The sequence below is a fragment of the Diceros bicornis genome, unplaced genomic scaffold (assembly GCF_020826845.1).
Source record: "Diceros bicornis minor isolate mBicDic1 unplaced genomic scaffold, mDicBic1.mat.cur scaffold_263_ctg1, whole genome shotgun sequence".
NCBI classification, from domain to species: Eukaryota; Metazoa; Chordata; class Mammalia; order Perissodactyla; family Rhinocerotidae; genus Diceros; species Diceros bicornis.
This window is the reverse complement of record NW_026691139.1, coordinates 61462-188537: the sequence shown is the minus strand read 5'-3', so window position 1 is coordinate 188537 and position 127076 is coordinate 61462. Positions and strand designations below refer to the sequence as shown.

Genomic DNA, 127076 nt, shown 5'->3' with positions numbered 1-127076 from the left:
AATATAATTTTGCTAATTAAACCATATGGTATAATGGAAAACGCTTAGTAATGACGTAATGGCCTCTTTGGATGGTGAAATTGCAATATCCTATAAGGCAATCTTGACCCAACAATTTTATTTCTAGGAAGCTGTCCCACTAATATTCTCACGTTTGCAGATAGACATACACTCAAGGATATTGTTGCAGCATGGTTTGCAGTGGTAGATGGTGGGAAACAAACCAAGGTCCATCAAAATGAGACTGGTTAAATAAATTATGGTGCATCTATAGAACAGGATAATATGCAGCTGTTAAAATTGCAATATAGTCTCTTTGCCAGTCCAACAAGTAAGAAACTTAGAAGTCACCACTCCATCCTAACAAGTAAAAACACAAACAAACCAAAAAATCAGCAACTCTTCTTCAGTCTGTCAGAGAAGTGAGATCATAGGGCAGTCCACTACTCCTAAAATTGGAGGGACTGCCAGGTGCATAGAGAAATCACAACTTACCAGAACAGAGCTGAAACCTCTACAATAACCAGTGCTGAGGGAGAGAAACCTCAACTGTAACTGACAAATTGCTGGAGGCTCAGTGTAAATAGGTTCAAGAGATTAAAAACTCCAGGGGGACTAGTCATAGGGAGACTCCCCTCTTTTGTGAGTTTACAGGTCCTCACAGTGAACATCGGAGAAAAATTCCCTCATAATTCAGGTAGAGGAATGGGGAAAAGGAACCATTTTTGAAATGCACTAGAGCATTCTGTTCTTAGCAGTATCTGCCCTCAGGAGAAGCTATTTAACCAGAACCTAACTGATCTAGGGGAAGGGAAATACCCAACTCCAGAAGGCCCTAGGCTTCTATGTGGAGAAAAGGAAATAACCAATTCCAGCCCCTTCTAGCCTTGAACCTAAAATTGCTCTAAAAAGATGATGTCTTAAAAATCAATTGACTTAGATGCATGGATTTATTTCTGGACTCTCAGTTCTGTTTCATTCATCTGTATGTCTGTCCTTATACCAGTACAGACTAGAATTACTCTAGTTTTGTAGTAAGTTTTGAAATTGGGAAGTGTGAGTCCTCCAACTTTGCACTTCTTTGGAAGATTTTTTTGGCTATTCTAGGTCCCTTGTATTTCCACATGAATTTTAGTATCAGCTTGTCAATTTCTGCAAAAATGCCAGCTGGGATTTTGATAGAGATTGCTTTGAATCTGTAGATCAGTTTAGGAGTATTGTTGTCTTATCAATATTAAGTCTTACATTGCTTGTACACAGAATGTGTTTCCATTTGTTTAGGTCTTCTTTAATTTTTTTCTTCAATGTTTTATAGTTTTCAGTGTATTTGTCTTGCACTTCTTTGTTAAATTTATTCTGTTGTATTTTATTCTTTTTGATGCTATTGTAAATGAAATTGTTTTCTGATGTCAATTTCAGATTGTTTATTGCTAATGTATAGAAGTACATTATTTCTATTTATATATTGATCTTGTATCCTACAACCTTGCAGAACTTGTTTATTAGCTCTGTTTGTTCCTTGTGGAGTCCTTTATATAAGATCACGTTATCTTCAAATAGAGATAGATTTACAGTGATGCGTCACGTAACGATGGGGATATGTTTTGAGGAATGCATTGTTAGGCAATTTCAGTGTTGTGCGAACATCATAGAGTGTACTTACACAAATCTAGGTGGTATAGCCTACTACACACCTAGGCTATATGGTACTAGTCTTTTGGAACTACCGTCATATGTGCAGTCCGTCATTGACTGAAACATCATTATTCAGCACGTGACTACTTTTTCTTTTGCAGTTTAGATGCCTTTCGTTTCTTTTTCTTGTCATACTTCCTGGCTAGAATCTGCAGTACAGTGTTAAATAGAAGTGATGAGAGCAGACATTCTTGTGTTAATCTGAATCATAGGGAGAGAGCTTTCAATCTTTCACCGTTGACTATGATGTTAGCTGTGGGTTTTTCTTAGATGCATTTTATCAAGTTGAGGGAGTTCCCTTCTATTCCTAGTTTGTTGAGTGTTTTTTGCTTATCATGAACATGTTGGATTTTGTCAAATGCTTTTTCTGTGTCTATGGAGATAATTATTCAGAGGGATTGTCTTTTATTCTATTAATATGGTATATTACATTACTTGATTGTCATATGTTGAACCGACTTTGCATTGCTAGGATAAATCCTCCTTGATCATGGTGTATAATCCCTTTTATATGTTGCTGAATTTGGTTTGCTAGTATTTTATTGAAAATTTTTACATCTATATTCATAAGAAATATTGGTCTGTAATTTTCTTGTGACATCTTTGTCTAGTTTCAGTGTTAGGGACTGGCCTCATAGAATGAGTTGAGAAGTATTTCTTCCTCACCTGTTTTTGGAAGAGTTGATGAAGGATTAGTGTTAATTATTCTTTAAATGTCTGGTAGAATTCACCAGTGAAGCCTTTGGTCCTGGACTTTTCTTTAGGGGAAGTTTTTTGATTACTAATTCAATTGCTTAACTTGTTATAAGCCTATTTAGATTTTCTCTTTCTTCTTGAGTAGATTTTGTTAGTGTGTGTCCATCTAAGAGTTTGTCCAGTTCATCTAGGTTATCTAATTTGTTGGCATACAATTATTTTTAGTATGCCTTTATAATCTTTTTTATATCTGTAAGGTAGGTAACATAGTACCCATTTTCATTTCTGATTTACTTAGTAATTTAAATCTTCTCTCTATTTATTTATTTATTTATTTATTTATTTATTTATTTGGTCAGTCTAGCTAAAGGTATCTCAATTTGTTGATCTTTTCAAAGAATCAACTTTTGGTTTTGTTGATTTTCTGTACTGCTTTTCTCTTCTCTAATTCATTTATTTCTGCCCTAATCTTTATAATTTTCTTCCTTCTGCTTGCTTTGGATTTAATTTGCTCTTCTTTTTCTAATTTCTTAACATGGAAGTTTAGGTTACTGATTTGAGTTCTTTCTTCTTTTTTGATATAGACACATACAGCTATGAATTTCCCTAGTCTAAGCACTGCTTCTGATAGGTTTTGGTATGTTGTGTTTTCCTTTTCATTCATCTCAAACTATCTTCTAATTTCCCTTGTGATTTTTTCTTTGACCCATTAATTATTTGAGTGTGTTTTTAAATTCCCACATATTTTTGAATTTGCCAAATTTCCTTCCTTTATTGATTTCTAATTTCATTCTATTGTCAGCAGAGTTCATACTTTCAATCCCTTTAAATTTATTGAGACTTCATTTATGGCCTAACATATAGAATGTTCCATGTGCAGTTGAGAAGAATATGTATTCTGCTGTTGGGTGGGTTGAGTCTTCTGTATATGTCTATTGGGTCTCATTGGTTTATAGTTGTTCAAGACCTCTGTTTCCTTATTGATCTTCTATCCAGTTGTTCTATCCATTATTGAATGTGGGGTATTGAAGTCTCCAACTACTATTGTTGAATTGTCTATTTCTCCTTTTAATTCTCTCAGTTTTCGCTGCAGGTATTTTAGGGCTTTGTTGTTAAGATATGTGTAGATATATAGATATAGGTATAGATATCTGTTTCTCATTGTTATAAATTTGTCATAAACTGATCCTTTTATCATTATAAAATGTCCTTTGTCTCAAGTAACAATTTTGTGTCTTAAAGTCTATTTTGTCTGATATTAATATAGCCGCTCTAGCTTTCTTTTGGTTACTGTTTGCATAGTGTATTTTTTCCATGAGGCTTTGTTCATATACCCTTTTCTGTCTCTTTGCTTGGAACCTCTTTGTGTCTTTGAATCTAAAATGAGTCTCTTTAGACAGCATATAGTTGGATCATGTTTTTTATCCATTCTACCAGTCTCTTACCTTAATGGTAGTATTTATTCCATTTAAACTTAATGTCATTATCGAAAAAGTAGGATTTGCATTTGCCATTTTGCTCTTTGTTTTCTATATATCTTTTTTTGTTCCTTTAATCCTCCATGCTGCCTTCTTTTGCACTAAATATATATTTTCTAGTATACCATTTTAAATCTCTGTCATTTATTTTGCTGTGGGTACCCTACTGTCATAATTAATATCTTAGCTTATAATAATCTAGTTTGGATTAATACCAATTTAATTTAAATAGCATACAAAAACTTTGCTCCTATATAGCTCCATTCTTTTCCCACTCCCTTGTGATGTTATTGTAATACAAACTATATCTTTATATCTTATATGCTACTCATCAACATAGATTTATAATTACTGCTTGATGCACTTGTCTTTTAAATTATATAGGAGAAGAAGAAGTTACAAACAAACAAAAAATATATTTATGCTTTGTTTTATATTTCCCAATGTAGTTACCCTTACTAGTGCTATTTATTTCTTACTATGAATGTGAGTTACTGTGTAGTGTCCTTTCATTTCAGCCTGAGGGATTCCCTGTAGTATTTCTTGTAAGGCGGGTATGGTAATGACAAATTTTCTCTGTTTTTGTTTAGCAAGGGATACCTCAATTTCTCCTTCATTTTTGAAGGAAAGTTTTGGTAGATATAGAATTCTTGATTGACAGTCTTTTTCTTTCAGCACTTTGAGTATGTTATCCTACTGCCTGCTGGCTTCCATGGTTTCTGATGAGACATCAACTGCTAATCTTATTGAGGATCCCTTATATATGAGGAGTCACTCCTCTGTTTTCACTTTCAAGATTCTCTCTTTTTCTTTGGCTTTCAATAGTTTGATTATGATGTATCTAGGTAAGGATCTCTGAGTTTATCATACTTGGACTTTGTTGAGTTTCTTTAAAGTGTAGATTAATGTTTTTCGTCAAATTTGGGAAGTTTTTGCCATTATTTCTTCAGAATTTCTTTCTGCACCTTTTTCTTTCTCTTCTCCTTCTGGGACTTTCATTGTGCCTATGCTGGTATGCTTGATGGTGTCCCACAGATCTCTCTCTGTTCATTTTCCTTCATTCTTTTTTCTTTCTTTTCCTCAGTCTGATAATCTCAATTGAGTTATATTCAAGTTTGTTGATACTTTCTTCTGCCTATTTATATCTGCTGCTGAACCCTTCTAGTGAATTTTTTATTCTGGTGATTGTACTTTTCAACTGCAGAATTTCTATTTGGTTCTTTTTTTTTTTTTTTAATAATTTCTATCTCTTTATTGATAATCTCTTTTTGGACATTGTTCTCATACTTTCCTTTATTTTTTTAGACATGATTTCCCTTAGTTCTTTGAACGTATTTAAAATAGCTAATTTAAAGCCTTTTTCTAGTAAGTCCAACATCTGGGCTTCCTCAGGGATAGTTTCTTTTGACTGCTTTTTTTTTTTTTCCTGTGTATGGGCTTTATTGTCTTGTTTTTTTTCATGTCTCATAATTTTTTGTTACAATTTGGACATTTGAAAATAATAAAATATGACAACTCTGAACATCTGATTCTCTTCCTCTCAGAGTTTGTTGTTGCTGTTTGTTTACTGACTTTCTGGACTAATTATGTAAAGTATTTTTTTGTCATGTGTGGTCACTGAAGGTTCTATTCACTTATTAGTGATCAGCTAATGATTAGACAGAGTTTTTTGAAATGCCTAAAACCAGTAAGTTTCACAGTCTTTGCCAAGGGGCTTTGAGTGTGTCTTCGGGCACACCTTCAGCCCTCATCCAGGCAGTTTACAATTCCACCTTGACCTTTGCTAAGTGCTTGCACAGAGCCTCAGGGTGAGCCTGAGGTGAGAGCTTAGGCCCTTCTCAGGACTTTTCCTGAGCATGCCCAAGGCCTGAGCGTGCAGGTGGCCATCTGGATTTCCAGGAGTGTGTTGGAGCTTTTCAAAGCCCCCTATGGACATCTTGTTAACCAGCTTTTCCTTTTAAGGTTTTTGGTTAGCCTGTTGTTTGCCCAACTGTTATCTACTGCCCAACTTTTATATACAGCCTTGATGTTAAACAATTGTCTCTGATTTTTTGTTTTTTTTTTTGTGAGGGAGATCAGCCCTGAGCTAACATCTGATGCCAATCCTCCTCTTTTTTCTGAGGAAGACTGGCCCTGAGCTAACATCCGTGCTCATCTTCCTCCACTTTATATGGGACGCCGCCACAGCATGGCTCGACAAACAGTGCGTCAGTGCATGCTGGGGATCCGAACCGGCGAACCCTGGGCTGCCACAGCAGAGTGCGTGCACTTAACTGCCTGCGCCACTGGGCCGGCCCCTGTCTCTGATTATTTTTGACAAATACCCCCAAGGAGAAGGCTTTTTGCACTGTGTGAGCTCCAAGTCAAGTCAAATAAAGACAGTCTTGTGAGTGTAGCCTTCCAGGAAACCACCAGATAAGTCACGTAATGACAGTTCTCTGAGCATGGGGCGTTGAAGGAATTCCATCTCTTTTCCACTCCTTCCAGTAGCTGTTAGACTGCTGGGTTACAGGCTGTGGATTTTCAAAGTTACCGCAGACCTGAAGAGTGGGAAATGAGAATAGGACAAGTTAAAGCACCATAAAGTGTACTGTTCCTACCAAGATTCAGTTGTTTTTCTTGAGTAAATGCTCCCCTGATTGCTGCAAGCCTGTGGTTAATCTCCGGAATTCTAAGTTATTTTCCAGTGTCGAAGATGTTTTCCGGTGTCACTGTTTCTTTTATGAAACATAGAATTTTGAGAGGTTCTTATTCTACCATTTTCTCTGACATCTCTGTTCATTTGTTTTTAACATCAAAGTTGTTTCTTTTATTTTTTGGAATAGAAGAGATGGTATATTTGAAGAGAAGCAACACCTGATTCTGTTTCAGCTGTGTTTATGGCATTTTCTGTCTGAACATTTGGGCCTCAGTTTTTCCATATGCAGAAAAGGGGTGCAAATACGTCTCCCCATCTATTCTGTAGGGCTCTGTGAACTAAATGCTACTGTATATGTGGAGATGCTTTGGTCTCTTTGGAAGAAAAGCACTTAAATTCCTCAAGGCTTCAGGGTTGTTACTTCCAGTTCTGCTTCCCACTGCGTGTCCTTGATCAAGCCACTGAACCAATTGCTTCTGTTTCTTTTTCCACCTCTCCCCTCCCCTCTCTCTTTTCAAGGAAGAGACAATGTTCATTCTCCTGATAGACATGCCAGTAAATTTAAATTGCTTTAAATGTATTTAAAATTATTTGAAGATGTTCAGGAAAAACTGTTGTTGTTATTTGAGGTTGACTAGAAATTATGGCTGTTTGCACATATGCAGAATATTATAATGCAATCTTGAATGTGATTATTGGAGGGTTTTTTATATTACACATAATACCAGAAATAGAGTTTTGAAACCTCTGGTAGTCCTTTGTATGCATCTCTCTCTCTCCCTCTCCCTTTTTTTTTTTGCCATCAGGTACCTTCCTAGCTCCATCAAATCTGAGCATCTCTGAGGAAAGTGGCTAGAACTCACAGCTTTTTTTTTTGGCTTGTGCTAAAATATACATAACATAAAATTTACCATTTTAACCACATTTAAGTGTACAATTCAGTCGCGTTAAGTACATTCACATAGTTGTGCAATGTATGCATTTCTTTTTGAAAAATATAGATTCCATAGTTCCTTGACAATATTTGCTTTGTGAACCAACACTGTTTTTAAAATTAAAGAGTATGGACTATACCAGTTTTTTGCTCATTCATTTTGTAGGAAGCCATGAGTTTTATAAACATGGTAGCTGTTGATTTCAATGGTCATGCTTCCTTTACCTCATTTCATTTCTGAAAACAACCTAAACAACCTAATTGTTCATACACAATACATTTAACTCACGTCTCTTTTGGTGCTGCAGGTTGCAATGCAGGCAGGGATTAACTTGGGGACAGCTGTGTCAAGAGGATTGTATCAACCAGCAACAATCTTTATGGGCCGCCAAATGTCAGCCATCCCAAGCGCTGGAGATGTTAGTACAGAGCAGAAATCTCCCCAACCCACGAAGAACTTCAGAACAATTCCTGACCCACGTTCACAGCGACAGACAGCCAGAGCAGTGATGTGACAGACAGCTATGTAGTCTGCACTAATAGTGGCACACAGTGCTTAAATAAGTCTGACAAAATAGATGGAAGGACATCTCTTCAGATTGGTGAGAAAACGCCAGTGACAGCCAGCCCATTGTCTGAGGAGGAACAGACTCATTGCTTGGAGATAGGAAGCAACTCACGTCACGGCAAGAGTAATTTATCTGAAAGCAAAAAGTCTGCTGAACTCCATTCCCTGTTACGGGGAAGATTACGTCCAGGGAGCAGAACCACTGATTTAAAGTGTGACAGTTCCAGCAGATCAGGGGCATCAGAGGGAGAAATACTGACACGGGAACATATTGAAGTCAAGGAAGACAGTGCCAGACTACCAGTCGCTCCGATATCAGTCTCAGAATACTGTGCATCTGAAATTAAGTGTTCTCAAGAGAAGCATTCTGCTCAGGAAGGTTTCTCAGGTGGGGTGAGAGGCTGAGGTTGTTTGCTGATTTTTGTTGGTATTTAGTTTTTCTGGGTGGTAGTGGTCTTATGTAAGAACAAAGTGTACTCTCTAATTTTATCTTTTGTCAAAAAACAAAGTACAGTGGTGACTTTGCCAACAAATTCCATTCTAATGAATTCTTAAATATGTATGTGGAAATATTCTTACAAGCGAATTCTCTGATTTTTAAACTCATTGTTATATTTTTAATATATTTAATAAAATATTTTTAATGAGTTTTTAAATACTGTAATTAATCATGGATTGTTTCTACATGTTTTAACTGATGAATAATCCCACTCCGTGAGGTGGAACGTCTTACCTCGCTTCTCCCTGCACTTAGTGATCAGTAGTCTCTTCATATCCCCTCTTCCAGATCATCCTCCTCACGGGGACCCCGAGGCACAGAAGCCCTTCAGGAAAATGCAGCAACAGCAGGAAGAGGAAAGTCTGAGCAGCAGCAGTGACCTCACAGTTGCCGTAAGTGAAGATGGTCTGATTTTAGAGAGTCCAGAACCACAGCCAGATCCGAGTGACAAGATGGAGGGAGAAGATGGAATAGAGGCCTTAAAATTAATCCACTCTGAGCAAGAAAGAGGTGCCCTATCCACCGAAAAACATAATTGTATTTTGCAAACTCTAAGCTCTCCTGATTCAAAAAAAGAATCCTCCACTAACTCACCAACAAGAGAGTAAGCCATTGAATTTTTTTTTACTATTCTGTTTTTAATTATAGACATTTTTAGAGATCATTCCACTGGGAATGTATTGTCGAACACTCAGTCATGAATGTATAAGTTCCTTACTCATAAATAATCTCTTAGCAAAGGTCTAATTTGCTTTCTTTTCTTTTTTTATAAAATAGCTTTAAAAGTCTGAATATCATTGAAATCATGGTGATTTGCAGTTTATAATTATATCCAAACAATCCCTGGTTAATTCATAAGTCATTCCCCCCACCCCTACCCTCCAGCCTTTTAAGAAAACAAATCATTTTGAAGTTGTGGTAACACAGAAGGTGACAAACGGTTAAACTTACTAGGAATTCAGCTTTAGAGGCTAGGAACTTTGTATCTAATTAATTTGCTTAATCCTAATATCCCTTGCCATGGTGTAATTTTTGTCATACGATTAAATATGAGTTAATAAGTTCTTCTAAGTGTATATCTAAGCCAGCTTTCCTTTTCTGAATGTAAATATGAGGACACTGGAATCTTTAATGTTAAATAGGAACAACATCAGTGTTATACATTTTGAGCACTTATTATAATATCCAACTCATGAAAGCTCATGTATAATTTTTTATTATTGATTGGAGGTACTAGGTGGAATTGTGTAGAAAACATGGAAACTGTTGAAAACCAATTCTGCAATGAAAAATAACTCTAATAGCATCAAATCTCTTTTAGGAGTGGAAGGAACCTACGTAACAAACTAAGGTAGATCTCGCCTTTTAAAAATGAGGAAATCAAGGCTAGGGGCATAGGAATGACACGGAGGCCGTTGGGGCAGACCTTCCATACAGCCTGCCTCCCCAACCCACATGGCACCACTAGAATTTTCTGTTACACTGTGATGCCATCACTCTTTCTTTCCAACAGTCCCAGCAACAGTGAAAAGCCAAGTGGGCATCCTTGTATATGAGGGGATATGTTCTCTTTTAGAGCAGCGTTGCACCTTTAATGTATTGCCTCTTACCATTCATTATCTACTTATGGTGAAAATTTTAATTTATAGTCTGATTGACTTTAAAGTGATGTTCAAGAAATATTTATTAATAGCACATCCAAGTACAAAGTACTTGTACTGTGGATGGAAGAACCAACATGGTTCCTGTCATTGGGAAATTTGATTTATTAGAGTGGCAAGCCAAATGGATTTTTTTGTGTGTGTGTGAGGAAGATCGGCCCTGAGGTAACATCTGCCAATCCTCCTCTTTTTGCTGAGGAAGACTGGCCCTGGGCTAACATCCATGGCCATCTTCCTCCACTTTATATGGGACGCCGCCACAGCATGGCTTGACAAGTGGTGCGTCAGTGCGCGCCTGGGATCCAAACCAGGGAACCCCGGGCCGCTGCAGCGGAGCGCATGCACTTAACCGCTTGCGCCACCGGGCTGGCCCCACAATGGATTTTTCTAGTAAGAATACTTCTCTCATCAAAAAGGTACAGGTATTATATACTACATCATCAGAAACTTTATCACTAGAGATAGAATGTATCTGTTTTGGGTTTCGTATTTGCAGGCTTCTTTTTATAGCAATTCATTGGACCAGTAAGTAGTTTGGTGGATTAACTGGGGGACTAGTGTACTTACCCAGGACTCAGGCTTTTTCTGAGATGAAAAAAGTTGGGTATGTGTATAGAATTAAGAATGTTCTATCTCTCCTTCTCCTATATGACTGACTTTTTCCTATGATCTTAAAGCCAAGTTCCTTAGAATTTTGGGATATAATTTTCCAAAATTTGTTAGAAAATATGGGCATTTGGGGAATTTTTGTATAGTTTGTCCTAATGGAATGGTCCCAGGATGAAAGGTCAGTCAGCAATGGTTGTTTTCTGTCTGTTACCAAATTTGAGCCCATTGATTTTGTGTGGTAAAAGTACTACCCAGGGGCCGGCCCTGTGGCTTAGCGGTTAAGTGCGCGCGCTCCGCTGCTGGCGGCCTAGGTTCGGATCCCAGGCGCACACTGACGCACCGCTTCTCAGGCCGTGCTGAGGCCGTGTCCCACCTACAGCAACTAGAAGGATTTGCATCTATGACATACAGCTATCTACTGGGGCTTTGGGGGAAAAAAATAAATAAATAAATAAACATTAAAAAAAAAAAAAGTACTATCCAGGAATAGGTTGAAGGTGGTTTAAATGATCCTGGTTAACCTGCTGACATCCTCACCGCTTTTGAGGCGCTGCGTTCTCTTATTTCCTCTTTAGCATGAGCTCTTCTCCTTGCTCTGAGGGTTAATTATTCATCTGAGACTGTAGTGTCATATTTACAGAGCTAATACTATGACTTCAAAGGTTCATTATCTCAGTTTACTTTATGGTCTGTTGGGGGCCTGGAGAAAAGTCACTTGAATGAATTTTAGTTAACAAAGATCTCAAGGGAAGGGTAGATCCTACAATTCCTCACCCACAAGAAAAGAAACTTTGTAACTATGTATGGTGACTGATGTTAACTAACTGTGGTGATCATTTCACAATATGTACAAATATTGGATCATTATGTTGCATACCTGAAACTAATATAATGCTGTATGTCGATTATACTTCAATTAAAAAAAAAAGAATAAGAGGAAGGAAGAGAAGGAAACCAGAATGGAAAGTGTGTGGAACATGGAAATGGCCTTTCTTTTCCAGAGTGGTAAAATGGTCCCTTGCTGCTAATGTGAATTCACTTCACATTCCTCCTTTGCTAGACTCAGACCAGTGATAATATCCGTACTGTCCTATATTTGGACAGAATACTTAATCCTCCCAAATGTGAAATTAACTCACAACTACTAGCTTTATATTTTTCACGAAAATCTTCTCCTAAAAATAAAAGGCACGTGTTTTCTGAGGAGCAGGAGAGCCAGCTCACTGGAGTCAGATGATTTACCTCACAACAATAGATGAGAGGAAAGCCTAACTCCAGCTTCCAGCTGCCAGGAGCCTTTGTTTACCAAGAAGCTACTCTTTTTTTCTTTTCCTATTCTTTTTTTTTTTTAACTTTTATCTTTGCTCTCTTTTCCTTGACCAAGTCAGTATAATTGAGTGCAGAAATAGCATATGGTCATTATGATCTGGACTTATATCCTAAAAGCTGAAAAACTTTTTGGTTGATCTTTATAGAATAAAAACAAAACAGAACATTTTTACCTCTTTTACAGTGATTCCTTACCTTTTTAGAATTCTTTGATTTTATTGATACTTCTCCTCTCCCAAAAGTACCTTACCACAAATCTGAAGTAATATAGGTAGTAGGACTGACAGGAGAGTGTTATGATGCTGTCCTAGGACAGTGGGACTAATTTACAGCAAGAAACACTTTCTGTCCTAGGCCAGTACCCAACACATATACAGAAGTTATGCAAAACAGTACTTTCCCCTTCTGCATGCATGACATCTGGTGTTTTCTTTATTAAATTTGTCAAAATACTAGTTCAGGTTTGCCCAACTAATATCACAATCCAGCAATGTTAAAAAGTGTTGCCTTAGGATTTATTATTTTCAGAGTTGAGTCCCTGATCTGTACATATTTTAACTATATAGCATTTAATATTTCAAAATATGATGCTCATTTTAAGTACTTATTTTTATCTTGATTGATTCTCAGTAGGGCAAGATAAGTTACATTTGTATTCGTCAGTGTGACGGTAGTTTTAATCCAGTAATAAGGGGCTCATGGTTAAGTTCTTAAATTGAACCAGCAAAAGCAGGAAAGCAGTGATTGCCAGCCTCCGGTGCTGACAGCAGGACTCCTTTTGTTTGTGGCCACGTTGGAGATGTGGACGTGGATGCTGTTTTGTTATGTCTGTGCTAAAACTCTATTTCTCCAGCCTCTCTTTCATCCAGGCATCCTTGAGCCTTGAGGTAATGGGAAAGTTGTGTCTCTCAGGTTCTTTACGTGATCATTATTTATTGTTTTTCCCAACAGTCTTCCCCACTTTAACTTACAGCAGACACTGTTAACAGTCCTGCAGGGTAAGGGTGTCCTGTGGGTGCCCAGGCTGCTGCTGACCCCTCTGGGGCACCTGGCTTTGCTCCCTGCAGATGCTCTTCTCTGTCCCTACCATGAGCCTGGTTAGATTTTCTCAGCGGTGGGTCCCCCAGCTCATCCTGCTGCCGCCTCCCCTTCCTGACCTTCCCGCCCCTCACTCAGCCCAGAGACCCCACACTCAAATGTGCAAGCCTGAGGCCCAGGGCAGCGAGAGCTGCAGAGGAGCAGCTGCCCAACCAAGGCAGTCAGTTATGTGTCCTCTGATTCATTCCTGTAGCCGCTTCTGCAAGGCCTGGACTGGAGAGAAACCATTTTACTGTGAGGTGAACCTATCCACAGACCCACTCAAAATAACGACTAGAATTTGGCCACCTCAAATACATTCATACAACTTGACTTCGAGTCTTGAAACCTGGGTTCAACTAAATTGTTTTTTGTTTGTTTGTTTTCAGAGTTTCTAAAAAGGGACAGTTCAAAAAACTAATTTGCATGCATTTGAAAAGTGTTAACATCGTAGGAGGAATTCAAGAAACTTGTTTCTAGGTAGTAGAAAATTCAGTGTTTCTGTGTATTTTTTTCACACCTAAAGCAGTTAATAACAATTTAGCAATATCATATATCCAATCAGTGTTCAGTCAGGAGCCAAGCAGATATCTTTTCAGTTGATGTTTTTTGATGAGTAGCCAAACTGTGCCATTGCACTGCATTTGCTTCATATGTCTCTTAAGTAGCATCACCATATAATTTATTGTCTAAATTAGGAAACTTTTGATTAACAAAAGACAACTCTATTAATTATTATGCTGGGACAACAGGCAGAAACCTGAATTGTCATGGACAAATTCTACTTTTTATTTTAATTGTGGTAAAAAATACACAACTTTAAATTTACCATCTTAACTGTTTTTAAGTGTGCAGCTCAGTAGTGTTAAGTATATTCACAGTGTTGTGCAACAGATCTCTAGAACTTTTTCATCTTGCAATACTGAAACACTATACCCACTAAACACTAATACTCCCTCCCCCTTCTTCCCAGCCCTTAATAACCACCTTTCCACTTTCTGTTTCTATGATTTTGACCACTTTTGTTACTTCATATGAGTGGAATCATACAGTACTTGGCCTCTTGTGACTGGCTTATTTCGCTTAGTATAAGGTCCTCAGGGTTCATCCACACTGTAGTATGTGACAGGATTTCCTTCTTTTTAAAGGCTGCATAATATTCCATTGTATGTATATGCCACATTTTCTTTATCCATTCAACTATTGATGGACATTTGGGTTGCTTCCACCTCTTGGCCATTGTGGAAAATGCTGTGATGAACAAGGGTGTGCCAATAACTCTTTGAGATCCTGTTTTTAGTTCTTTTGGATATATACCCAGAGTGGATTGCTGGATCATATAGTAATTCTATTTTTAATTTGTTGAGGAAGCTCCATACTGTTTTCCCTAATAGCTACACCCACCAGCAGTGCACAAGAGTTCCGATTTGTCCACATCCTCCACAACGCTGATTTTCTGTTCTTTTGATAGTGGCCATCCTGATGGGTGTGAGGTGATATCTCATTGTGGTTTTGATTTACGTTTCCCTGGTGATTAGTGATTTTGAGCATCTTTTCATGTGCTTATTGACCATTTGTATATGGAGAAATGTCTATTCAAGCACTTTGCCCATTTTTAATCGGGTTATTTGATTTTTGTTATTGTTGTCGAGTGGTAGAAGTTCCTTATATATTCTGGATATTAACCCGTTTTCAAATATATGATTTCAGTTATTTTCTCCCATTGTGTAGGTTGCCTTTTCACTCTGTTGATTGTTTCCTTTGACATGCAAAAGTTAAGTTTGAGATAGTCCTGTGTGTCTATTTTTAATTTTGTTGACTGTGCTTTTGGTGTCATATCCAAGAAATCGTTGCCAAAACCAATGTCCTGAAGCTTTTCTCCTATGTTTTCTTCTGGGAATTTAATAGTTTTCAGTCTTATGTTTAAGTCTTTAACCCTTTTTGAGTTGATTTTGTGTATGGTATAAGGTAAGGGTCCAACTTCATTCTTTTGCATGTGGATATCCAGTTATCTGTGCCTTTTTTTAAGTCTGTAGAAACAAAAGCCTACCAGTTGCTGAAGTGGTCTACCCTTCAGGATAATACAAATCAAACTGAAGACAGGTTCCAAAAGGCAGATGCTTCTGCATCACAACTGTCAGGTAAGTGAGCAGATTCAGCACTCACAGCCAGTGTCTAGGTGACCCAAGGCAGCAGCTAGTGCTGTGCTCAGGGAAGGGTGGTCATTCTTTGAAAGTTTCTGGAGTTTGCTTTGTAATAAGCTATCACTGGATCAGAATCAGCCAGTACTTTTTCAGTCCTTAACAAACAAGAATTTGGAAGAGTCTTCCCTCCTGGATATGTGCCAGCCCTGGCATGGCGATGGTCCTTACAGGCCCTTGGATTATACCTGGCATGTCATGATAGTAACTTGTCGCTAAGTACCACAGGAGACACCCCAAATTCTTTCTTTTCCCACATCTTCCAGTTTCTTAATCATCAATGGGAAACATCATCCTGGGCTATTTTCCCTCACCAGACTGTTGGAAAACTTTGGGTTTTTTAAATGAAAAGACTGTAAATCCCAGTAAAGCTAAATTTTAAGCTTAAGTGTATTTCCTTCAATCTAGGATTTTTGTTTTAATTGTAATTTTCTTTGTTTTCGTATACTTTATTGCATTTTTATTATTTTCATTGGTTTTTATTTTATTACACGTTTTTTTTAGTATGTCACTTCAGCTCCCTTTGTGCAAGTAAATGGATTCATACAGAAGGAAGTACACCTTAGTCACTTCCTTATCCTTACATAAACCACCATTCCATAATTTCACCCATCAGAATGAACAGTGATCTCTTAACATCACATAATTCCCAGGCCATATCCAGATTTCCCAATTGTCTCAAAGATGTCTATATCAGACAGGCATTTTTTCGAGGGACATATGGTGCATTAGACTTAGCTGTCTGTCTTCAGAGAGCTATTTCCTAGATAATATTAGTGTTAGAATTGGTTGCTGCAAAATTCTGTTATTTTGGTTGTTTTGAGGATTCAGTGAGCCACTGCAGGCGAAATGCCCAGCACAGGGCCTGTTAGAGAGCAGCCCTCGGCGACTGCTGGCCGCGGTGGTGCTGGGTGTTATGTGAACTCCGCGAATGTGAGACATTGTAGTTGGCTGAGGTATGAAGCAGGGCCTCTGCCCCGATGGAGGGCTTCATCACTTTGGAAAGATGTAGCACTCGTGAGCCCTTAACCGTTTGCTTTTCACCACTTTCTTCACATTTGAGTCACAGAATTAGAATCCAGAGAGATTTAGAAAGTATTTATCCAACCCCCTCATTTCACAAAAGGAGGCGACAAGAGAGTAGCACCTCCCTCGGAGCCTTACAGCCAGTTAGCAGACACACGTGGTTGGAAGGTGACTCCACACATCTATGTTTGGTAAGTTTATTTTATATGGATAGTTAATTGGACAAGTTCAAAGGATGAGTAAATTTGACATAAGTTGTAGTCCCTTGGATGTATATCAAAAATGTTGGGGGCCGGCCTCATGGCTTAGCGGTTAAGTGCACGTGCTCCGCTACTGGCGGCCCGGTTCGCATCCCGGGCACACACCGACGCACCGCTTCTGCAGCCATGCTGAGGCCGCGTCCCACATACAGCAACTAGAAGGATGCGCAACTATGACATACAACTATCTACTGGGGCTTTGGGGAAAAAAAGAAGGAGGATTGGCAATAGATGTTAGCTCAGAGCCGGTTTTCCTCAGCAAAAAGAGGAGGATTAGCATGGATGTTAGCTCAGGGCTCATCTTCCTCACACACACAAAAAAATGTTGGTACTATTAATATACTAATGATTAATGTATTTGTTTATTAATTTATTCATAAGTGATACTTTATAGGTTGTATAATCAAGCACCCCTAGATTCAGTTCCCTCACTCCACACTCAAATTTACACTATGTGCTTTGCAAGATTCCACATTTTCCTGCGTTGGGATCATAGAAGTCCTTCTGGTGGTGTCAGCCGTTTCTCAGGTCAGATACGGCCTCTGGCGTTTAGTTTACGTGTGCTCACACAATACTTTTCACTCTCACTCTCACTCTCTCGCTCTCACTCTGATCCTGGGGACTTCTCTGAGCTCCAAAGAGAAGCAGGAGGCAGGCTGGCAGGGTGGAGGGAAATGGAAGCCACGTACCCCGTGGTTAGCGTACCCCGCTACTGCTGTTACAGGTAGTGGTGAGGATGGGCACCCTGAACTCAGGAGCCACCCCAAATCTGACTATTGAAGAAGCAGTGCATGTTTCAGTTACTTTCTGCATCAGATGTGTTAGGTCTCTGCCTCTGGACCTGTCACTAAGGAAAGCCACTGCAACCTTGCGCCTTCCTTTCCATGTCTGAAAAGGCCTTATGCTGGTAAGCACATGGAAACCCTCTTCAGGCTGAGCACGGACACATTGTTAAGAGAATGGCTTGGCTGCAGAGGTTACATGCAGGCAAGCAGGTTACAGGATAGAAACTCAGCAAATGCCTTTTGCAGAGACACCCATGCACTCTCTATCCATGATCTCAGGTGACTGCCAGTTAAGAATCAGAATTGAAGCAGAAACATCCAAGGCTGAAGTCACCCAGGGGGCAGAGGTCAAGGATTGCCCTGCACGCTGATAGCATCATGGGAACAGTCTGGTTCCCCTGGCTCCAGGAAAGAGGTGGATTGTGCATCTTCCCCATCAACTTTTTCAGGCTGGTTAAAGAGTGGCCTTGATGGTTTTCAATGGAGATTCAGTCTCTCCTGGGAGATGGAAAAACAGAGGATTTGGCAGAGGGCTTAAGGGTGGGTGGGGTGGGTAACTGTCATCCAGCGGTGTCAGTTATTTCTGAGACCTGGTTCCCAGCACCCATTATTTTGATGATCCCTTGCTGCCCATGTGTTATAACAAGGTGAATTATCCAGTGCATGGTGCTGTAGTAGAGACGCGTGTGCTCACATGTGCATCGTGGTCATTTGGAATAGAGCTCTTCGAATGATTTTATTTTTTATTTTTTGTGGCTTCTAAGTATCACCGGAAAACGCTCCACTTCCTTTCAGAGTTCTATCAACATGTTCCTTGCCTCAGAAGCTCCCTGCCTTCTGTGGCTTGAGCAGCATCTTCCCCTGTTGACATTTGTTTCACCAAAGTTATTGTGAGCCCTCTTCTTCACTCGTTGCTGCGTGGTGGCTGACACTCCCTCTCCATGTTTGTGCTTCTCACAGGTTTGAATATTGGCAGCGGTACATTCAAGACAAAGACAACTAACAAAATCGCTTCGGAAGCTAGTTTTTCATCTAGTGAAGGAAGTCGTTTGTCAAGGTAAAGTCCTGAAAGCCTGTCTAAATAGTGGCAACAAGATGAGAAATGTCGCTACGCAATGAATTAAACTCCGGCCGCGTGTTCTTTTGTTTTGTGACTTGATGGAAGGTTATGGTTTGGGGTTTTGTTTATCTAAAATAACAGTTGAAACTTTAGTCTACCTTTGAAAATATTTGCACCAGAGCCAAGTATTGTTTTGCAGCTGTTGTTTCCTTGGTTTAAGACTCAATTGACACCTCAGTGAACCACGAATTAGCGTCTACAGCTGCTCGCAGTAGGGCTGCTTAGAGACCACACAATGGAGGGTGTAGGAAAAGGGCAGAGAGAAAAATGTCAGGCCTTAAAGGAAATAAAGTGGCCTGTTTCTTCTTTCTGAGATGGCTGATACATATACTAGCAATTTCTGGTTATTTGTTTTTGTATTTCTGTTTCTTACCAAGTATTTGGGCTAAATTATTCTTTCCTTTCCTGATACTTTCTTCCTTATTTTCCCTAAAGGACAAAATGTATTTTTTCAGTTTTGTTAAACAGTAGCACTTCTTGTAAGTTTTTCAAGCAATGATAAGTGAGTTGTGTGCGAGATTTGTCATCAACATAAAATACTGATCAGGCAAGGGCACTGAGTCACTGGGGAAGAATTTATAGATGGGAGTGGAAGCAGTCACCTGCTGAAATACCTCCCTTGTTGCTTTGGGCTAAATATCATTTAAAACAGCCCAAGTCTCCTTTAGTAATAGCATTTCTCATTAAAAAGATGTCCTTTAGATGACTGCATTCCATTTGAATTAGTTGCTTGCCCCTGATGAAATTTTAAAGCAGGAACTTTACATTTCTCATGTTCCTTAATTTTGATGATGAAGTTTAACTTATTTATTCATTTATTTAGTTGCTTCTGCTTTTGGTGTCAGATCTAAGAGTCCATTGCCAAATACAAGGTCATGAAGATTTATGCCTGTGTGTTCTTCTAAGTGTTTTATAGTTTTAGCTCTTAAATTTAAGTGTATGATCCATTTTGAGTAAACTTTTGCTTATGGGATAAGGTTAGGGTCTAACTTCATTCTTTTGCATATAGCTATTCAATTGTCACAGCACCATTGGCACCCTTGTGAAAAATCAGTTGACTATAGGTGTATAGGTTTATTTCTGGTCTTTCAGTTCTGTTCCATTGATCTGTATGTTTGTCCTTGTACTAGTACCACACTGTCTTGACAACTGTTGCTTTGTAGTAACTTTTGAAATTAGGAAGTATGAGTCTTACACTATTTATTCTTCTTTTTCAGAATTGTTTTGTTAGTTCTAGCTTGTTGCCTTAGAATTCCGTATGAATTTAGAATCAACTTCAGAGTATAAGTTTTGCATTTCTTTGGTTAATTTATTCCTGGTTTTGGATACTATTGTGAATGGAATTGTTTTCTTAATTTTACTTTTGGGTTTTTCCATGCAAATGTATAGAAATTCAATTGGGTTTTGTATATTGATCTTGTATCCTGCAACCTTGCTGAACTCATTTATTACTTCTAATAGTTTTTTGGTAGATTCCTTAGGATTTTCTATATACAGGATCACTTCATGCAAATAGAGATAGTTTTACCTCCTCCTTTCCGATATAGATGCCTTTTATTTCTTTTTCTTGCCTAATTGCCCTGGTTAGAACCTCCGCTACAATTTAGAATAGAAATGGCAAGAGTGGAAATCTTTGTCTTGTTCCTAATCTTAAAGGGAAACCATTCAGTATGTCACCATTAAGTATGATGTTAACTGGAGATTTTTTGTAGATGCCCTTTATATTGAGGAACTGCCCTTCTGTTCCTAGTTTATTGAGTTTTTTTTTAAACCATGAAAGCGTGTTAGATTTTGTCAAATGCTTTTTCCTACATCTGCTGAGATGGTCTTGTGATTTTTTGTTTTTCATTCTATTTGTATGATGTATTACATTAATTATTTTTGGATGTTTAACCAACTTTGCATCCCTAGGATAAATCCCACTTGGTCATGGTGTATAATTCTTTTTATATATTGCTAGATTCAGTTTGCTAGTATTTTGTTGAGGACTTTTACATCCATGTTCGTAAGAGATATTAGTCTGTAGTTTTGTTTTCTTTCTTTTTTTTTTTTTTTGGTGAGGAAGATAAGCCCTGAGCTAACATCCGCTGCCAATCTTCCTCTTCTTGCAGAGGAAGATTGGCCCTGGGGTAACATCCGTGCCCATCTTCCTCTATTTATTTTTTTTCATATGGGACACCGCCATAGCATGGCTTGACAAGCAGTACATCAGTCCATACCCGGGATCCAAACCTGTGAACCCTGGGCCGCCACAGTGGAGCGTGCAAACTTAATCTCTACGCCACCAGGCTGGCCCCTGTAGTTTTGCTTTCTTGTGACATCTTTGTCTGATTTTGGTATCGGGGTAATATTAGCCCCATAAAATGTGTTGGAAAGTGTTTCTTCCTCTTCTTTTTTTTTTTTTTTTTTTTGTAAGAATTGGTGTTAATTCTTCCTTGAGTGTTTGGTAGATTTCAGCGGTGAAACCATTTAGGCCTGGGCTTTTCTTTGTGCATAGTTTGTGGATTACTGATTCAATCTCTTCACTTATTATAGGTTTATTCAGATTATCTTGAGTCGTTTTTGTAGTTTGTGTTTTTCTAGTAATTTGTGTATTTCATCTAAGTTATCTAATTTGTGTACTATTATTCATAGTATTTGTTTATAATCCTTTTTGTTTCTGTGAGGTTGGTAATCTTGTCCTCTTTTTTTTTTTTCCTCCAGTTTTATCTTTTTATTTTATTGATGTTTTAATAGTTTTTAACATTGTGAAATTTTGGGTTGTACGTTTTTGTTTGTCCATCACCATATATATGTCTCCCTTCACCCCTTGTGCCCACCCCCCCACCCCCATTGCCCCTGGTAACCACAATACAGTTTTCTCTGTCCATGTGTTGGTTTATATTCCACATATGAGTGAGATCATACAGTGTTTGTCTTTCTCTTTCTGGCTTCCTTCATTTAACAAATACCCTCCAGGCCCATCCATGTTGTTGCAAATGGGATGATTTTGTCTTTTTTTATGGCTGAGTAGTATTCCATTGTATATATATACCACCTTTTCTTGATCCAGTCATCAGTCGAGGGACACTTAGGTTGCTTCCACTTCTTGGCTATGGTGAATAATGCTGCAATGAACATAGGGGTGCATAAGGCCCTTTGGACTGTTGATTTCAGGTTTGTTGGATAGATTCCCAGTAGTGGGATAGCTGGATCATAGGGCATCTCTATTTTTAATTCTTTGAGGAATCTCCATACCGTTTTACATAGAGGCTGCACCAGTTTGCATTCCCACCAGCTGTGTACGAGGGTTCCTGTTTCTCCACATCCTCTCCAGTGTTGGTTGTTTTTTGGCTTGGTGATTATAGCCATTCTAACGGGCGTGAGGTGATATCTTAGTGTTGTTTTCTCTCTTTTGTTTTTGATTCAAGTAATTTGAATCTTCTCTCTTTTTCTTGGTCAGACTGGACAGAGGTTTGTCAATTGTGTTGATCTCTTCAAAGAACCAGCGTTTTCTGATTTCCCTTTAGATTTCTTCTTCGACTCATTGGTTATTCATGAATGTGTTAATTCCCACATATTGATGAATTTGCCAAATTTATTCCTACTATTGATTTCTAATTTTATTTTATTATGGTTGGAGAACATACTTTGTATTATTTTTATGCTTTTAAATTTATTGGGGTTTGTTCTATAGCCCAACATTTGATCTGTTCTGGAGAATGTTCCCTATGTACTTGAGAATGTATCTTCTGTTGTTGGATGGAGTGCTCTGTAGAAGTCTGTTAGATCTGGTTGGTTTGTAGTGTTGTTCAAGTCGTCTATTTCCGTGTTGATCTTCTGTCTAATTGTTCTATACATTATTGAAAGTGGGGTATTGAAGTCTCCAACTATTGTTGAATTGTCTGTTTTCATTTCTATTAAAAGTTTCATGTATTTCAATGCTCCGTTAATAGATGCATATATGTTTTTAATTGTTATGTCTTGAACTATTGACCATTTCATCATTATAAAATGTCACTATTTCTAGTATTCTTGTTTTAAAGTCTATTTTGTCTGATGTTAGTGCAGCCACTCCAGCTTTCTTGTGGTTGCTGTTTGCATGATATTCTTCCCCATCCATTTACTTTCAGTGTTTTTGTCTCTGTGACTCTCGTGTGTCTCCTGTAGACAACATATAGTTGGATCATGTTTTTTTTAAATCCAATCTACCAATCTTTCCCTTTTGATTGTTCAATCTATTCACATTTAATGTTACTGATAGAGTTGGATTTACATCTGCCATTTTAGTTTTTGTTTTCTATATGTATTTTCTAATGTAGCATTTTAATTTCATTAGTGATCTTTTTTTTAGTTTTTTTTTTTTTTGAATTTTTTTAAGCAATTGCTCTGGGGTTTACTATACACGTCTCATCAGCTTTAGATTTGTACTAGCTGAATTTGGGTAATATGCAGAACCTGTACTGCTATGTAGCTTGATTCCCATTTTCCCTTTTTTTTTGGTATTGTTGTTATATGTATTATATCTGTTAATGTTACAAACTCAACATTGCATTGTTATAATTATCATTTTACCATCTGCAGTCATTTCCTTAGCTCATTGCAACTTTGCTTCCATCCACCTCCTTTTGGGCTGTTACTAGGAAATAGATTACACTTATATTAAATTGTGCGTTTGAAGCCATGATACGTTGTGTGATGTTATTTTATACAATTGGTTTTTAAATCAGTTAAGAATAGAAAGGATAAAAAATATGTATAATTACCTTTACTGGGGTCACTTGTTTTCAGCCTGAAGAACTTTCTTTAGTATTTCTTGTAAATCAGGTCTACTAGCAATGAATTCTCTCAATTTTTGTTTATCTGGCAAAGTCTTTGTTTTTTCTTCATTTTTGAACAGTACCTTTCCTGAATATAGAATTCTTAGTTAACAGTTTTTTCCTTCAGCACTTTATATGTGCTATCCCACTGCCTTCTGGCCTCCATTGTTTTGTCCCAAACTAGCGTGGGACAAAAGGAGAATTTACTGGCTCATAGAATTAAAGAATAGGTTTACCAACCAAACTGCAGGAAGAGGGATTTAGCTGTACTCAAAAACCACTGGAACCAGGGACTTAAATCTGCTTCTCTCATTGCGGACTGGCAGCAAGTCCCATTCTCTTTCAGCTTTCAGCTATCTGGGAGGGACTGCCTTGCCTTCCTATGGTTCTCAGTTCAAAAATGCTGGGCAAGGACTCTCAATGGCCCAATTTGCCCAGCTGTTCAATCACCTACCTTGTGTGTGGTCTTACAAGAACACAGCACCTCCTAGGGGAACCAAATACTTGATGAGGAGGGCCTGTTTCCAGAAGAAATGAGGGACTTCACAATAGACACAATACTCCGGAATAGTTCTGGCTGTCCTTAAGTAAAACATGGGCTAACCATTTCTCTTAATTTCCACACCAGCAGTTTAAACAGTTTAAAGAAGTTTAAAGTGGCATCAGACCACAGAGGAAGGGGCAGTAAATATTTGCACACCAGGTAGCACGGAGAAATACTTTCATAAAGGCCTCTTGAGGTGAGCCTTGAGGACTGAGCGTGATTTGTCAAGCCAAGAGGGGATTCCATGGAGAAACACTTCCAGGCTTGAACAAATGGACATAAATCTCTCTTCTTCCAGATCTCTTTGTATATGCTTAAAAAAAGGATTTGAAGCCATCAGAAAATAAAGGATAAAAGCATCCTGTTAGTGTAAGGACAGAGCAGTAAATGATCTTTACTTGGACTGAAACACAGCAGTATGAATAAGCAAGTAACTTAACCCCTTTACAGCTCGGCTTTCTCATCTGTTACATGAAGATGATAATATGTAACACTCTCAGAAGGTTCACGTGACAATTAAATGAGATAATCCCTTAGCCAAAGCTTTAGTACGTGGTAAGTGCTCAAATAAATGCTGGCGAGTGATATCAGCAATTATTTTATATTCATAAATGTAGCTGGAAGGTTGAATTAGATGCTAAATGCCGGCTAGATCCCATTTTATAACTAAAGGGAGTTACGCAAACCAAACCAGCCATCATTCGTGTAAAATACCTAAAAATATTCCTTTTCATAGTCCAAGTACGTACTGTGGCACAAAACCGGGAGAAACCAGGACATAGAAATAATGAGTGTGTTTAGATGCTTTGATTCTACTCTGAATTGAGATGGGTGAGAAAAAGGAGGTGATCAAACCGGCAAGGAAGACCTACCTCCCCGGCGCCTGCGGAGCACGGGGATCCCGCCCCAGTGGAACCCGAGGGCTGGGGAAGCAAGACGCCAGCGCAGCCCGGGATTCCCCGCGACTCACATGAGGTCGACCTCGGGCTTCAGGGCTGGCACCACTGAAAGCTAACGCCGCAAGCGAGGCCAGCCGCAGCCCCCACCACCCGGTCAGCCGTAGAACCCCGAATCCGACAACCAGCCCGCCCCGAGCCTCCTTCCCGGCTTCCCCTGCGGTGGCGGCGCCGTGACATCACTTCCCGTCGACGGCGCGCACGTGGGAGGAAGTCCGGGTGCCACGGCTGCGGCTGCCGCTCCCGCCTGTCTCTTCTGGTTATGTTCGTGGGGGGCCGCACCGCTGCTATGGGAGGCCCGGCTTTCTCTCGCTGGCTCAGCCGCAAGTCCCCGTCCATCCTTGTCAACTGCGTGGAAGAGAAGGTGAGGAGGTGCCTGGCGGCAAGCCTGGAGCCCCAGCGCGTCTGGGCCGCGGCCCTCGGGACCCGCCGCCTGTCCCCGGGGTGCCGTGCCGGGGCCCGCGCTGCTCTGTCGGCCCCGCGGGCGGCCGCGGCCCGACACGCGGTTGGTCGCCGACACTCGTTTTCGGGGGCCCTGGGAGAGCGGCCTCGGCGGGGCGAGGGCCGAGCGGGGTCTGAACTCGCTGGAGGGCTGCTCCTCCCCTGCCCGCTTTTTCCGGCCCGGAAGGCCCCGCCCGCGGCTGTGTTTCCTCTCGGCGCAGCGCGTTTCGGGTTTCAGAACAGGCTCAAAGGTGTTGGGCTGCGCACGCCTGCTCCGCTGAGTTAGCTGGGGAGCGAGGCGCAGGTGTTGATCCCAGCCTCTTGCAACCTTGTAAAGTCACCCCCCGCGGCGAGCTTTTTGTTGTTTACTGCCCCTGCTTGAAAGGTTTTCTCCTGGTGTGAAAGGACTGTTGTTGCTGTTTTAGATCCTATGGTGAAAGCAGCATCTTAGAAACGTCTAGGACGGGACAGAAGTCTCATAAGGGCCCCCTTCTCTAGGTGCCCCCACTGCTGGACAGAAGGCTTGTTGAAGTTTTCAGAATTCCTGGATGCACTTAAATACTTTGTTGTTTGTTTGTTAATGTGTATGTCGACTTCTGGCCATGATTGAGTTTTCTCTTTATCGTTCCCGTGATCTCGTCCGAGTTCGATTTTGTGCTTGGAATTTCTGGATTGGGAAGGTTCAGCGGCGCTTCATGCCCCTCGCCCCTTCGTTTTTGAAGGAAGTGCCCGTCAGTCACAGTGAACTGCATTCTTTTGCTGAGGTTGGTGAGATCTTGATTTTTACTTAGCTCCTATCCAGGAGGAACCGAAAGCCTTGTTTTGACGGCAGTTTCAGTATTCCTTGTGTTTTTCCCAAAGAGAAACTGTTAAACTGAATGCTGGTTTCCTTTGTTTTTAAAACTTCCATCAAACTTGACTTGCATCTCATCCCATTTCTACTCTGTAGAGATAACCATTTTTAACTGTTTTGGTTCTGTCTCTAGATATCATGATTATGCCTGATTTATTGGTTTTGGATCTATCTATTGAATTCTAGCTATGATAGAAAAGGATTTCATCACTTATGCGGCATCCCCTGCCCCATTCCTAATAGTAAATCACTGTCTTTATTTCTTCTCTTGGTAAGCTTTATAACTTTGAGTAATGTGTCTTTTTTATTACGTCTTCTATTTAAAGTATCCCTTGACTTCTCACTTTCTAAGGTTAGGTATTAGCTTTTCTACCTCTGCTGCTCTTACTCTTCACCCCAAGCTTGCCAGCTGTCCTTTTGCCTTGTTGACATCCCAAATTAAATTGTCAGGGCTTTGGCTATATATGGGATTGTTTTAAAAGCTGAAAAATCAAATAGTATTGTAAATTCTTGTCACTTTCCAGATTCAAGTTATGCTGTGATACTGTTTCTTTTCTTGTGCTACTTTTGTCTTTTTCTTGGTGTTCTCTTTCTGTTTTCCTCTTTATACGGTTCCACATCCAAACTCGCTGTTTTATTAGGTATTCTATCAAGTCCTCTTTCTTCTTGGAGACTCCTTCTTGAGGTCTTTATTTCTGTTGCTGTCACACCTGGTTCTTTAGGCTTGCTGGAAAGCTGCTTCCTGAGATTTTTAAAAATTCCTTTCTTCGGGCCGGCCCCGTGGCTTAGCGGTTAAGTGCATGCGCTCCGCTGCCAGCGGCCCGGGTTCGGATCCCGGGTGCGCACCGAGGCACCACTCCTCCAGCCATGCTGAGGCCGCGTCCCACATACAGCAACTAGAAGGATGTGCAGCTAAGACAGACAACTATGTACTGGGGCTTTGGGGGAAAAATAAATAAATAAAATCTTTAAAAATTCCTTTCTTCAGTTGAGGGTACTATTTTCTGATCATCTTTCTTAGCCTAAATCCTTCCTTGGTTTTTATTCTCAATTGAATTCTTAAGAAATGCTGTGCGGGGTGTGAGTTTTCTGAATCTGTTCTACCCTTGTACACATGAGTGGTCATTAGCTAGGCATCAAGTTTGAGCTTGCAAATTAGTTTCCCTCAAATCTTTGAAAGTGCTGTTCTTTTGACTTATGTCATCCAGTATTTTTGATGAGTTTTTTTTTTTTGTGAGGAAGACCGGCCCTGAGCTAACATCTGCCAATCTTCCCCTTTTTGCTAAGGAAGACTGGCCCTGGGCTAACATCCGTGCCCATCTTCCTCCACTTTATATGGGACGCTGCCACAGCATGGCTTGCCAAGTGGTGCGTCAGTGCCCGCCCGGGATCCAAACCGGCGAACCCCGGGCCACCGCAGCGGAGTGCTAGCACTTAACTGGTTGCACCACCGGGCCGGCCCTTTGATGAGAAGTTAAATGTTAATGTGATTTATTTATTTAACTGATACTTATGTAGTATTTAACACATACCAGGCACTGTTCTAGGCACTTTATAGATTAGTTTATTAAATTCTCATAACAACCACATGACTACTACTACTTACTATTATTACTATTACAGATGAGAAAACTGAAGCACAGAGGGGTTAAGTAACGTACTCAGGGTCACTTGGCTAATACATGGCAGAGCCATTGTCAAAATCAGGAAGGCCATGCTCTTAATTTCTATGTTCTGCTTTCGTTCTTTTGTAGTTGATCTATTTTTCTTTCTGAACTTTTTCAAGATCTTTATCCTTGGTAGTGTAAGTGTTCATGATTATGTACTTAGGTATAGATTTTTTTAAAATTTCAGTTTATTTTGATCGGTGCTTGGCTGACTCTGAGGCTGAGGACTTGTGTTCTTCAGTTCTAGGGAATGCTCCTTGATTGTTTCTTGACCTCCTTTTTCACTGCCCTCTCTGAACTCTGGATCCTGGTCCTCCTAGAGTGATTTCTTTTTCTTTCGTCTCTCTGTTCTCCCCCTCCTCTCCTCCTCCTCTTGCAGCTTTATTGAGGTATTATTGACCTACAACAAACTGCACATATTTAAAGTGTACAGTTTAATACATTTTGAGATATGTGTACATCCATGAAACCATCACCATAATCAAGATAATGAGCGTCACCTCTAAAACATGCCTTCTGGCCCTTTGTTATTCCTCCCTACAACTGTGTGCTGCCTGTCGTTAGTCAACCACTGATTTATTTCTGACTCTGTAGATAAGTTTTCATTTTCTACAATTTTATATACATGGAATTATATAATATGTACTCTTTGTTTTACCTGGCTCAGTTACTTTCATTCAGAATAATTATTTTGAAATTCGCCCATGTTCTTCCATATATCAATAGTTCATTTCTTGTTATTTTTGAGTAGTATTCTGTGTTGTGCGTGTATCACATTTTGTTTGTTCCTTCACCTGATGGAGGAACATTTGGATTGTTTCCAGTTTTGGGCTATTAAACAAAAAAAACTTCTGTGAACATTGGTGTACAAGTCTTTGTGTGGACATGTGCTTTCCTTTCTTTAGAGAAAATACTCAGGAGTGAAATGGTTGAATTGTGTGGTAGGTGTGTGATTATTTAAAAACTTGCCAAGCTGTTTTCCAAAGTGGTTGTACGATTTTACATTGCCGCCAGCATGTGTGCAGGTTCTAGTTGCTCCACTCCCTCTCCAGCACTTAGTCTGGTTAGTCTTTTTTAGTTTTAGCCGTTCTAGTCTAGTGTTATCTCGTTGTCGTTTTAATTTTCATTTGCCTGATGACAGATGGTGTTGACCATCTTTTCAGGTGCTTATTTGCGTGCTGTATATCTTCTCGAGCAAGGTGTCTATTCAGATCTTTTGCTCATTTTTAAGTTGGGTTGTTTGTCTTATTGAATTGTAGAGTTTCTTACGTGTTGATATATCTTTTGCAGGTATTTTCTCCTACTCTGTGGCTTACCTTTTTACTTCTTACCAGTGCAAAGAACAGAAGTTTTTAATTTTAATGAAGTCTGTTTTATATTTTTTTTTTTTATATTTCCGCTCTTTGTATTGTATTTAACAATCTTTGCCAAAGCCAAGGTCACTAAGATTCTCTCTTGTGTTTTCTTAGAGATGTTTTATAGTTTTAATTCATCCCATGGTTTCTGTTTTTAGTTTTTTAATATGATGAATTACATTGATTTTGAAATGTTAAACTCGCCTTGCATTCCTTGGGTAAATCCCACTTGGTCATGGTATATTATTTTTATATACTGTTGGATTCATTTTGCTAAAGATTTCTTCATTTACATTTTTACATTTATGTTCAAAAAGGATGTTTGTCTGTAGTGTTCTTGAAATGTCTTTGTCTAGTTTTAGTTTTTGGGTAACCTTGGCCTCAGATTGAGCTGCGTGGTATATACCCTCCCCAGTTTTCTGGAAGGGTGTGTCTAGAATTGGTGTTATTTCTTGCTTAAATATTTGGTAGAATTCACCAGTGAAGCTTTCTGGGCCTGAAGTTTTGGGGGCAGGTTTTTCTCTACAAATTCAATTTCTTTAGTAGATATAGAGCCATTCAGATTGTCTGTTTCTTTTGGAATGAGCTGTTGTAATTTTTAACTTTCACAGGTTTTGTCCATTTCATCTGAGTAGTCAAATGTGTTGACAAAAGTTGTTCATAGTATTCCTTATTATCCTTTTACTATTGATAGCAAATGTGGTGATGTCACCTCTCTTATTTCTGATACTAATTTTGTCTTTTCTCTTTTGTTCCATTAATAGTCTGGCTAGACTGATCTCAAAGAACTCGCTTTTGGTTTCATTGATTTTTTTCTCTGTTGTTTTTCTGTTTTCTTTTTCATCAACTTCTGCTCTTATTTGTTTCTTACGCTCACTTTGTGTTTAGCTTGCGTTTCTTGTCCTTATTTCTTAAGGTGGAAACTTAGGTCATTGCTTTGGTACATCGCATTTTCTCTAATAAAGGTGTTAAGTGCCATAAACAGCCTTCTAGATACTGTTTCAACTCTATGCCACAAATAATGACATGTTGTGTTTTCATTTTCATTCAGTAACAAATATTTCCTGATATCCTCTTTGACTTCTTCTTTGGCCCATTGCTTATTTAGAAGAGTATTATTTAATTTTCAATTATTTGGGGGATTTTCCAGACTTTTTTTCTGTTATTGATTTCTAATTTAGTTCCCCTGTCAGAGAACATGCTTTGCATAATTTGAATCTTTTAAAAGCTTATCTGATTTGTTGTATGTCCCAGGATATGGTCTTGGTAAATGTTTCATTTTGACTTTAAAAGGATATATGTGCTGCTGTTATTGGGTGGAGTGTTCTATAAATGTTATCACGTTTGTTGATAGGATATGAAAGACTTGAACAACATTTACTGATTTTCTGTCTCCTTGTTCTGTCAATTATTGGTAGGGGTGTGGAAATCTCCCATTATAATTTTTTGGATTTGTCTGTTTCTTCTTTTAGTTCCATTGTTTTTTGCTCCTTGCATTTTGAAGCTCTTTTATTAGGTACATAAATGCTTAGGATTGTTATGTCTTCTTGATGAATGGACTCCTTTATCATTATAAAGCGGTCCTCTTTATCCCTGGGAATATTCTTTGCTCTGAAGTCTACTTTGTCCAATATTAATGTAGCCAGATGTTTTGACTAGTGCTAGCATGGTCTATTCCCATCCTTTTACTTTTAGCCTGTTTGTGTCTTTATATTTAAAGTGTTTGTTTTTGTAGACAACATACACTTGGGTCTTGCTTTTTTATAGTTTGATGATCTCTGCCCTTTTTTTTTTATTGTGGCAAAATATACGCAACATAAAAATTGCCATTTTAACCATTATAAGGTTTAGAATTCAGTGACATTAAGTACATTTACAATATTGTGAAACCATTGTGACTCTTCATTTCTGTAACTTTTTCATCATCCTAAACAGAAGCTCTATACCCGTTACACAATAATTCCCCGTTCTCCCTTCTCCCCTACCTTCTGTCTTATGAATTTGCCTATTCTAGGTACCTAAGATGAGTGGAATCATATAGTATTTGGCATTTTGTGTCTGGCTTATTTCACTTAGCATGTTTTCTAGTTTCATCCATGTTTAGCATATATCAGAGTTTCATTCCTCTTTAAGGTTGACTAATATCCCATTGTATGTGTTTATCACATTTTGTTTGGACACTTGGGTTATTTTTACCTTTTGACTGTTGTGAATAATGCTGCTGTGATCATTGGTGGACAAGTATCTGTATGCCACATCAATGCTTTGGGTGTATACCTGTGAGTGATTCCTGCTTTCATTTCTTTGGGTATATACCTATGAGTGGAGTTGCTACATCATATGGTAATTCCATGTTTACCTTTTTGAGGAACTGCCACACTGTTTTCACAATCTCTGCCTTGTAATTGGGGCATTTAGAACATTTACGTTGAATGTGATTATTGATATGGTTAGATTTAAATCTGTCATCTTACTGTTTGTTTTCTGTCTCATCTGTTTTTTGTTTCCCTTCTCCATTTCTTCTTCTTTTGGTTTAAGTATTTTTTATGATCTCGTTTTATCTCTTTTTTTAGCCTTTTAACTATTAATTCATTCAACCATCAATTTCTTCACTTTGTGTCCTTGGCTCATACAGTCCTCCATTCGTTAGCTTTCTGATCTTGGGAAAATGACTTAAACTCTCCTAAACTCTAAAGAACTGGAGCTTCTTGCATTACACCGCACTGCTCCCTACCATCTCTATCCTCTGGTCATTTCTGTATGAGAGCTGAAATAAGGCAGAGTGTCACCTTGTTTGACCTCAACTGGAACGTGTGTGTTGATAGACTGAAATTTTTCACTGCTCTGCTCATGTTTGCGAATGACCATGAGAATGCTGCAAATACTGATTTGGGATTCCAAAAAAATTTTAGTGAGTAGGTGAATTCACAAATATGAAACTTGTAAATAATGAAGATCAGCTGTATATGTACCACCTAGGGTGGTTGTGTGGGTTAAATCAATTAATACAAGTTAAGTTCTTCAAACAATGCCTTAACACAGACTCATTTGATGTTTCAGAAATTTATTTGGTAAGTTAGTTTTTAGTAGTTTGTATGTCCAGGTATAAGTGAGGATATTTTTATGTCTAATTTTTGGTGACATTGCATAGTGTAGAATTGTGCTCTTTTCATGTGGTGAAATCCAGGTTTCCTACCCTGCTTTTTTCCTGTCACTCCACTCGTCTACTTCATTTAGTCCTTTTTTTTGCAAACATGCAGGTATGGCTTTAAGGGCAGGAAGGATTAATAATGAACAAAAGCGATGTTGCTCCCTGACCCTACATTCTGCTTTCTTCACTATGATGTTTTTTTTTGGAGCTGGCTACTACATTTTTTAGGCAGCTTTATTGAGATGTGATTCCATACCATACAATTCACCCATTTAAAGTTTATAATTCAGTGGGTTTTTTTAATATATTCGCAGATGTGTGTAACCATCACCACAGTAAATTTTAGAATATTTTCATCACCTCAAAAAGAAGCCTGAACCCTTCAGCTACCATCCCTTTATCCCCTACCCTGTTTACCCCATCCCTAAGCAACCACTAAGCTACTTTTTGTCTCTATAGATTTCCCTATTCTGACTTTCCTATGAATAGAATCATATAGTATAGGTTTTTTTTGGCTGGCTTCTTTCACTTAGCATTATATTTTCAAGGTACATTTATGTTGTAATATATAATAGAAAATATACCATTTTAACTATTTTTAAGTGTATAATTGAACAGCATTAAATATATTCAGGTTGCTTCATTTTTAAAATAAAGAGAAGACTATTTTTGATTAGATTTTTTACCTACTTTCTCTGTTCCCTCTCATAGAAATGTGTCTTTGAAAATTCTTTAAAGACACATTCAAAAGCATGCATGTGCTCATTCTTTCTACTCTCCACTTTTTCTAACACAGCTTGTAAGTATACGAGGCTTAAGTCTCATAGGTAATAATGTCCATGGCACATGATTTGTTTGTACAAGTAATGTTTCAAATGGTTATTCTTAAAAGGAACTACAAATCAAATATATTAAACTTGTTGATACTTTAAACTTCTTGATACTTTTAAGTTACTCCTAGTTTCTGCATATTTTGGGTTCACTTTATTATATCCAGTCTCTAAAGAGGTTTCTATCTGTTTTAAGATTATGGTACCTCTTTAAAAGACACAGTGAGTGAAAAGAGCAGGTAAGAAATATACTGTATGCTCACAGAGAAGGGTCTAGAGGCATACACATCAAAATACTGGTTGGCTATCCGTCAGAGATTGGCAAACTCCAGCCCTCTAGATTTGGCCTGTGAGCTAAGAATGGTTTTTACTTTTTTCTTTATTTTTTACTTTTAAAGGAAGATTAGCCGTGAGCTAACATCTGTGCCAGTCTTCCTCTATGTTGTATGTGGGTTGCCGCCACAACACGGCTGACTAGTGGTGTAGGTCTACGCCTAGGATCCGAACCTGCGAACCCTGGCCGCTAAAGCGGAGCATGCCAAACTTAAGCACTATGCAGGGGGCCGGCCCTGGTTTTTATATTTTTAAAAGGTTGTAAAAATGAAATAAAACATGAAAGAATATGCAACTGAGACCCTGTGTGTCCCGCACAGGCTAAAATATATATATTTACTATCTGGCCCTTTGCAAAAAACATTTGCCGATCCCTGGTCTAGGTATGATTGGGATTATGGGTAATTTTTATTTTTAAAATGGTTTGGTGAGTTCTTTTTTTATTTAGTACTTGTAATATTAAAATGGATCTTGCTTTAAAAAAAGCTATAATGTTCGTTTGGCTGGAAACAAATTACAGGGTTTAGAGTACACTTGTTTAATCTTTACTCCTTTTGTTGCAGCACGATGAACTTGCAGATAGTCTTCCTTGTGCAGAAGGAGAGTTTATCTTCCTTCGTCTTGATGTTCTTCGTGAGGTATGTAGCAATAATCATTGGAATCAGCCCTCTAAAGCAGAGTGCCATTTCATAGCTTTCATGGCAGCATTCCTTTTTGGTTGTAGTATTTGGAAAGAGAGCTCACCATGGCCAGCCTACCGCTCACATTTGATGTCGAGAGGAGCACTGATGACTGGGTCTTCATGTGCTTCTTTGTGGGAAATGACTTCCTTCCTCACCTGCCGTCGTTAGAGATTCGGTATGTGTGTTTGTGTGGGTTTTTAAACTACTGTTGTAGCCTTCTTGCTTACAGTGCGTACTGGTCCTAATACATAATGTTTGTTTCCTGGTGGCATGGAAGGTGCAATTGACCGTTTGGTTAACATATACAAAAATGTGGTTCACAAAACTGGGGTGAGTTCATTCTTGAATAATTTCAAAACAGAAGTATTTGCTTTTATAAGAAGATTATTTTACATGTATTTTATCACTTACAGGGTTACCTTACAGAAAGTGGTTATGTCAATCTGCAAAGAGTACAGATGATCATGTTAGCAGTTGGTGAAGTTGAGGATAGCATTTTTAAAAAGAGAAAGGATGATGAGGTAAAGTGTTTCTATTGCAGTAGCTAAATTGCTCCTGTCTCTAATATGCTGTGATGATCCTGTGATTGTACTTTTAACCTCTTTGAATGCATTGTTATATTATTATAGTGTATCAAACGCCAGTGTAATCATGAGTGGCCAGTGCTTTGATTATTTTATAAAGGCTGTGATGCTTGCTGTGTGGAACTGTGTATTGCACACTGTGTGAATTGCACTGTAATTTTTTTCTCTCTTCATAATCCTGATGAAGATAAAAATCCAAACACGTGTCTGATCAACGGGATGTGAAATGAGGGTTCCAAGACTGGGAGAATGCTGGGAATGAACTAGTGGATGCCATGTTTTATAGGAAATGTTGATGCTGTGGAAGTCAGGTGAAGACCTAGAAACTCTGTACTCTGGTAGTGGAGTGTAGGGGCCTCTGGGTTAGATAGCATCAGTCTAGGCAGAGGGTTGCAGCTCTGAGTAAGCAATTAAACATAAAAGAAAGAAATAAAATAATAAAGCACTTGGAAATTGATGACATATGATGGAGTGAGTGCTTAGGTGAGAAGTCCAGTCTGGCTTGGACAGTTGGGAGTGTGGTTGGGCCGTTCATGAGACAGCAAGCAGTGGGGGTAGAGCAGGTTGGGGTGAGGACAAGGTAGAAATTGAGGTTCAGTTTGGAGATACAGAGTTGGAGGTGTCACAGGACACCTGAGAGGAGAAAAGTCCGTGAAGCAGTTAGATGGATATGTGTAAAGCTCAGGGCAGAAGTCTTTTGGAAGGAGATTTGAGAACATTAGCAGAATACTTCACGTCATGAGTGTGAAGTTGAAATCCCTGGAGCTTTGTATGGAGTTCAAGTGCCTCCAACAGAAACCTTAAGAAGCATAGATGTTAAGGAGAAAGGGGAGTCAGTTCTAGAGAGGTGGGAGGAAATCCCTGAAGAGATGAGAAGCCACTGGTGCTGCGGGAGGCGTCAGAGTGAGATAGGCCCCTAGTCCATGGCCAGGGGTTCAGAGGTCCTGAAGAGTTAGTGGGGTGGAGGGGCAGTAGCCTGGAGGCAGAGTAGGTTGCAGGGTGATTGTGCAAGAGTGGCAAGGGAGGCAAGCAGTGGGTAAAATGAGCAGATAGTAGCTTTTTAGAAAGAGAGTGAAGGAAATCCTTTTAGAAACTGATTTTATAAAAAGTCATATGGCTATTTTGAGCAAATAGCAACATAATAATATTGCTACATTGCTTCATTATCTCCTAACAGATTAAAACATGTCATTGCATCTGACAAGATTTTATATTTTCTTCAGCTTTGTATGCTATAGCTAGTGATCTCTTTTTTAGAACCTTGGGTACCATTTTATGTAACAGTGTGAGTAGACTGTAAGTGTTCTTTTTAAAGCCTTTGGTACTTGGTAATGTTCTGTGATGGCAAGAATTTTTCACATGTAAAATTTAAATAGCATAACTGACTTTGTCTAGGATATCAAATGTCTATCAGGACAGCCATTTTTAACTAAGCCTTCAACAATTCTGGTGGCTCCACCTGACCTGCTGCCATTTATGCTTAAGAAAAAACTACACAGACGGTGTAGTACTTGGTGTAAAAGCCTCACGTTAGAACAGTCCTTTTATGTGGTTTTAGGTTACTCTGTACTATTAAGTATTGGTGATATTTGCCATTAGAGTGGGATGTATGGGATTTGATAGATACCAGAGTGCTTCAGATTTGAGTAATAAAGTTTCCAGCTGGCCTGGCAGAGAGGGCATTTTAAAGCTTTGGATCGTTTTTGGTATCCCTGACATCCTATGATGTTTGTCAGCATGGTTGGACATCGGGGAAATTTATGAACCCTCAGAAATTCAATATAATAGTATCTAGGTGTGTGTATTTTCCCAGGAAGTGTGTCTCCGGCTTTTGACAGACTTCCAAAGAAGTTCATAGCACACAAAAATTAAAGATCAGTTAAGTCCAACCAGGTGTACCTATTTTGCTTATGTGTAACTACCACCCTTAGAAATAGGTATTTAACTGACCAGCAGAATACATGGTAAAAGAGGAATACATCAATATTTATTATTAAAATTGAGCAGTTAGGTCAGAAATATGATGCTTTTTATTTTATGAGCTTTGATGTTTGCCTTTTGTCTTGCAAATCTTCTTCATTTATTCAGCATATATTTATTAAGTGTTTACCGTGTGCCAAATAGTATTCTGAGTGTTACTGATACAACAAAAAACAAAAGAAAAAAGCAGACAAAAATTCTTGACCTCATGGAGCTGATATTCTTCCGCGGGAGATGGACAATAAACACAAAAACTAAGTAAAGTGTGTAATGTGTTAGAGAGTGATAAGTGCTGTGAAGAAAAAAGCAGATGAGGAAATATCTGGGAAGGTGGACATGAGGACATTGCAGTTCTAGTAAAGATGACTAGAGAAGGCCTCACTGACAGATGACTTTGAAGGATATGAGGGAGTAATCATGCAGGTGTTTGCCGGAAGAGCATTTCAGACAGAAGGAATAGCCAGTGCAAAGGCTCTAGGGCAGGAGCTTACCCAGGATGTTCAGGGAACAGCAAGGAGCCAGTGTGGCAGGCACAGAGGAAGCAAAGGGAAAGTAGTAGGGGTAGGAGAGGAGGTCAGAAAGATGATGGAGGGCCAGATCTGGTAGGACCCTATAGGTCATTATAAGAACTTGAGCTTTCACTCTGCATCAGTGGAGGGTTTTGAGTATAAAAGTGACAAGATCTGACACATATTATAAAAGGATCACTCTAGCTGCCCTGTTGAGACTAACTGTGTGGAGGCAAAGATAGAAACAGTGAGCCCAATTAGGCTCTTTTGCGATAATCCAAGGGAGCCAACATGGTGGCAGTGGAGATTGATAAGAGGTAATTGGATTCTGAACATGTTTTGAAGGTAAAACTAGTGGATTTGGCTGGTGAATTAAATGCTAGGGGTGAGAGAAGGAAAGCTATTAAGAATGACTCCGAAGCATTTTGTCTGAGCAATTGAAAAATGGTCTGAGCTACTGTGATAAAGAAGACTGGGAGGCACAAAGCTAGGGGTGGGGATGCCATTTGGGGCATGTGAAGTTTGTACACCCAAGTGGAGATGTTGAGTGGGGAGAGGTCCTGACTGGGGAGTCATCAGCACGTAGATGGTGTTTAAAGCCGTGAGACTGGATGATCACTCCCATGAGAGTGAGAGGTCCAAGTACTGGGTGAAGAGGAACGCCAATATTAAGGTGTTGGGAAGTTGAGTGAAGGCATTCAGCAAGAGTGAAAGAGGAGAACCAGGTGAGTGTAGTGTCCTGGAAGCCAAGTGAAGAGCACGGATCAAGAAGAAAGAGTCACGGTCAGATACGGACTGAAAACTGAGCAATGGATCTCACAGTCTGTGGGTCATTGGTGACCTAGATAAGTTTAAAGATGGGGCAAAAGCTTGATTAAAGAAATTGGTGGTTTTGCTGTCTTAGGAGGTTTTAAGGTCGTCAGTCACCATGTATCCAGCATTCAGCCCGTCTCCTGGCACAAAGCACAAATTTCAGATCTCAATAGGGTATTATATTGCAGGTGGCAGTACTGACTTGGAAGTGATGGAAGTGCAGCTGCTGGTAGAATGACAGTCAGTACAGGACCTGCTGGCCCCTGTTTCAGTCCACAGCAACAGCCATGGCCACCGTAGCTGTCGTTTCAGTGCCTTGATGCTCACAGAAACTTGGGCGTGGGAGGAATGCTTTCTGGGGTAAAGGAGGCCTTTGAGTGGCCCAAAGTAAGTGGGGAGTTACTTATTTGTATCTTCTCCGTATTGGTGGGCTACTTGCTCCAGGATAAAACAGAGGGTCTTTGTTATGACTCTTGCATTCTTTCCTGAAATGATATCAAAAACTATCTGAAAAAAATTAAGAGGAATAATTAAATTGTATCTAAACTCAATTTAGAATGCTCTCTGTCTATCTAAAGTTCTGATAAGCAACACTTTGAACATATAGTCCATTGCCTAGTTTAATTAGTTACGTTTCTGGGGTCTTCCTTTAAAACTTTGTCTCCCAAATCATTCCTGGTAATGTTTAACTCTTACATTTTTGTGTAATTATTTGACAGAATATGTGGATTTTATACTTTTAGGACAGTTTTAGAAGACGACAGAAAGAAAAGAGAAAGAGAATGAAGGTGAGTTTTAATTCATTTCATCAGATTGGCAATAACATACATTTACAATTTGGGAGGAAGATAGCTTTTTATTCCTTATCCAGTAGTTTGTTAGGGACATAATGTCTACCCAGCTGCCTCTTACCTGGAGAAAGAATGCTGGTGTCAGTTTTAAAGAAGTCCTTTCTAAGCTCTAGAGTCTGAGGGGATACACTTGATGGGCCAGAGGGGCCGGGTAGCACTTAGCTATTTGAATTTTTTACGGTAATTGGGTATTGTTTTTGTAATAAAAATAGTTAGCTCTTTGTATCTTCTTGAAAGTTACTGCACTCTGTCTATATCCTTGTCAGGTTACTCTTCCTAGAACACAACACTCGAAACTTGGTTGTTTCTCTGCTCAGAAATTACCAGTGACTCCTTAGTTCCCGCAGAATCCAGTTCTGTCTTAGTCTGGCGTGCAGAGCATACTATGATCTGGTCAAGTTCTCACCCTGCTTTCCCCAGTTGTCTTCTAAATATAGCAAGTCCCTCCTGACTCAGAGCATTGCCTTTGTTTGGTCCCTCTCAATGGGTTTCTGACTTCACGGCTCCCTCCCATCTTACATTTTCCACGAGGCCTCCCTATTGCTTCCGCTTGTAATCCAGGTTGAGCAGTCCTTCCTTTTAACTCGAGTGCTTCTCGCTTGTGATATTTGTTTGCTTAGTTAATTGCATAACACTTTATAGTCACTTAACTTCTTAAGTTTTTGTTTTTCTTGTCTTCCTTACTGGATTTTAAACAAATGGAGTTTGGGGACTACCTTTTATTATTATATTTTATTAGAATCGAGCAATTTCAGGAACCTATAAGGGAGAAAAGTAGAGTTATTTATTGTTGCAGGTGGGTTCAAAACCACTTAGATAGGGAAGGGCATGTTTGATGTCTACCTTATGTATTATTATTTTCTTTCAGTCAGTGTCTATTTAAAAAATATCTTTTATCAGTCAGCCATGACTGTCACCTACTGTAGCTATAATCATAGCTCTAACTAATTGGAAACAAAGAGTTAAATTCCATCAAGGTGAAGGATAAATAGAAGTTGTATTTCCTAAGTATAAATCAAACTCTTGGCTTATTTTTTTACCTTAATAGTTATCTTTATTTGCCTAAAATTGTGTCTTGAATGCGTTTTGAAATTGTAAGTGAACATAAGGGAATAACCTAATGAGATTTGAATAGCTTCTATGTATCAGAAAAGTGTATTATATGTACTTTTATAGCAGAGTTATTAAATATTACAGACTATTGTTTACAGGGTAAGTTACCATCAAATCAAACTGTAGACAACCCTGTAATGTTAACGGAAATCCATTTCGTCTTTAAAGAGCTTACAGCAGGGACTCTTTTCCATTGCCTTCATTTCTTCCTGTCATCTAACTGTGTTGTGATTTAATTTTAATTTCTACATTCATTTCCATTTGTGTTAGAGAGATCAACCAGCTTTCACTCCTGGTGGAATATTAACCCCTCATGCCTCGGGTTCAAGAAATTCACCACGTTCTCAAGTAGCCAGTAATCCGAGACAAGCAGCCTATGAAATGAGGATGCAGAATAATTCTGTAAGTAACTTATTTTTATGTAGCATTGAAGAGTGGTGACTTTCAGATGCCTCTTACAGTTGTGTGTGAATTTTATCACTTAGCCTGGAGTTGTTTTGTTTTATAGTTTTTCTCAATTTCTTTTGCCTTGAGATATTTTGAACTCTGTTAAATCCTTATTAATATGAAAATATCTAAATGATGTGAAAGAAAAGAACATACATGTAAATGTGGATAGCTAAGTGGCTGCAGTGTTTCTCTAATGCAGTGGGGCCACAGTGCTTCCTGCTTCCCCAAAGGTACTGGGTGGTGATGGTGCTAGAAGCATGACAGGACATCCAAATGTCTCATAGCTAGAGCAAGAGAAGAGGGTGGTTTTGCTGCCGTATTTCCCCTTTCCTCCCAGGGATCAGTTATGGGCATTTTGCAGGATAGTATTCCTCAGTTTGTCAAATACAGGTACTCCTCACTGCCTAAACTCTCACTCTCCAACTCAGACGTGGAATATATCTGAATACATATTTTAAGGTAGCTCTCATTATCCACATTTTTTTTAGAGCTCTTTTTTTGTTGCTGGGAAAGATTTGCCCTGAGCTAACATCTGTTGCCAGTCTTCCTCTTTTTTTCCCCCTCCTCAAAGCCCTAGTACCTAGTTGTATATTCTTGTTATAAGTCCTTCTAGTTCTATGTGAGCCGCCACCTCAGCATGGCTACTGTCAGACAAGTGGTGTGGTTCTGCGTCCAGGAACCGCACCTGGGCTGCCAAAGTGGAGCGCGCCAAACTTTTTTGTGAGGGAGATCAGCCCTGAGCTAACATCCGTGCTAATCCTCCTCTTTTTGCTGAGGAAGACCGGCTCTGAGCTAACATCTATTGCCAATCCTCCTCCTCTTCTTTTTTTCCCCCAAAGCCCTGGTAGATAGTTGTATGTCATAGTTGCACATCCTTCTAGTGGCTATATGTGGGACGCGGCCTCAGCACCCTGGACAAGCGGTGCGTCAGTGCACGCCTGGGATCCGAACCCGGGCCGCTAGTAGTGGAGCGCACGCACTTAACCGCTAAGCCATGGGGCCAGCCCTGAGCGCGCCGACCTTTAACCACTAGGCCATCAGGGCTGGCTCGGTTGCTCCCTATTTATAAACTCAGGAACTGAATGGATTTGCCTCATGGTATTCCTCCTTATTTGAACGTTGTAATCCAGACTGCAGAAGCAAATCGTCTCAGCCAGCAAGGCTATGCTCTATTCAGTAGCTTCCTGTAATGGCAGCAGACCGTGAGCTCAGAGCACCCGGCAGGGCAGCAGCAGGGGTAAGGGAACAGACCGTGAACTAATGTACACAGACAAAAGGTAATCAAAGCTGTTGCTTGTTTCAGGCTAGTAGGCACGAGAGAAAGAGAGAGTGTGGTAGAGGGAGGAAAGATGTTATATAAGGTACAGTATCCTATGTAAACTTTTGCTATGATATATCCAAGGGTATTACATAAGTTGGGATATTTAAATTTCATTATTCTAATAGTTATCCTATTGATGCTCAAATCCTTTATCACAAGGCAACCCTATATGTGAAATTTTTGCCATATCATGAGACTGGTTGAATTTATATTCCCATAAATTCACACTTAGAAGTTTTAGGACCTTAGATTAGGAATTTGGAAAGAGATTTTGCATCTTCTGAGAGAAGCGGCTGGGGTTTCTGTTGTGTTTTTGTTCTGTTTTTGCTTTCTTGTCTTATTCCTCACACCATTAACAGAGTGGGCTATGGAGAGTCAGTGAAAGGTTTTGCAGTGAGATGCTTGTGTAGAATGGAAAAAGCTGATGTCCATCATTTAAGATTATAGTGACTACCGTCCTCACAGAATGAACTGAGAGTGACTAGTATTGCTAAGACCACATTGATGATAAAATGCTTTTTTCTTAATCTCAGGGAGGCAGGTAGGTTTAAACTTTGCCAGCTATGATTGCTTTGAGAAAGATTCCAATATTCAGGCTCCACAGGATTAGACTATATTGATTAATAATGTCTGCCATGGGAATAGGAATGGGGAGATTGGTGATTAGGTTGCTTATTTGATCCTGTCTTAATTCTCCTTGACACAGTTATTTCTACTGGAATCTTTGCATAGAGGAGTTTTCATCTAGAATGTGTTGAATTTAAGGAAATCATGAAGCCAAATGACCAGTTTATTTAAAGGAAGGCTTTACAGTTATGGATTTTTGCTGTGTTATTTTTTCTGAGCTGTTTGGGTGTGCTGGGCTCCAGTGCTTGACTGGTATCTACTGATGGTCAACATGGTTAGTGTTTTATTAGATAGCTTCTGTTTCCTCATAAATATGTTTTTAAATTGTGCATTCTGAAGTGTAGTTTCATTATATTTGCGACCATTCTCAGTTTAATAAACTTTGATTGCAAAAACAGCTTTTTAAAAAGAAATTTGAATGAATTGGTATGACTCTGGTATGTTTAGGAAAGAATATTTCTGAATACTTTTGTTAGTAGAGATAGAGCAGAAAAGAGCAGCAGATCTTTAGCATTAAAGAGCAAACAACTTCTTTTCTTCTTTTCTTCCCTTGAAGGTATATTATTTTTGTTGTCTAAAGATAATTTATATCTTGTTTGTGAATTTGGGAAAGATTGCTTTGTTTACAACTTCTCTGTACTTAGATGATTGACAGGAATATCACTCTCCTAATTTAATCCAAATGGATTAGTGTTGTTTAAAAACTAATAGGGATGACTTCCTGAATGGTTAACCACCATGCACCAGGCAGGCAGCTTTGATGGTTTACATATATTGTTTCATTTACTCCTTGCTATAACCTGTAAAGAGATAGAACATTATCGTCCCTGTTTGAAGTTGAGGCTGACAGAGGTTAAATAAATTGCCCAAGGCCATACAGCTGGTAAAGATTGGACTTGGTATTTCAGACTCAGATGTGTCTGACTGAAAATACCCATCTCATTTTCCAAGTACAACAGTGCCTTCCTGGATTTATTTTTATTCTTTGTGGTTTGTTTTTTTTTTGTTGTTTTTTTTTGGTGAGGAAGATTGGCCCTAAGCTATCATCTGTTGCCAATCTTCCTCTTTTTGCTTGAGGAAGATTTGCCCTAAGCTAACATTTGTGCCCGTCTTCCTCTATTTTGTATATAGGTGGCTGCCAACGAATGTTTTAGGTCTGTGCCTGGGAACTGAACCCGGGCCGCTGAAGCAGAGGGCCCCAAACTTAACCACTAGGCCACAGGGCTGGCCCCTGTTTTCTTTTTTCTTTTCTTTTCTTTTTTTTGATAGTATTAGCCATACAGTATCATGAATAAAATTGATATTATACATCTATTAAAGGAAAGTGTTGTGAGCTCTATGTGAAATATAGTTTTGCTTTGTTGTAACTTTTCTTGGCCTTTGGTGTGAACTACCTTCATGCTGAGGTTTTAGTTACAGTATCATTAAAATAGGCTCCTGAGTTCTCGATTTAAAAATAATTTACTTGAAATATCTAATATACTGTGAATAACAGAAGAAAAACTTTACCATGAAAACATTTTCTGCCACTTAGGTTTTTGGTCATTTAACATTAAAGTTGCAGAACATATTAATTTGTGTGTGTGTGTGTGTGTGTGTGTGTGTGTGTGAGAAAGATTGGCTCTGAGCTAACGTCTGTTGTCAATCTTTGTCTTTTTGCTGAGGAAGTTTGGCCCTAAGCTAACATCCATGCCCATCCTCCTCTATTTTGTATGTAGGATGCCACCACAGCATGACTTGCTGAGTGATGTGGAGGTGTGCGCCCGGGATCTGAACCTGTGAACCCCGGGCCGCTGAAGCGGAGTGTGTGAACTTAACCACTATGCCACCAAGCTGCCCCTAATTTTTTAGTTAAATATTAAAATACTTTAGGGTGCTACTATGTTCATTGAGTTAGGTACAAAGGGAAGATAATGGTAAATTTAAAGTGGTATCCAAGTCTTTGAAATAATAATAAAAGCTGCATTTTTCTAAGATGACTAATAGATTTTATTTGTACAATGAATTTTAAAACAACATGTATAAAATAGTTTAACAGATATCTGGCGGAGTCTCATTAAACTGTTGCTTTCTAGAATGGTTGTACTAGGTTGAACCACTTACATCTAACTTTATTCTCACCAGCATTGAGTATTTTATGTATTAATTTATATACATATATATATATTTTTCCCCTTACAGCTTTGTTAGTTAATTGGTGGAAAGTGATCACAAATTCATAACACGAGGGAACCACCAAAGAGAAAAAATGTTCAAGTCCTATAATTAAAAAAAAAAAAATCTATGAAATTAAGTTTTTCTTATTTCTTCTGAAGCAGTTTTTACCCTAATGTTCAAATTCTTTTGAGTTTAAGCGTAGGAGGCTTGGTACTATATTATTCTTTTTTGGAGAGGTGGAGTAGGCCAAGATCAGTCTTTATACTTTCTAAATATATTTACCATATCTATTTAATAGCTTTAAAAAAATGTATTACTGTGAAGCATGGTGGTAACAGTAGTTGGATGTAACTTCTTATGTGAAATGAATAATTAAATCCTTCCTCTGTAATGTCATAATTGTCTACAGAGTCCTTCAGTATCTCCTAATACGAGTTTCACTTCTGATGGCCCGTCTCTGATAGGAGGAATTAAGCGAAAAGCAGAAGACAGTGACAGTGAACCTGAACCAGAGGATAACGTCAGGTGAAGCTATTTTTTGGTAGCACTTTGTTAGCAAATTGCTGAAATAGATGCCGTCTAATGAATGCTATTTAGCTTAGAGCAGCAGTGCCTTCAGATGCTTGCCTGTGATCTTTTTATCCACCAGTAATTAATGTGGAGAGTTAGGGTAGTCAGTAAATTCCAGTGAGATGTGTAAGCTATAGCTGTTAAACCTAAGTATCTAGATTAGTATGCATGCTGGTTTTCGTCCTCCAAGCCACTTTTCCCTCTGAGACGAGGCACTAGATTGGCTAGACATGAGGTGTTCAGCTCTATGTGATCTGAATGTTACTGTTATGTGATTAAATTTTCAAGCTGCTTAACCCAGAAAGTTCAGTTACATTTGGTTACTTGATATAGTTTGTTTTAATCATCTCAATTGAAAAGTTTCTTCTTTAAAATGAAATATGCAAAAGGCTTTCGGTTAAGAGAGAAATGTATTTTTAAAAACCACGAACTTGCATATGCACAACTATATTTCATGACAGAGAAGTTTCCCATTAGCTATATACTTAAAATTTATAGTCTGAAAATTGGAGTCTTTAATTTATACAGAAGTTTGAGATCATTATATAATAAGATTAACAGCTTCTTGTGTGATTAAATCTGAATTTGAACCCTGGGCTCAAGTGCAAAGGGCCAACAACCTCAATAATTGTAACTCATTTAGAATTTTGCAAAATGATTTATTTCAAAGTTAAACAGTAGTGGTTCACAGCTCATGCTTCTTTTATAGGATGTGGATGATGTGTTTGTATTTATGATTAGAAACTTCAGAAGTGTGATGTCTGGTTCTGTATTTTCCCAACATCTTTTGATGTCAGATTCAGAGATCTGTGGTGACTTGTGATTGAGCATTTACCTGATCTGAGTTTTTATCCTCTGCTTCTGCAACTCTTGGAGTATATTTTTTTGTTTTACCGTGTAGCCATCATGATCAATATCAGCTTAATAGTTAACTTGATTTTTTTAGTACTTTATTGTTTAATTTTGGTGCTGAAGATAATCAAAGTAGAATTGCTTCTATCAAGAAATGCTTGGAGTTCTTAGCATTTATTTCATTAATAGTTTCTGTAAAATAGTGATATTCAACATTATGGATAGAAGATATTTCTCCTAATTGATGTTCTGTAAATCTTTTGCGTGGGGGCAAAGTTAAAATTGGTATGGTGTAGGGGCCGGCACGGTGGCACAGCAGTTAAGTGTATGCACTCCGCTTCGGCGGCCTGGGGTTCGCAGATTCAACCTCTTGTCAACCCATGCTATGGCGGCATCCCCTATAAAGTAAAGGAAGATGGGCATGGATGTTAGCCTAGGGCCAATCTTCCACAGCAAAAAGGGGGAGGATTGGCATTGGATGTTAGCTCAGGGCTGATCGTCCTCAAAAAAAAAAGTAAATAAAAAAAATTGATATGGTGTATTCTGAAACATGACTGCAATTAATTAGTAAGATCTGGCACATGGTAGAAAAGAGCCCTTAATGGAGAATCATCCTGATGTTCTTGATCGTTCTTGATTTTTTTTTAGTATTCTTTGGCATCTTTAAATCTTTCAGAGATTGAGAAATGAGTACTTAAAAAAATAAAAAATACTTTGAGTGAAAATGTGGTTTTTCACATTGTATTTTCAGTGATTAATGAAAATTTAGTGAATTGATGACCTCCTTCTAAGTTTTACCAGAACGTGTGTGTGTGTGTGTGTCCGTGTCCTTCACTTATGCCAACAACGCTTTGCTGAATGAGGGAGAAGGCCCAAGGATAGGGAGAGTAGGTATATACATAATTTCTGCCTGGCTTCTAGATTATTCTTTTTCAAAAAAGTAATTTAGTTGACTTTCTTTGTGTAATTTAGATATACTTTAACAAACTGAGGAACTTGAACTATATAAAATATCTTCAGTATTTGCCTCTTAAAATGTAGTTTTAGAATTGTTCTACAATCAAAAAAACATGTAAAACAGTATGAAAATCTGAGCAAACAAGTGTTGTGTATCTACTTTAATAAATGATTATTCTCTTTTTTTTTTACTGTAGTTTTGTAATGATCTTTCTAGAATCAGTGTTTGAGTTTTTAACGTTTAACTATCTTTAAGTTGATAATAAATCCTGTGAAAGTGGACTTTTTAGAAATAATTAAATGAAGCTATGTTAATATTACTGTTTAACTCATTTACATTTTACCTGGATATTAAGTATAAATTGATTTGGATGATAAATTGGTAGCTAGTTACTGAAAGTGTATTAATTCAACATGAACTGGCTTTGCCTGATTTTTAGGCTTTGGGAAGCTGGTTGGAAGCAGCGGTACTACAAGAACAAATTTGACGTTGATGCAGCTGATGACAAATTCCGTCTTAAAGTTGTACAGTCTTACGTTGAAGGGCTCTGCTGGGTTCTTCGATATTATTACCAGGTACAAAATGAATATTTTCCTCTAAATCTCTAGTTAATCACTTTAAGAAAATAGTTATTTCTATAATAGTGTGTTGTTGAGCTATATTGTGAAATTGAACCCAGACTCATATTTTCAAGCTTCCTGTAAAGAAGTTCATTACTTTAAATAAGATTTGTTTGTAAAGCCTTTGAAGCTCCTTAGGTGTTAATATATAAACGAAGCTAATTTTTGTTATGCTAAAGAATTTCAGCATTAAATAGTGTGGTTGAGAGTACTTGGTCTTTAAAATTAGTAAAGTTTATTGTTTTGTTTAATTGGAATAAAAAATAACAGAGTAACTAATACACAGTCGCTAAATGACTAAACAAAGGACAAAAGCCTGGAAAATAACTGGTAAGAATTTGAAAGGAATTTGAAGGATCCCATTTCCTCCATATAGTGTAGTGATGTTACATGAAGTGCATTCTCATTGGAGTAATCTGTATCTGACTTAAAGCTTTTGATAAATGAGATGTCAGATTGGTGAGAGATTAGGCGGACATATAGGGGATTGTAGCACTGATAATACCTGGTTTCGTGCTTGGGGAGTGAAGCAAATTTGATGTGACTTGGGAATAGGTGAAGTTTTTTGGAAAGTAGAAAGTAATTTAATACACTAAGTATCAATTGTAAAATATTCTCATTTCGTGTTTTACTCCGACCCTCAACATTTTTCTCCCCAAAGCTCCCAGTACCTAGTTGTATATCCTAGTTGTAAATCCTTCTGGTTCTTCTGTGTGGGACGCCGCCTCAGCATGGCTTGATGAGCGATGAGTAGGTCCGAGCCCAGGATTCAAACCGGCGAACCCTGGGCCGCTGAAGTGGAACGTGTGAACTTGACTGCTGTGCCACTGGGCTGGCTCTGACCCTCAGGATTTTAATTCACTAGGCGCAGAGTCAAAACTCATTTCAGGAAGGCTTCTCTTTTCTTTGAGTATAACTTACTGTTTTTTCTTTTTGCTTGGTTTACTTAAATATTTTTAAAGTAAAGAGAAAGTTGTCACATGAAAATATAATAGGGAATTGTAAAATGAAACTTTGGGCTCTTTTACGCTCAGTCACTCTTCTAGTGATGTCCCTTACCCACCTGTACACTCAGTGAGTGTCAGCTGCAGTTGTTCTTCATTTTATGTGATGATAGCAGCTCTCGAGTTGGAAAGAAATGTCACCAAACACATTTTAAGGATAAAAATCTTCACCAAATTGTGTTTGTTAATATAAAGTTTGGTATTAACTACTGATTATTAAAGATGCTTTGCAGTATTTTTTAAATCAAGGAGCCGTTGATACGAAGTAAAAGTTTAGATTCAATCCAAACATCTTTTAGGACTCATGGAAAAAACTTAATATATGGAATGTATACCAAAAGTCATATGTTTTATCAGTAGAATATTATAGGTTGATAGTTTAATTTTTTTGTCTTTACCGTGTCCATCATTAACATAGATTTGTTTTTGTTGTTGTTGTTTGTTTGTTTTTACTGATTTTAGGGCTGTGCTTCCTGGAAGTGGTATTATCCATTTCATTATGCACCATTTGCTTCAGACTTGGAAGGTATTGCAGACATGCCTTCTGATTTTGAGAAGGGTACTAAACCGGTAAGCTTGAGTATTTAGAGCCATAACATTTGTAGAATTTTGGCTTAGATAAAAATTGTGTCTTATCTGAAAATTTTTTTCTTTCTTGCAGTTTAAACCACTGGAACAACTTATGGGAGTTTTTCCAGCTGCAAGTGGTAACTTCCTACCTCCATCATGGCGGAAGCTCATGAGTGATCCTGTGAGTGTCTTAGTTTTTGAGTGTGTTGATAACTGGATTTTTGTCGTACATTTTGCTAGCACTAGTCACAATTGCTTTTGCATCTTATAGTTACAATAGTGAAGTCCAGAAACAAAGTAAAAGTATTTGGATTCTTCTGTATATTTTTTACTACTTTTTTTTTTCCTGCTTTCCTTGGCCATCAGTACCCTACCCAGTAAATAAAATTGATATGTGTTTGGGAGAAATTCTTCTAACAGTCATTTTGTTCTCAGCATACCTGTAAGTCATTATTTTTATTGGTTCCAGCCATGTGTGGTGGGTACCAGAGCATGAAGGCTGGTTTACCTGCAGTCACCGCTGCGTGTGTTTTGTGTCCTAGCTAGAAAGAGTGACACCCAGCTGAGAAGTAGGAATTATTAGAGTTAATAAACTCTTCACTGTCTTGGGCCCACAGTCGTCAGTTCTAAAATTCTTTTATAATAAGGCCTTTTTATTTTCATCTTTTAAAATAAAATTGTTAATTTTGTTTTTGCTAGGCCCGGGATTAGTGACCTGATATCTTAATAACATTTTTTAAAAGGAATGAAACTTCATTTTCTTATCAGGCCTGATAACTTGAATGAAAGTTGTATCAAATTCTTTGTAACAGAAATATGTGACTTTTGTTTTGAATCTTTGCTTTTCTCCCTGATACAGGATTCTAGCATAATTGACTTCTACCCTGAAGATTTTGCTATTGATTTAAATGGGAAGAAATATGCCTGGCAAGGTAAAATTTAGACATTATTCCTTTTTTTTTTTTTTTTCCTAAGGTAAAATTTTATTTATTTATTTATTTTTTTTTTTATTGATGTTTTAATTCTTTCTAACATTGTGAAATTTTGGGTTGTACATTTTTGTTTGTCCATCACCATATATATGACTCCCTTCACCCCTTGTGCCCACCCCCCACCCCCCACCTCCCACCCCCACTGCCCCTGGTAACCACAGTCCAGTTTTCTCTGTCCATGTGTTGGTTTATATTCCACATCTGAGTGAGATCATACAGTATTTGTCTTTCTCTTTCTGGCTTATTTCACTTAACATAATATGCTGCAGGCCCATCCATGTTGTTGCAAATGGGGCTATTTTGTCTTTTTTTATGGCTGAGTAGTATTCCATTGTATATATATACCACATTTTCTTAATCCAGTCGTCAGTTGAGGGACACTTAGGTTGCTTCCACTTCTTGGCTATGGTGAATAATGCTGCAATGAACATAGGGGTGCATAAGCCTCTTTGGATTGTTGATTTCAGATGCGTTGGATAGATTCCCAGTAGTGGGATGGCTGGATCATAGGGCATCTCTATTTTTAATTATTTGAGGAATCTCCATACCGTTTTCCAAAGAGGCTGCACCAATTTGCATTCCCACCAGCTGTGTACGAGGGTTCCTGTTTCTCCACATCCTCTCCAACATTTGTTGTTTTTTGTCTTGGTGATTATAGCCATTCTAATAGGCATGAGGTGATATCTTAGTGTTGTTTTGATTTGCATTTCCCTGATGATTAGTGATGTTGAGCATCTTTTCATGTGCCTATTGGCCATCTGTATATCTTCCTTGGAGAAGTGTCTGTTCATTTCCTCTGCCCATTTTTTTGATCGGATTGTTTGTTTTTTTGTTGTTCAATTGTGTGAGTTCTTTATATATTATGGAGATCAACCCCTTGTCAGATGTATGTTTTGCAGATATTCTCTCCCAGCTGGTTGGTTGTCTGTTCATCTTGATTCTGGTTTCATTTGTCTTATAAAAGCTCTTTAATCTGATAAAGTCCCACTTGTTTATTTTTTCTTTAGTTTCCCTAGTCTGGGTAGGCATGTCATCCGAAAAGATTCCTTTAAAACCAATGTCAAATAGTGTGTTGCCTATATTTTCTTCTATGAGTTTTATAGTTTCAGGTCTCACCTTCAGGTCTTTGATCCATTTTGAGTTAATTTTTGTGAATGGCGATAGCACGTGGTCCACTTTCATTCTTTTGCATGTGGTTGTCCAGTTTTCCCAACACCATTTATTGAAGAGACTTTCCTTTCTCCATTGCATGTTCTTAGCACCTTTGTCGAAAATTAGCTGTCCGTATACGTGTGGTTTTATTTCTGGGCTTTCAATTCTGTTCCATTGATCTGTGTGTCTGTTTTTGTACCAGTACCATGCTGTTTTGATTACTATTGCTTTGTAGTATGTTTTGAAGTCAGGGATTGTGATGCCTCCTGCTTTGTTCTTTTTCTTTAGGATTTCTTTAGCTATTCGGGGTCTTTTGTTGCCCCATATAAATTTTAGTATTCTTTTTTCTATTTCTGTGAAGAATGTCATTGGGATTCTGATTGGGATTGCATTGAATCTGTAGATTACTTTAGGTAATATAGACATTTTAACTATGTTTATTCTTCCAATCCACATGCATGGGATATCTTTCCATTTCTTTATGTCATCATGGATTTCTTTCAATAATGTCTTGTAGTTCTCATTGTATAGATCCTTCACCTCCTTGGTAAGATTTATTCCTAGGTATTTTATTCTTTTTGATGCAATTGTAAATGGTATTATCTTTTTGAGCTCTCTTTCTGTTAGTTCATTATTAGCATATAGAAATGCAACTGATTTTTGTAGATTGATTTTGTACCCTGCAACTTTGCTGTAGTTGTTGATTGTTTCTAATAGTTTTCCAACAGATTCTTTAGGGTTTTCTATATATACAATCATGTCATCTGCAAATAGTGAGAGTTTCACTTCTTCGTTGCCTATTTGGATTCCTTTTATTCCTTTTTCTTGCCTAATTGCTCTGGCCAAAACCTCCAGTACTATGTTGAACAGGAGTGGTGAGAGTGGGCAGCCCTGCCTCGTTCCTGTTCTCAGAGGGAAGGCTTTCAGTCTTTCCCTGTTGAGTATGATGTTGGCTGTGGGTTTGTCATATATGACCTTTATTATGTTGAGGTACTTTCCTTCTATTCCCATTTTATTGAGAGTTTTTATCATAAATGGATGTTGTATCTTGTCAAATGCCTTCTCTGCGTCTATTGAGATGATCATGTGGTTTTTATTCTTTGTTTTGTTGATGTGATGTATCACGTTGATTGATTTGCGGATGTTGAACCATCCCTGCGTCCCTGGTATAAATCCCACTTAATCATGGTGTATGATCTTTTTAATGTATTGTTGTATTTGGTTTGCCAATATTTTGTTGAGGATTTTTGCATCAATGTTCATCAGCGATATTGGCCTGTAATTTTCTTTCTTTGTATTGTCTTTGTCTGGTTTTGGTATCAGGGTGATGTTGGCCTCGTAGAATGATTTATGAAGCGTTCCATCTTCCTCTTTTTTTGGAATAGTTTGAGAAGGATGGGTATTAAATCTTCTTTGAATGTTTGGTAAAATTCACTGGAGAAGCCATCTGGTCCTGGACTTTTATTTTTTGGGAGGTTTTTGATTACTATTTCAATCTCTTTACTTGTTATTGGTCTATTCAGATCCTCCATTTCTTCTTGGTTCAATTTTGGGAGGTTGTATAAGGCTAAGAATTTATCCATTTCTTCTAGATTGTCCAATTTGTTGGCATATAATTTCTCATAGTATTCTCTTATAATCCTCTGTATTTCCATGGTATCCGTTGTAATTTCTCCTCTTTCACTTCTAATTTTATTTACTTGAGCCTTTTCTCTTTTTTTCTTAGTAAGCCTGGCTAAGGGTTTGTCGATTTTGTTTATCTTCTCAAAGAACCAACTCTTTGTTTCATTAATCCTTTCTACTGTTTTTTTGGTCTCAATTTCATTCATTTCTGCTCTGATTTTTATTATTTCTCTCCTTCTGCTGGCTTTGGGCTTTGTTCTTCTTTTTCTAGTTCTGTTAGGTGTAATTTAAGGTTGCCTATTTGGGCTTTTTCCTGTTTGTTCAGGTGGGCTTGTATCGCTATGAGTTTCCCTCTCAGGACCGCTTTTGCTGCATCCCATATGGTTTGATATGGCATGTTATCATTTTCATTTGTTTCCAGATAGTTTTTGATTTCTCCTTTAATTTCATCAATGATCCATTGGTTGTTCAGTAGCATCTTGTTTAATCTCCACATTTTTGTCACTGTCCCAGTTTTTTTTTCATGGTTCATTTCCAGTTTCATAGCCTTATGGTCTGAAAAGATGCTTGTTATGATTTCAATCTTCTTAAATTTATTGAGGCTTGCTTTGTTTCCCAACATATGGTCTATCCTAGAGAATGTTCCATGCGTGCTTGAGAAGAATGTGTAGTCAGCTGTTTTTGGATGGAGTGCTCTGTATATGTCTACTAGGTCCATCTCTCCAGTTTGTCATTTAAGTCTACTATTTCTTTATTGACTTTTTGTCTGGATGATCTATCCATTGCTGTAAGTGGGGTGTTAAGATCCCCTACTATTATTGTGTTGTTGTTGATGTCTCCTTTTAGGTTTGTTAATAGTTGCTTTATGTACATTGGTGCTCCTATGTTGGGTGCATATATATTTATAAGTGATATGTCTTCTTGATGGAGTGTCCCTTTTATCATTATATATTTCCCTTCTTTGTCTTTCTTAACCTGTTTTATCTTGAAGTCTACTTTGTCTGATATGAGTGTGGCAACACCTGCTTTCTTTTGTTTGCTGTTAGCTTGGAGTATTGTCTTCCATCCTTTCACTCTGAGCCTGTGCTTGTCTTTAGTGCTAAGATGTGTTTCCTGAAGGCAGCATATTGTTGGGTCTTGCTTTTTAATCCATCCTGCCACTCTGTATCTTTTGATTGGAGAGTTCAATCCATTTACATTTAGGGTAATTATTGATATATGAGGGCTTAATGTTGCTGTTTTGTCACTTATTTTCTGGTTCTTTTGCATTTCCTTTGTTTCTTGTCCCATTTGTTTTGGACTGCCAATTCAGTTTGGTTGTTCTGTCTTATGACTCTTCTCCTGAAGGTTTTTGAGGTAGTCTAAACATAGTTGTTAAGAACAAGTAAATTAAATAGATCTAAGTAGGATAAAAAGTTTTATGTGAACTTTTAAAATAGCTTCCCCAAATCTTTTTGGTAACCTGAAATTTTACAGTTTTGCTAAGTTACGTTAAATGATGAGTTAAGTTAAATTCATTGAATATTCAGATCATTTCTAAATAAGATAAAATACTGAAATATTAATTACTGAACATAGGTTTATCCACATTTTGCTTTACAAAGGAATTAAAGATATTTGGGCCTATTAGTAGACATGTGTTGTGCCACACTGAGAAATTTACTACAAGAAAGCACGTTTCCAAAAATTATCAAAAGTATTTATAAATTTACCAAGCCACAGAATACTATTATAAAAGACAGTTCATAATTGTTTACTTCTTTATTTTCACTAAAAAACTAAGGTTTTTTAGGGTTAAAAAATTCTAACACATGTGATTTAAACTACTAGAAGTAATAAGGGAAACATGTCTGTAAGCTAGGAAAGTAGGGTATCTGTTTTTGATAGGAGAAGTTATGAATGGAGATGCATTTTCTGAGGGAAAAGAAAGTAATTTTGTCCTAAAGTGAGGCTGGTTATTTCAGGATGGGAAGGAGGAGAATAAGGACTAATTAAATAGAAAATTGGGAAGAGAGAAAGGGAGAGAGAGAATCTTGCATTGTGTAAAGTTGGCTAAAATCAAATGAATTTATTATAAGAGACATAAAATTAAGTTTTAAAATCAGCAATGTATTTATGTAAAACTAGAACATAATTTTCTTTCATCTGATAAAAGGACAAGGTTTTCTTAGACTATTAGTCTGCTCCTGATTAGAGATTTCGAAAGGTTTTTCTTTACCTCTTAAGTAATCTGCTTAGAAAACAAAGAATTTGTGACCTGTCAAAATAATTTCCTGTGCTGTCTTTATCAGGTCTTTGATTACTGCTGAATCTTCTTTATTAAAAGAGTTAAGGTTTTTGACAATTGGGTAACATTCTATACTTGCATGTGAAGTCTTTAGTTGTCACTATGGTTAAATAGATAACTAGGTATTGTTACACAGTGTCCTATGATCCTGTTTGACCAAGTGTTCAAAAACCGTTCTTATTTTTTTGACAAACTTCCCAAAAATCAATTCTAAAATGAAGTCTTTTTGACCTCAAATTAACTTTGGGATTTTCCAGAGGGTTCCTGGAACATCTCAAAAGATTTGTTTTCTCTCCTTATAAAAAGAGAGATGTTAAACTAATTAGGCTTATTTGATATGTTAAATCATATGGGAAGCATTGTCAAATAAGAATTAGTACAAAGCCTCCTTTATGGTGTATTCGTATAGGTACAGGTGTGTTATAAGTGTTTCAGAAATTGTATGAAATTCCTAATGTCTAGTACATCCTGGTATAATGTTATCAGTCATAATTCCAGTTATTATCTTAAAATGTTACATGTTACAGAAATAACCAAATTTCCTTGTCAATTCCATTATAATGAACTCCCATCAGATCTTTAACAATGAGCATCTTTAAGACTTTTCACAGACAGTTATTGTTTTACTCTGATGTTTTGCAAAAGTGTTCACACAAAAGTACTTCATCTTCAAGGAGATTCATGGAAAGGGCTTTTGACAAGTTCAAGTTTTTAATAACTTTAAAATCATAAAACTGAACTGGATAAGAATTTCCAGAAATAATGGAAAACTGGATTCTCACAGAACAAAAATTAATCACATGGGACAGACTAAACTGAGGAGGATGATTAAAATTTTAATAACTTTTTCTTTGAAATATTACCAGTTCCTTGATATTTTATTTTTCCAGATTTAAGGAAACATTTTCTCCTAAGGTGTCTATGAATACCAGCAATTTGGTAAAGTACACCCTTTTAAATAAAGATGAATCATTTACTTTTTCTCCCTACTTGATCTCTCCACAATTCAGAAACTCATGAGTATTCTTTTTAGGGCAATATAGTTATTTGCATAAGTTCAGTAAGAATCTGTTATCCTTGTAACAGAACACAATTGAACACATTGGTTATATTACTAAGGCTTTGACTAGAATGCCATATTTCGGGGAGATGTACATAGATTTGGAGATGCCCAGAAACCTTTAATAAACTAAAGTTGGCTTTATGGAGCCAATAAAGCCCCTTGGAGAAATCAGCCTGATATCTTGCTTACAAAGTTCCAGCAAAGCAGTCTTAAAAAGAGCTTATATGGTCAATCACTATTCTTCCTGCACTTATGAAAATAATCAAGATAAGTTTAATACAAAGCAATTAGTTTTACTGTGATTATCTTTGATAAAAGAAGAGCAAACATAGAGAGAAAAACTATGCTTGCATATTTGTCTATATAAGATTCTAATCCCATTATCTCTTTGAGGTTTTGCTATATATCTGTAAACTGGACTGGATCCTGAATTCTTCCAGTTTCCTAAAATATCTGGCTATGAATCTCCAAACTAGCATTTCTAATTTTCTCCTACCCCTCTGAGTCGGAATCACTCAGAACAAAGACTGCCCTTGGATCTCCTTGGAAGGGACTATACCAGCTCCTCCTCACCACCCAGCTGGCAGTCAGACTCCAGGGCCTTGAGGCTTGGGTACACTTCTCACAGATGGAAAAGCCTCCACCTGACACCTGGTCCTGTACAGATGCTGAAGACGTCCTAAGCAAAGTGACGAGGAAGAGAAGTAGCCAACATCAAGGAAGACTTGCTTCCTCCCAAGAGGCCAGATCAAGACTTCATACTTTAACTAAATGTGAAACCCTTTCCTCTTCTCTTTCTTTCTTTATGCTGACGTGGGCCTAGAAAGATAATGCCATCATCTGTATCTCCTAGGCCATTGCTAAGGGGGGTCACTTTTCAGACTGCTTCATTTGTCGTCAAAAAACACATCTGTCCATAATGCTAGAGACCCCCTGGTCCATTTCCCTGTCTCTGGTTAACAACCCCAAACTTAGGGAACTTTGCATCCAGGATCTATGCAAAGAGAGGGACACAGGCAAGAATCACCAGAATAAAACCATCTGTATGGTCTACACACACTTAAATTTCACCAGCCTCCAAGGCTGTCACCTTTCCAGTCCTGAGCCACAGATTCAAACGGGAGTTACTAGGAGGCGTTCATGATTCAGGATTCTCTTCCTTTGGCAGAACCCTACTTTCTTGGTTAGAGGTAAATATAAATGAAGCTTTGATTAGAAACCTCCTCTTAACTCTTGGAAAGATTGTAGAATCTGCTGCTAAAGCAACAACCTGCCCAGTAAAAATCCTTAGACTCTCTGGCCAAAGTTATTCTTTGTTTTTGTCTAGCTGCCCTTAATATTGTTTCTTTGTCGTTGACCCTGGCTAGCCTTACCACTAGGTGTCGTGGTGAAGACCTTTGTCTGTTAATATATATAGGCGTCCTGTTGGCTTCGCTTACTGGTATTTCCTGCTCCTTCCCCAGATTTGGGAAATTTTCAGCTATTATTTCCTTGAATAGGCTCTCTGTTCCTCTTTCCCTCTCCTCTCCCTCAGGAATACCTATAATTCTTATGTTACATTTTCTAATAGAGTCCGATATTTCTCGGAGTCTTTCTTCATTTCTTTTTAGTCTTAGTTCTCTCTCTTCTTCCATCTGGAGTATATCTGTATTCCTATCCTCTAAAGTACTAATTCTTTCCTCCGTATTGTCAGCTCTGTTCTTTAAAGATTCCAGATTCTCCTTTATCTCCTCCATTGTGTTCTTCATCTCCATCAGCACTGATAGGTTTTTCTTTATGATTTCAATCTCTTTTGTGAAGAAACTCCTAATCTCATTTAATTGTTTGTCTGTATTGTCTCGTATTTCGTTGAGTGTTTTTATGATAGCTATTTTGAAATCTCTGTCATTTAGTTTATGGATTTCTGTGTCTTCGGGGTTGATTTCTGGGTGCTTGTCATTTTGTTTCTGGTCTGGTGATTTCATATATTTTTGCATTGTGGTTCCTGTGTTGGTTTTGATTTTCCTCATCCTGGAAGTCTCTGGTTGCAATTTCCACCTGCCGCCACTGTGTGGTGGTAAAGGGCTGTGTAGTCTAAGCCCCCTGCGCTCTGCCCCAGTTTTTCTGCTGCGATCCGCAGTTTTGTTTTGTTTTGTTTTGTTTTGCTTTTTTTCCCCACTGCGATCCACGGGTCCAGTCCAGTTTGTTCAGGTCTGCCTCGGATCGCTAGATCTGGTCGAGCTGCAGACTCCGGGTTGCGGGGAGGGGGGAGCTCTCTCTTTTGCCCTCTGGGTCCCTGACGTGGGAGGCTTCTCGTTTGCCCCTCTTTATCCGCTCTCTGGGGTGCTCAGATGTTGATGGTAGCCCTGTGGCTCCTCTGAGCCCTCTGTGCGGGAGTTTCCCACTGGCTGAGAGAGCCCGAAGAGCTACAGTTTCCCGCCGAGGGCCGCCCCTCCCCCCTCTCTGGGAACCGCGCGGACCGGATCGCTGATCTGATGGGGAGGGAGCGGAGTTCTCCTTACCTCTCCCCACTTCCTCCGGGGGCCCAGCACGTTCCGCTCTCAGATGTGCGGCAGTGTGGATCCCTCTGCTCTAGCTTTTCACTGTCTGGGATTCCGTTGTTGGTCTGTGGCTGTTGCTTTTATTGTATCTTGTGGGGGAAGAATTCACGGGAAAGCTCACTCCGCCATGATGCTGACCTCACTCCCAAAGTTATTCTTGATAATAGGAAAGCCCTTGATTATCTTTTAACTGAGCAGGGAGGTGTCTGCGCTGTGGCCAACACCACCTGCTGCTCCTGGATTAACACTTCTGGGGAAGTGGAAACTCAGTTACATAAAATCACTGAGCAAGACGTTTGGCTTAAAACGGTGACTCCTTCGATTGGGTCTGTCTTTGACTCGTTTGATTTTGATTGGTTTGGGTCTTGTGGACCCTGGCTTTGAGATGCACCCCAGACATTGGGAATTATCCTGCTCATGATAATCATAACAATCTTCCTGGTGTGTTGTGTTCTCTCACAAGCTTTAAATGCATGTTCCCAGCTGCTAACCACCAAGCAAATGATCTCGCTAAGGGTGGAACATCAGAAAAGGAACAAAGAGAATGTCTGACTTAGAGATTGTGAACCTGAAGATGTGACCTGTGAATGTCACAGTGATTAAACAAAAAATGTCATGACCTATGGATACCACACAAAGGATCCCCAAAAGCTGCGAGCAGTAGCTGAGAGTGGTGCTAATGCCTTAAATTTTGATCACATCTCTCAGTTAACATGAGAGTCTGATCAAAAAGGGGTCATGGTTAAAAAGGAGACAGTAGGCCCAAGATGGAGTCACTTGAGCTAAGCCCACGTCACCAAAATGTGACTTAATACCTCATCTAATTGCAGTTTCAACCTCCCCCAGGAAAGTAATCTTAACTGATCAGTCTGGAATTTCTTGGTCAGCGCTGTGAGATAATCCTCCTAATAGACCCCTTTTGTCCTTCAAAAGAAGGTGAACTTGCTCAAAAGAATCTTTTTTTTCTGTTCACGACTTCCTTGTCTCACTCCCTCTCTGCCTTCAAAAACCTTTCCTTTTGTAAAGCTCTTTGGAGCTCCTTTCTGTTTGCTAGATGGGATTCTGCCTGATGCATGAATCATCAAATAAAGCCAATTTGATCTTTAAATTTACTTAGTTGAATTTTGTTTTTTAACATCTTTGACCACCACCTCCCATCTTCCCCTCCTCCCAGCCCCTGGCAGCCACCATTCTACTCTCTGCTTCTATGAGTTTCTTCTTCTATGAGTTACTACTGTAACTTCCACATATAAGTGAGATCATACAGTATTTGCCTTTCTGCGTCTGGCTTTTTTCAAGTGTCTAGAAATGCTGATTTGAGGGACTTCTGGCCGTGACCCACTGTGAAAAATACATTTTACATCAGCGAGATAGAGGGAAGTGAGCCGTTTCAGAAATCAATATTCACTACATGCAGCATCTGATACTTTATAATTATAGTCCTTTTCATTTCTTTTAAAATGCTGGTTGTTACCTACTAAGTTGGTTTCATGACCCCGCCCCCCCACCAGTGGGTCATAAGCCGCTGGTTGAAAAATACCGACCTGTAGATACTTTGACTGTGAATAAAACACACAATTCTTTCACTGTGAGCCTGGCATTTAACTGCCCTGATGTGTTTATTTTGGAGATGAGGTGTGTGGCTTGTGAAAACGGTTGTTAATTCGCTATGCAACTTCAGTAAACTCACTCATCTTTTTAGATTTTGTTTTATTCATTTTTAATGACAAATTGCTTATACATCACATTGGCTTCAGACTCTGTTTCTTAAAACTTTCTTATTTTAATTCACTTTAAGCCCCTTAATACACAATTCACCATCTCTTTTGAGTGTGCTAAAGCATTTCAGTGAGTTCCATACTACCACTTAAAACACACATTCCTTGCCCAAGCAGAGGTGTGAAAATGAAGGTAAGATAGATGCCCCTATAATAACTTTCAATAAATAAAGCAACAGGACATGTAATGAGGTCTCCTTGAAAATTTTTCCAAAGGCAGAACATTTTTCTAGACCCAAGATCACAAGTGAAACATTATCTATTTTCTGTGGCAAGATGCTAAACCACTTCTTACTTACCCACAAGGTGAAAAGTTCTGGCTTCTCATCCAGTCTGGCAGCTTCTCAGAGCTAACAAAAAAAGGAAATATGTCGCTTCTCATCTTGAGGTCCAGTTCTTCAAGGAGTTTTGTGGGTGGCAGAGAGGGCTGAGAGTGTTGGGTGGGGAGTTTGCATAATGCAGGGTCCGTTAGTTCTCTTTTCATTCAAGTAATTTAAATAGTACATTACTAGGGTGGACCCTATTAAGGTGCCTCAGAAAACGAACTTGGAAAGGGTGATGGTGTCCAATGGGGAAAACCCATAATGAAGAGTGGTGTCAACTTCCATCTACACCAAGAAAATGGATCCAACTATGTGGAGGCTCCTTTAATATGGTGAACTTCTTAGTGAGAGAGTTGAAGGCCAGGATGTGGAAGAGAGTCACTGTATCTATGTATAACCCAGTCCCTCTCACGGTATCACTTCTCATTTTACCACCTTGGGAAAATGATGTACCATATTCTTGGTCTTTGAGATAAGGTCATCCAACATAATAACACTCATCTACATGGCTGGCAAAATTCCATGGTGTCGTGAAATTTTCTTCTCCTTTGTATTAGAAGAACGTTTTCCGATCCAGCGCAAATATGGCAAATATCCCCTAGTTTGACAAGTCAAAATACACACTTAGTGATTTACTCCTTGTCTTGGTTTTATTACATTTATGAAATGTGGCCTTATTATCCCTAACATTAACATCTTCCTTTTTCATTTTCCCATTTATTTTTATAAGTAAATTAGAGCTAATGCAATAAAATATTCAACTAATCATCTAGATCTGGTTGTCTAGGTGGGCTGGCAGTCAGCTTCTCCATGTGAGACACAAAATATTTGCTTTATGTTATACTCAAAATGTTTCTTTTGAATGACAAATGAAAGAGGGTTTATGCCTATAATTGTCAGCTGGGCTAAAGTGAAAATGGTCTGAGTATTAAGTTGAAATGCTTAACTCCAAGAGAAGTCCCTGAAATTCTGAGCATTTCATGTGCTCACAGCCTAATTCTGCATGTGACAGATTATTTGCACAAACAGATGCAAGAATTCCCCCATTTTCACACGTAGTCCTCCATGCTGACTCTAAATTTGGCCAAGTGACTGGCTTTGGCCAATGAAACAGCAGCCAACAGGATGTGAACAGAGATTTGAAAAGTGCTTGCACATTGGGGTTTGCCCTTTCTTCCTGCACTTGGAACAACAGGCCCCAGAGGAAGGGGCCTCTGTTGTCCATCATATGGCTGAGCTACTTCTTGAGGAACTCCCATGTCAATATCGTTAGCTCTTTCCTCTTAGATTGGTGTCCAAAGGGCACCCTGCTGTTATGTGACTGCGCCACTGCTGCCATCAAGGAGTGCAATCCATTTCTCCTTAACTTGAATCCAGACTGGTTTTGGAGTTACACTGTACGTCTTCTGGTCCAGGCTTAAGAGGATCTGCACCTTCTGTTTTCAGCCTCTTGAAAGCCAGTCTTTGCATAAGGAAGTCTGGGCTTTGCTGCTGGAGAGACGGTGTGCCCTAGAGGATGAGAGGCTGTGTGAGAAGAACTGAGGTGCCCCCTGTAAACAGCCAGCACCAACTGCCAAACATGTGAGCAAGGGGATCTTAATGTTCCAGCCCCAGCCCAGCTCTCAACTGAAGGCAGCCACGTGAGTAACACTAAGGAAGAACATACGGAGGAAGAAATGCCTACCTCAGCCCAACGTACAGACAGAATCATGATATGTTGATGTTTTAAGCTAATAAGTTCTGAGATGATTTGTTTTGCCACAATTAGAAAACTGGTACAACTAGTCCAATTGTGTAAAGAAGGACTCTTTCGTTTCTTACTAGAAGGTGAAAGACTGGCTGCCAGCATTCTGGAAGCAGAATGGAGGAAGAAGGATGGGAGGGGTCCTTATGCATTTAGTATTCATAGGCACTTCCCCTTTGTTTTGGCTATCTATTGTTGTGCTGCAAAACTTAGTGGCTTAAAATAACAGTCATATATTTACTCACAATGTTGCGGTTTGAGCTAGGCTTAGAAAGACAGCTTGTGTTTGTTCTATATGACATCAGCTGGGGAGGCCCACCCAGCTGGAGGATCCAGTTCCATGATGGCTCACTCACATGGCTGGCGATTGGATGCTGGGAGCTCAGCTGGGCTGTTGGGCAAAGGGCCTGACTCTGTTCCATGTCGGCCTCTCCATGTGGCTACTTCGGCTTCCTCAGAGCATGGCAATAAGTTCTCAGAAGGAGATAGTGAAGGCTGACAGGGCTTCTCAATGCCAGTGCTTGGAAGTCCCAGGATGTCACTATCTGCATCCTATAGGTTGAAGATAGGCCCAGTGCAGATTCGATGGAGTCAACATGAGTCGACCTCTTGATGGGAGCAGCAGCATGCCCGTACAGGGAGGAGTGCAATTGTTTTGGGGTTATTTTCAGAGATGGTCTTCTATACCCCTGTTTTCAGCACAGCTTCCCTGCCCAAAATTGTGGCCAGTATGTCCCAGTCCAGATTCCCTCTATTTTATTGTCTCTACAGGATCAACCTCTAGTTTCCTGCCAGCGTTAGGAAATGGAAATTGCCTGGTTGCAAAGTGGGAAAAGATTTGGAAATGTAACTGCTTCTCAAACTTTTAATCAATCCTCTTTTTTTTTTTTGAAGATTGAGGTATAACATACACAAAGTGAACAATTTTAAATGTATAGATTATCCAAATTATATATATATATATATATATTCATCCATGTAACCACCACCAACATGAAAATATAGGTCATTTCCTACACCCCAGAAGGCTCTGTCTTGTCCTTTCCCAGCCACCCTCCTCTCAGTGGTAACCACTATTCTGGCTTCTATCACTGTAAATATATTTTGCCTGTTTTTGAATCTTACATAAATAGAATCATACAGTATGCATTTTTCTGTGTTTGGCTTTGTTTGCTGAATATTATGTCTGTAAAATTTTTTATGTTGTTTCATGGAGCAGTAGTTTTTGGGGTGTTTTGCTATATAGCATGCCACTGTATGGAGATAGTACAGTTTGTGTGTTCTACTCTTGCCAATTTTGGGTTATTATGAATATGAACAATCTTGTACATGTTTTTTGGGGGGGCATATGCATTCATTTTACTTGGGTTTATACTTAGTAGAGGAATCGCTGGGTTATACATTAGGCATATATTTGGCTTTAATAACTACGGCCAAACTCTTTTCCAAAGTTGTCCCATTCTAGGTTGTACCATTTTACACTCCCCCCGGCAATGCGTGAGAATTCCAGTTGCTGCACGTGCTTACTAACCTTGATTTCATCAGTCTCTCACTTGTAGCCTTTCTGGTGGTCTGTAGTGGTCCAGCCTACTGATTTTTGCAGCATCTTCACTCTCGCTTCCAAAGAGGATGCTGGTGCTACTGCTTCCTGAAATGTTTGAGAAATCCATGGTGCAGATTGGGCTGGTTTTGGTTTTTCTGGCTGCCGGCTAAGGGTCTAAGTTTCACATATTTGTTCATTTGCTTTATGATTTGCGAAAATTGGTTGTTGTTTTCTCTTTCCCCATTCTCTCTGTCCTTATTGTGCTTAAAAAAATTCCCTTTACTGGGGTTTTACTGGGGTTTCAGCAAAAGTAATGTGTGTTCAACCCTCCACCTTCATTTTGGCCGTGTCCTATGGTACTTAATACACGTTGGTTGAACGCCCTCAAATTACCCTTTGTACTTTTTCACCCATCGAAAGGACCACTATCTTATGGGGATGCTCTTACAAAACCAAGAGAAAGAGAGCATGTTCGTTCAGTCGTGGCTAAGAGCACAGGTTCTAATCAGAAAGATTTGTCTCTACCGCTTTGTTAGAAATGTGAGCTAATGCTGAATACTTAATATCTCTAAATTTTGGCTCCTTTCATGTGTAAAATGAGAATGATAATGCTGGCTACCTCATGAGTTTGTAGAGAGGATTCTGTAGAGCACTTAATACAATGCCTGGTCCATAGTAAGTGCTCACTAATGGGTTGACTCCCCCAGGACATTTACATATTTCCTCCCCACAAGATTACTGATATCCATGTTTTCTCATTATAGAAACTTATATAACACACAAGAGCTTAGGCAAGAGAATGAAAATCATCCATACATCCATCACCGAGAGAGAATCACTGCTAACATTTAGAAACATTTTTCTTATCACATGTGTACTACATTAAATTACTGCCCAAGTCCCTTTAGTGACTGGCTGGGTTCTCTCCATATCTTAGACAATAGTTGGAAAGGCACAAACTCAAACCGCACTCACTGGTTTATCAGAGACACTCTCCCTGCCAACATTAATACCCAGCCGCTCACTGCTAATGTGACAGCAGAAACCATTTCTCCACAGGATTGGTCATTTCCATTCAGATAGTTCATTAGTCCCACCCCATCCAGTCTCCTTGTGATTGACGCAGCCGTCACCAGGCTGGCCCACTTGCACTTGCCACGCGGCTTATTCAGCTTCCCATTTAGGGATAAGACAGCACAGGGGCAGCCTGGCTGCACAATGGTTAAGTTCACACTCTCTGCTTCAGCGGCCTGGGGTTCACGGGTTCAGATCCCAGGCGTGGACCGACACACTGCTCCTCAAGCCACACCGTGGCGGTATCCCACATACAAAACAGAGGAAGATTGGCACAGATGTTAGCTCAGGGACTGTTTTCCTCAAGCAAAAAGAGTAAGATTGGCAACAGATATGAGCTCAGGGACAGTCTCCCTCACACACACACAAAAAAGAATAAGACAAAACAAAAAAAAAACTCTAGGGCAGCGTGTGTGTATAAATGTCCTCATTCACTCTGTGCCTGGTCCTGGTACATCTTTCGTTACAGTCGAGCACAGAAACAGCATACATATTACTTTCCACATGTCACACCCAGGGCTTTCTGTTGTCTCCTGGAACTCTGTTTTCCTCAATCCTTAACATTTTACACAGCTGGAACTGTATCATATCAACTATTTGGGATCCTGCTTTTTCACTTATGAATATAAGTGACACATCATTACACAAACCCTTCTTAAATATAACTTTTAATGTTGCACAGTGTTCTAGCTCAGGGGTGGACTATAATTGACTTAATCATTCCCCTATTCTTGGCCACTTAGTTGTTTTGATGCTTTTGCTATGAATAATGCTGCAACGAATATCTTCATGCACAAATCTCTGAATTTCAGATTATACCCTTAGGATCAGAAATGAAATTGCTAGGTCAAAAAGAGTGTAAACATGAAAAAAAAAAGTTTATCGTGGAAAATTTCAAACATAGAGAGGAGAGTTAATGAACCCCATGTGCTTATCAACCAGATTTAACCTGGAATTGACATTTAAAGGAGGATGCCTGCTAAATCAAAATAATGAGTCTCTAGTGGTGGAATTTAGGGCAACAGCTGCTAGTTTAATATGTGTTGGAAAGGAGGCTCTTGTTTGTGGCAGAGGGACCATCCTGTTAATGCTCTCAGGTCACACAAAGCAGGTAACCACTTGTTCTACCAACAAGGCTGCCTCTTCCTCCTTGGGCCCCAAAACAGGTCTTCAATAAACACTGTTGATTGACTGAATAACATTAACACTCTGTGAACTTTACCTGCAAACAGACATCCAGCCAGGAATAAGAGATACTAAAAGGGATTACGCAAACACCAATGAAAATTAGTCTGTAGGCATAAAGTCAAATGGATAAGCATTTTATTAATATCTACCTTTTAAGATAACTACAGTGAGCTCGAGGCCACTCCAGGAAGCTGAGGGAACACAGAGGCATGTAAGGGTATGTCCATGCTTCCTTTCCACCTGGACAACACTCAAGCCTCATGTTTGGGATGGGGAACTCAAACAATAGGTCTCACCCAGACTAAAAAGTTAACCTAATACCATCAACCTGCCATCAATAAAACCATAAATTCTGCCTTGAACACTCTTAGAAAGTTAGTGGACTCCTTTTCTGATTTGGTTAAACCTGGTGAAAATATCCTAGTATACTGATAGGGTAGACTTCCAGAACTAATCACATCCTTGGGATCTGTTTACACATGTGTCTTTCCCACTAGACTATAAACTCCTAAGGCAGGAACTGATTCTTACTCAATTTTGAATTTTCCATATCTAATATTGTCTGGGACATAACAGATATTTCAAGTTTCTAAAGATTAAAATAAAATTCAAGTGCCCCACTTCTACTTCAATGTTCAATTAAAAATCAAGATCAAGTTAACGGGGTTTTCAAAAATATTTGAGACCAACAACCTTTATACATTGTCTGAATGAAAATGAACTGAATGCATAGTTTGTAAATCTTTATATTTTTGATGCATCTTTAAAAGGTGTTGGTAGCAATAAATAAATAAATACCCCTTAAAAATAAACCTTTGCATCTCTGTCTTTTTAAAATATGAAATCATAAGAGACCTCCAAGTGACACACATTTCCATTCTGTGCAGGCTTCCCTGTGGTCACTGGCTTGTTTATTTGTTGATTAGATTTTAAAGGGCATTGCTCCTTCTGAGAACATAAGGGATTTTGCAAAGAATCATGAAATCAAAAATACTCTTCAGATCATTTTCATCCTCTGAGAGGGATAAAATAAAGGAAAGTCATGAGGAAATCTAACTAGAAGATGAGATGGGAAGGGCAATGAATATGGTTGGTGCAATTTACTATTGCTGAATTACAAACAGCCAAATGTGCACTTCTTTCTCTGCTCTTCAAAGAAATCACACAATAAGTTTTCTGGTTCTTAACTGAGATACTCCCTGGATATATTATTAACGGTAGTTCTATTACCAATAACTACAATAATAGACCTATTTTATTGAGCACATACTGTGTGCCAGGCACTGTGATAAGCACCTCATGGTCGTGTTTTGCTCAGTAATCTCAACAGTTTTATGAGGTGGTGTAGTAGTCAGGTTCTCCAGAGAAACAGAACTAATAGGAACCAATAGGATATATAAATATATAAAGAGATTTATTACGAGGAATTGGCTCACACGATTAAGGAGACTGAGAAGTCCCACGATCTGCCTTCTGCAAACTGGAGACCCAAGAAAGCTGGTGGCATAGTTCCACTCTGAGTCTGAAGGTTAAGAACCAGGAAGGCCAACCGTGTAGGTTCTAGACTGAGGTCCAGAGAAGAAAAGATGTGCCAGCTCAATCAGTGAGGCAGAAAAAAGGGGCGAATTCCTTCTTCCTCCAACTTTTGTTCTCTTTGGGCCTTCAACAGATGAAATGATGCCCACCCACACTGGGGAGGGTGATCTACTTTACTGAGTCCACCGATTTAAATAATCTCATCCAGAAACACCCTCACAGAGTCACCCAGAAATAATGTTTAATCTGGGCACCCCGTGGCAGTCAAGTTGACACATAAAATTAACCATCACAGGTGGCTACTATTCTTATTGCCATTTTGATATAATTGAAGCTTAGAGGGGTTGAGTATCTGCTCATAATTCCACAGCAAGTAACAGGAGTGATATTTTATCCCAGACGTGTCTGACTTCAGAGAATTCACTTTCACCCAGCATAGGGTACAGCCTCTACGGAGGCACCCCATCAAAGAACAGTGGTGTTTGGAGATTGAGGTATCGTAGCTCCATTAAGAAACAGCTCTATTTCCCTGATTTCATGTAGCATCACACAACCCATTGAAGATACACCCTATCTCTAAGGACAAGTAAGGCCAAAACTTCTAGAATCTAGCTACAGTTGTAATAGATAGTGATATTCATGCATATATATTCATGAACAGCAGTATTCATGTCCTCTGTCTTGCCAATCTCATGCCAATGCCTCCCATTGACCAAACCTGAAGGGAACCCAGGGATCAAGGGGGCTGTGTGATGCAATTCATAGATGTCAGGCTTCTGAGACGCAGAACTAGATGGAGAAGGGAGGCACGTGGATCTGGGAAGGGGACCAAAGAGAATATTCAGCACACCCTGCTCACAGAATGAACCTCTGAACCCATGAGGTTTGCTGCTTGATGGTAGAGAGTAAATAAGACTTAAGAGACTAAAATCCTGGCCCCTTTCTCAGCCCCAGGAGTAGCTTCGGCTCAGAGGGAAGGGTGCTAGCTGAGCCAGGACAACACTGGGGCCACGGGGAGAGCTATTGTCCCCTTTCATGGATCCGCACTAGAGCATTTGAAGAAAAGGCTTACAAGCCATCGAACAGAATATGAGATCAACACTGTGCAGGATGAGGAAGTTGAGGCCCAACAGGATTAAGTGGCTAATACAATACAGCACAGTTGGTGGCAGAGCAGGGACTAGACCCCGTCTTCCTGACCCTTGGTGCAGGGTCTTTAACATATTACTAATACTCCATCTTTTTCTAAAGAGGGCTCAAGGCATATCTAGTCCCTGTAAGCCTTCACTTTCTTCTTCACCATCACCAGACGCTTCTGGAAATCTCACACAAAGCCACAGTTTTTCCTAAACTTTCCATCACATTTAATTTTAGCACGGTTTCAGCCACAAGCGACACAAAAATGACAGCACGTGTCTTTTAATGAAATTAACAGTGGTGCTTTGTGATGACTTAAATGCATCAGGGAAATTTTATCTAATCGTGTTCGATAGAAGGACCAGCTCTCTGGTTTGTGGATGCAATCACTGAGGGACGCTGGTGGGCAAGGGGGTGGTGAGGGACTTGCCATCACCTGCTCAGCTCTCAGGGCAGCTCTGTGGTTGCCTTGTTGCAGGAAAGGGCAGCCTTCTGAGGGAAGTGTGTAGTCCTGAGATGACCTGTCACTGACAGCATGCAAAGATGACAGAAAATAGCCTTTGTCTATCTATGCTTTGACTGGTCGTTCGTAAGTAACAATTGTGAAAGATCTAGAGCAATAAAATGTCCTTCCACCGGAGTTTAATTTAAGTGTTGTCTAGCCAACCTGTCCTTTAAGCTGAGACTCAAAAGAGATTGATTTACGGGCACCAGCAGCTGAGATGTCGGTCAGCAGGACCAGACACTCTGACTTCACCACTTTCGTCAAGTGAGATTCTGGGCTCAGAGCTGAGTCACACAGTATACATGAAGCTTCCTGGCTTCACGGTTTGCTGATCATTTCTCGCCAACCATCATCACAAATGCCATCTCTCACACCGAAATGCCCACGCCACTCATCAGAATCCACAGGCGGCTGGGCCAATGACACTGGATAATAGATAGATCTTGATTTTTCAATTGAACATTGGGGCAGAATTGAGCACTTTAATTTCATTTTAATCTTAATAAACATTAAATACCCATTTGTCCCAGACAATATGAGGTACTAGAAATTCAAAATCGAGTAAGAATCAGTTCCAGCCCACTAGGGATTCACAGTCTGTGGGGGAGACTCATATAAACGGAGCCAGGTGATGTGATTGAGTCTATAGTGGAGGTAAGTCCAGGGTACATGAATCTAGAAAGACTTCATAGAGGAGGTGATGCCTGTGCTGAGAAACCAGGAATGAAGAGTTCGCTGAGTGGATAAGGGGAGGAGAAATTCCAAGTGGGAGAACAGTATGTACAAACACAGCTCATGTGAGAGTGGTGTGTTGAGAAATCAGTAATAATTCAGCACGGGTGGACACGGGGTCTGCTTCAGCGTGGCAAGGGATGAGTGTAGTCAAGTCGGCAGAGGACCCATGGGGGACCTGGACCATGACAAGGAGTTTGGGCTTTGTCCTGAATGCAATGGGAGCCATTTAAGGACTTTGAGCAGAGAGTGGCTGGATTAAATGAGTTTTAGAAGGAAGGTTCCTGGGGAATAGGAGGGCAGAACAGAGGCAAGGAGGTGAGTTAGGAGGCTGTTAGAGTTGTCCAGGCAAAAAGTCTTGATGGAACGCAAGGGATAGTGGTATGGAGAACATTTAGAAGGTGGAATTTACAAGCCTGGCACTGGGTGGGAAAGGAGGAGATATCTCGAGTGATTCAGTTATCTGGCTCTGGTGACTGAAGGTGCAGTGCTGATTGTTGGGGATGATGGTGATTTGGCTTCGGACACCCCAGGTGGGCAGCACCCAAGGGCTGCACCATAGAGACAGAACCGTGTTTCTGATCCTCTTAGGAGACTCCCTGTCAGGCTCTAGTCCCATCCGCTGTCATGGGGAGGCAGGGATCTATGCCTTTGGTAGACTCAATCTAAAGACGACTTGATATTTTTCTTTGTGATACATAATATGATTGAGTAGATGATGTATTGAGAAATGTGTTCCTGTTCTCATCATTTTCAAGGACTGGAGAGAGGTCCATTTTCTCCTGTAGGGTTGGCAGCGTTCTTCTGCTTCTGCCCTTTGCTTTCCCCGAAGTGGGAGTGGAAGCTATGCCTGGCCACCTAGAGCTCTGCCCTCTGCCAGGTCTGGGTCATCTCAGCCTCATTTTAGCCCCTAGTTGTTACAATGGGGCATTGTGAAACACATCCTGCCCCCAGAGGCCACTGAAGGGACAGGCTTAGCTTGTCTATTCACCCAATGTCCCCACAGACCTATAAGCACCTATGAGACCCTAAGGGGATATGTCGACCACTTGCCCTGGCCCCCAGTGCTGTTGGAGTTGGCCTCTCGCGTCCACCTCAGCTATTTCTTCTCATCCCTGTAGTGGGTCTGCTGCTCTCCATCCTCCATGGCACGCCTCCATCTGCCCTTCCTTCCCGTTCATTAAAAAAACAATCATCTTTTTCCCTACTCTCTTTATCTCTTTTCGCTTCTTTCTCTTCTAATTATCTTGTACATCTTGGCTTTTGAACCAGTGTATTTGGTCTTTCTAGCCATTACTAACTAGGTCTTTGTGGTCATTAAGTCACATCCTGCTCTGTGTTGTCTGGTTCTTCGGCTGCTTTCTGCTGCTGCCTCCTCGCCCACAGCTCAGTGGTCTTCTAGACATGAAGATAGCTAAATGCCACTTTCAGATAAGCCACACACAATGCCACATGGATCAAATTCAGATCAATAGCTCAGGGATGTATTATGTTGAACCAGACAGAATTGCCAATAGTCAATCATTTTGACCCTCAGTAATGACTTTCATTGACATCAACCTAATAGAACGAGTTCGTTTCCAATGATTAGCTCTACACCCAATCTGTACTGCACACTCACTCATGAGGGGCCAATTATTTCATCACAGGAAACAAGACTCAGGAGAAAGTGTTCTTTTCCTTTCTCCTAGTCATACATATTCTAGCTCACTGATTACTTTGTGTTATCGCTCTGCTGGCATTGACACATCAAAATTGAATTCCAGATATACATTTTATCTTAGCTGCTCATTCCCACCCACTTATCTTGATATTATGGATGGAGAGTCAGTTCATAAATGTCATCCCTAGCATTTGTACTGGGGGCTTACCTACCTCCTTGATACTTTTTCATTCATATAAAATTCTACCTATGCAACTCAACACTGACCATTCATTTAATTTAGAGTAGTCAATGTATAGCTGTTTAATTTGATGTTATTGGACACTGGTCTTTTAAGCAAGAATGCTTACTATCTTGTGGCTTTTGTTTCTGATGTAATAGAAAATGGATTCCTAGATTGTACCTAGAAAACAATAAGAAGCATTATCATTTAGCAGGTTTAAATTTCCCTTCTCCCTCTCTTTTTTGGCTTTTATTAAGTTATGAGTTTATCAAGGTATCTTATTATATAATGTAGCTAAGCATTTTTCCCTAGAAATGTATATTATCTAATTATTTTACAGAAATATAAACTTTACCTGTGACTCCATTTTCCCCAGAGGAGAGAATAAATAAGAAATAAATCTGCCTTGTATTGCATTTATTCAACAAATATTTATGGAGACTTATGGGCCTGGCACTTCCTAATCGTAGGGAACTGTTCTGGGAGTTGGTATTTGGGCTTTGAAAGCAGCTATGTCCTTTTTACTTAATTCAGAGGCACTCAACTTGGATTGAGCCCAGACCCCTCCAAGCCACTCCCCCTCCCAGAAGTGACCCTAGCCCATCCTGACAGCCCAGGCAGGATTGAAGAGGATAATTGACAACCAAAATTGGTAACTTGTTTCTAACTCCATAAAACCTTAGGTTAATTTAGGGGCTGGCCCGCTTGCGTGGCAGTCAAGTTCACGCCCTCAGCTTCGGCGGCCCGGGGTTCGCAGGTTCGGATCCCAGGCACGCACCAACTCACCGCTTGTCAGACCATGCTGTGGCGGTGTCTCATATAAAGTAGAGGAAGATGGGCACGGATGTTAGCCCAGGGCTGATCTTCCTCAGCAAAAAAGAGGAGGATTGGCATTGGATGTTAGCTCAGGGCTGATCTTCCTCACACACACACACACAAAAACTTAGGTTAATTTAACTTGTTTCTCTTTTTGCTTGAATCTAAGAACAGTGTGAAAAATGTCGAACCAAGAATAATCTCTTTAAGTAGGTGAAATAAATGGGACCCTGAGAGCAATTCTAAGCATTAGACTGGTCTGCCCAAGTTTTTCTGAGTTAACCCAAAAAAGGAAATTTGCACTTAAGTGATTAAATGTTGGCTGATATGATATTTGTCTATTGAAATACCAATTTCTAGAGGGAAGGAGAAAGAAAAATGAAATGCAAATGTGCCAGGCATTTCTTAAGTGAGGTGGCCTGAATTTTCCTTTTTGATTTGGTCCTTGTCTTGTTTGGGTATCAATGTATTAGCATCATGGTGGGGGTGGGGGAGAAGTGTTTCCTCTTGTTTTTAAAAAAAATTTCTAGAACTGTATAAGAGTGGAGGGATAAGTTACTTGAGAGTTGATGGCACTTACCACGGCAAACAATTGGCTGAGTATTTTTTTTGTAGGAAGATTTTCTACCAATGATTACATTTCTAAGTTTTCAAATCTAACGTCATACAATTGTTCATAGTATTCTTGCTCTCTTAACTTTTAAAAACCTCTATCTGGGACTAGCCCCCATGGCCTAGTGGTTAAGTTCGGTGCGCTCTGCTTCGGCAGCTCGGGTTCAGTTCCTGGGCAGAGGCCCACACCGCTTGTCTATCAGTGGCCATGCTGTGACGGCAGCTCACATACAAAGTAGAGGAAGATTGACAACATATGCTAGTTCAGGGCAAGTCTTCCTCAACAACAACAAAAAAACTCTATCTGAAGTTACGTCCCATTTTCATTCTTAATACTATTGATTTGTCCTTTCTATTTTTTCTTCATAAATCATGCCAGATATTTTGTCAAATTCATCAGCCTTTTCCAAGAATTAATTTTGACATCATAAATCTTCTTGAACGTATTTTTGGTTTTCATGTTCATAAAATTCTGTTCTTTTTCTTTATCTGTTTCCTTCATTTTTTAAAAAGTTTTTCTGCTGTTATATTTCCAATGTCTGAAGATGTGTACTTTGCTCACTAATTTTCAGGTAAAAATAAGCATTTAAAGCTAAAGCTATTGGGCCGGCCCCATGGCTTAGCGGTTAAGTGCGCGCGCTCTGCTACTGGCGACCCGGGGTTCGGATCCTGGGCACGCACCCACGCACCGCTTCTCTGGCCATGCTGAGGCCGCGTCCCACATACAGCAACTAGAAAGATGTGCAGCTATGACATACAACTATCTACTGGGGCTTTGGGGGGGAAAAAAAAGGAGGAGGATCGGCAATAGATGTTAGCTCAGAGCCGGTCTTCCTCAGCAAAAAGAGGAGGATTAGCATGGATGTTAGCTCAGTGCTGATCTTCCTCACACACACACACACACAAAATAAATAAATAAAATAAAGCTAAAGCTATAAATATATCTCCAAGTACTGTTTTCATGGCATTTCACAAGTTTTGATTCATTATCAGACAGTTCTTCTTGGACCTATGGGTTACTTAGAATGCATTTCAAACTTTCAAATATTTAGACAGTTTTATTTGTCTTTTTATTATTGATTTATATCATAATTGCATTGTGTTCCAAAAACATAGTCTATATGGTACAGATTCTTTGAATTTTGTTGATACTTGTTTCATGGCTTAGTATATGATCAATTTCTATAAATGTTCCATCCATGTGTGTTTCTAAAGATTTTGTATGCTCTAGTTGTTGGGTGCTAAGTTTTGTGCCCATGAAATTAAGCTTTTGATTGTTAGATCCACGTGTAATTGAAAGAAGTATGTTGTAAGTTCCCACCACAATGGTGGATTTGTCAATGAATTCCTACAGTTCTATCAATTTTAGCTATTTTGCTATTTTGAGGCTATTTAAAAACTTTGTTATGGAAATTTTCACACACACTCAAAAATAGAGTCTAGTCTAATGAATCTCTTCACCCACTCTCTGTCCATGTATCCATCATCCCTCACCTAGCTTCAGTTACCAACATTTTGCCATTCTTGTCTCATCTGTTCTCCTTACCATTTTTGTTGTTGGGATAGTTTAAAGCAAATCCCAGATATGACATTTCACTCCAATACTTTAGTATGTTTCCCTAATAGATAAGACTTAAAACACATAACAAAATATGTTGGAGCCACTGTGTCAGGTGCCCACAAGGGAAGAATCGCTCGATCCTAGTGAGGTCAACCTCCATGGTTTTCAGGCTCTCCTTTGAAAAGCTGACCCCCTCTCCAGTTTAGTCGCATGTAGGAAACAGCTGCTATGATGTCTTGTATCCAGTGAGTGCTCAATAAGTGTTTGTGACAACTACTTACTCACTGGAATCTCTAGGAATGGCCTTGGGAAGTGGAGATTGCTCACAGCTAGCAACTCTATAGGGTCAAATACTTTGGCAAGGCCCCAAAGTCTTGATATTATCCTTGTTCTTTTCCTGCCATGCCGAGCACTTGGTAGAGGCTAAGCGGGGTCCTTGGAAGTTTTGGGAAATGGGAGTAACAGGGTGAAGAGTTGATGTCAAATACCACCATTAATCAAATCCATGCATACAGCCAAACCTTCTAATTCATACTGGAATTTTGCTGAATGAGACATGGCTTACAACAAGTGTTCTCTCAGATGGGTCTTAGATAAGCCCTATTTACTACAAAGGTTTTATATATATGGAGCACCTACCATGTTACAGGCACTGTACATGGCACTGGGAATGCTCATGGAGCCCACAGTGTAGACGGGACATGACTGTTATATATGCATTCTAATTGAGTTCAATGGGACACATGCTCTGAAGGAACATAACAAGACTTGATCTAGACTGGGGTGAGGGAAGGCTTCACTGCAGACATGGTCTTGAAGGAGCTCTGAGGGATGAGTTGAGTTAAAGGCAAAGCTGGCAGTCACGGCAACGGCGAGATGAGCTCGGGCAAGGGCAAGTGTGGTGAGGACCTTGCAGAGAGGGACTGGGTTCTGGAACACAGAGCAGCAGGGTGAGTGTTGACAGCCGAGACTGGAAGATTCTGGTCAGGGGTTTGGTCTTTATCCTAACGACGATGACGATGATAAGGACGATGCACTGTTCTGAGCACTTCACATATGCTAACTCATTTAATCCTCAAAGCTACACTGTTCAGTGGATATTATATCATCCTCCTTCTGCAGGTGGGGAAACAGATACAGAGCTGCTATATAATTGTGCCCCAGGTCACCCAGCTGGTGAACCACACACCCATGTGGGCTGGATCCAGAGGTGAGGCCTTGCACCACCATGCTGGACTGTCTTTACAGGGTTTTAAGCCGAAGAATGACGCAAAAACAGGTTTTGGGGGCTGGCCCGGTGGCTTAGTGGTTAAGTTCGCGTGCTCCACTTCAGTGGCCCAGGGTTCATGGGGTCGGATCTCGGGTGTGGACCCACGCACTACACATCAAGCCATGCCGTGGCAGCATTCCACATACAAAAAATAGAGGCAGATTACCACAAATGTTAGCTCAGCAACAATCTTCCTCAAGAAAAAAGAGGAAGATTGGCAGCAGATGTTAGCTCAGGACCAGTCTTCCTCACCAAAAAAACAAAAAATGAAAAACAGGATTTTTTATTTTTTAAAAAAATTTCCTGGTTGCTGAGTGGAGAGCGGACTAAGGGAAGACGGAGCAGGAAGTTAGGAGGCTTCTGAAGAAGTCAAGGCGAGAGATGATGAGGGCTTGTGCCAGGGTCGTGGCAGCAGAGGTGGAGAGTAGTGGGAGGGCTTGGCAGCTCCAGCAGGAAGGGAAATGGCCAGGATTGGTGAATTGCTTGGAAAAGGAAGGCGAGGGAGTGGTCAAGGCTGGCTCCTGGCTGTCTGGCACAACTGTGAGCCCTTCCACCGGGCTCCAGAACGTGAGGTGCTGAGCAGAGAGCATGAGCCGACCTGGGAGAGAAGGGATTCTGCAGAGTCTGGTAGACAGAGAGCTAGTGGGGAACATACGCGCCGTGAGGCAGGGCTGTGTCTGTTTTATTCACCATGGGTTTACTGTCTCAACAGGCATCCTACTGATTAGTATGTAGCAGGCGCTCCATAAATATTGGCTGAATTAATGGAAGAACAACAAAAAATCTGTGTCCTGAACCCACCAGCTAAGTAACGGTGAAGCACTTCGCCTCTGTAGATGAAACAATCCCTGCACTGCCGTCCACTCTGAGGCCAGGCTTGTTCTGCGTTCTGAAAACAGCACACACAGCCTGTGACGTCCTGGAGTCGGCTGGTACTGCCTCATGACAGCTGATGGTTAAATTTTCAAGAATCTTGAGGGCTGATTGTTAAACACAGTCATTATTAAACATTAAATTGCTACTTACTGCGCATCTCTTTCCAACTCCTCATTCGGTGGCATTATGTTGATTGCTTGAAACTGACTCTGCTGGGAATATTTACACCATGGAAATCAGTCAAAGCCAAAAATCAGGGGTTGATTTGGTTTTGTTTATTGTTTTGAGTCCAGGCTCTAGACTTAAGAAAGTGCTGGAGACGATGTTAATAATGCAATTTAAATAGAAAAGTGTATCATGTCCATAGCCATTATATCGTGAATAGCATAAAAAATCGAGGAAATTTTCTTCCAGTATTCGAAAACCATTATCCAATTTAGCAAAGAAAAAAAAATATATGAAATTACTTATATCATTAATGTACAAGTAAAGTTCTGACATTTCACTGAACACACATCTTGGTTGTTTCGCTACTGTCTCGCTCATAAATGTAAATGAAAATATCAATCAACATTCGTGTTGGAATTACATTTGTTTGTCAGTTGCAACTATAGATTGGCTATGGACACAAGCATTTGGCGACAATCAACAAAGGCATTCTGTGAGAATCAATTGGCTCTCTGGACTCATAATGAAGAGTATTGCATATTTTATTATTTGTAATGGTGTGCTTCACATCCTTTATATCGTTACAATTTATAATGCTTATATGTATATTTACGCATTCAGGGTTTTGTTTTTTTTTTTGGAGAGCCGGTTGTTAAGCATTTACCAGCAGGCCACTGCATTCAACCCTTGCTGCAAGAATTCTTCTTATAAAGAGGGTAGCATGAAGGGGACAATGCCAAACAACAGAGAACACGCACGGGCAGAGGTGGAGAGGATCATGTTTATCCAGCAGCGGGACACGGGCAGGCTGAATTACTGAAATGAGAGTACCGAGAAGTCAGAGCTCTGATAAAGTAGACATTTACATTTCCTACTTACCACGCCTTCTACTGAGAGACTTGCAGGTACGGCGACTGGATCGGTAGGGAATTAGATGCTCTGTGAATTTCTGAGAACATGCTGGCTTCAATATTCATTTGCTGCTAAGCTCTGTCAAAATTGCTACACCACCTCCCCCGCCCCCCCCCCCCGGTGGGACTCAGAATCCATTTTCCTCTTCAGGATGGTATTACTATTTAGAGGTGGGAGAATTCTTTTTTTTTTTTTTTTTCAACATTCACTTTTTTTTTTTTTTAATTTTTTGTTTATTGTAGTAACATTGGTTTATAACATTGTAAAAATTTCAGGTGTACATCATTGTACTTCTATTTCTGCATAGATTACATCATGTTCACCACCAAAATACTAATTACAACCCATCACCACACACATGTACCAAATTATCCCTTTCACCCTCCTCCCTCCCCCCTTCCCCTCTGCTAACCACCAATCCAATCTCTGTCCCTATGTGTTTGTTTATTGTTGTTATTATCTACTACTTAATGAAGGAAATCATACGGTATTTGACCTTCTCCCTCTGACTTATTTCACTTTGCATTCTTATTTAAACATTTCCAAAGCAAGCAACTTGGTAACTAACGGCACAGTCCTGTGACAGGGTGAGCAAGATTTCCCTGAATTAATCACTATTAGTGAAGAGAAGCATCGTTCCAACTCTGCCCTGGAAAATTTGAAGCTTTTGAGAACTCACCACGAGCACTGCAGGGACTGTTTCCGTGTTCCTTGGGGGCAAACTAAGGCAATAAAATGAAAATGAGGTTTGTGATAAAATGTTATTGTACCTAGAATATGATCTACAGGGTATTTCGTAACTATCTTTCTCACGTTACTTCTAGTGGCTCCTACACTGTTTTTCCCTTACAATTGTTTCTGCATGGGCCCACGGTTCAGCACACCCTTCCTATTTTTGCAAGGTCTAATTAGACACTGGGGCAAGATGCATGTTGTCTGGAGGGTATTTATAACTTCTTGTGTATTTAAGAGTATAATTATGCAATTGTAAGATATTCTTATTAATGTCAATTAATCTATTGTTCATTGGGGTTCATTCTTAGGATGATAAAATTCAGGAAAACTGGAAATTTGCTTATTTAAACTGAGAGATTGCATATACAAATGGACAGTGGCCAGACCATATATGAAAACTCTGACCTACAATCTACAGTGACCATCCCAGGAAGCCAGACTGCCATCTCTGGCAACAATCCAGGAAGCCAAATAATGACCTCTGTAACAGTTGGCCCCAAATGGCGAGGACTTGGTTAATGACTGACTGCTTCCCTCGTTTTTGTCCCTGCTTCCAACTTAGGGCCAACCAGAGAAAGTAAAACATGCACCCCTAAGCGATCACACGGATGCCCTGCTTCTAGTTAGCTGCCTCCCGCATCTCCGTGCCCACAGCCTCCATCAGCACACGCCTGAAGCCGTCCCTCTTCTCCACTATGAAGCCTTCCCACTCTTCTCTCTGCCTTGAGTCTCTGCCGAACACAAGTGACGGTGGCTGACTCCCTTAGCAAACTCTGAATAAACAGCCTTTGCTTATCCTCATTTGGTTGGTCTTTATTTTTCCACAAAAGTAAAAGAAAAAATCCCTCCAGATCATCTTGAGGCAACCCTGAACCCTAGGCTGGCTCCCCAGAACCAATGGGCACAATTCAGCATCTTTCTAGTGGCGCCTTCAGGGCCCTCAGCACCCGGCCTCTCCCAGGGAGGTCGTCACCAGGGGCTTGGGGACCTCCCGGGAACACATCGTGAGGCCCCGTCCCCCTTCCCTTTAGGCAGTCCCCAGGTGGACACCAGCTGTTCCCCTTCCCTTTAGGCAGTCCCGAGGTGGCTGCCAGCCTTTAGGGGCTCCCAGGGGACATTATTTGCTGACTTGCAGGTCCGATGAATATTCTCAGTCCTTGGCTCTTTACTTTTGGCAAGTGAAATAACAGGAAGACTTTTGCAAGCGTTCAGAAGAGACACTCACTTTTGTAAATCACCTACCCAGCCAGCTGGAGTTCTATTTATGACCCCATTTCTGGATATGAACTCCCAGCCCCTGGAGAGCACAGACCTCAGCATGACACCCGGTTTAATCCACTGGCTTCGACCTAGATGAATGCTTGGTTGACCCTAAGTGGTTCTCTTCTCTAAACTGAGTGAAAGATGATGTCCAGGGCCCTCAATTAAGTGGGAGGCAGAAGTCTCAAAGTATTAATTAGGAACAGAAGATGACCTAGGTCAGAATGAGTCTGGCGTCCTCGATCTCAGTTGTCTTAGGAAAGACAGTATTTGCATGAGTTAGAATTGCAAATGGAACAAGCTAAATATTTGCATCTTGGTAGGTTGTAACGGACAAGAGCTCATTTCTGCTTCAATCAGCTCGACTTTGTGAGAAAGTACACTGTAGAAGCAAAACAACTTCACAGCTCGGCAAACTACTTCTCACTCCAGCAAAGGTCTCTTGCCTGTTTGAGCGGAAGCAAAGTAGATCTTTTATTCTAGCAGAAGAGAGAGGAAAGAAACCTGCTTTAGGTTTTCAATAAAATGCAGAGAAGCACAGAATTAGAGCACCCAGTCCTATTTCCCAAAGCCTATTTATGCCTTGGGTCACTGGTCCTACAAGACGCTCCTTTAAAGTAGGATTCTGAGGGCAAAAAAGTTTGGGTAACACTCTACCGAGTTTCTTCCCCTTGCTGGTCACCATGCACAACAAATTAGCATATTGAAGTTTCTGGAAAATTCTACAGTAAAGGAAGCCTGTTTTACTCTAATCAGTGTGCACAATTACTGAGGAAGCATGGAATATGCCTTGGGAAATACTGATTTAGGCCAATCTCCTCATTTTTTAGTTGAGCAAAATGAAGCCCAGGGTTGAGTGGCCTACCAGTTACAGTTTTGGTGAGAGATCCAGGATACGCTCCCTGCCCTTCTGGCTTTCAGAGTAGCACTCTTCATACTGCACCAGGCTGCCTCTCCATGATCCCCTGGCCAGTGACTTGCCCAACCAGGTGGAGAGGATCTAGAGTCCTCTCCACACAGTTACTGGTTTTGTCATTACTCGTGGAAAGAGAATGCCTGTGACCCACCCAGCCTCCCAATGGTTTTCCATTCAGTCTGGTCTCAATTATAACTCTGTCTTCCAATGGTGCACATAGGTAGATTAAGTGTGTATAGCATTATGCTTCTCAAGGAGACACATACTTCAGAGGTTTTTTATAAAATCTACACTGCTTCCAAGAAAAATGCCTGGTATGAATGCCCAAATCCTGCTGATTTGCCCCCATCCCTTACCTGTGACCTTGGAGCTCCAAAGATGCACAGCACAAGCGCCTCCCGTGGGGACGGCCAGGCACACGGCAGATGGAGGCCGAAGCATTTAGGAGCCCAGGCCCCTGGCAGAGCACTTGAGTGCTTCTGTGAGAAGAGGGGAGGGAGTCTGGAACATTTCACAGCATAACGCAGCCTAAAGGAGAGCTCTGTGCAGGCAAGTTTGGGTCAGGCCTCAGTCTCTTCTGTCTCATGCAGCTCTTTGCGCATGTGGGAGGTTTGAAGACCCACTCTTTCCTTCCCTGAGGAGGGTGGCTGGTGTGGAAAATTCTGGGGATACTGTCCTCTCCAGTTCTTCTCTTTGACCAGAGCCCTTTTCAACCACTCTGTCTGATCTCCCTGCGCCATCTCCTCGGCCCCCTTGTCCAGGCAGGTCTTTCTTGTGGGCAGCTCAGGCTCTCAGATAAAAAGTCAGCTGCCCTGGAGAGTGGCCTCTCTTCTCTTAATTCTTGACTCACTGAGTTTCTTTTCACTTCTGAGATGTCCAGGTCAGGGGTCTGGATGAGACGAACTCGTGTCTTTGCAGCCGCATACCCCTCACAGGAGGCTGAAAGCCAACGTCCAGGACAGCTTGTGGCCTCACCCTGGGCTCTGGTCTGGGCAGGGCAGGTTTCCACTCACCAGGGACTCGCTGCTTGTTCTGTCATTTAGGAAGCTTCCAGGAGCCCTTGTCAAAGAGGAGCTGTGGTTGGGCTGCTCCGAGATTTGTTCCAGCACTTCCTGGCTTTGAGCAAACCCCTGAAAATTTTCTACATTAGATTTTCCCTTCTCTAAACTGGGACCAATCCTGCCCACAGAGGGTTTGTGAAGAGGGATTTATGACAGCAGGAGGGCATACCTTCCCACTGGGGTTTGCAGAACTTGCTGTTATTATGGGGCTGGGTTGTTGGTGTCATTTCCACCTTTGCTTTATTTTGAACACTACACATAAGCCATACATTGTTGTGTGGTGCCATTTAGAGGGGACAAGACCTTAGCGAATTAAATTATTTTTAGCTATGTCTCTGTGGTGTACTGAGGGGGAAAAAGGCACCAGTCTCCATATAAGAGTCTCTGGTACAGATGCACTCAGATCTGGCTGGTTTTTGAAAATTTTATGTTTTCGAATACAAGTGTACCAGTTCTTTATTGCAGGAAGAGAAATCAGGTTTTTCAAGCACAATCTCGAGAGACGCACATCATGAAAACACAACATTAAGAAGCGAGACAGTCTGGGTTAGCAGAACCAGCGCCCTGTGCCGCTGTCAGAATCTGCGTGGAGGGCAGAGCTGCCACGGGATCTCACCGGGAACAGAGGAGGAGGTCCACCTTCACCGCATCTGGCTCCCAGTGGGCGGAACCCACCCAGTGAGTTACACGCCAGGAACCGAGTAGGTCTTTGGAATGTGACGTTCTCCAGAGGCTGGTATGGTCTAGTCTGAGGGTTTCCTGGGGACATCGCTCTTTCTGGGAGCTGTTTGTGGAGAAACTGGCTGATCCCCTCAAAAGTTTGTCACACCCACTCTCTCTCAGCCTCCCAGGAGTTCAGCACCTGCCAGGAAGTGTGGGTGCTGGAAAAGAGAATGTTGATCAGCTGACCCCATGGGAGGGAGGCCCTGGAAGTGAAGGTGAGACCCACTGGTGTGTAGCCAATGGGAACAGAAAGGCTGGAGAGGGAGGCTAACTCAACCTGGCCAAGAAAGGACAGAGATCCTGAGAGTTCAGTAGATGGAATGCTCTGCGCCTTTTAGAGCAACTTCCCGTTCCAACTGGCCTGGGATCCAGGGTCATCAGATGAACTGTGTGGTACTGAAGAGACTTCCTTCCACTGCTGGACACGAAGCCTCGGCTGGGGCAGGTATTCCAACGGAATGAATCGAGACAGCCTCTTCCTGTCAGAGGAATGTCTCTTCTCAGGATTTAAAACAAAGGAGTCAGACGGGAGCCCTGGTGAGAAACCGTAACCCCAGGACATAAGGGCCTCCTGCAGTTAGCACAGGTACTGAGGACAGCAGGAAGCGGGCCGCAGAGGATCCGTGGGGCTCAAGCACAGAAAGAAGGGAATTACTGGAGGACGATCCTTCTCCTTACAGTAGGAGTCCACTACATGTTTGCTTCTCAAGTACTGTGGGGTCTGGGTTGCTCGCCTTTTTCCAGGGAGAGAAAGAAAATATAACACTGGCAAAGCCCAGGTTTCCATGACACCAGACATCAGAAGAACAGGGATTTAAGGATTCAAGGATTCCTCCCTTTAGTAACAGGGATTGCACCCAGCACTGCGTGAAAGTGCAGGATTTCGATAGGTAGTTCAGAGAAGGCCCACAAGGCCACACCTGGGGAGTTCGTTCATGAGAAAGGAGAAACCACAGACTATTTGCATGAGCTGCAGGCCAAATGGAAAAGAGACTTCTCCTGCACACCTGGGGAACGGTGTCAGGGCTGGCCATTTTTTCTACTTTGAAGAGTGGGAAGAGTAAGCTCGGGTTCTCCAGACCCTGCAGCTGACGATGGGAGACCGGCTGCTGTGACTGAGAAGGCAACTGGATCAGCAGTTTGAGACGCTGCCACGTGGCCAGCCTCTATCCGCCAAGCTCGCCATCTTTGGGGAGGGCGTGAGGGAGCCATGACTGTGGATGCAGTGCAAATGCTGCCTCATCACTGGGCTCAGAAAGTGTCTGGAAGAGGGCAAGCGCTCTATGGCAAACTGGAGCTCTGGATTTCTGATGACACCAACTTGGGAAGAGGACAGACGTTTCAACCGGCAGAGAGGAAAATGCTTTGCAAGGTATTTGGACAGTGCTGAGAGGTGGCCGAAGTGTCATAAATCCCTCAGACCAATTTCTCCTTAAGATAAACTCATAATTTCACTCCTATAGTTTTATAGTTTCCCAAAGAATGTTTACTTTGCCTCAATACAAGGATTCAAGGATCAAGTCTTGAAACTGCATTGAAGGCTCCCATCCCCGTTCGAGAGAAGCGTCAAGAGAGGTGGCTTTAACGTCATCTGAAGCATGGGGAACCCATTCCCTGTAGAGAGAGGTGACGTGTAGAGCAAAAGGAGAGCAGAAGGGATGAGGTATGACAATTTTGCACACCTGACACCCAGCTTCCCACTGGGGTCCATGCTGGTGCACCTTCTGTTATCTGGAGCTATCATTCTAACAAGAACTTTAAGCAGATTTAAGAAATGAGCCTGTTCTTCAGATGGATGGCTTCACATCCTTTGGCACATGGAGCAACTGTTTCTAAGATACGCAGAGACACAAGTCCACACCACACTTGCTCCTTTGTGACGCCCGGTGAGTAATGTAGCCTGTGAGCCACATATGCCATCTTCTGACAAGTCGAGAAGGAGCACTCCCTCTCAGCTGTCTCGGATGAGCTCACCTGCTGCCCGCCAGGGTGGCCCTCCTGTAATGCCTCTTTTTTCGAGAGATGACTAAGTGTAAGTAGCTCAGAGCTCATTGCAGGCAAATCATTACAAAGCAGCAGAGTGAGAAGCTGGGGATAAACGAGGTCTATTCATTAATGGGACCCAGAAATCTTGGGTTCTATTTCAGCATCGGTGTCTGCTGTGGAATCCAGAAATCATTTCAACCTCTCAGTGCTTCAATTTTCTTCTGAAAGGAAAGGCAAAAGGTATCCACTTGATAATGAGGTTTGGAGGTTCAGCTGTGCATTCCTGGAGCATGGTAATGCAATCTCCACGGGGCAGTTATTTCTCTTCTACAATGAGTTTTGGGGCTAACGTATGAGAGCTAAATGGATTCCAGATTCTCTTACCACCACCAGGAAAAGAATACTCAGTGCTAGAATAAAAATAGAAAGCTTCCTTTTCAAAATAAGTTTGTAGAAGGAAAAGGATTTGCTAAGTTTTCTTAGCAGGGCTTTGAAAATAAATCACTTCTGGGCCGGCCCCATGGCTTAGCGGTTGGGTGTGCGCTCGGGTACTGACAGCGCAGGTTCGGATCTCAGGCGCGCACCGACGCACCGCTTCTCCGGCCATGCTGAGGCCGCGTCCCACATACAGCAACTAGAAGGATGTGCATCCAAGTCTTGGCTATTGTGAATAACGCTGCAATGAACACATGGGTGCATGTACCTTTACAAATTGGTGTTTTCAAGTTCTTTGGATAAATACCCAGCACTGAAATTTTTACAATGTTATAAACCAATGTTACTGCAATAAACAAAAAATAAAAAAAAAAAAAAAAAGAAGGATGTGCAACTATGACATAACAACTATCTACTGGGGTTTTGGGGAAGGAAAAAAGGAGGAGGATTGGCAATAGATGTTAGCTCACAGCTGGTCTTCCTCAGCAAAAAGAGGAAGATTAGCACAGATGTTAGCTCAGGGCTGATCTTCCTCACAAAATAATAAATAAATAATAAATAAATAAATAAATAACTCACTTCTGGAGACGCCAGCTCACACCGAAAGGCCCCGAATCTGACTGTGGGGCTGGTGGAGACGGCACTCCTACACACTCTTCCGCGGCACAGACCCAGGTACGGCCTGGCTGCTCCGGTTGGGGTCTCTTGTATTTTTGGGGGGAGGGAGAGAAGGCATTTTTGTTCGACAACGTCTCCTTGCTACCTGGTTTAAGTGATGAAGATACAATGAATGTTAACTTGAAGTTCACAAACTTTCATAACAAAATAAGACATATTTTGATTCTTATACAAAATTCAGGTCAGTTAGCTTTGTATGGCTACTGCTATTTAAAGCACAGATTTATAGTCCTATGATTATTTTAAAACAATGCACAATTAGAATTTGGTAGAGCCAACAGTGGTTTTTGGTTCTTCTGTCTCTAAAGCCTGAGTGATCACGTTTATTTTTATCTCTGAAAAAACCAAAAGGGCAGTTCTGCACATGTGCATGTAACTACCGTGTTTACAGATGAGCCTCCTATGACCCCTGTCCCTGCCCCCCTCCCATGGTCAGAGGGAACTCTAGGGCAGGGCAAGGAGGTGCCCTAAGACTCGCTAGTAATAACAACAATGAACAGTTCTATTAGCACTTATAGTGGAATTGCTCAAAACCTGGTTTTATTAACTTTCCTACAAAGTAACAAAGAAGGTGTCAGTGTATTTAGCACCTCTGGTCTTGTAGGTACTGTGATAGATGCATCCTGAATGGGCCCCCTTTAATAAAACACGAAAAAACAAACACAAACTCAAACCAACTTGTCAAGACAACAGCACAGCCTCTGACCTCTCGAAAAGAGCAATGATGATAAGGATCTCAGGGTGTCCAGTAACCGTCAGCAGTAACTCACGGAGCTGGCAGTAACCCAGGGATTGAAGGGGCAAGTGGAGGATGGGCCATGCCAACAGAGCAAGGTCATTTCTTCTCACAGGACTCAAGATCCACATCTGAATTCTGCACACCAGTAATTGATTTTTTTTGATTTGCAAAATTTTATTAAGCAATAGCTGGACAACTCTTACAACTTCAAATCATCAAGAAAAAAAAACATAAGGAGATTAATCCATCTCAATAATAAAGACAAAATAATTTGGACAAACCACACCATTTTGAATGCAAACCATTGATGCCTTCTAGAATACCTCCTGCACAATCTGATACACCAAATGCATAAGAGAGGCAAACAAGGGTGAGCTCGTTAGAATGCAACGGGGAATCTCAACAGATCTTGCTTGGAAAGCAAAACAAAGCAGGATGCTGGAATTGAAAACAAACAAACCAACGGTGGAGGAACTGAGGCGCCCACAGCAGCGTGCGCCATCCCTGAAGTTTGGACGAGAACATGCTGGTGGTCTGGTTTGGTCTGGGACCTGTGCACCTGCATCGCGCACTTACAGTTTAAAAAAAAAAAGGGAAAAGAAAATGCCAGTAGTAATAAACTCAGAAATTATGTCCAAATTTACAGTACCAAAATAATGCATTTATAAACAAATGCGACAACAATACCCCTTTGGTAAATAATACAGTGCCTTTTTCATCAAACGCATAACCCATGCTTTTCTACAACATGAAAAGAAATTTTTTGATCTACAGTAAACAACGAGATCTTAGAACCCTATCCCTCCCCTTTAAAAGAACTTGTAAACAGAAAATATAGGTACAAGTAAAGTTACAAGAAAATTGCACGAAGCCAAAGAAACGAAAACAAAATAAGCCACAACCCCTCAGAGTTTTATCAGCTGGGGAGAAGGAAATAAAAGAATGGTGAAGAGTTTTGAGTTCTGTGCTATTACAAAATCCCAGGATCTTAAACAACCTTTTTGACACATTTTGTCTCAACTAACTTGGTTCACAACCATTGACTTGGCCAAGTGATGGACGGCCCACACAGGGACACAATGGGCTCCTTTTCAAGAAACCTTTGAACCTGAAGATAGCGCAACACTGCAGAGGACACTCGAATTCAAGCCAGCCGGGGCATACACTCCTTTGCTCTTTTTTCAACCCACTCTCTGGTCTTTGGGGCAAGCGATGACTTCTTTTAGGGCTGTTCTCAAGGGCGTCCACCAAGCAGGGCACACTCATGGGGAGGCTCCTCTGTCTCAGCTCGAATTGGTGTTTTTGTGTAATTTTTGAAAACAATTGCAATTCCAAATGCATTTGTTTCTAGAGGTGAGCCCGCTCGAGACAGTATTTTAAATGCACTGGTTTACACTCAGTAGATAGCTCACTAATACAGGAGAAATCTCTACAAAAAGGCAATGTTTGGGAACACAGCTTCCGAGTTTGTACAGCGGAAGGATGAGGCGCCATGTTTTGCGCCTTTGGGCTGTTAGAGTGGAGGGGAGTTCAGAACACGGTCCCGGTCGTCCTTTCATTTTACAGATGGACGAATGGAGGCCCACGGTCACCCTCCAACTTTCGGCACAGAGACCCTGGGGTCTCCTGACGTTCTCCTATGCTAACAAGAGGAACGTGCACGTTCCTGCGTGTCCTTGTGGGACACTCGACAAGGGAGCAGTGGCCATGGATGAAAAACACTAACCTACAAAATCCTGACTTATGCTGCCATGAGAGCTTTGACATTTTCCTGCTCCTTGGTGCCAATTTTTCTGGGGATATACATTCAACGGGTACACCGTACACACATCTGTGCCTTTGGTTTGGTGAGGTTAGAGTTAAAACTAATTTAAAATTGGTTTTTATGTTTGTTAATTTATCGCTTCCCTCAAAAAGGCATGGATTCTTTATGTAGTTGACTATTGACTGGGCTAATGTTTTTAAATTTAGGAATCCAATGAGGTATTTTAACAGTCATAAACTGCTATTAACAAACATGAAGGATGTACAATTCTGCTGTTTAAAGTACTGACTTTAGTAGTATTTAATACATTGGGACTGACTGAATGAAAACAATTTTTAAAACAAGGAAAAGCATCACCATGAACTTAAAAGACACCACACAGCAGCTGCTGCAGACACCTGGGCCGTCTGCCGTGGCCTTCGAGAGTCTCTGCTCCTTTGGCCGGAGCAAGGGGAGCTGGGCAGTTGCTCATCCACAGGCGGACGCGCATGTACGCAAAACATCCCAGCCCGAGGTCTCTGTCTCTACCGGGGGAAAAGGCCTTTTGGGGAGCGATCTAAGAATTTAGTAAGTTTAGTTAATTATTTGCTACACATACTCACTTGCTCTTCAAACATGTATTTGTAGTTTTTATTCCAAGGATTTCCCCCTATATTTGCTCTGATGAAGAAAAGTTCTAAAATGTACCCTTTCGTGGTCTTTACATCTTAAAGACCAGGCAGAACTTTAAAAACGGAAACTTATTACTAATAATTCCTTCCTCTGCTACTCTCTTCCTAATGTCTCCTCTCATTTCATATCACCTTTTATTTTTAATTAAAAATAAAATTTCCAAGAGAAGGGGAAATATTATTTTAGGCTATGTTATCTCAAAGAAGTCTTCTCCTTTGTATATGATCAATACCACAAAATGCAAAGAAAGAGTTACTTTTAAAGGATGAATAGTATTTTTTTCCCAATTAGAAAAAGTTATAAATTGTCCAGCAAAAAAACCTTTTACCATATCCTCTTTATTTCTTGCAGCAAAATATACTGCTACCAAATAAGTCATTACAAACATACTCTTTTTCTAAATAAATAATAAAATGGGCATAACTCACCAGTACATAGTAACAAAATAATTCCTAACAACACTATTAAAGCAAGATAAATAATTATCTTTTGGACAATAAAACAGGGGAATTGCATTTAAATTATTTTAGAAATAGGCTATAACCATTATTGCACAACTAATAATAAGCAATGAAACATCATAACAAGCTACAGAAACTCATAAAATAATTATATAATTCTGAATACACTGCTAAATTCTTTCTGGCAGAATTTACCCACCAAAGAATCAGGTTCAATATTTTAAAATATAAAGTGGGAAACTCTGGTATTAGCTGGAAGATGGTCTTCACCACATTTAAAACCTCATCTGTTTCTTCGCAGTCTGGAGAGAACGGTGAGCGATACCATCTTGCTCTGGGAAAGGAACGGACCAGTGTCTTTTAAACCCAAACAGGGAATTAAAAAAAAATTATTTTGAAAATACTTTTCTGCAGTATCTTCCACTTGTCTGTTTCCAAACAAAATCCAAATTTAGGACCCTAAGCTAGTAGACAGTTCTTGTGCTCCTGCCCTACCTAAACAACATTACAGATGTGAATAACTGAAAAAGAGGAACTGGGGCTTGTTCTCAGAGCTGAATGCCACCCAAGGCGTCCCCTGAGGAGGGGGAGGTGGCAGAAGATCATCTCAGTGGACTTTTTTTTTTTGGCGCAATTAACAATGAGTAGTCAACCAACTACCTAAAGTCCCATAATTTAACCACGTTCTCCCAGTGGTTTATTTCCTCAGTAAACGGTCTGTACAGTTACTAAACAACTTTTTTTTTTCCCTAGAGAAGATTGTGAGACTTTTGTCAAAGAGCTGACTATAACTCTCTCTCTTAATACCCTGGCAAATGCTTAAAATTTTTTTGTTACATTTCTAATCTAGTGGAAACCATTTCTGGTCAATTGCATTTGAATGTAGCCAAGAAGAGGAAAGGAGGGCTTTCAATTGGTATCGTCAGCCTTTTTAGAAAGGGTAGAACAGTGTCATCTCACGGGAGAGAAAATGTCCACTGCTGCATTTTCCAGATTAAACAATAAAAGGGGTGGGGGAATAAAGGCTGCTTCTCAGCTGGTGGGCATCCAGTGACTAGCCACCGCGGTAGCTGAGAAAATCGTTACCCCACCGCACGCCGGGATCTCTCCACTTCTGTCTCCTACCTTCTCCCGAAGTCAATCATACTGAGTCACTGAGCCTACGGAATTGTGACATATTATAAAACTAGTGGAGTCTTCAATGTAAACATCCTCCGAAGAGGAGCGCAGCCCTTGTACGATTTCAAGTCACGCTGCGTGAACCGCCCGTGCGTACATGTGCAGGAGTTCCCTCCTCACCTGCCGTCCCTTCCCCTACATCCTCATGAGCGACGCCTATTTATACCGGGTAATAGCACCCCCATACAAAGCCTACTTTTATTAGTCAAACACAGTGCATTTGCCAAAACACCCTTCATTAATCAAATCACCTCTGGGGGAGTAACAGAATATGTGTGAACTAAATGTTGTTCCCCCAAGAGAACCTGTACCTTCAGGATTTTTGGTTGTGTCTTTTAAAAAAGTTTTTTGTTTTTACACTAGTGGTGATGTTGGAGGAGTAATAAAAGCTAGACATTGTGGAGAATGAAAAGCACGCATACTCCTTAGTCTAAAAGAATAGCAGGCCAGAAGGCAGTCCATGTTTCTGCTGAAGGGCCCCTCGTCCCGCAGCTCACACAGGCACACCAGGAGGACATTCCCACAGCAACCACGTTTCCTAAAAGAACACCAGGTGCCTTGCACCCTTTGCTTCCAAATACCACTCTCCTGTGTTTTGTTTTTGTTTAAAAAGAAAGAAGTAAGAAAGACAATAAAGGAGAATAAAAGCCCAAACAAACGACAGCAACTGAAGGTCAGCGCCTGCCCCGGGCCCGACAGACGTTTCCAGTTCTGCTCCTGTCTTCTGGTCCCCAGCCCCTGGGGCCCGGGCGGGCTCCTCGAGCATCTCCATCAGGCCCCTCTGGAAAGGCTCCTCTCCCTCTCCTCCTCCGCACAGCAGTCTCTTCATTTCAGGCGCTGAGTCACGGTGGCCAGGGCGACGGCGAAGGCCTGCACAGCGGAGAAGGGGTACTGGAAGTCCAGGATGTACGCATTGCCGTCGATCCTTCCAAACTGCATCACCTGGAGGGCGAGGGAGGGAAGCAAAGACATTAAAGCACAAACAAGGCGGGACACAGGGCAGCCGGGTCTGGGCAGCACCTGTTGGAGGCAGATAGCATGGCCTGTGAGATGCCAACAAAAGTGACTCCGATCAAGCTTCTCGATCTAACTACGAGTTTGGTGGAAATAAAGGAGCGGAGGAACATGTTAAACAACGCAGTGGGGAGACAATGAGCAGACCTCAGGGCATGGAAAGCTCCACAGGTCAAATGAAGGGGCTTCCTCATCCAGGAAACAGAAAAAGGAAGAACAAGTAGGAAGAAGAATCTACAGGCTAAAAGGGGCTGACGAGAAATATCAACTGCAACTGTCAATGTCACTACTCAGAGAGGGACAGAATGCCACCGCCTCTTTCCCAAGCCTGCTTGCCCTTGTCATTTCAGTACTCATGGGACCACGTGACATGTATTATTATGCAACATGTTATGTACACTTATTTATTGTCTTTCTTCCATTTTTGTAAACTCCATCAGGATAGGGATTTTCTGTTTTCCTCATCGATCTAATTTCAGCACTTAGAGTAAGGGCTGGCAAACTCTCTGTAAAGGGCCAATAATATTTTAGCCTTTGTAGGTCATACGGTCTTTGTCACAACTGCTTAACTCTGCTGCTGCAGGGCGAAAGCAGCTGTAAACTATACTTAAGTGGACGGGCGTGGCTGTGTCCCAATAAAACTTTATTTATAAAAAGCAGCAGCAGCCGGACTGGCCTGTGGGCCATACTCCTGGCTCAGAGGATTGCCAGGCACACAGCAGGTGCTCAATCAACATTTGTTGAGTGAATTAATGAAAATGAGATTTAAATAGGAGAAGTGAAGGGAATTCCAGGATGGTGGAGGAGGGTAGTTCCAGAACAGTAGCTACACAGCAGGGCTGGGGCAACCGTTCCAGGTTGGAGCAGGAAGAACCGACAAATTACCCAATGTGTTTGCACCAAGAGGGGACTTGCATTCTGCCAGGGAATCCGCGAATGACTTAATAATAAATACACAGAGAAATTAGCAAATAAGCAAGCAAACAAAAACTGGGTAATTATTATGTCTGGGGGACAAAAACCACTCTCCAACAAAAAAAGAAATGTGATTAAACCATATCACATGGCTCAGCTCTGAACGGTACTTACTGGCATAAGGAGGTGACCAGTGACTACTGATTCAACTGGGAAGGGGGGTAGAGAAAGTTCACGTGTGTGTAGTCAGAGGGTGGGGGGTGAAGAAAACAAACCCTCACGTTCCTCAGGAAGAAGTCAATACACAATGCTGAAAACTGAAAAATCACCAAATAGTAGACACCCTGCTCTTTACAAATATGGTGGCAAATACCAGAAAAAAGCCAACAGAGGTGGAAGCACGCCCTCTGGGGGAGGCTGAGGTTTGGGAGCACGCAGGGGCCTGTTAGGGGTCCTCTCGGGTCTTGTAGAAGCATTTGACTTTAAAAAATCAGTACACGTGTTACTCTGATGAGAAACAGACAAGACAGCAAGGGGTACACTGAAAATCACAACTCCACTTGGCCCTGAGAGACACCAGCTGTTTTCCACATTTCCCCTGCGGCCTTTTGAGAAACGCCCCCCCAAGGCCAAGGCACTGATACCCGCCCCCCCTTTAAAGGCCCCCAGAGGCCCGTCAGGATGAGACAGCCGCGCCGTGGCCCCGGGCCAGGCTCTCACCTGCCGCCCCTCCAGCTCCATCTGGAAGTTCTTGGCCGACTCCTGGGTCACCCGCCCCCCGAAGTCCAGCTGGCGCCCCTGCGTGGCCTCGTCCACAGCGGCTGCTTGTTGGCCGTGACGTGCACGAAGCCCTGGCTGCGCGGCCGGCCGTCCTCCCGCTCGCTGGCCCTGCGGCCCTTGGCCTCCTCCGGCTCGCCGGCCGCGCGCAGGCTGCGCTTGCCCTTCCAGCCCGTCTGGCCGCCCTGGCTCCGGGTCACCAGCTCGTCCCCGCTGACGCGCAGCCCGGGCTGGCTCTCCGAGCTGTCCTGGAACCCCTTCCTCTTGTTCAACTTCTTCCACTTCAGCTGGTCTTTCTGACTCTTCTCTTTCTTCTTCTCCCTCCCCAGGCGGGGGCTGGAGATCAGGGAATTCAAGTTGCTCCGAGTCCGAGCCTCCTTCTTCATCTCGCCCTCTGTGATGGCCTGAACGTTTCCCTCCTCGCTCGGCTGTCCAGGCGCTTCCGGCTCTTCTTCCCGAATGTCTCCGGCCGCTGGGGGACCGGACTTTCCGTCAGGGAGAGGACTTCCTGGAAGTTGTCAGCGGTCTCTACCATCACCTCTGTGCCCAGGTGGCTCTGGAGGTCGGCGGGCGGTGGGGACACGAGGGGCTTCTCCACCACCAAGTGTGCCTTGGGGGGAGCGTGCCCTGGGGGTTCTGCACGGGCGGGCATGCGCTGTAGGAACTCCAGGGGTGCAAGGCGACAGGTGGCGGCTGTAAACTCGAGCACGTGCTGCTTCCTGGATACATGGGGAGCAGGGGGCAGTAGCGGGGGGGCGGGTAGGCGGGCTACAGGACCACGGTGGGCTCCTGTTGTGCAAACTGTGTCTGGGACAGGGTGTCTTTCGGGGAGCAGGGAGCCTGCACTCCCGGCAAAGGGGGGGTGTTATAGCTTCCTGGGTAGGGCACTCCCATCCCATAGCCCGTCTGGAAAGTGGCAGTCGGGCTGGCGGGCGACTTGGGGGAGACGAAGGGCACTCGGGACACGTCCAGGTGCTGGCTCTGACCTGCCATCAGAGGGGACAGTTTCAGGGGGTTGGGCACTGCAGTCTGTGCTGTCCTGTCCTGGGGAACCCAGATGTCCTCCCCCAGTACGGGGTCCCACTGGTAAGGGGGCGGCCGCTTCCCGGCCACCGCAGCCTCGGGCAGCGCGGGGTGCCGCAGGGGCTTCTCGACTGGACAGTGCTGGCCCAGCGCCTCGTCCTCGGGGAAGGCCGAGTTGACAGAGTGGGCGCGCTCGCGGGCGCCGTCGGGCGGGCTCAGGAGGCTGTAGGAGGACTGCAGGGACAGCGGGGACGTGCCGGCCGCATGCGCCCCCGCCCCCGCCCCCGCGCCCGGCCGCGCCCCCGCTGCACTGGCTGCAGGTGTAGAGGGCGGGCGGCGGCCGCGCGGGGAAAGGCGCTGCGCCCTTGGGCTTGGCCAGCGGCTGCGGCGGGGCGCACGGGGGCTCGGCCAGCTGCGCCGCCCGCAGCGCCGCCTCGCGGTTGTTCCTGCGCAGCGCGGCGTGGATGAGGCTGCTGTCCGGCCTCTGCGCCGCGGCCGGGCCGGGCCCAGCGTCCCGGCGAGGGCGGGATACCGGGGCGGGTCCCCCGGTGGAATGGAGGTGGAATGGAGTAGCGCGGCCCCGTCAGGCGGTTCAGGGTCGCGCTGGTGCAGGGCTGGGGGACCTTCTCCTCGGTGGCGTGAGCCTCAGGGTGGCCGAGCTGCCTGGGCCGGGGAGGGTGTAGGTGTTCCGGGCGCAGAGCATCGGCGTCCGGGGACGGCACACCTCCTCCACGCTGCCGCTGCTGTCGAAGGTGGTGATCCTCTCGTAGCCCAGGGGCGGCTGATGGTGCGCCGCCGTGGGGTACAGCGAGAAGTCGCCCTTCTTCAAGCACACGTCCACCGGGGGCTGTGGGGGCGGCAGCGGGGGCGGCGGCGCTGCCGTGGTGGGGGCGGCGGGGATGGTTCCTGGGTAGGGCGGTGGGGGCTCATCTTCGCCACCTGGACCTCCTGGAGGGCACTGAACACCACGGCGTCCCCCTCGGCGGCCAGCTGCGGCACCGGCCGCAGGGCCTTGGCTGGCTTCTGCAGGTGCTCGTGGTCTTGGTCTCCGTGGTCCACCACCGACAGCTGGATGGCCCCCTGTGCTGGCGGCGGCAGGGACAGCTGAGGGGGCTTCGGAATGATGCGGCCCATCTCCACACCTCCGAAGATCACCTGTCCGGGGTTGGAGTAGCGGTTGGAGATTGCGTATGGGTTGGCACTGTCACTTGCGTGCTCAGCTGCCCCCACGGCCGTGGTCTGATTGGTCAGGACGTCCAGCTGCACGTTCTGATTGGCCAACAGGGACTGCACCAGTCCTATGCTCTGTGTGGGGGCCGTAGCTTGAGCTGAGCTGTGCATGGGCGCGATGGGGATGTTCACGGTACACGGTGGGTTGTTCTCAGGCACGCCAGATGCTCCCGTCACTGGAAGATTAGAAAAACCAACTGCTTACAAAACAGTGCCATGAAACTGGGTCAGAATAAGCAACTCATCTAGGCCTTTTACGTATAAACTGTAATTCCTACAAACAGATGCCTTTGCGTGGGGAAAGCTGGACCCTTCCTTCAAGTTACACAAAGCTTCTCTGAAGTTTCTGGAAGGACACTGGCAATCGGTGGGCTCTGGAGCTAAGGGCATTGTCAGAGCATTTCAATGAATACTTCTGAACCTTCTGAGTGTGGTGCCACGTGTCTGAATGGTACTATGGCAAATAAATGTTTAAGGACACTTTTTACTCATGATGGTCATAAAACGGCCCATTCTTATGCAAGAGGAGGGCAGTGGTACAGTATGAAACTCCACTGAGGACTCAATGCCTAGGCTTCTGAGTAGGTTTATCCAGGGTTTTGGATTGGTTAGTGTGGGAAGTGTCGTGGGGCAGATGTGTAGCTGAAATTTGTACGTAAATTAATTTTCTGTAAATAGAACCATGTCAAATGCAGTAGAGAAACCAATGATAAGAATCCTTTGGCAGATCTGCATATGAGGGGAAGGATCATTTCCTAACTTTACTGCTTTTTAGCATTTCAAACAGTATATAAGTTAGAGCCACACTGATTAAAACCCTGTAAATCCACCCTATTTGCACACAGGAGGAGTTTAATGGAGTGTGCGTTTGAGCAATCATCTGCAGACCACACGCAGGGCCTCAGCGCCACTGTTCAGTACTGCCCTTTCTAAAGAGCCCACAGAGCACTGGAGGTCTGCTCATCTGGACCTAAGTGCCACGTGACTATGAGCACGTGCGCAGGAAACAGGCATTAACAGGAAATTGCACAGGCTGGCTGACCTTTCACCAGAACTACAGAGGGAAGCCAGTAGTCCATCAAAAGCTAAGCCCACCCTTCGTGCCTGTGACAGACTCATCCCCCTTCCCTGGGGTCCTCCACTGAGACGTGACTGTCCCCTAGCTGCAAGAATCTAGGTCCTGTCTCAAGTTTTCTATGATTCCTGTTCAGATCCCTCTTCCAGATGCTCTCTCCTCCGTATGGAGTACTGAGGGCAGGCATCTTCCCCGCCGAAGGAGAGTCTCTCTGTTGCGTCACCAGCAGTATGTGTAAGCCCTGAGACAAATCATTCCTCCTTTCTCTGGGAAGCACAGACAGTGACGACAACAGCCGCAACAGCTGAGCACGAGAGAGCTAGATTAGCCACATTCCGGGAGAACGGAGGGCGCTAAGGGGAAAGTGTGAAAGCCACTTCTAAATCCAAGGTTCTGAAATAGCAGGAGAGCTGCTATAAAGCTCATGTGTGAGATTTCACCAAACTGCAGGTTTATGGGGTTGCAAAACCTCGCCCATTAGTCCAGAACATCTGCTCCACCCATGAGGAGAAAGTATACCTATCAGAGAACCAAAGACGGCTACTGTCAGAAAGTACAGTAGAATAATTTTACACGCAGAAATCTGGCTGAAGGAAGGTCAACAACGCCCCCAAGTTCAGAGCCCGAGTTGGGACGCGTGTCCCTCCCCATCCCACGGTGAGGTCCAGAGCCCCTCGTTTGAGAATGACAAGATACAGGAGGAGTCAGTGGCCGTGTACGGTTCCTCTGGCTCAGAAGCCAGAGGCTTTCAGAACCTTGCTTGGTTCTAAGTAGAGGAGCCTCTATATTTATAAAATTGCAGGTGGACTTTTTTGAGAATAGTTACATATAAATAATTGGTGGACTACTTAGAAATCATTCTAATAATCAAAATAGGATTCCCCCAGTAGAAAAGACTTAAATTAAGATGCTATGGATCTGAATGTTTGTAAGTTGAGATTTTAAAAACTTATACCAGCTTTGACCTTGAACTCAGACCTGGCCTCTATGCACTGAGACACACTCTGCACATTAGGAGAGAGATGTTCCGCCCCGGAGGTGGGGCAGGTTTGAGAAACTGGGCTCTGTGGCACCACAGGGAGATGCCATTCTCTAAGCAGGGATTGAAAGGATGAGGGCTAGCCTGGGGTCAGTGAGACTGGGTTTCAGTCCTGACTTGACTGAGTCCTGATGAGTCCTGTTAACTTCCCTATCTGGGCATATGACTAAGAGGACTACCGAGAGGATAAAGTGAGATGGTAGAAGTGCTCTGTGATCATGAGCCATCACGGCCACCTCATCGTCCTTGCTCTGGTAGCTCCCCTCCTCCCCAAACCAGTGACAGTAGGTGACCTTTCTCCAGTGACACGCCACCACACCCACCAACCTTACTGAGGAAGTTGTACCTTTTCCAAACCGAGGCAGCAGGCACGGACTGACATGTTGGCATTCTTGACTACTTACCACTCTGTCCCCGTCGCGACCCACTAACAGAGGGCTCGTGACAAACCAGTTGATGTGTGAACACACCTGGTAAATCATCCTCATCTTCACTGACAACATTCGGGTTGAAGACAGGTAAATTAACATACTCCATGGAAATCTTCCGGACCTCTGGGAGATAGATGGTCATCTGCCGCGGCTGGAGATGCAGGAGGCTGGTTTTATAGATTACTGGTGGGAGGAGGAAAGCACGGTTAATAGAGACAAGCCAGAGGAGAGCCAAGGCATCAACAGTCATGGGAAGAGATGTGGGGTGACCTGCGTGGGCAAGGCCGGAGACTCTGAGATCAGCCCTCCACCTCCCCTGGCGCACAACTGGCCACCCCGGCCACGGACTGGATTCGGGAACAACAAATTCTCAGTCTAGCCCAGAATTAAAAACCTATCTTAGACAAATTCTTTTTAGAATGAGCTCGGTTATGACAAATGTATTTTTTAAAAATCCCATTTGCAATCACCAGGATAACTTGGTGGAAACAGTTGTGATAACCAGAGAGCCAAGCTCAGGGGGCAGTCAAGCAGCTACTGGAGGGCAGCTACGCGGGGAGCAGCAATGACACTCGGGCTGTATTCGGGACTGGATTCTGGGCTTCCTGACTTCCAGTTTCATGCTCAGGATAGAGAATCGCGGAGAACTTCCACACAGTTTCTTTAAATGCTAAGATTTAATTTCATTAACAGGGACCTTTAAGAGAAGGCCTAGACTGCAACTAAAATATTTAGAGAAGACAAAACAAGTTGAAAAATAATGAATCTGAATTTAAGTTTCACAATAGGTTAAAATCAGGATGAAACTGTCCCGTCAACTTTCTCTTATGTTTAATACTCTTTGCTGTGAGATATGTAGAGGTTCTTTAATTATTCCTATTCTTATTTTTTATTAAGATGAGCCAAGTTCTACCTGCGAGGCTGTCACCTCACAGCCTGGTGGCTGACTGGCCAGCACTCCCACAGCTCCAGGCCTTCTGCTCTGAAGCACCGTCGTAAGGCTGCTCCTTGGGCTTGAGTGGGCTGAGACGCCTTTTCCACGCCAGGGGTCGTTACAGGTCTTATTCATGTTTTCCTCTCTCTTGCCCACAAAAGAGAGTTTGAATTTTGTCTCAAAAATTCTGGATGGTTCCATATAGCTTAAGAATTAATGCATTAAAGTGCTATTCTTTGTCGTTCAGATCGACAAAAGGATGTAAAATTAAAAATCTCAGGAGGGATGTAAAAAATAATATCAGTTGCCTCCAGGGAAAAAAACTAGGTGGTTGGGGGTGAGGATAAGGAAGATTTTTACTGTATATTCTTTTAAATCTTTTGAATTTTGAATTTATTCCACATTTTTAAAATTAAGAAATGCAAAAAATTAAAAACACAAAAATTTCATGAGCCTGATCATTCTAATTGAAGGAAACAAATTATTCAATGTAATTATCCAATTATTCAATATAAAATATCCAACAGCACTCACTTTTTGAATCTAACAGAGTGTCAAAGATTATTTAATAGGGCGCCATATGTAACAAACCCTCTAGAATCCCAGAGTTAATTTCTTCTCTCTAGTAGAATCATGTGGAAAATTCTTTTAGCTTGACAAATGAAAACGCTCTTTTTAAAAAGGTCAACGATTAGGACAATGATTTCACCGCAGTCACACACCAAGCTTTTGTCTTGGGCACTGAGATTCCTAATACAGGCCCTCCCATCTTAAGGTCCTCCTTGACTTCTTTATGGATCCACTCAACATCCAAGAACTAAGGGCAGAATGAGAAGACCCGTTGAGCATAGGTGCACGTCCATTCCTTTTGTCAACATTTGCTGTAGGCAGATGGCTAAATTCTCAGATTACAGGTGTGGGGTAACCATGCCTCTCACACAGTGGTTATTAGAATCACCATACATATCATGAGGGTGCTGCTGAATTACTGAAGAGCAGGCTTTTGTGGTCATGAGAGGGTTTCCCGGCTGTTGAAAACATGAGAGATTTCTTTCCATTATGTGAATGGATTGTCTATTGTTATTTTCTAAGTCAGTTTTATGTTTTACTTTTATTCTTTTTTTCCTTTGAGCTGAGAAACCTCAAAATGAAAAATCCAAATGCAGCACCATTTAATGTCTCTGAAGATGCATACACAGCAACAGGTCTTTTTAACATCTGCTTTGCAAGAACTATTTGTTTTAAAAGATCTAACTGTGTCTGAAACAACTCTAATGGGCAGATCCAGAATTTTTCAAAAACTATTTTTGGTAGGTTACACAGACCACATTCAAGATGGGGCCATCAGCCATCGGTGAACCCCACTGGCTAAGCTGGCCTTCTAGAGAGACGTGTGCGTGTTAGATGATCAGGCAATGTAGCAAGGTGGGGGACAACACAGGCCCTTAGCCCACACAGAGATGTGGCCATTAGGATGAAGCTGCTTTGAAAAGGACCTTCTGTCATTTCACTCCTTCACGGTCCCCTAGTAAATATGACACGTCAGTCATTCAAGCAGATACAAAAGAGAAGGCAAATTCTGGGTTCTGCCCAGCCTGGTTCTCCCTGGGTTCCATTTTCCTCGATGTCTCAAACTTCTCATGGAGAGGATATTTATCTGGTACTTAGAAATGAAATCCAAAAAGATTTACCACTAAGAACTGTACTAACAGTCAGCCAACTTCTTCTTAAGGTCTTGAACACTTTCTTCTTGACTTTCTTCAGGAGTTTCTTCTGACTCAAGAACCTAAAGACACTGGTACCAAAATCTGTCCACAGTAAAAGACCAGAAATCAAAGTAACCAGAAGCCTATAAGAGCTTTGATAGAGATTTCGGCTATTTTGTCATTTTTGTAAGTCAGGGCTTGTATAAAAAAACGAAAACACCAGTGGCAAAAAAAGAATTTGAGTGATAATTCTAATTTTTGTGAAATCAGAGTGGCTACAGTCAAACTTTGGAGGTAAAATACATGCTCATCTTTTGGTGTCATAAGAGCGCATTTTCTACATTAGGCCACCAAAGGTTGAAATTGCTTATTCAGCCTGAGTTCCAACCGGGACAGTGGGAAGAGAACAGGACGCAGTTTTTACCTGCACCGAGGTTGGTTGGCAGGAAAGCAGCCAAGCCCACAATCTTAAATTTGGTTCCCCAGATATTAGACATGACCTGAGCAAGATAGTTGTGCTGTGGGAAAAAAAAGGAGAAAAATCACAATCTATTTCCATATTTTCTATTGATCACTCAAGAAGTAAGGACGTTAACACTTTTTGCTTAAAAAGCCACACGTGGGCACTGCCAGAAATATTCACTCTCTGTCATTCCACTGTTTTTAAGACCAGTAGCTGCCTACAGCATGTCAGGCACCCATTTGCAAGTGGTGGCTCAGCGAGCTGTCATTCTCAGGTTGGGAGTGGGGGCGGGTGTGTCCCGGTGTGTCCACATGTGTGTAGGTTAAAAAGGCACAAAAGTGATTTGGGCACTTTTTTCTTTACCTCTCCTTCCTCCCAGTCACTGAACCAGAGAGAGCACCTGGCTCTGAACCCATTTTCATCCTTGATATTTCTCCTGGAAACATCAGCTGCACTGATACCAGTATATCCCAAAACTACCCAATTATCTGTTTCTTATTCAATCAAATTTTTAAAAATTTAAGAAGTTATCACTATGCCCAAATCATGCATGAGTGTGTGTGTGTGTGTGGAAGGGCAATAATAAAGATGAATAAAATACAGCTCCTCAAAGAGCTTAGAACCTAATGGAGGAGAGAAGGCCTGTAATTATTTATATACAAGGAAGTGACTGAGAAATGTCCTAAGGGAGTTACAAACAAGATGCTCTGGGATTACTGTGGCTGAGCCAGGGGAGGAAGCCTTCACGACAGAGGGGAAGTTCTATCTGGAAGCACGTGGGCAGAAAGGAGGGTGAGGAGATGGAGCGGGTTACCCAGGCAGGGCAAAGGCACAAAGGCGGGAAGAGGTGAGTCAACAGTGTGGCTCTGGCACCTGGAGAGGAGGGGGTGTCGAGGAGGACAGGAGGGAAAGACAGGCCAGGCCAGGCAGTGGGGCTGTGACCAGGGATTGGCTCCTGCCGACACTGGAGTCACTGAAGGGTCAGAAGCGGCTTGAGGGAGCAGAGGTGAGAAGTGTGGCTGTGTCTCAACCAGAGCTACCTGTGAGGAGATTCCTGTGGCAACAGGGGGATGCCCGAGGTGGGAAGAAGGCCCCTCGGGATGTGGAGGTGACGGGGCATGGAGGAGGGCAGACAGGCTCTGGTTCTCTACGCCCGTGTCTGCAACTGCAGTGACAGGCACGGAGAGGGGGGACCGAGGGTTCAGCGGCCATCAGGCACACACTGAGGAGGGGAGCGGAGCGTTGGATTGGGGGACCACCCGAAAGCCGACACTACCTGAATGATGTCTTCAAAGGGAAACTCTCTTCCCGTCAGGCTGGGCGAGCCAATGGAGGGCTTGCGCATCGGCAACCGTGGAGACCTGGAGATCTCCTGTGCCTCCCGGGACAGCTTGGGGGACTTCCGAGCCTCAATGTTGATCCTGCGGAGGCAAGGCCCCGAGGGTCAGGCGCCCCGGTGGGGGCAGCGCCTGCACTCCTGGCACTCCCTTCACTGTCCACCAGTCACGGTGGATGTGCCACTCCCAGGGGCCACGTCCCTTAATTTACCCAGGCCCCGCCCGCCTGCTTCTGCCTTATGAACACGAGGAAAGAAGGACAGAACTGCATATCGAATAATATATATTCAACAATATAGTGAGGTTCAATCGAGCGATTCATTTGTAAAGAACCTCAGAGAATTAACTTTCTACTGAAAACTTTCTACTGACTAATAGTAAGTTTGGAATCGTCCACATGTCTTCTGCCAGGGGTCGCAAAATTCGTCCTGAGGAAAGTGGCGGGTGGAAGAGGCGTTTCTCACCTAAGTCCACAATGGCGTTACAGTTCCTAACACAGTGCTGGGATTTCAACAGACTTACCTAGCATCTCCCCCCTGCAATATTGACATCAGATCAGTGGATCTAAGTTTTTCTGCTGCCTTTTGATCCTATGTTATATCTCTGTTCCTCAGTTCCTTTGTTTATAACATGGGGACACATGTGTTTAACGGCAGTCTACCCCAAAGAGAGTGTTATAAAAGTGAATATGGTAAGGTTGATGACATTCCCTGAAAGAAAAGCATTAAGCCTCACAGATACTGCTTGAGAGCTTGATAAGACACCTAGGGCTCCCAAAGTGTGGGAGGACAGGGGGACCGAGCTGGTTAAAGCTCTGAGCGAGGACAACTGGCCTGGCTGCTGCGTAGGGGCACTCAACACTGAGAAAGACGGAAGGAAAGAGGACCAGCTCCAGAGACCGCAACATCCGGGAGCTTTCCAGGGACATTTACAGGTGAAAGATTTGGTTGCTTATGTATTAAATGGCCTCTTCTCCTTAAGCAATGGGAAAAGCCAAAACACTGTAGAAGTGTAGAAAAGTTCATAATTTTATTTGTAATTTTAACAAGCCTAGAATAAAGATGAAAAAAATAAATCGAACAGATTGCTGGATATCTGGATATCTATATGGGAAAAAAATGAACGTTTACCCCTAACTCAGACTATACACAAAAATTAATCTGAGGTGTAAATTAATCTGAGATTTAAGTGTGAAGGCTAAAACTATAAAGCTTGTAGAAGAGAATAGAAGAATGTCTCATGATCTTAGGGTAGACAAAATAGGACAAAAGCATTTCCTAAACAGCACACGAAAAGTGCTAATCATAAAAGAAGAAATTCACATTAGACTATACAGCAATCCATATATCTGCTAAAGGACTCATAGCCAGAATACATGAAAACTCCTACAACTCTAAATAAGAGAAAAACAACTCAATAAAAAATGGGCAAGGGGCTGGCCCAGTGGTGTAGTGGTTAAGTTCACGTGCTCCGCTTTGGTGGCCCGGGGTTCAAAGGTTTGGATCCCAGGTGTGGACCGACCCATTGCTTATCAAGCCATGCTGTGGCGGTGTCCCATATGAAGTAGAGGAAGATGGGCATGGATGTTAGCCCAGGCCCAATCTTCCTCAGCAAAAAGAGGAAGATTGGCATCGGATGTTAGCTCAGGGCTGGTCTTCCTCACAAAAAAAAAGGTGCAAAAGACTTGAACAGACACTTCACAAAAGAAGATATCCAAATGGCCAATAAACATAAAAAGCTGCTTAGCATCATCAATCATTGAAGATATTAGGATTAAACTACCATGAGATACCACTATACACCTACCAGAATGGATAAAATTATTTTTAAAAAATGACAATACTCTGTAGGTGAAGATGGAAGCAGCTAGAACTCTCATATACTGCTGGTGGGAATTTAAAATGGTACGACAGGCACCTTGGAATACTGTTTGGCAGTTTCCAATAAAGTTGAACATACGTCTACCCCGTGGCCCTACAACGCACTCCTAAGCATATACCTGAGATAAACGAGTGCATACGTCCATAGAAAGTCTTGTAGAAGAATGTCTACAATGGTTTTATTCATGATAGCCCCAAACTGGAAACTACCAAACATTCAATTGGTAAACGGAATAAACAAATTGTAGTATATTCATTACAATGGAATTCCACAGAGCAAAAAAGAAAAACTGTTGATACACGCAACAACATGAATGAGTCTCACAATCATTATGTTGATTAAAAAAAGCCAAATAAGAAAATAGGACATGTGGTTTGACACCATTTATATGAAGCTCAAGAGGAAGCAAAACTCATCTATGCTGACAGAAGTTAGAGCAGTGGTTACTCTAGGGAGTGGGTATCGAATGGGAAAAAGTACAAGGGAACTTTCCGGGATGATGGAAATATTCTTTATCTTCAACTGGGTGGTGAATACACTGGTTTACCAACTGCACAATGCATTATGTGTTTACAATCTGGGCAGGTACGTATCTGCACGTACATTAGACCATCATTTCACACAGCATCAAGAATTTTAGAGCTAGAAGGATCTTAGTGAAGATCTGCTCCACCCTTTAACTTCATAGACAAGGAAACTGGTCTCCAGGTCATGGATCAACGTTACATTCTGAGGTTACAGAGCCCTCGGTGGCAGGGTCAGGACCAGCAAGGCAGGGTTTTTTATCTATGACACTGCAGGCCCTTCCATCTGCTTTTAGCTTTTTGCCACTCTTTAGGCCAAACCCTTAGGATAGAAATTTTTTTGTGTTTGTGAAGAAGATCAGCCCTGAGCTAACATCTGATGCCAATCCTCTTCTTTATTTTTTTGCTGAGGAAGATACCCTGGGCTAACATCTGTGCCCATCTTCCTCTACTTTATATGGGACGCCACCACAGCATGGCTTGACAAGTGGCACATTGGTCTGCGCCCGGGATCCGAACCTGCGAACCCCGGGCTGCCAAAGCAGAGCACATGAACTTAACCGCTATGCCACTGGGCCGGCCCCCCAAACATTTTTTTTAGAATACTATTTTTTCCAATTACAGCATCAAAGGCATTTGATTCGGCATTCCTTTCAACACATTACATACACTGTAAAACCTCTGTCTTACTGTTCTCAGACCAGAAATAAAAACAAGTAATCCAGAAAGCTACGGCCGCCCCTGCCACCCACCACCAGTGCTGACCCCTAGAAGTTCTGAGGGTTCAGCAAACTTCTTCCTGGGGATCTTTTGCTGTCCTGAAGGGAAGAGTAAAGGAAAGCTATAATTATCACAGGCAGATCTTCCAGACGACAGACTTGGATTGCCTCTTGCTATGCTCCTCTGGTGTGCGTTAATGGGATTCTGCTGCAGACACAACACAGACACACCTCCAGAGGCTCAAAAAGGGAGGACGCCCCTACAGACCAAGATTACCTTGGGAGTTTGGGTGATTTGCTAGCTCGGGAGATTTTGGGAGATTTCTTGGCAGCCCAGTCGTCACTCAGTTCGATGTCACTGGAGTCTGAGCAGTTGCAGCTGTCGATCATGGTAGAAATCAAGCTGTTTCCATAGATTTCATCGGGTAAGATACCAAGCAGTAGATTTTAGGGAAGTGACATCAGTTAGACCCTCACGACGATCATTACTAGGAACTAAGGACAGCCTGACCCTATAGGCAGCCGTTTGAAGTCTACAGGTTGAAACAGAAAGGAGCAGAGCATTGTCTTCCTTTTACATTTTTATGCCATTATATTTTCTAAGCAAAAGTAGTCCATTACTTCTGCGGTTAGCAAATGGGCGTGGAATTTTAATGCCTCTGGAATGTACAACAGTCTGGCACTGTTTACTGTGCCAAACCTGGCAACAAAACGGCCGCGCTATTGTGCCTCACCACACACCAGGCTCCATCTGGGTTCACACGGGCAGCCTGGGAATCCAGGCCGGTCAAGGGGCTTGCTGACTCACTGACTCCCCCAGAACCTGCTTCTGCCCTGGGACCGGGGAAGGCCCTTGTTGGTTCTGGGCCTGCTCTGGACTCAAGACCTGGCAGAGTTGGGTCCATTTCAGGGACTCCGAGAAATTTATGTCTGGCGTGTCAGAACCGTCTCCTGGAACCGCCACAAGGATGCTTGTAGGGGGGGAGGGGGTGGCTATCCCACCTGCTAGAGGTGCCTGCCTGCTTCGAGCAACGGCTGGAAGAAGACCTGTGTGGCAGGACTTTCAGTGGGAGCTTTGGGTTCTCCTGAGGGTGCCTGCGTGGAAGCCACTCAAAACAACCTTGTCAATTGGCCATTAGGTAGAAGATTAGAGGCCCCAAGGCAGAAGACGACAGACACAGCAACGGGGCGATCACAAAACTGCAGAGTAGATGAAGTCCATGTTTAACATCCTCCTCAAAACCCCTTCTCCTTTGCTGCCTTCCTCACACGGCCTCACATCCCCTCACATCCCTTCACCACCCAAACCCTGCTCTGCCCCACCCCAGGTCTGCCCTCACTGGAAGTACCTCATTCTTCAAAATCACTTTGTTTTGCTGACAAAAGCCTCATTCCCTCAAGGCTCCAAGAGCCTTGCCAGGCAATAAAAAAGCTGCATCATTCAATCACAATGAAATAATTTATAGACTATGAGCGATTTTACCATTCAAAAGGGCTGTTTACATTTGAAAGAATGAGTTTGTAATCCAAACTAATCTCTGTTTCTGAACACGTGGAGGTGACATCTGTGTGGAGGTGACATCTGTGAACAGGGCCTCTCTGAGGGCCCTGGAGGCAGAGCAGAACAACTTGGCGTGCTACTTGGAAGGAGACTAGCTGACGCCCGATCGGTGTTACTACATCGGCCTCTTCATCAACTACTTCCTGAATCAGAAGGCACGACTCGTGAATCCAGCAAGCTGGAGTGGTGTGCATCTGAGTTCCATCAAATAAAAAGGCTTAATTCACACGGCCCAAGCAGTGCTTTACATTATTTAACTTAGGAGCCCTAGATCAAAGGAAGTTTGGCCACGATTCCAAAATGCATATAAGCCCACAGAACGCTTCCTCTGTGTTCATGAGCACAGAGCCAGTTCACCGACCTGAGGAAATTCAGTAATGTATTGTCCACTCAACATCTGATTGACTTGCTGATGCCGGGGTTTTGTAATTGCTGGATGTCATACCCTTTGCTTTTTTCCTTTACTCACGTCTTAGTCTGTGTGGGCTGCTATACCAAAATACCACAGACTGGATGGCTTATAAACAATAGAAATTTACGTCTCACAGTGGGGAGGCTGGAATTCCGGGATCAGGGTGCCCGCATGGTGGGGTTCTGGTCACGGCCCTCTTTGGGGTTGCAGACGGCTGACTTCTTGCTGTGTCCTCGCATGGCAGAAGGGGCTACTTTCTGGAGCCACTTTTATAAGGCAATAATCTCATGATTATAAAGGCTCCGTCCTCATAACCTAATCACCTCCAAAGGCCCCACCTCCTAATTCCATCACACTGGGCATCAGGATTACAACATACGAATTTAGGGGGGCATAAGCATTCATAACCACTTTTATTTTATTGTCTGTCTCCCCAACTAGTGGAAGGAGAGTTGCCTGTCTCGCCTCCTGCTGTAACTCTAGAGACCAGAACAACGCAGAGACTGGATAAATACTTCCTGAAAGAAAAACGAGGTCTCTCCCTGCTGCCTGGCTGCACCCCAGACTAACTGCAGCAGGATCCTGGGAGTGGACGCGGGCACTGTCGATTTTTAAGGCTCCCCGGTGATTCCCATGAGCAGCCAGGGCTGAGAACCACTTGCCCAGGAGCAGAAGGACTTCCCCATAGAACGGACTTAAAGGGGGCGGCGTGAGAAGAAGGGAGTTGCTTTCTGAGACAAGCCCCAAGTCCTGCTTGTTCAGTGTTACAGTTACACACTTGGAGGCTCATCACTCTGCTCCCTGTCGTCAACAACTAGAAATTCAGTGCAGCACGTCAGAGTAAGACCCAGGGAGCCTGGGGGTGATGGACATCTGTACCTCTTATTTCTAGAGATTCTGTCATTAATTTATCATGAAAATTCTGGAAGAAACATACAAGTTGTAGATAAATGTAAGTTGATATTCCTCTTTGAGAACAGAAGGCTGAACTGTACTGTTTGGGGCTTCACATCCCAGTTTTGTCAGTTTGCAAGAATATGCTTATTTCATCTGGGTTGAGGCCTTTTCAAAACACACAGCCCAAATCAGGTATCTTTTTAGAATTTTAAAAAAATCTTTAAGCACAGTTTCAAAGCTTTTAAATAAAAGTTCTGTCTTAGTCTGCTTGGGCTACCATAACAAAATACCACAGACCAGGTGGCTTAAACAAGAGAAATTTATTTCTCACAGTTTGGGAGGCTGGAAGTCCGAGATCAGGGTGCCAGCATGCCAGATTCTGGTGAGGGCTGTCCTCCTGGCCTGCAGACGGCCACCCTCTCACTGTGTCCTCACGTGGGCTTTCCTCAGCGTGTGTGTGTGTGTGTGTGTGTGTGTGTGTGTGTGTATGCAGGGAGATCTCTCTTCCTCCTCTTACAAAGCCACCAATCCTACTGGATTAGGATCCCACCCTTACAGCTTCATTTAACCATAATCACCCCCTAAAAGCCCTGTCTCCAAATACAGTCACATGGGGGTTAGAGCTTCACCATATGAACTTGTGGGATGGACACAATTCAGTCCATACATTCCGCCCCTGGTTGCCCCCTTATTCATATCCTTCTCCCACGCAAAATACATTCATTCCATCCCAACACTCCCAAAAGTCTTAACTCACTCCAGCATTAACACTAATGTCTAAAATCCAGAGTCTCATCTAAATATCACCTGAATCAGAAATGGGTGAGAGCCAAGATACGACTCACACTGAGGCAAAACTCCCTTCCAGCCGTGAACCTGTGAAACCAGACAAGTTACGTGCTTCCAAAACACACAAGACGGCAGCGGGCCAGGCACAGGGTGACATTCTCATCCCAAAGGGAGACACAGGAGAGAAGGAAGGGCCCCAGGCAAGTCCAAAGCCTAGTAAGGCGAATTTCTAGACCTTAAGGCTTGAGAATAACCCTCTTTGGTTCAATACTCTGCCCTCCAGGCCCACTGGGGTGGCAGTGTCACCACACAGCTCGAGGTGAGGGTCCCCACGGCTCTGCGGGGCTGGGGTCTTGTCCTCAAGTCTCCGGGTGGAGGCTGTCTGGCCTGCTAAAATTGAGGCAGTGGCCCTGATGACCTCTGAATCGCTTTTGGGGTCATTTTTCCCTCTTGAAGAATAGTGCATGTTCCTATCCGACCAGCTCCATCATCCCGTCCTGTCAAATCCAGGAAGTCAACAGCCTTCCTTCGTCTCAGCCCGTATGGACAGGCTGAGAACTTTCCAAATCTCCAAGTTCTGGTTCCTTTTTGCTTAACAATTCCTTCTTCAGTGTGTCTCTCTCCTCTCTCATTTTACTATAAGCAGTTAGGAGGAACCAAGCCAATCCTCCAAAACTACTTAGAAATCTCTCAAATATCCAATTTCATTTGCTTGCAAGTTTTATCTTCCACAAAACACTAGAACACAGTTCAGCCAAGTTCTGTGCCACTTTACGACAAGGATCGCCTTCCTCCAGTTTCCAATAACATGTTCCTCATTTCTGTCTGAGACCTCACCAGACATGGCCCTAATATCCATATTTCTAATGTGTACCTCAAAACCCTTCCAGCCTCAACCCATGACCCAGTTTCAAAGCTGCTTCCACATTATAGGTATTTGTTACAGCAGTTCCCCACTTCTTAGTACTAAAATCTGTGTTAGTCAGGGTTCTCCAGAGAAACAGAACCAATAGGAGGCAAATACATATACACACACATACAGAAAAAGAGAAAGAGATCATAAGGAGTTGGCTCACGTGATAATAGAGGCTGACAGGCCCCAAGGTCAGAGTGCCAGCCTGGCTGGGGTCTCGGCTTTTGGATGCACACCTTGCTGTGTGCTCACGTGGCCTTTCCCCAGTGTACGCGTGCGTGTCGAGAGAGAGCTCTCCCTCTTCCTTTTCTTTTTTTTTTTTTTTTTTGTGAGGAGATCAGCCCTGAGCTAACATCCGCCAATCCTCCTCCTTTTTTGCTGAGGAAGACAGCCCTGGGCTAACATCTGTGCCCATCTTCCTCCACTTTATATGGGACGCCGCCACAGCATGGCTTACCAAGCAGTGCATCGGTGCGCGCCCGGGATCCGAACCAGCGAACTCCGGGCCGCCGCAGCGGAGCGCGCGCACTTAACCGCTTGCGCCACCGGGCCAGCCCCTCCCTCTTCCTTTTCTTATAAGGCCATCAATCCTATCCAATTGGGACCCCACCTTCCTTAAAAGCTCTATCTCCAAATACAGTCACATTGCGGATTGGCGTTTTAACATGTGAATTTTGGGGGGGACACAATTCAGTCCATAGCAAGCTCTGACTAAAGATTTCCTTTGGAAAATTTGTGAACTTTTGCTAAACAAAAATTATTGGGATTCATGCTATCTATTATAAAAACACACACTGGTAATTCTGAGAAACACATTTGTTAAGTTACTTGGGGGACATTTACAACAGGGGATCAAAAACTTCAGAGCATAGCAATCCCCTGGGGCCCCCACTAAGTTGCAGATTTCTAGGCCTTGCCCCCAACATGCTGAACCAATCTAAAGGGCAGGCCTAGGAACCTGGATTGAAGTAAGTATCCCAGGCGATCTGCAGGAAGGTGGCCCATGGACCACATCTGAGAAACGACGACATGGAGGACTGAGAGAGTTCATCAGCTTCTCACGATGAGCAAGTCCTGGCTTCTCAAAGTCAGGAACCCTCTCCTCTCTGAACCAGGTTACATCTACCACTCGGTTGGCAATTAGTCATGTTCTGCCTTGTGACACATCGTCTATTTTCGTCTCGAGGTATTTAAATCTTGACTTTTTTATTGAACTTTTCAAGTGTTAAGTTGTCTTTCACCCAAAAGGGATCATGAACTCCCTGAAAGCAGAGATGCCCTGGCACTGCTTCACAACCACAGGAGACTCGAGGACCGTGTACAAGGCAGGCACTCAATACGTCCCGCCTATCTGCTTTGCTTTACAACTTTTTCATTATAAAAACACAACACCTCCTTCCCCACAGGCCTGTTAGCAACCGGGCCAGCCTGTGTTGGGAGGAGCTGACAAATGTGACCACTACGGAGAAGCAGGCCCTGGGACGTTCAGGTCAGGTCCACGCAAGCAAGGTCTTAGGAGGCTGCAGCCTTGTCCCTACAGCACAGCCCCCGCTGCTTCTGTCCAGTTCTTCAGTGGGAAATTGACGCACCGGAGCGGGGGAACAGAAGCAAGCTCTTCACATAAGTTCCCGTCAACACTGAATCCGAGCATAGGTTTTATAAAACTGCATACACGGGAGGAACCTTAGAGACAACGACCCTGCTGAGAACCGGCGATGCGCCCTCAGGTTCAGGACCTTTCCCAAGTCCCCCCATCAGTCATCTCTAACCGCCATGGCTCCTGTCTTCTCTCTTCCCCTGAAACTGCAACTTCCTTCTAAGTTCATGTGCACTGCTCTCTGGCTTCTCTCACTTTGCCTTCCTTCCTTCTGAATCTTCCCTCTCCCTCCTTTCCACCTGCCTCCTACCAGCCTCCAATTCTTCTCGCTCTCCCTGCTCTTGGTCCCAGGTCATCACATGACTCAAAAGACGAAATAACTGACTAATATCCAATTTTTAAAGTATAGTTTCACTGCTTTCAATTTTACACGGTAACACTGACAGCAGAATGTTGCTACAGATGCGGAGCATTCCAATAAAGAAAAGCAGACAGCAAGTGGATCGACTGTAAAATACTGAGGTGGGCAATTGAGGCCAAGGTTGAAAAAGCCCATTGCACGTGACACTCGGCTAACTGGTGATGCTACACGGCGCAGCGGCTTCAGGGACCGGGGGAGAGGCCAGTCTAATGGGCGGGAGAGGGAACAGGAGATGGGAAGTGGAGAGAACAAGTATGAACTAATGAAAACAAATCTAATTCAACCCACGTTGTCCCACGGTCAGGCGCTTGCCAGGCACTGGGGGTACAAAGATGACTCAGTTCCCTCCCTCCGGGCCCTCAGGATTCAGGGACTGTGTGCCCCGAGGGATACCAGCAGCTCAACTGACTGAGGGGCGATGGGCACAGAGGGGACAGCTGCTCGCTCTGCTCTAGGTGACGGGCAAGATTTCACAGGGAGGCGGGGGAACGTTTGAGCCGGCAGGTACTGCTGACAGAGGCCACAGACCTCGACTGTGACTACAAACAAAAAGAGCAAAGTCCCTTCCCTGGAGGCTCACACTCTAGGGTCCCAGAGAGAGGTGTGCAGTGAGCCCCCTGAATACGGCAACGGAGTCATGAAGATTGGTATAGGAGAGTCTTTAGAAGGAGGGAGTGACTGTCATGCGAAATCTTTACGGACCAGCAAGAAAGTCTCCTTGGTCATCAGCTAAAAAGCAGCTAAGGGTGGCTTAGCGAGCGCAGAAGCAGGATCCCCGCAGGAGGCTGAGGAGCAGGCTGAAGGTCTGAAGCGTTTAATCCTGTCACTCGCTCTGGGGGGCAGCGACGGCACCTCACTACTGTTTTGACGGTCTCAACAGCACATTCAGGCCCTCAGTGGATACCTGACAAATAACTGAAAGAGGAGGCTGCCATTCCCAAAAGACCCGTGCCAGCCTCCCCTTGATGACAGCCGATGTCTCCTCCCCCCACAGCCCCAGCCACACGGAGCCTCAGGAGCGCTCTTAAAAACCCGTGGGAAAGTCCACTTAGGGAATCGGTAACTTCAGCAGGATTTTGGAAACGGAGTAGATTCAGGGATGTTCCACGCTAGCCAAACGTTCACAGATAGGCGTTACCTGTGCGTGGGCAGTCAGGAATACCAGTCCGCACCCCCCGAGAGGGGTCTGCAGTCCCTGGCGAGGCGCCCCCCTGCGTTGCTGTCTGAGCGCGGGTCCGTGATGACGAGCTCCGGCGCAGCTGGCTGACGCGCCGCCCCTCGAGGACGCGCACGAGCCCGCCCGGGTGCTCCAGGCAGAGCGTGTGGCACGGGCCGCCCACCTCCGGGCCGCGCTCTGTGCGCTTCACGGTGCGGCGCAGACGCTCGTTGCCGGCCGAGGGGCAGCTGACAAAGTCGCGCGTGTTGTCGGGGTCCGGAATCGGGGGCTGGAGGCAGGACGTGGAGAGAAAAGAGCGTGCACATCACTGATTACCCTGGCGGAGCACTGGCTGGCGGCTCGGGGAGGGTTAACTCTGCGGTGCGGGACAATGACTCCCAACTCTGGGCGCACGTCACAACCTCCTGGCAGCTTTCAGAGACCTCAGCCCGGATCCCACCACAGACGATGGAACTGGAATCTTGTGGGGGTGAGCCTGGGCACGTGTGTGTTCTAAAAACTCCCCAGGCGATTTTAACGAGCAGCCAGGGTCCAGAATCACTGGTGTGGAACCAAGAGTGTAAAGCAACTTGAAGAAAATATCACAACAGATTCTAAAACTCGGATGTTTTAGGAAAAAATTAACCAAGAAGTCAATCTGATACTTAGAAGCAGAGACAGAAAACAAAAAAGAGAACACAGGAAGCAACCTACATGCAGAGGGCCAGAGGGAACGGGGAACCCACACTGGAACAGCCACAGGCAGGTCCAGTCCACATACCACCATAGCGACAGACCAGTTCTCAAGCTCCAGTCAGCATAGAGGACGCTGACAGCGAGGGCTGGGTGAGGGCCGCCCCTCCGCACAGTGATGAGGAGAGCAGGCCCCGGGATTGACAGGGTCCCATCCTGACCGTTCCCCTAACGAGCCACAGAGCAAGTCCCTCACTTCTAAGAACGCGTTTCCTGCTTTCTCAAGAGGGGATAACGGCAGCATCTGCCAGGGAGTCAGGACTGAACAAGGCAGACTGATCATCAGGACGACAACGGCAGCCACGCTCGGGATACTGCCTCTGCCATGAGAAAGCTAATGCCTATCACACAAGGTGACTCTCTTGTGGACACTAAGGGTGATGCTAGGGACAGACTGCGCGCGTGGGAGACCGAGGTGGGACTTTGCGGAACCGCACACCTTCATCTTGCAGAGGAGCAGACGTGACTTCTGTGCTCCTGCTCTGGGACTCTCGCCTGTGTTCCTTGTCTCGGCCCTCCTCTTGGCGAGCCTTCGGGAACAGGCAGCCAGCACGAGTGAGGAAGGAGGAGAAGGTGAGTGGAAGGGCTTCACCTTGATGGTGGGGATGAAGGCAGTGGGGAGGTGGGAGCAGAGGCGGGGGGGCGGGGTCAGCTTGCTGACATCCTTGTCCTCTCGCAGGGCGCTGGCAATGGCCTGCTGGCACAGCAGCTGCAGGCCGGACACGCGGTGCTCCACACGGACCACGTACAGGGCTGGTCCTGATGCCATCAGCAGCCACGAGTCCCGGTGTCCCCAGCAGATGGAGATGATGGGGCGCTGCCAAGAAGTGAAGGGAGACTACGCTTAAGCTGTCGCTCTTGTAAGCAAAGATCATGCACGCTTGTGTCAAGCCAATTCAAGTGACCTGATAGTTCATGAGGATATTGGTTTTAAAAAGCACAAGAGAGGATGTTAAATACCATATTACAAAAATTCAGTATTTCCATTGAAAAGCAGTTAGATCCCCAGGCCACAGCACAAAGCACTGGAAAAGTTTTACAAAGTTCTTTTACACGTATTATCTCATTTAATTTGGTGCCATAAAACCTAACTTAGCTCTTATGACGTTTCTCCCAGGAGATGCAATCAGCCTGGGGGACTGTACCGCATATTCCTTACTGAAGCTCTGCTATCTGGAACCCCAAGTAACTGGTGGTAGGTATTCCCATGGCTTGGGGAGGTGGGGAGGAGGCAGACCAGACGGCTCTTCCCTTTTGTCCCGACAGGGAGCATTTTAGAGTCAAACCATCACTGGATTTGGGGTCATGAGCTATGTGACCTGGGAACTATGATGTAACCCTTGGAAGTCTCCTACTTTCTCATGAGCAAAATGGGAGCTGTGAGGACTAAAGGAGATGAAAGACGTCAAGTGCTCTGGGACCTATCACCAGTTATAACCCATAGATATTAAGTCACTGTTATTCTCAGCCATCCTCGAGCTGATGGGGCAGAAAGAAAGTAGAAAGCTATCTGGAAAGGGGAGAGAGGGGAACACAGCCCCTGTGGCAGCTGCTCGAGGGGTCTGTGGCCATCATTTGCTTTGAAAAGGCAGGCTGAAATCCAAATGTGCAAGTTAGAAACTAGTTGTACTGAAAAAAATCCAAAGCTTTAGGGGTGCCATCTATGTAAGATGAGCCAAGGAAGAAAGAGGGAGGTGGAGGGAGTGATGGAGAAGCAGCGAGGGAATTTCTTCACTCCGATCTGGACAGATGGAGTTCTAATTTAATGAGGTCTTGAGGGGTTTCAATGATCAGAAGTGGGGCTATCAGATCTTTTATATGAATGACAGATAGGAACAGAGTTTTCCCAACACTTTAGTGACAAACATTAAGATAAAAGGAACACATGAAGACGCTTGCTTAAAATCGCCTCCAGGGTCGGCTAATCCTGGTTTGAACTTCAAAACACAATGCGGGGCTGAAGATAATTCATCTTCCATTTCCATCACAGTGAGGCCAGGCAGTCACAGCCTGGTGGACGAGGACCACGGAGCCTAGAACTCAAGTCTGGGGGCTTCCGGCGTACTTCCAAGATGGGCCTCCTTCTAAGAGGATCCCACGCGGAGGGTGGACCCCAGAGAGACGCCTGTTAATTTAGAGCAAGGCAGAATCTCTGCTGAAGACAGGGCAGACAGCACATTAAAAATACACACCAAATGTATTTGGTATCATCAACCCCCTTACGTGCAGGTTAGGACTAAAGTTCTATTCCTACCAAAGTCATGCTTAATCTTAAAGATACACGCCACCCGCCACCCCTGAGCCTCCTAAGATAATATGTACAACTTAGAGCGCAAGTCATGAAGGACAGTTTTCTCTTAGCACAATCGGACTGGTTGGAACTGGCTGCAGAAATCTCAGACACTGCTTTCTCCCAATTTCCCATTACTTTTGAGCCCATTTATCTGACATGCCAAGGGTTATGATGTACGAATCACATATATATATATTTTTATCCTCCTGTGTCCTCCCTCCTTCTGGTTCTGTTTTTCATAGTAACTATCTCTATGTAACAGTTGATTACAATTTTGGGGAGGATCTTACATACTTATCATAATGACAGTTTTATATATCTCTTACGTCTTTGTACAAAAGAACTTAAACCACTTAGAGTTTCAAACTGGATAAAAATCCTCTCTGTTACATTTACATGTACAATCACTAAGCATCATAACAAAAATAACAATTATGTCTTAAAAACTTACCTACGTTCCAATAGCACATTGAGTTATCTTGATAAGCACATATATTATCTCATTTAATCTTAACTCTACCATGTAGGCATCACTATTCCTATTTAACATATGAGGAAACTGAGCTAAGAGAAGCTAAGTAACTTGGTTACAGCCAATAAACAGGAGAGCTGCAATTCTCACCCGTTTCCCTCTCAACCCCACAGCTTATGCTCATCTTACTACAAGGTGCCACCACTCTTTTTTTTTTTTTTTTTTGTGAGGGCGATCAGCCCTGAGCTAACATCCATGCTAATCCTCCTCTTTTTGCTGAGGAAGACCCGCTCTGAGCTAACATCTATTGCCAATCCTCCTCCTTTTTGTTTTCTTCCCCAAAGCCCCAGTAGATACTTGTATGTCATAGTTGCACAGCCTTCTAGTTGCTGTATGTGGGACGCGGCCTCAGCATGGCCGGAGAAGCAGTGAGTTGGTGCGCGCCTGGATCCGAACCCCGGGCTGCCAGTAGCGGAGCGCGCGCACTTAACCGCTAAGCCACGGGGCCGGCCCAGTGCCGCCTCTCTTAAGTGTCAGTATAGCGATACAACCACCTGAGAACGCGTAATGGCCCACTACCAAACTTAACTATCTGCCCATCACAGATAATAACGAGCCCAAATTCTCCCCTCTGGTCTCCTCTTAGTTCATTTGCTCAAGGCCATTTTACCCAGAAACAAACCGAACCACATGTCTGTAGAAGAGACACACAGACAAGAGGAGAAACAAGCCGCATAAACAGCCAGCCAAGGGACAAGGACCGGAATGATTCCTCACGGCAGAAAAGGATCCAGAGGTCACGTGGGCCCACAAGCAGGGATAAAGTAGCCAAGGAGTCCTGGTAGAGGAGCACGAAGCAGCAGTGGGACAGCCTGTCTCCGAGGTGAGGAAGGGCCGTGCTACTTCATGCTGGGCCTTGCATCAACGAGAAAACACAACTGCTTGTTGTGTTTGTACTTGTGATGCAGACAGACCCTAATGAAGTAAATTGTTTACTGATTTTGTTTTTATTGTTTTTGTGTCAATAGATTGTCCGAGGATTAAAAAGTAAGCAGCATTGTTTGTTGGAGAGCCCTACAGGAAGTGGGAAAAGCTTAGTCTTACTTTGTGCTGCTTTAGCGTGGCGACAGTCTCTTCTTCGTGTAAGTATGTGGTTGATATATTCAGCTTGATTATTGGGACTTGAAAAAAATATAATAAAGTACTTTTTATCCAGAATGATTCATTTAAGGAAATAGCAGTAACTAAGAATATACTTTTGGTCTTTCTTTTAATCCTCCCTGCTTGATATTTTAATGAATCTCAATATAAACGAATACTCAAGTGGTTGTGCCTTTATTACATTATTAATCTTTGACTATTATCTTTTTGTAAGTTATGTAAGTTGATGATAATTTCTCTATAAATGTCTCTGACAGCATAAGTGTTTCTCTCCTGTCCTAATTTGATGCTACAGATAGGGTGACCAACTTGTCCAGATTTGCCAGGTACTTTCCCAGGTTTAGCCCTGAAAATCTTACAGCCTGGGGGACCTCCCAATCCTGGGCAAATTCGAGTGGTTGCTCACTCTAGCTGCAGAGGATGATGAATGTTTGTTTAATTAGAAATATTATGAATAGAGGTTCTTTCACTTTGAGGGAAGCCAGCGGATGAAAGCTTAAGCGAAAAAGCTGAAGTGCCGTTGTCACGTCGTCGTACGTGCCGCTCAAAGAGTGTTACAAACGATGGCGAGGACTGAGGAGCTTCACGTCATTTCAACAGTCCAAGTACACCACCTTCTGAAAGAAATGGCACTTCATCAACTTGTCAAGGTAGGTTATATTTTTGCCTGGGTCTGTTGGTATGTGTAATAGGAACCTTCATTACTGTTGTTATGAGACCTAATTTGATAAATTTGATGAGCATAATTCATTAGGTACCTCCATGTAATTTCTCTGGAATTATTTTTAGATAACACAAGAGTGGTCAGAAATCCTTGGACTACTTTATTCTTGGCTTGGCTTTTAATTGATTTGGACATTTTGCTAGCTTAAATCATTTTTTGAAGCAGGCAAGGCAAAATAAATGATATTCAGAAATTGATGTTATTTGTAGGCAGGATTGTTAATTATAAGTTAGAATTTTAGAAAACATTGATTTGTATTGTAAGACAAAATCTAGTTAGCCTCATTCATTCTTGATAAGTTTGCATGAACTTCTGAAGCCAGTATCCTGCATGAGGATGAGATATGTTTTAGGTATGATCCTTGAATAGTTCTAATTAGATTTATTTAAGTGAAATATATTAAGAATAACATAAGACTCTTAATTTTTAAAAAATATTTCTCTGGCTTTGACTATATGGAAAAGATTGGTCGTTATTTGCCTAAGACCTAGGAGACATCCTGTACACGTTGCTCTACCTTATTTCTCCGTGCAAATCTCTATCTCCATTGACAACTCCCTGGTCCAAACCACCATCTCTTGTTTAGAGCATGCAATAACTTCTTTTCCTGCTTTCACTCATGCCATTCTTTAACTAATCACTGGCAGGGAGAAAAGAGGTGGCCATGACTGACTTAAGTCTCAACGTATCCACTTCCTAAAATCAAGAATGGAGTCGTCTTCCTCTAAAGCACATGACTATGTGTGGAGGAGGGTGGCTGCTGGAACCCAAGTGTGATTCTGTTAGGAGTGAGGAAGAGGAGATGGAATAGTTACTGGAGAGGTGACCAATAGTGTTGTCTACACTGTTTTGACCCTTAGCCCTTTTGACTTTCTTTCCATTCCTTCAAAGGGTCATGCTGGGACCTCAGCTGCCTCCCTGTCTCCTGCAGGAGACTGTGCAGGGGATGGCTCTCCCTGCACAGAGGCTGGGCCCTCAGCTGCCTCCTGTTCTCCTGCAGGAGCCTGTGCAGGGGATGGCTCTCCCTGCACAGAGGCTGGGCCCTCAGCTGCCTCCTGTTCTCCTGCTGGAGGCTGTGCAGGGGATGGCTCTCCCTGCACAGAGGCTGGGGCCTCAGCTGCCTCCCTGTCTCCTGCAGGAGACTGGGCAAGGTATGGCTCTCCCTGCACGGAGGCTGGGCCCTCTGCTGACTCTCGTTCTCCTGCAGGAGCCTGTGCAGGGCATGGCTCTCCCTGCACAGAGGCTGGGGCCTCAGCTGCCTCCTGTTCTCCTGCAGGAGCCAGTGCAGGGGATGGCTCTCCCTGCTTGGAGGCTGAGGCCTCAGCTGCCTCTTGGTTTGTCTTTCCAGCTTTCTACCCTTTCTTGTTTTTGTTTAGGCCGCAGGAAGAGCAACGCGTTTCGTGTGTGGCTTCTGGCTCTGGTGTCCCACTTAGAACAGCAGTCTGTACCCCAAGATTATGCACATATTTACCGAAAGGGCTTTCTTTGATACATCAAATCTAGACTCCATCTGGGATTTTCCTATCAAATTAGAGAAATTCTATTTCAAATAAAAACAGAAAAGGAAAACCTATCAGGCCGTGCGAAAATAAATGGGCAGAAAACACATGGCCACCTATGGCATGATTTCACTTATAGGAAACATCCTGAACAGATTTAAAAAAAAAAAGGAACAGTGACAGAAAACAGATTAGGGGTTGCCAGGGCCTGAGGGAGAAAGTGGGAGTGAGTGCTTTTATAACAGGGTGTTCTTTTGGAGAATGAAATATTGTAAACGCATACAGCGGTGATGGCTGCACAGCATTGTGAATGTACTTAATGCTCAGGAAGTGTACAATTTAAAATGTAAAACAGTAAAGTGTTCAAAGATGAAAGTGAAATTTATTTTAAATAATCAAGATATAAACAATAAAATAAAGCAATGAAAGGAACCATGAAATAGAGAAACACAATTAGGAGGATGGGGAAGGAAATTTGTGGTAAGGGAGCAGGTGGAACAGGTGGGACTGGAGGTGCTAATGAGGGAGGTTCCCGAGCCAGCTCTCCCAGGCCTCAGAATTTGGCCTCAGCTGCCTCTCTGTCTCATGCAGGTGCCTGTGCAGGGCTTGACTCTCCCTGCACAGAGGCTGGGCCCTCAGCTGCCTCCTGATCTCCTGCAGGAGCCTGTGCAGGGGATGGCTCTCCCTGCACAGAGGCTGTAGCCTCAGCTGCCTCCCTGTCTCCTGCAGGAGCCAGTGCAGGGGATGGCTCTCCCTGCTTGGAGGCTGAGGCCTCAGCTGCCTCTTGGTTTGTCTTTCCAGCTTTCTACCCTTTCTTGTTTTTGTTTAGGCCGCAGGAAGAGCAACGCGTTTCGTGTGTGGCTTCTGGCTCTGGTGTCCCACTTAGAACAGCAGTCTGTACCCCAAGATTATGCACATATTTACCGAAAGGGCTTTCTTTGATACATCAAATCTAGACTCCATCTGGGATTTTCCTATCAAATTAGAGAAATTCTATTTCAAATAAAAACAGAAAAGGAAAACCTATCAGGCCGTGCGAAAAGAAATGGGCAGAAAACACATGGCCACCTATGGCATGATTTCACTTATAGGAAACATCCTGAACTGATTTTAAAAAAAAAGGAAACAGTGACAGAAAACAGATTAGGGGTTGCCAGGGCCTGAGGGAGAAAGTGGGAGTGAGTGCTTTTAGAACACGGTGTTCTTTTGGAGAATGAAATATTCTAAACACATACAGCGGTGATGGCTGCACAGCATTGTGCATGTACTTAATGCTCATGAAGTGTACAATTTAAAATGAAAAACAGTAAACTGTTAAAAGATGAAAGTGAAATTTATTTTAAATAATCAAGATATAAACAATAAAAAAAAATCAATGAAAGAAACCAAGAAATAGAGAAACACAATTAGGAGGATGGGGAGGGAAATTTGTGGTAAGGGAGTAGGTGGAACAGGTGGGACTGGAGGTGCTAATGAGGGAGGGTCCTGAGCCAGCTCTCCCAGGCCGCAGAAATTAGCCTCAGCTGCCTCCCTGTCTCCTTCAGGCGCCTGTGCAAGGGATGGCTCTCCCTGCACAGAGGCTGGGCCCTCAGCTGCCTCCTGTTCTCCTGCTGGAGGCTGTGCAGGGGATGGCTCTCCCTGCACAGAGGCTGGGCCCTCAGCTGCCTCCTGTTCTCCTGCTGGAGGCTGTGCAGGGGATGGCTCTCCCTGCACAGAGGCTGGGACCTCAGCTGCCTCCTGTTCTCCTGCTGGAGGCTGTGCAGGGGATGGCTCTCCCTGCACAGAGGCTGGGCCCTCAGCTGCCTCCTGTTCTCCTGCAGGAGGCTGTGCAGGGGATGGCTCTCCCTGCACAGAGGCTGGGACCTCAGCTGCCTCCCTGTCTCCTGCAGGAGACTGTGCAGGGGATGGCTCTCCCTGCACGGAGGCTGGGCCCTCAGCTGCCTCCTGTTCTCCTGCAGGAGACTGTGCAGGGGATGGCTCTCCCTGCACGGAGGCTGGGCCCTCAGCTGCCTCCTGTTCTCCTGCTGGAGGCTGTGCAGGGGATGGCTCTCCCTGCACAGAGGCTGGGCCCTCAGCTGCCTCCTGTTCTCCTGCTGGAGGCTGTGCAGGGGATGGCTCTCCCTGCACAGAGGCTGGGACCTCAGCTGCCTCCCTGTCTCCTGCAGGAGACTGTGCAGGGGATGGCTCTCCCTGCACGGAGGCTGGGCCCTCAGCTGCCTCCTGTTCTCCTGCAGGAGACTGTGCAGGGGATGGCTCTCCCTGCACGGAGGCTGGGACCTCAGCTGCCTCCTGTTCTCCTGCAGGAGGCTGTGCAGGGGATGGCTCTCCCTGCACAGAGGCTGGGCCCTCAGCTGCCTCCTGTTCTCCTGCTGGAGGCTGTGCAGGGGATGGCTCTCCCTGCACAGAGGCTGGGCCCTCAGCTGCCTCCTGTTCTCCTGCTGGAGGCTGTGCAGGGGATGGCTCTCCCTGCACAGAGGCTGGGACCTCAGCTGCCTCCTGTTCTCCTGCAGGAGACTGTGCAGGGGATGGCTCTCCCTGCACGGAGGCTGGGCCCTCAGCTGCCTCCTGTTCTCCTGCTGGAGGCTGTGCAGGGGATGGCTCTCCCTGCACAGAGGCTGGGGCCTCAGCTGCCTCCCTGTCTCCTGCAGGAGACTGTGCAGGGGATGGCTCTCCCTGCACAGAGGCTGGGGCCTCAGCTGCCTCCTGGTCTCCTGCCGGAGACAGTGCAGGGGATGGCTCTCCCTGCACGGAGGCTGGGCCCTCAGCTGCCTCCTGTTCTCCTACAGGAGCCTGTGCAGGGGATGGCTCTCCCTGCACAGAGGCTGGGGCCTCAGCTGCCTCCTGTTCTCCTGCTGGAGGCTGTGCAGGGGATGGCTCTCCCTGCACAGAGGCTGGGGCCTCAGCTGCCTCCCTGTCTCCTGCAGGAGACTGTGCAGGGGATGGCTCTCCCTGCACAGAGGCTGGGCCCTCAGCTGCCTCCTGTTCTCCTGCTGGAGAGAGTGCAGGGGATGGCTCTCCCTGCACGGAGGCTGGGCCCTCAGCTGCCTCCTGATCTCCTGCAGGAGCCTGTGCAGGGGATGGCTCTCCCTGCACAGAGGCTGGGCCCTCAGCTGCCTCCTGTTCTCCTGCTGGAGGCTGTGCAGGGGATGGCTCTCCCTGCACAGAGGCTGGGGCCTCAGCTGCCTCCCTGTCTCCTGCAGGAGACTGTGCAGGGGATGGCTCTCCCTGCACAGAGGCTGGGGCCTCAGCTGCCTCCTGTTCTCCTGCAGGAGACTGTGCAGGGGATGGCTCTCCCTGCACAGAGGCTGAGGCCTCAGCTGCCTCTTGGAGTCCTGCGGGAGTCTGTGCAGGAGATGTCTGTCCCAGCACGGAGGCAGGGATCTCAGCTGCCTCCTCGTCTCCTGCAGGAGGCTGTGCAGGGGATGGCCCTCCCTGCACAGAGGTTTGGGCCTCTTCTGCCTCCTGGTCTCCTACAGGAGACTGTGCAGGGGATGGCGCTCCCTGCACGGAGGCTGGGGCCTCAGCTGCCTCCTGCGCTGCTGCAGGACATGGTGGGTATGATGGTTCTCCCGGGATTGAAGCTGGGTCTTCTGGTGGCTCTGAGGGTTTTATCACTGTCACTGCAGACCGTCTCCCGTTAGCTGCTGGTCCAGGCCTGTGGGACACCGGCGCCTCCATCGGGGAGATGGATGGAATATCCCCTTCCGCCAGCTCCACGCTGATCTTCTTCGTGGAGCTCTGCAAAGACAGTGACTGGCTCCGTCCCAGAGGCATCAGAGCCCTGCCCAGCTGTCCTTGCTGCTGCTTCTGCCCTCTGGTCCTAATTCTCCCAGATCAGGCACACACCTGTGCCTGCACATTATTCCACCCCTGAGGAAAGACCTACACCTCAGGGGCTTGGGATAAACCTCAGGCAGAAGGGCACCACCCCGCACTCCACATCCCACCCAGCCGGCCTTGACCTGGGCTTTGAACCTGACCGACCCCCCAAGGCTTCTAACACCTCACCGACTGCTCCTGCTCATGGTGGTCTACCCACATGAACCCGCCCTTCCAGGCACACATGGGGAGGGGATGTGGGGCTGCCCAGATGGGACCACAGTGGTAGCCTGGTTTGGAATGGCCTTCCCTGGGCCTCCCGGTGTTACCTTTCCGTCCCTCCGGGTAAACGACCAGAGCCGTCGGCCGTGAGAGGGGCACCAGCATCTGCATCGGTCTTTGGGGGCTTTCCTGGGGCTCCGGCCCCTGGTCATTGGGAAGCAGCAACTGAACATATTGCTCCTTCTAGACAAGTGCTAGAGAAGTGAGCTCGCTTGGGGGCTGTGTTTAGGATGTGGGTGCCTAGTTACCAGGGTTCCAAGTTCTATTGGGCTCTGTGAGGTCACTTCCTGGGATCTCCTTACCTAAGCTTCCTCCTCACACAAGACCTTCCTAAGGGCCCCCCGGGCTGCTGACTGCTCACTCTCCATCTCCATACCCTGTCCAGACACAGTCACACCGACACAGTCCACCCCACAGCCTCTGGGGAGGTCTGGACGCAACCAGGGCCCCAGCTTTGAGGACACAGAGTTGAATTCAGTCCCGCTCCTGCTTCTTGCCAGTGATGTCACCCTGGACAACCCTGCACCTCTCAGGGCCTCCCCTCTCAGGGTCTCTCCTGTGTTCATGTCCCTCTCTGTAGTGGGGGTCATTCTAGCATCTACTTCCTAGGGATGTCATCAGGTGTATAGACCTAGAGATCCCTTCAGAGGCTGTGAATCCCGTGGGCTGCTCCCACACGTAGCTCCTGCACCGACTTGGCAGTGCAAGGATTACAGAAAGGGCTGGCTGTGGCAGAGAATACAACGCAAAGAGGCTTGGGTCTGCTGGGCGTCTGGGAGAGGCACTTCCCCTCTTGCCTGTTTCCCAGTGTTCCTAGGGAGGGTTGAAATGAAATGACGTTCAGACATCATCTCCTTCTGGCTCGCAACCCTCCAGGGCCTCCTGTTATGTTTAGACTCAGGTCCAAGTGCCTGAGTGGTGGTCATCTCAGCCTATGTGGTGGGCAGCCCCCACAACGGCTCCCAGCGTTCCCACTTCCTAGGCACACATCCTATGTAATCCCCGCTCCTCTATGAGAATGGACTTTGCGGCTGGCTTCTAACCAATAGAATAGGGCTGAGTGATGGGATGTCACTTCCACGGTCAGCTTAATGAAAAGTCTGTGACTTCTGTGTGGTTCTGTCTCTCCTGTGTTCATTCTATCTCTCTGTCTCTGTCTCTCTCTCTCTGTCTTTGTCTCTCTCTGTCTCTGTGTCTCTGGCTGTCTGTATCTCTCTTGGTCTCTCCCTGTCTCTCTGTCTCTCTCTTTGTCTCCCTGTCTCTGTCTGTGTCTACTCTCTTTGTCTCTCCTCCCCATCTTTCTATCTCTGTGTGTCACTGTCTCTCTTTCTCTCCCTCTTTCTGTCTCTCTGATCCACTATTCAGGAGAAGCCATATCAGATATTATGAGCTTCCTTCCCTATGACACCCCCTAGTGCAAAGAACTGGCAGAGGGTCCCGGCCCACAGACAGAAAAGGCCTGAAACCCCCCCATCCAAACTGAATCCTACCACTGCCCCGATACTTGCGAATGATCTCCGAGATGGCTCCTGCCTCTATCGAGCTTCAGTTGAGAACACAGCCCCAGCCTCCTGCTAGACCTTGACGGGGAGCCTCCCAGCTGACCTGAGCCTGGACCCTGGTAGAGACACTGTCAGATGCTCAATGATAGGTCTCATAAGTGCTAAGTGAGGCTAATGCTGTCACCCAGCATAGACAGCTAGTACCTCCTTCCAGGCCTGGGTCTGGCCCTGCCATCCTCTCTCCCTCACTTCTCTCCTCCCCAGCTCACTCTAGCCACACTGGCTCTTTTCTCACCTCCTCTCTCGTCAAATCCTCTTCTGCCTCCAAGTCTCTGTGCCTTTGAGCTTCCCCCCAGCACGCTGTTTGCAGACAGATGCAGGGCTGGCTCCTCTTGTCCTTCTGCTCAGGGCACAAATGTCCCCAGGGGGGCCCTTTACACCCACCTAGGGGCTCCAGGCCCTCCCTCCTCCAGCACCCTGCTTCGTTGCTCTGTAGCACCTTCTCTTCTTTTTCACATGGATTTGTTCATGATTTTGTCCTTTCCACCTCCAGGCTGTGAGCTCCTGGAGGACAGAGACCATGTGGGTGCTTTCAGCGCTGCCCTCAGGACTAACATGGGCCCTGCTCAGGGTGAGTGCTGGGGCCACAGTAGCTGAAAGAA

The 127076-nt window shown here is 43.0% G+C and overlaps 2 long non-coding RNA genes and 1 pseudogene across 2 annotated transcripts; 2 read left to right on the top strand and 1 right to left on the bottom strand.

Moving 5' to 3' along the window:
- The first annotated feature begins 34449 nt into the window (after nt 1-34449).
- Nucleotides 34450-45046, top strand: LOC131402775 (uncharacterized). The gene is made up of 5 exons (XR_009218958.1): nt 34450-34518; nt 34602-34709; nt 38818-38862; nt 40309-40440; nt 45003-45046. It is a non-coding gene; the product is annotated as an uncharacterized LOC131402775 (long non-coding RNA).
- A 4986-nt stretch (nt 45047-50032) lies between these two features.
- On the top strand, nt 50033-77385 carry LOC131402768 (uncharacterized). The gene is made up of 3 exons (XR_009218954.1): nt 50033-50099; nt 76382-76469; nt 77242-77385. It is a non-coding gene; the product is annotated as an uncharacterized LOC131402768 (long non-coding RNA).
- A 14535-nt stretch (nt 77386-91920) lies between these two features.
- LOC131402777 (tubby-related protein 4-like) lies at nt 91921-116925 on the bottom strand (annotated as a pseudogene).
- Nucleotides 116926-127076: the final 10151 nt, after the last annotated feature.